Here is a 143198-nt window from a genome sequence, read left to right as displayed (position 1 = left end):
GCCTTGATCATTTTGTAATTTACAGAGTAAGAGATTCATGAGTTTTAAAGAAAGATTCCAAAGGCAGAAAAGGACTTCTTTTTTTCTATATGTTACCAGGCTAGCTGGTAATCCGAACCCCCTGCATCGGCACCGGCTTTTCTCCCTGGATGGCTCTGCGGAGCCCAGGAGAAAAAATTAGAACTTTATGACCAAGAGCACTATTTCATTCTTTCTAAACTAAGCCCAGGAAAGTCCACCCGTGCAGGCTCGTGCAGGGAGAGCAGGACTTCACTATAAACCGAAGCAACCACATTGCTACTTCCTCTGTGTTGAAAACAGCGAAAGAACACAAGCGCAAAAGAAAACCGAATACAATTTAAATACATAACGACTGCTGGGTTTAGTCTTAATCATTCACGATTGGTGAAATGGTGAGGTTATCAATAGCCTTTCCTGTGGTTAGTTTCAAAATGTTATTTATTACCCTCTCCAGACCGTGGCTTTCTGGTTCGTTCATTGACTTCCCCACTTACTTGGCCCTTCTGCACCGAAGATCCCCCAGCCCTCAAACGCCCTCCCCATTCTGAAAGTATTCACATCTATCGAGACCTTCTCGAAAGTCTTTCTATAAAAAAGTCTTTCCTATAAATTCGTCCTGGCCCTCTTCAGATCACTTCCTCCAGTGAATAGCTAGGACACTAATTACTTTTATTTTTTCCCCACGGTGCATAGGACTTTGGACTATCAAAGTATAATTTTCAAAAAGCTAAAACCCCGACTCTCAGATAAATATAGAATGAACACATGTCAATTATTTATGTAGCTAATTCATGAGGGTGCTAGGAGGATGGTAAAGCTGGTTCAAAGGCGAACTTGATGAACAGATGTCTGTGCGGTCAGTCAGGAAAGACGTCCTAAAATAAGTTTTCTAAGCTACAGACAAAACTGGTAAATGTCTATGGGGCAAGAAAACTACCACCTCTGGAGTCATCTTCCCTAGTCTTGAAAATCTACAAGTTAACATGGAACTTCAGAGAATGTGGCCATTAGTCATTAGTAAATGGCAAGACAAACAAAAATACACCTTCTAAAGAATTAAATAAAATCTGGGAGGGTGTTGGGCTGGACAGCGCTCCCATATGATATTGAAAGAACCCACAGTCATTGTTTTACTTTATGTCAAAGATCTCGAATCAATTTTCCTGGCCAGGTCGATCACTCCATTTTGTAAGTGGAAACAGAAGTTGGGGGAGATGAGCTAACTTGTCCGAGGACTCGGACACAGCACAGTACTTCTCCCAGAGCAGACCATTGGAGGTACACAGACGGCGAAGAAGCATGCAGCTAGTGGATCTTAGGGGCCACTGAGCAGAAGAGTTCTATGACTCTGTGCTTGATTCCAGCCGCTGGATGGTCACTTCTTTGCGAGCAGGTGGTTAGCACTCACAGATGGACTCAGTATTTGCTGAGCTCCGCCTACCTCTGTGGCAGATGATATTTTCCAGAGAGAACCACACCTACATGTTTATCCTGGCTCATGTGCTCTTCCTACGATGGGACTGTCTCTCCTCCCACCAGAGGAAGCAACGTCTCCCCCAACAGCTTGTATCTGGGTGGTGGCGGTGGCTGCTCTGACTGACGGCACACAGCAGAAGTGACACCATGGGACTTTTGGACCAAACAGTAGAAAGTCGCAGTGTCCACCTGGTTCTTTCTCTGTCTCTCTCTGTCCCTCTCCCTCTTGAGGTGCTTGTCCTTTGAATCCAACCACCATTTTGTGAGGAAGCCCAAGCTACATTCAGAGACCAAGTGTGGCTGTTCTGACGAAGATCCTTTGCTCCCCTCCCACCCGCCACCTGCCAACAGCCAGCCTCCTGGGCGTGAGCCCCAGACATGAGAATGAACATGCAGTCAGATGATGTCAGCCCCCAGGCTTTCCAGGCCTCCAGCTGAGGACCAGACACCGTGAAGCAGAGATCAATGATCCCTGCTGTGCCCTGTCTCAATTCCTAACCCACAGAAGCCAAGAGCAATAATAAATGACTTTTGTTTTGTTTTTGTTTTTAAGATTTTTAAAATTTATTATTTGAGAGAGAGAGCGAGAGAGAGAGAGCACAGGCAGAGGGCAGAGGGAAAAGCAGGCTCCCCAGTGAGCAGGGAGCCAGACACTGGCTTGATCCCAGGACCCCAGAACCATGACCCAAGCCAAAGGCAGACAAAACTGACTGAGCCACCCAGGCACCCCAACTTTTGTTTCGTTTCAAGCTACTGTATTTTAGCATCATTTCTCATGCTGTAATAGGAAATTAATACATTGTGTTCTTGGCACTGTAGCATCAATAGTGTCCACTTTTCATCCGTGGCTCAAGTGTAAATGTCATGGAGTTCTTCCTAACTTTGCCGAGCCACAAATTTGCACCTCGCTCACTGAGAGCAGGCGCGCTGTGTTCCATGGCTGGTAAAGGAGCCTCCGAGCATCTGTGTCTCCATCAGTCTTAGTGGTTCCTATTTGGTTTCTTTGGTTTGTGTTCGTTTAAAGTAGCTACAGCGTGGAGCCCAACACAGGGCTTGAACTCCCAAGACCTGAGCTGAGATCAAGAGTCAGATGCTTAACCGACTGAGCCACCCAGGCGCCCCATTGGTTCCTACTTGTAATTGGATGTGCCATTGCTCATGTAAAGAGAGAAATACTCAGACCCCTGAAAAAGAAAAAAACCTGGAGGTAGAGAGAAATTGGGCATGTTTAAAGAGGTAATGATTCTTAGTGGGGAAAAAGAAACAGAAAGTTTGGGCTAAGCTGTAGAGTAAAATTCACTGGAGGTCAGATTAGATGTGACATGGCCTTGTCCACCATGATGTTTAAATGATGATATTTCAGGGGACCTAGCTGGCTCAGTCAGAAGAGCATGTGACTCTTGATCTCAGGGTCATGAGTTCGAGCCCCACGTCAGGTGTAGAGATTACTTAAATAATTTTTTTAAAAAAGATGATATTTCAGGCGCGCCTGGGTGGCTCAGTCCTTAAGTGTCTGCCTTCGGCTCAGGGCGTGATCCCGGAGTTTTGGGATCGAGCCCCACGTCGGGCTCTTCCGCTGGGAGCCTGCTTCTTCCTCTCTCACTCCCCCCTGCTTGTGTTCTCTTTCTCGCTGGCTGTCTCTCTCTCTGTCAAATAAATAAATAAAATCTTTAAAAAAAAAAGATGATATTTCAGCAATCACACCATCCAATGTATAAGTACATTTAATGGGGACTGTTTTGCTGGCGTGAAGGTCTGCATACCTGTAGCCTTCTGAAGGTCTCTGGATGTATCTTCCTAAAATCTCGGCAGTCAATTGTGCTGCTTTGCAATTTCCAGCTCCTAGCGTAGGCGTTCCCAAGTTGGGAGGTATGAGATTTCTCAAGTTCTCTGCCAAAGAACCTCAGTTCAGGAGAAAAATAAATTAAACAGACCTCCGATTAAAGCGGTCATTAGTGCAGGCTGACTCAGAGCGTTTGACCTCAGGGACATGGAAGCTGATTAAGTCGTTTTCCCAGGAAGAGGCTTCATTTAGATAAAGTACACTTCCAGGAATATTCTTTAAGAGCAGAAGCACAATAAATTACTACAAAGAACATATTTGAAAGATTCCTTGCTTTATACAATGTTACTCCCATCCACTGGAAGCTGTATTTGAAAATGAGAGCGAAACAACCCCCACAAGAAAGGCAGGCAGCGAAACGTGGCCACGGAGAAGTCAGGCTCTTATTTCTGCTGTTCACTAGCACCGTACTTTCCCTGAGCCTCTGTTTTCCTCATCTGTAAAATGGGGATAATGATACTCTGCCTCTAGGGTTGTTCTGAGGATTAACTAGGAAAACGCATGGAAAACCTTAGTACAGTGCCCGTCCCACAGTGAGATAAGAAGACCTGTTTTCATGACCGTTTTCCTGTATCCTCCTTGCATTTCCTTCATCCATGTGTTTCTCACCTGTTTTCCCACCAGAATGTGAACTCCAGACCAGCAGGAACCCGTTGGGTTTCTGGGATATTTCTGGGGCCCAGAACAGTGGCTCCCATAGAGTAGGTGGTCAATAAATAAATGACTCATTTTTTTGACTTCTGTCTCACTGTATAAACAAACTATTGCTAATGATAATACAAAAAAAAATGATAATTGTTAAGTTAATTAAACAGGGAGGCCATTAGACTGAGCTGGCTCTAATGTCGTGGTGGTCCATGGAAGCAAAGCAAAATCTAAGCCTGTATGTGCCTCCAGCTTACAACACTGAAACCTAAGGCCAAGCCGTCACGAACAGCCAACGAGGCTTTAAGCTACAGCCAATCAATAATATTTTATCAATTTTGTTGTTGTTAATCTCTTACCATGCCTAATTTATACCTTAACCTTTGTCATAAGTGTGTATGTACAAGAAAAACCCTTAGTACACGTAGGGTTGGGTACTATCCACAGTTTCAGGAATCCACTGGGGTCTTGGGTAAGGGGAGGACTACTCTATGTTTCCTGGCTTATTCAGCAACTTTTTATTGATTGATTTACGTAACTGCCCAAGTTCAGAGGATCTGAGGAGCACATTATAAGGCAGAGACAACTAGTTTTCTGCAATATGTCTTTTTCTCATCTTTCCTAGTAATAAGCATTTTTTCAGAGAACAAGGCTGCCCATAATGATTACATTTGCTGAGCTCCCTAGCAGTCAGGTGTGGCCAGGTGACTAAGTTCTGGCCATTGGGATGGATGGCTATGAAGCTCGTGTGGCTCGCCACCCTTCTCTTCTCTCTTTTTCGTCATCCTTTTTGCATCCTGATGTTGGGAATGCTGATGCCGCCATGTTGGACCATAAGGATTGGTCCCCGAAGACTTCTTGAAGCAGATTGCTTCCTTCTTCAATTTGTCTTTCTTGCGAAGCAACTGTTATTTGGGGTTTTCTGTCACTCACAGACAAGCTGATTCATTACTAATTCAGTGGCAAGTGTTGTAAATCAAGCACTCGAGGAGGTGGCATTTAGTGACAAAATTGATAACCACGTAGCCTAGCTGAGATTGCGTCCTATGGACAAGAAAAGCAGTAATGATGGCGGCTTGCTTTTTAAGGGGCTTTATCATTTCAAATGTATTTTCTCTTTTGATCCTCATCATAAAGTCCTGGGCCAGAGAAATAAAAGGACTTTGGGGGGTAGCCTCTAAACTGAAAGTCCTCCTCTCCTGGCCCCAAGGGCACAGCTTTTTCTGCCCTCTTTCACCATCTGGTCTGACTTAACAATACAATGAAGGGCACGTAGACGGCTGAGATTTTACTTTCCAGTTGTTTAAAACTTCCCAAATGGATTTCAGTTATCTCTACAGTGACAAAGCCCATGCTTTGAAGGTCTGAACTGCGTCCCCCACAAATTCAAATGTTGAAGCCCTAACGCTCATTGTGGCTATATTTGGAGAGAGGGCCTTTGAAGAGGTAAAGTGAAATGAAGTCATATGGGTGGAGTCCTAATCCAATATGGCCGGTGTCCTTATAAGAAGAGGAAAAGACCCCAGGGCTGCATGCACACAGAGGAAAGGCCATGTGAAGACGACCATCTACAAACCAAGGAGAGTGGCTTCAGCAGAAACCACACCTGTCAACACTTTCATCTTGGAACTGTGAAAAAATAAATGTCTGTTGCTTCAGCCTCCCAGTCTGTGGTATTTGGGCAACCTCAGGAAACTAATACAAGGACCAAATAATTCTCCCAGTGTCACAGAGAAGATGGAGGTCCAAGTGTGTCAACTTCAAATCCAGGACTGGAGAGTATCTGTGACTCCCAGGTCCTAGCTTATCCCCAGAAGACAGACCTGCCCAGCCCATATTCATGTCCTGTCACGTAGTTGTTTGGGGGCTGACAGCCCCGCTGTGAGTTCACAGAGTAAATGCTTTATTGTTGACTATTATTTATCAGAAAAAAGAATCTACATAAATGGTTGTTTTTAAGATGTTTTCAAAAGTCAGAGAAAATGTCAAATTGAACGGAAAACAAAAAGTGCATGAGGGGACGCCTCGGTGGCTCAGTCAGTTGAGCGTCTGCCTTCAGCTGAGGTCATGATCCCAGGGTCCTGAGATCGAGCTCCGCGTCAGGCTCAGGGAGCCTGTTTCTCTCTCTCCCTCTGCCTGCTGCTCCCCCTGCTTGTGCTCTCTCTCTGACAAATAAATAAATTTATTATTTTTTTAAAGTGCATGAGGGAAACTACCATGAGATATCACTTCACATCCACTGGGATGGCTACAATTTTTAAAAAAATGAACGTAATAAGTATTGGCAAGAACATGGGGAAACCAGCACTTGAAGTGTGTTCTGTCTCTATAGTGCAATGTGACTCACTCCTAAAAGGGAATGAAGCCGGATGCATGTTGCACTGCAGAGGATACTTGAAAACATTCACCAAGTGAAAGACGTCAGACACGAAAGGCCACGTACTGTATGATTCCACACATATGTGACCTCCAGAACAGGTTATCCACAGAGACAGCCAGCAGATTGGTGGTTGCCAGGGGTAGCGGGAGTGGGGAATGGGGGTAGACTGCTCACTGGGTATGGGGTTAACTTTTGGGATGATAAAAATGTTTAGGAGCTTGAGGGACAGCTGGGTGGCTCAGTCGGCAAAACATCCGCCTTCGGCTCAGGTCGTGATCCCAGGGTCCTGGGGTCTGTGAGTCCCACGTCAGGCTCCCTGCTCAGTGGGGAGCCTGCTTCTCCCTCTGCCTGCCGCTCCCCCTGCTTGTACTCTCTCTGTCTCTCTGACAAATAAATAAATAAATAAATAAATAAATAAATAAATAAAATCTTTTAACTAACTAACTAAAATGTTTAGGAACTTGATAAATGCTGTGATTGCACAACATGTAAATGTCCTGAATGCCACTGAATTGTACACTTTTTTTTAAAGATTTATTTATTTATTTGACAGAGAGAAAGCGAGATGGCACAAGCAGGGGGAGGGGCAGAGGGAGAGGGAGAAGCAGACACCCTGCAGAGCGGCGACAAGGGGGTTAGTGATAGCAGAGCTGTCCACGGGAGCCACAGTGACTTCCCCGCAGCCTCATCGGTCAGATATGAAGTATATGAGGCCTCTCAGTAATTTTAGGCTCAGGCAGGCAAGCAGGGTTTGAGAGTCTCAGGGTCATTATGAAAACATGCGAATTAAATACAGCCGTGAGTTCTCTGCGGTCCCTCCGATCAAGGGGCCCCTGGGTGGCTCAGTCGGTTAGGCCTCCAACTCTTGATCCCAGCTCAGGTCTTGATCCCAACTCGGGTCTTGATCTCGCGGTCTTGAGTTCAACCTCTGCATTGGGCTCTGCACTGGGCATAGAGACTACTTAAAAAAAAGTGGGGGATGGAACTTTGTAACTTGCTTTAACCGATAGAATTCACCAGAAGTGAGGCTGTGTGACCTCTGAGCCTGGCAGCTCTGGCTCTTGCCCTCTTAGAACCCTGGGACCACCATGCTATGAAGAAGCCCAAGATGAAAGACCACATGGAGAGAGGCCGGGTCCCCGCTGGTCCATCCCAGCCGGCCCAGCGCAGCCCAGAGGTTATCTTAAGACAGTCCAGCCCCTGCTGATCCACTGGCTTGGGAAGTGAGCCAGGCAAGAACAGCAGAACTGCCCAGTTGACCCACAGAATTGGGAGACGTAATAAATCATTGCTGTTTTAAGCCATTAGGTTTTGGGGTAGTTCGTTTTGCAGCAAAAGAAAACTAAAATAAAATAACTCTTTTGTTTTATTTATTATTATTTATTATTATTATTTTAAGTAGACTCCAGGCCTAACATGGGGCTTGAACTCACCACCCTGAGATATAAGAGTCACATGGTCTATTGACTGAGCCAGCCATGTGCTCCCAAAATGTCTCTTTTAAAAACTCATTCTGGGGGCACTTAGGTGGCTCAGTTGGTTGGGCATCTGCCTTCAGATCAGGTCATAATCTTGGGGTCCTGGGATCAAGCCCACATTGGGTTCCTGCTCAGGGGGAAGTCTGCTTCTCTCTCTTCCTCTGCCCCTTCCTCCCCTTACCCCCACCACTTGTGCTCTCTCGCTTTCTCTCTCTCTCAAATAAGTAAATAAAATCTTTATAAAAACACACACACAAATTTATTCTGGATCTTACTTATACATGGAATCTAAAAAAAGCTGACCTTACAGAAACAGAGAGTAGTTTGGTGGTCGCCAGGAACAGGGGAGTGTAGGGCTGGGGGATGGGGACATGTTGGTCAAAGGGGGCAAACTTCGGGTGGTGAGAAGAGTAAGTCGGGGAATGGAACGTGTAGCACGCTGACTAGAGTTCACAACATTGCTCTGCATCTTTGAAAGTTGCTAAGACAGCAGATCTTGAATGTTCTACCACGACCACCACAGAATGATAATTATGAGAGTGAAGGATGTGTAACCCAACTTTACCGCGGTAATCTTTTCTCGATAGAGAGATACGTGTATCAAGTCACCATGTCGTACAACCTTAAATTTACACAATGTTATATGTCAATTATACCCCCATAAATCTTGACAAAGAAACACTTCATTCTGCTCTTTTTGAGACTGTCTACATACATATGCAAATTCCAAATTGGAATATATGAATTTCAAACATGCTTTTAGTCTGGAGCAGGGCTGGACTGGACACCGTATACGAATAATCTCCTCATTCCAGCATCTGTACCAGCATTTTTCATGTGATACTGTTCCTGCTTGCTTCTCCTTCAAACTTTTTTTGAATTACAGAAAATACCAAACACACACAAAAATATGAAGAATACTGTGTTGAATCTTCAGGTAGCCATCATTAGCTTCAACAATGATTAACTCAGGACAATGATGCTTCAGATACACACTCCACCCACTTCCCCCTTCCCTCGGGATTATTTTAGAGCAAAACCCAGATACCAGATCATTCCATCAGCAAATATTTAGCATGTATCTCTTAAAGATAAGGATAATTTTTATAACTATCTCTTTACATCCCTCTGACCCCGACAGTTTATAGGCTCTATGAACCAGACTTGATCCTCTTCCTTGTTGTTTTGCAAAAGCCAGTGCTGGGGCTGGCTTCACAGGTGTGGGAGCACAGACGAGTCCCGTGCCTGGCTTAATGTTCTGACACCTTAAAATTCTTCATCATTTTGGGGCGCCTGCGTGGCTTGGTCAGTTAAGCCTTCAGCTCAGGTCATGATCTGCCTTCAGCTCAGGTCATGATCCTGGAGCCCTGGGACCCAGTCCCCCAGGACATCGGCTCCCTGCTCAACGGGGAGTCTGCTTCTCCCTCTGCTCCCCCCGCCCCGCCTGGGTTCTCTCTCTCTCTCACTCTCTCCCTCAGATAAATAAACAAACAAATAAATAAAATCTTTAAAGAAAATTCTTAATCTTTTTTGAGCAAGGGTCCCTCGTTTTCATTTTGCACTGGGCCCCACAAATTACGTAGCCAGTTGTGACGACATGTAGCTTAACCGAGCATCAGACGTCGGGTGATGGAAAAGAGGCACAGTGCCGGGTTCTACAAGGAATAGAGCACACTTGGGGTCTTCACCCTAACCTGACCTTCCTTCGGCGTCCGCAGCTCAGTGGGTGGCACCGCTACCCTTCCCGCTTGCAAGGCTAAAGCCCACGTATCATGGAGCACCCGGCTGGCTCAGTGGGTGCAGCGTGCAGCTCTTGAACTCGGGGTCGTGAGTTCCAGCCCCATGTTGGGTGCCTTCTATAGGGGGATGGATGGAGATGGGGGACAGCCAAATTTCTCCCCTCCTCAAGAACTCTTTAAAGTTGTCAATGGAATCTGTCTCTTTCTTTCTTTCTTTCTTTCTTTCTTTCTTTCTTTCTTTCTTTCTTTCTTTCTTTCTCCTTTCTTTTCTTTATATAGTTGACACACAATGTTTTATTTTTTTTTATTTATTTTTTAAAAGATTTTATTTATTTATTTGACAGAGAGAGAGACAGGCAGCGAGAGAGGGAACACAAGCAGGGGGAGTGGGAGAGGAAGAAGCAGGCTCATAGCAGAGGAGCCTGATGTGGGGCTCGATCGCAGAACACCGGGATCATGCCCTGAGCTGAAGGCAGACGCTTAACGACTGAGCCACCCAGGCGCCCCAGACACGCAATGTTTTATTAATTGCAGGTATACAACATAGGGAAGCCACAACCTCCACCGGTTACGCTGTGCTCACCACACGTGTAGCTACCACCATCTGTCACCATATAATGCTATCACAGCATCATCGAGTGCATTCCCTATGCTGTGACTTACTCATCCACATGGAACCCGTCCATTCCTTTCCACGGCACCACCCTGGACCAAGCCACCATGTCTCTTCTCCACATGTCAGTCCCCATCATCCACATTTCCCTCTTGCTCATCTGTTCTTCACCCCACAACCAAAGAGATCATTTCCAAATTCAAACCTTATCACACCACCCTCCTGCTTAAAACACTAGGGTCTTCTCTTGGCTCCTAGGATAGAGATGAAAATCTGGGAGATCCTACAAGGTTTGGCCCTGTCCTGGCCTCTAGCTTTATCAAGCACAGGAAAAACAGCTTCCTCTATTCAGCCCTGTTTTCTTTGACATGCTGTGTGTCCTCTTTCCACAGGGCCTTTGCATAAACTGTTCCCTCTTCTTGGAAAGCTTTTCCTAATCCCCCCAGCTTTCTCACAGTGTCTCAGCTTAGTGAAAAGTGCTACACAGAAGTTTTCCCTCAATTCTTTGGTTAGGTCAGCTCCAATACCCTACGTTGTCAGAGCACCAGATGGTTCTGTTGTTGGCATGTATCACAATCATAATGTCACAGTTATTCTGCAATTAATCGTTTGTTTCCCCCATGATGACATAGTGTCCTTTTTATTTTTATATTCTCACCATTATCCTCTGACACTGAGCCTAGAGCTTACCTGGCATATGGCAGATACTCAGCAATCCTTTTAGAATGAATTTGAAGACATATGTTTAAAAGGAATGTGCTGGGGAGGCAACGCTTAACAAAATATCATAAGCACAGAAATATATTAGCACAAATAAACAGACATATCTTCAAGGGTATGTATGGCTTGTAATCGAAAAAGCTAAAAATCTAAAATTCTATAAACATGAGAATACCGAAATAAGCTATGCTACATTCATGCTATGGATAAAGCACACTCCTGATATAATGACATAGAAAGATGTCACTGATAGAAATAAAATGTAAAAGCAAATTGTAGAGCAGTTTACACATAGCGTGGTCCCATGAAGTGTGTCCGTGTGTATGTTCGTGTGCAGGCACTTGACTTGCACAGAAACTGTATGAAAGGTGACCCAAGAAATAGTGGTGCTCCTCGGGGAATGGGACGGGGTGATAGGAAGGATAATCGTACCTGCTATGTCCAGCATACTTGCACATTTTAATTTTATAGTAATTACTTAATGCTAGTGAGGCGGAATTTAGGCATCCATAGGGGAGAGTTTCTTTTTGAATGGAGACTATTTCTCTGTGTAGGAAAAAAGCCTGTTGTGTTTACCCCCCAGGAAATGTCTTCACTTGTCAAAAACTCCCACAGAATCCAGTTATGATGCCGTTAGCTGCGTACCCACCAATATGGAGGAAATACCAATATTTCAAAATCTTTTGTCTTGTTGAAGACTTCTGGGACATTCCAATATTCCATTTCCTCTCATTAAAAAGAAAATTGTAAGGGTGCCTGGGTGGCTCAGTCGGTTAAATGTCTGCGTTTGGCTGGGGTCATGATCCTGGGGTCCTGGGATCAAGCCCCAAGACAGGCTCCCTGCTCAGCAGGGAGTCTGTTTCTCCCTCTCCCTCTGCCACTCCCCCTGCTTGTGCTTTCTCTCTCTCTCTCTCTCTCTCTCCATCAAATAAATACATAAAATATTTTTTAAAAATAAAAAAAAAGAAAGATAAAATTGTCAGGGGGCAACTGGGTGGCAGTCTGTTAAGCTCAACTCTTGGTTTCGGCTCAAGTCATGATCTCAGGGTCATGAGGTGGGGCCCGGCATCGGCCACTCAAGTCTGCTCCCCCTCCCTCTGCCTCTGCCCCTACTCCCCAAGCTCGCTCTCTCTCCTTTACTCTCTAATATAAATAAATACATCTTTTGAAAATTGTCAGAAGGTTTTCCCAGATTTGTTCATTCTCAGAGTAAGCACAGCATTTGGCTGGAACCCTCTAAACATAGCAGAAGGCAAGAATGACACAGCGAACCTGCTTGGGGTTATAAGACGTTTCTCATAGACTAAGTTAAAGCATTACTTTTCTGAACACCAGTCACATTGCTAGATTCAGCATTTAATTTAATTCATGCTTATTGAAAGTCAAAGCACCTGTTACTTTATAAAGCACGTGAGGAATCAACATAGTAGAGCTGGGATTAAATCAACACATCTTGAATTAGATCAGGCACCCTCACTTATAAGCAGTGTGATTTCTATTAACCTAAACGTCTTTATCTGTACAATGGGAATACCATCTATTGCATGGAATTGTTTGAAGGAGAAATACATATATTTCTACATTAGGGAAATGTGAATCAAAAGCATAATGAGGGGGCGCCTGGGTAGCGCAGTCGTTAAGCGTCTGCCTTCGGCTCAGGTCATGATCCCAGCGTTCTGAGATCGAGCCCCGCATTGGGAAGACTGCTCGGCGGGAAGACTGCTTCTCCCTCTCCCACTCCCCCTGCTTGTGTTTCCTCTCTTGCTGCCTCTCTCTCTCTGTCAAATAAATAAATAAAATCTTAAGAAAAAAAAAAGCATAATGAGATACGACTTCACACCTATTAGGATAACTATTATAAAAAAAAACAGAAAATAAGAAGTGTTGATGTGGATATAGGGAAATTGGAACCCTTGGGCATTGCTGGTGAGAGTATAAAATGGAAATTATGGAAAACAATATGGCAGATCCTTAAAAAGTTAAACAGAGCCACCACATGACCTAGCAATTCCACTGCTGGGTACGTATACAAAAGAATTGAAATCAGGGACTCAAAACTGACACACCCATGTTTATAGCAGCATTATTCACAATAGGTAAAAGGTGGAATTAAGACACATATTCCATCAGCAGATGAATGGATAAACAAAATGTGGTCCATACATATGACGGGGTATTATTCAGCCTTTAAAAGGAATGACATTCTTTTGTTGTTAAGATTTTTTATTTCTGGGGGGCACCTGGGTGGCTCAGTTGGTTAAGCATATGACTCTTGATCTCAGCTCAGGTCTTGATCTCAGGGTCGTGAGTTCATCTGTTGACCTCACTAAAACTTCAAATTCTGTATTGATACACTATATTTTAAAACAGTGGACAACACTGCTTTTTAAAAAAAATTATTGTATTTATCTTAATTTATTTATTTTATTTTTAGAGGGAAGAGCAGGGGGAGAGGCAGAGGAAGAGGGAGAGAGAATCCTTAAGCAGACTCCCCGCTGAGCCTGGAACCTGCTCAACCCCAGGACTCTGAGATCAGAACCTGAGCCTAAGTCAAGCCTCTTAATGGGCTAAGCCACCCAGCTGCCCCTTTTTAAACATTTTTAATTGGTAAGAACAGTAACATCTGTTGTAATAAAGAGGAGAACATCTATTAAGCTTGATTGTACTGAGCCCTGGGCCATGCTGGTTTCCAGTACTTCTTTCCACTGACTCTTCACATCAATCCTGTCTAGATATTACTAGTTTCTTTTTTACAGATAAGGAACCTGAGACCCAGAGAAGATAACTACTTGCCCAAGGTCACTGAGTAAGTCGTGTTTGAATTTGAGTTTAAACTTGGAGAACGCAGGCTTAGGGGAGGAGGAGAAACAGAAACTCCTAAAACAGAGATTAGGACTCTAATGTCACAGTGGCCAAGCAGAGAGACTGTCCAAGTGAACTGGCTAAGTGATCATTTCCTTTTCTTAGGATATTAAGAAAAAAAAATGGTGGTGCCTGGCTGGCTCAGTGGGTTAAGCATCTGCCTTTGGCTCTGGTCGTGATCCCCGGGTCCTGGGATCAAGCCCCTCACTGGCCCCCTGCTCAGCACGTAGCTTGCTTCTCCCTCTCCCTCTGCCCCTCCCTCTGCTTGTGGGCTGATTCTGTCGAATAAATAAAATCTTTAAAACAAAATGTTTTGGGGGCACCTGGCTGGCTCGGTCAACACAGCGTGTGACTCTTCATCTCCGGGCCCAGAGCTAGAGCTCACACTGAGTGTAGAGATTACTTAGAATAAAATGTTAGTGCCCGTTGGTGATGATTAACAGTTGAAGAAAGATTTTATCTTGTTCTAAGGTATGTGTTTCACTTTGGATCCAAAAATATAAAGGCTTCATCAAATCACAAATTAGTTATGGTGGCAGAAGAGGAGTGTCAAGCCTCAAGATTCCAAGTAAATAAAACACCTGCTGGGGGCTGGGTGGCTCAGTCGATGAAGCGTCTGTCTTCAGCTCAGGTTAGGATCTCAGGGTCTTGGGATCGAGCCCCCCATCGGGCTCCCTGCTCAGCATGGAGTCTGCTTCTCCCTCTGACCCTCCCCTCACTCATTCTCTCGCTCTCAAATAAATAAGTAAAATCTTAAAAAACAAAACAAAAAAAAACACCCTTATTTAAAAAAAACACCTCTGGTACTGAACTAGCAGACCTGCAGTGGCGGCTCTCTCTCAGGCCCAAGGTCATTCCCATCAGTTTGTACCAAGTGATACACACAGATGTGTCGGGCATACTGATTGGTACCCTCGGAGTTTTCCGATCGACGTTTTGCATGCACAAGGAATGCAGATGTTGAGCTGGTTATTTTTTAATGTGCTATGTAAATGTCACATCTCAAAATAGAAGAAATTCAAGGCATCTCATTTCTGGGATATTACTGAATTTCTTGCCTGGTTAAAGTCCATTTTCAGCTATGTGGTTCATGACACCACCAGGACCCCCAAATTGTATGGTATGTTGGGTGGAACGGCTGTGCAGGGTCTTCAGCCTGGTATTTACAGAATCACACATGTTTTGGGGTGTCTTTCTGCTGCCCAGTGAATGTGGACATATTGGCAGCAACAAATGCCAGCATCAGCGAAATGGGCTTACACCTGACGAGATCAGCAGCCTGGGACACCAGGCAGCGTGACCGGTAACAGGGTGTGACAGGCACCCTTAATATGTCTCCTCAGTGTCGGTCCCACCCTCTTTGCTAATGAACCAAAGGTGGGAGGGTGGAGTTGGCAACGTGCCCAGCGAATTAATCACCTTCCCTCCTCTCTTGCAGGTGCAGTTGGCCATGCTACACAGTTCAGGACCGAGATGGGGAAGCAGAAATCCACTGGGAGTTTCCTGGGAAAGCTTTGCCTTTCCTGCAGAACAAGGGAGGAGGCAGCAAATCCAGTCTTCGCCTCCCCATCCCTCAAAAGGCGATGTGACGTCCGCAGCGCAGCAGGTATCTTAAAACCACAAGATGGACAAGCTTGAGAGTGAAAGCCAACTTGCTAGGATTGATGGAGCAAAGAATAGAAAGCACCTGGGTCCGCACTGGCGCCAATGAGCGGCTGTCCCAAAGCTGGCCGCTGTCCACTCCCCTCCCCACCTGACATTTCGTTATGAAAAATCTTAAACATACAGAGAAGTTGAAGGAATTGCACAGTGAACACCCACCACCCAATTTCATTTTATTATATTTGCTTCCTTGTGTGTGTGCCCATCACACATCCTTCCAACAATCCCTCAGTCCGTCTCTTCTAAATGCATTTCTGAGAACACCCCCCCGAACATTTTAGTATGCATGTCATTAAGTAGATTATTGGTTTAGAATCCTTTTGAAAAAGATTTTATTTATTTATTCAAGAGAGAGTGCGAACGAGAAAGCGAGAGGGAGCGTGAGCAGGGGGGAGGGGCAGAGGGAGAAGCAGACTCCCCACGGAGCAGGGAGCATGTGCAGGATTCTATCCAAGGGACTCAATCCCAGGACCCCGGGATCACGACCTGAGCTGAAGGCTGACGCTTAACCGACTGAGCCATCCGGGCACCCCTAGAATCCTTTTTTAATTGAACATTTTATTGAGATAATTATAGATTCATATACAGTTGTGAGAAATAATGCAGAGAGACCCTTATACACGTTGTCCCATTCCCCCTAATGGTAACATTTTGCAAAACTATAGTATATGGCAGTCAGGATATTGGCATGGATGCAATCCACTGATCTACTCGGGTTTTCCCTGTTGAACTTGTACTAGTTTTGGTGTGTGCCCATCCCATTTTATACAATTTCTTACCTGTGTAGGTTCATGTATCCACTACTACAGTCAAGATACTGAACAGGTTTGGGTGTAATTTACCTTAAATTGACCTTACCTAACTTTAATATTTTTTTTAAACTTTTTTTTTAAGTAATCTCTACACCCAACATGGGGCTCTAACTTACTACCCCGAAATCAAGAGTCGCATTCTCTATCAGCTAAGCCAGCCAGGTACCCCCTAACTTTAAATTTTTACCTTGAAATTTTATCTTAAAAATACATTAATGGGGATGCCTGGGTGGCTCAGTGAGTTAAGCGTCTGCCTTTGGCTCAGGTCATGATCTCAGGATCGTGGGATCGAGTCCCACATCAGGCTCCCTGCTCAGCGTGGAGCCTGCTTCTCCCTCTCCCTCTGCTGCTCCCCCTGCTTGTGCTCTCTCTCTGACAAATAAATAAATAAAATTTTAAGAATTTAAGAAAACTTATAAAAATACATTAATGAAGTGCACAACCCTTAAGCATATCATTCTGTGCTTTTGATAAATGCACACACCCACATAACTCAAATCCCCATCAAGATCAAAGATCTTACCATTCTCCCCAAAAGTTCCCCTGTGTCACTTTTCAGTCAGTCCCACCCACTCAGGGGCAATCACTGTGATTTTTTTTCTATCATAGATTAGCTTTGCCCGTTGTAAAACTTCACATAAATGGAATCAAATTGGAAGGGTTCTTTTGTGTAAGGTTTCTTTCACTCAGTAAAAATGTTTTTGAGGGGCGCCTGGGTGGCACAGCGGTTAAGCGCCTGCCTTCGGCTCAGGGTGTGATCCCGGCGTTGTGGGATCGAGCCCCACATCAGGCTCCTCCGCTGGGAGCCTGCTTCTTCCTCTCCCACTCCCCCTGCTTGTGTTACCTCTCTCGCTGGCTGTCTCTATCTCTGTCAAATAAATAAATAAAATCTTAAAAAAAAAATTTTAAAAATTTAAAAAAATGTTTTTGAGATTCAAGCATAGTGTTGAATGTACCTGTGGTATGTTCCTTTTTATTGCTGAGTAATATTCCATTCCACAGATATACCATAGTTTATCCATGCTTCTGCTGATGAACATTTGGGCTGTGTCTGGGTTTTGGCTGTTATAAGTAAAGCTGTTATGAACATTATTGTGCAAGTCTTTATGGATACGTTTTCCTTCTCCTTGGGGAGATAGATATGTAGGGGCAGAGATGTTGGGTCATAGATTACGTGTATGATTCATTTTCTCAGTAACGTGTGAACATTTCCGCTGCTCTACATTCTCATCAGTATTTGGTGTTATAAGTCCTTTTATTTTCTTTTCTTAAAAGATTTTATTCATTTATTTGAGAGAGAGAGTGTGTGCACTCGAGAGAGCCAGCACAACAGGGGGGAGGGGGAAGGATGCAGGGAGAGGGAGAAGCAGACTCCATACTGAGCAGGGAGCCTGATGTGGGACTCAATCCCAGGACCCTTGGATCATGACCTGAGCCGACGGCAGGCATTTAACCAACTGAGTCATCCAGGCGCCATGCCCCACCCTTTAAATTTAAAATTTAAGCTCTCTGGAGGGCAAATAATGCTACCTCATTGTGCTTTTAACTTGCATTTCCCTGATGACTCATGGTGTTGAGCACTTTTTCATGTGCTCATTGGCCATTTGGTGTCTTTTTTTGTCAAGATGGCAGTAGCACAAGATGGGGACAGCCAGAATCCCTCTATCACGGAGCAGCACAAGCTGTGATGTGAATGAGACATGAGCTTCTGTTTGGTGAATCCGCTGAAACGCCATCCCATTTGCTTCAAGAGTTCAACTGTATATTAAATGACGCCTCCACACACTTAATTTAAAACAATCAAGTGAGTGGTGGAGGAGGGGTTGATCCTGAGAAGACAAGAACTCAAAGGGATGCTGAACTGACCCTGAACGTCCAACCAGGACTCACAGGCGGACAGGGCTCTGGGACCCGACCTTTCGTGATCGGATTTTGTCCTAGACCGAGCACGTGTAATAGTCACTAAATTGCGCTCCTCCCTGGATGTCATCAGGCTTGAAGTGAAAATTTAAACTAAAGCAATGCAGATGGGCTGGAGTTACCTAACAGTGTCCAAAAACAAAAAAACAAAAAAAACAAAAACCCAGCTCCTGTCCTGTTAAACCAAGAGGCTGGGTCTCAGGCTTCAGTGTCGTCAGCTCCAAAGCGGCCCACCGCCCGTGGTCTGGGAGCCACTGATTCTGGGCCCAGCTGCCTTGCAGAACGAAACTGAGACCGCCAGGAAGTGTGCTAGGCACAGGTATTTCTGAACCTCTGCACTATCCTTGGCTGAACCTTCCTCCACTCCTCCAGGCCTGCTCAGCTCTATTTGAAGAGCTTGCAATTTAAAGAAGTGAAGAACCAGCAAATACATCGGGTTGCAAATGAAAAACATTTTCTCCAGGGTTAAACCAAGTCCTGGGGTTAAGACTTGTGAGTGGAGCCCACCTGCTATCCTTTTTAATAGATAAAAGACATTTCAGTCTCTGGGCATGAAATACTGGAGGCCCTCCCTGCTCCCCCTTCAGCTCTCCTATACCCTGCTCCCCCCCACCCCAAAACCCTATAATTAAAAAGGCTCTTTTCAGGCTGGAATACAATTCAAGCATAATCATTATGAAAACCCTGCCCTGTTTCTGTGGTTACTGACAACTCCCTTTGTGTAAATCTCATTACATCAAACCAGGGACCCCCGATTTTGGGGACAATCCCTGGGAAGAAAAAGCCATGTTGATTTTAGAAATAATGTTGCAAATCTCAGGTAGGAGACCCTTCCAGATTAGAAAATAATATTATTTATCTCTCTGACGCCACTGACAAATCAACCATGAAAAATTGATAATGGCTTTTGTCGCCCCACATGCTTTTTCTGCCGTGGCGGTGTTCTCACGTTCGGCTCTCCTGGAGAAGGTGGCTTTCTCTGACAAGCTAGCTTATTTTTCTGCCTTTAAGAAGACAAATGAAATCACTGAAAACATTGCTTTAGCGATCATGTTCCCTTCATTTTCATCCTATACATTTTCAATGCTTAGGAGAAATTGGCTTCTCATTTGAGAAGAATGATTCCTACACAAGCTGTAAGCAGCAGTGGGTTTTCCTTACGCCCTGAAAAGCCTGAAAAGTAAAGTGGTTCTCATATCAAACTAAAGACAACAGTGAAATTCTGTATCTTACAGAGCAGCATACAATATAACAAACTTCCACTTTCTCTCTGGGCCGAGGCTACCATCCGTTTCCCCCTTGATTTTGTTCTTTCTATTCCCATTCTGGAATTTCCTAAGTCCTTAACTGTAAAAACATTTCTCTTGCCCTGTGACTTTTTCCATCGGAAGATAGAAATGGCTTAGGCTTCCTCACCATCAAACGCACAGACTATATTGGGCCCTATACTGGGCGTTCCCAATAAAGAACGAGGGTACCACTGACCCTGTGTTCTTCTCCCGGTGGGTTTAAGCAAGCAAATGCTTTTCCTTGTGTGATTTAGGGTTCTTCCTTGCCACTGTGCCAAGTGCTGGTGACTGGAAAGAAGCTCCTTGGGGACTTCATTTATTTTTATTTTTTCAAAGTTTTATTTATTTATTCGAGAGAGAGAAAGAGGACAGTGTGGGGGGGGGTAAGAGGGAGGGGCAGAGGGAGAAGCAGAAACCCCACTGAGCACGGAGCCTGATGTGGAGCTTGATTCAGAACCCTGAGATCAGGACCTGAGCCGAAGTCAGACGCTCAACCGACTGAGCCACCCCGGCGTCCCTTGGGAACTTCCAAGTTCCACTGATACATCGGTCTTACAGGGATCTTCCTCATACTCCGCCTTGCTGGAATTCACATGCATTTACTAACCTTAGTACATGGTTGTAGCAATCGATGAGAGATGTGTCAACTTAGGAGAGACAGACACCCAGCGGGATAGTGTAAGTATCATGAGTGTAACCATTCAGGGATCAGCTGGAACAGAGAGTCTGAATGCCACACTCAGGATGAGCTGCTCCCCGCCCCATATCTCTCCAGGCTCCCCCTGCTGCCTGCTGCCCCCCAGCTGCTCCCAACCGGCTAGCTTTTGCCTTGTAAGTCTCCTGTGTCTATTTCATTCTGCTGGTTATTACAGAGCATTGTTTCCTTTGTGTTTTTCCTGCACCAGACTGGAAGGTGTTATTCTAAGGGGTGGTCCTCCAGCACCAGCACACTGCTCTGCCCGGAATGCCCATTTATACATGTGAAGAGAATCTCTCTTATCCATTACAGGGAATATTCAACGAAGTACTGATGCCCAAGAATCTAGAGCTCTGCGGCCTCGGTCAGACATACTTTACAAAGATAAACTTCTGGTGGAATAAGCTAAAGATAGAGATAAATAAAGCAAACTTTAGATCAGAACCAGAAATATCTTTACCCTGAATGAGACTGCAAAGACCTAGGAAGACCTTCAGAGGTTTACGAGTGGAGAAGAGAGTATCAGACAAAGGGAGGAGGGAGGAGAGGGCAAAAGGGAAGAGGATTACAGAGGTACACCCTTTTGTGAGATTACATAGTGATTAGCACAGTGGAAATGAATATTTATGAGGCTGGCGTTGATTATACTGTATTACGGTAGATCATTTGAATAATCATGAATATGTTTCCATGCATTTGGACCTAATGGGATGGTTTTCGGTCTTTAATGAGGCATTGGCGCGTGTTTGAAGAGCCTGGGAGAGGGGGTGGGATCAGAAAAAAGGGAATGAACAAAACAGGTCGCCAGGTTTCAGCCCATATTTTTCTCACTGCATTGCTCTCATCACTGCAGTCCTGTCTGTATAGATCTGAGGGGGAAAAAGGTCTAAAATCATGAACTGGGTGCCCATCGGTGCATAGGCTAAAAGGTTAAGTAACTTTTCCAAGGTCACACAGCAATACAATGGCTGAACTAAGGCTTCCCACATCACTGCCAAGTGCATAAGGTGAATAGACATCCTGGTCCTAGGTTATGCCTACTGTCCTGCCACAATTACTATGGGATTATCCCTTTCATTGGCCAAAATGTAACACTTGGGATGTTCAATGGTTTTTTTGTTAGTTTGAGGAAAGCACCCATTTCTTTATTCTACCTTCAGTCGGTAGCGGGATGCCAAGCTCCCACAAATGATGGAGGCTGTTTTGAAAGGAGAGATCTCGGGAGGGCAGGTGGAGGGACACAGGAAAAGCATAGCGAGATGGGAGCATGTCTGTGGTCCTCTGACTTGTTGGATGGCAGGGAGGAGCTGTGGTCGAGGAAGGTCTGCGGGAGTGTGGACGGTTCAATATCAACACACGGAGATGGATTTGCTTCTCAGAGAAGACGTGCATGAAACCAGCCCTGCATAAAGCAGGGGCACAAACCAGAATGCCAACTCAGTTATTTTCTACAGAGAGAAACAGAGCTCTCCTTAGTCCAGGCATGCTCGCGTGGGCGGTCCGCGCCAGGAAGAGGCGAAGCAATCTTGCGCCCTGGAGCTGGGCGAGCCTGGATCCAAGCCCCAGCTCTTTCTTGGTATCTGCAGTTTGACCTTGGGCAAGTCCTCTGGCTCGGAAAGGCCTGGGTTCCTTGGCCGGAAGCTGGGCCGTGTGGGACGGAAAGACAACAAGGAGCGCACTCAAGGTGCCTAGCCCGGGATGCCGACCAAACACGTGGGAGCTATTATTAGCCTCTGCCCGCAGGCGGAAGCGGAATTGCACTCGGGTTGCGGGAACTAGAGCGGAGGAGGTAAGCGGCTGATTCAGCTGCTGGTGCATATCCTTTTGGAGCCGGGCTACACCACCGCATTAGCGGGCACCTCCAGCCGGGGAAAGTTCTGGGTGGGCGCTGTCAAAGAAGGATGCCGACTGGGGTTTATTTTCCCAAGGTTCTAAGCTAACCACCCCCCTTCGTGTGATTGACACATTCTTTCTTTAGATATGCTAATACCCTCAATTAGAGTACAGTCTCGTCTTGCCTTGGCAGGCTTTGTCTCTTAGAGAACTTTGTCTATTTCACACTTTAATCTGATATTTTTTAATAGTTCATCTCTAAGGAGGCAAACTTTTAACCTTATTTCTGAGTTCCATCAGGGGTATCCCAGGCCGGGTAACCTCCAAGGCCGACCAGGGCCTCCAGGTATCCATTGGACAAAGATGTATTTTTTTATAGCTACTGAGACCTAGATCAATTACTTTTTAAAGGGGGAACTACATCTCACTTTCCTAATCTACAAACTGGGTTGTCCAGTGAGTGAGTTGTTGTGAAGATTACATAAGGACTGAGTGAGAAAATCTGGGGTGTCCTAGAGCTTGGCGTATGGTGGGTACTTAATAAATGCCTTGAATGAATCACGATTACAGCTACTTGCCAAGGGCCAGGCACTTTGCTACCCTTTGGGAATGCAACAGTGAATCAGACACAGGGTCCTACCCTCACTGAGCCTGCAGGCCACAAGGGAGAAAGGCAAATAAGCAAGCCTAGTGATGTGGAATACAGGCAACGATGGGCGACATGAGGGTGTTAGTGGGGCTCTTGCTGGAGAACCTAAGTCAATGATGAGGCCTCTGAGTTTCCCCAGAGGAAGTGGCCTCCACGCTGTCACATGAATAGTAACAGTTGGCCCAGCAGAAGTGGAGAATCTGAGTGCCCTGGTGCAGAGCTCTCAAGGCAAGAAAGACTTTCTTCCAAGTGGGAGACCCTGAAGAACTATGGTTGTGTTCCTTGCCAGAGGACTTGGGCCTGAGAACAGCCTGGGGAGGTAAGCGAGGGCTGGATTTGGGAGGGGTTTATAAACCACATAAAGGACTTGGATTTTGTCCTAAAAGACATAGAGTGATAGAAGACAGGGTTCCACAGGCTTGGCAAAAATTCGAGCGTGGAGGGAAAGCTAAAGGAGGGCCGTGCATGACTCAGGGCTTTCAAGCTTGGATTCCATCTTGAGCAGTGACCAACGAACATGGCGCCAGACTGCCTGGCATTGAGTGCTGAGTCCCTTGGTGAAGGCTGTGTGCTGGAGAAAACCTCATTTATAAACTGAGATAAATCCCAGGACCCAACTCGTAGGCTCACGTGAGAGAATGTCGGTTAAATGAGGTAATACATACAGAGCAAAGTACTTTGACAGGATCTGCCATAGAGTAAGTGCCCCGTAAGTGTTGGGTATTGTCTCTGCTAGGACAGCTCCCCTGGCAAGAAGTCAGCTAAGTCAGCTTGCACAGCCGGCTCTGTAACACAGACCTGAGGAATGCCGGGGGAGGGGCAGCTTAGAAGCTGCCGGAACATGGTGACTCCAGGAACTTGGAGCTCCTCCTCTCAGGTTAGTCCTGCTTCCTTACAAACTTGGTTACTTGGTTTCCATAGCTGATTAGAAAAGCGGGAGCGGCCGGAAGCAGGTCGGCTAGGAAAGGCAGAAGGAACTCCTGGCAGCTCAAGGAAAATCCGAGAGGTACTAGGAGACACAGATACAAAAGAACCACGGAAGTGGAACAAACTGGCCAACTGGTCATTTCGAGCCCAGGGTGAGTCCTGCGCACCCAAAGCACGCTGAAGCCTTCACTGCGTCCTAGCACAACCACTGCGAGCGCAAAGGCGCTGTTCGGCACCGAATGTTTGCCCATGAAGGCAGGAGAATGTTGATGAACTTCCGAAATCATCTTATGTAGGACAGACCTTAATAGATTCCCAAGAGATCAAATGCAAAGCGGCGCCATGCATGCCCTCTCTGGCATTTCCGTTCTGAACCACGGCTCCAGCGCGCCTGGCTGGCTAGCTTTGGCACCTGTTTGGCTTTTTCTTTTTGGGGTTGATTCTTGGGTCTTTACAATGTTCTGGGCTGGTTTTCAATAGCATCTATCTAAATTGTTAGCCTCACTTTCCTCCTGTGGCCCACCGTTCTGCTCTTGGTGTTTGGTCCTTTCCTTCAAGCTGTCCCGAGACACGCACTGCTCAGAACTACACCGGAGGGCTGAGGCACAGCAAAGCTGAGAGCAATTAGCTAGAAAAACAACATACATGGCAATTTATTTATATAAAAGTAGATGTTTTCTATCTTTATATAAATAAAAGTGTTTTTTGGTTGTTTTTTTTTTAATCTTTTTCTCCAGATTGGGGGGGGGTGTGGAACAGGTAGAAGAAAACAAATCTTAAGTTTCCTTCTGGGTGGAAACTGTTCAGGTGTAAACCATGGCAAGAAGCACCCATGTCCTGCTGCTGGGTGGAAAAGGTGTGCTTTCTGAGCCGCAACCGTCTCTCTGGCTTCCTGCCTCTGGAAGAGACCCCTACGAGGAACGCCACGGGTCACGAGAGTTACTTAGCTGAGTAAATACACATGAGTGATTGGGGGAGAATTACAAAGTCTCCTCTAAGTAACCGAGTCAAAGCTAACAATACTCAGTTGTCAGAACATCAAATGAAGCTGCCCAAACTATCACCCTAGACACGTCCAAGCATTTTCAAGACGAGCTGTTGAGGACAGTATTTGATGGATGTAGTTTTGTTTTCTAGCTTATGGGAACCGGAGCTCAGTGGAGGAGTAGCAGACTGAATGCAGTTGGGGAAGGAAATCCTGTGATTGTCGATGGGGGATGCTTGGCTAGACGAGGAATGGGTAGGGAGAGGGGGTATGTTTAAAAAAAAAAAAAGGTTCTTTTTACGGCTACATTTATGGCTCAATTCAGATTTGTGTCAGTAGGATTTGTAAGCCGTCCTTTGCGTGGGGTCTGGCAGGTTGGTATGTACTGGTGGTCTTAATCCAGTATCTGGACCCGAAAGCAAACGTTTACATCCTTGGAATCCCCGTTACAATTGAAAATTTTCCAAGGAGACAGCAGAAGCCAGATGGGAATGCGGCGTGCTTTGCCCTGTTAGCATTAAGTCTTCGGTGCCCGTAGCGCTTTGTGCTTCCTTCCTTCATTCCGTAACACTGACGAGTGCCTACTTTGTGCTAAGCCCGACGAGGCCCAAGAACACTAGATGTGGGGGATTTGGAGCAGCGAATCCGACGGAACACATCTCCGCCTCGTGGAGTTTATACTGGAGTGGGAGGGAGAGATCCAACAGAAGCAGGGCTCTCAGATTTAGCAACGAAGAATACAAGACACCTGGTTAAATTTGAATTTCAGATGAACGATGATGATTTTTTAGTGTAAGTAGGTTCTGAGGATGGCATGTATTTTATGTGGCAATCTTAAAAATAAAGCCAGGTGGTGGCAATTCTACGGGGCAAATAAAGCAGAGTCAACGGCCAGCTGGAGATATAAGGAGACGTGAGGGTGCCCTTTTAGTTGGGGTCAGAGAAGCTCCCTCGGAGGAGGTGACAGTGGAGCGGAGAGGTGAGGGAGGGAGCCAGGCAGGTATCTGTGGAAAGAGCATCCCAGGGAGCAGAACTGGACTGCAGCAGTCCTGCGATCCAGTTCTAGCTCCAAGACTTGGGCTCTGCACCAGCAGGCGCTTAGTAACTGAAGTGTGCTGTTCTAACGTGGGGTCAGCCCACAGTTCTGTTCACGCTCATTCGCTCATTCTGCCATATGCCTTCCAAGTCCGGGTGGTTGGGTAGAAGAGGAGAAAGAGTGGGAATGAAGCAGGGGAGTATGGGGGATTGTTGAGCCTGGCCTGAGGATGGAATTCAGCCTCAAACTCCATGCTGGGCACGGCGGGGAGGAGACCTTTGCGACCTTATGCTAGGGACATCGCTCCATGCTGGGAAGTCCCGCTGGGGTCTCTAAAGGCAGGCCAGTCATCAGATGGAAGGCCCGCTTTCCACTCTCATCCTGCAGGCATCAGAGTTTGGCATGAGTGTGAGTGACCCTGTTATTACACTGGCAAGTACACCTTGGGACTGTCACATCCATAGTCGGGCAGTGCCCTGGACAACAGAGAAAGGATGGTTTTCCAAATGCTACCCAGAAAGCCACAGGTCTAGGACGAAGGGAGGCCTTCCCCGGCTTTCTATTTGTTCATGGGCATTTGCTATTTCATTTTAAGTGTTTATTCACATCTTTGCTAGGAACAGTAATCAAAAAGGAAGGTTTTCTTCCTTCTGTGACAAGTTTCCTAGCAGAAACAACAGAAATAATTTAACACAAGATAAAGAGGTTAGGAGGGGCGCCTGGCTGGCTCAGTTGGTGGAGCGTGTGACTCTTGATCTTGGAGTTGGAAGTTCAAGCCCCACGTTGGGTGTAGACTACTTAAAAATAAAAAAATCCTTTTTCTTTTTTAAAAGGTTTTTTATTTATTTATTTGAGAGAGAGAACAGAGAGAGTGAGAGGGAGAAGCACGCTCCCCGCTGAGGAGGGAGCCCAATGCGGGGCTCGATCCCAGAACCCTGGGATCATGACCTAAGCTGAAAGCAGACGCCCGACTGAGCCACCCAGGCGCGCCTAAAAATAAAAAATCTTTTTTTTTTTTTTAAAGATTTTATTTATTTATTTGACAGAGATAGAGACAGCCAGCGAGAGAGGGAACACAAGCAGGGGGAGTGGGAGAGGAAGAAGCAGGCTCATAGCATAGGAGCCTGATGTGGGGCTCGATCCCTTAACGCGGGAATCACGCCCTGAGCCGAAGGCAGATGCTCAACCGCTGAGCCACCCAGGTGCCCCCAAAATAAAAAATCTTTAAAAAAATAATAAAGAGGTTAAGAGACTAAAAGTTAAAACACAATTCTTTTCCCAGATCTGCCCAGTACGTCCCTCAAATCCTACTTACCTGATTATGCTGGTGTCCTGTGATGGTCTTGGATTTACAGATAGCAAGATTTGCCCCTCTTTTATGGCAAGACTCTGGATTTGCGAAGGATAAAAAGACCACACCTTTTTATTGAGGTTTTTCTTATTTATCCAAATGCTTTATTATTTGGTAGGCTCCAGAGAGGAAGGCTTGGGGATACTTCCGCGAATGTTCTCTTTCTTCTCCAGTCACCTGCCCTTCTAACCTCCCGCCAGAAGGAACAACTGGCTACTCGACCCCAACCAGTACCTTGAGAACTGAAGCTACACTTTCGTATCTGCATTAACATTACTTTGCTATTTCATTGTCTTAATTAGCATTTCTTTCTTCTTCCAGAACTCTCTTGCCCAAGCCAACTGTTTGATTGTTTCTTAAATGAATTTCTCCAAAGACCCATCAGCTTTTCAATGGAAAGGATACCAGAGTTTGTGCTCTAAAATTCTTTAAATCCCTCTCCTTGCTGTTTCCACCAATCCTGGACTCTTAACACCTCTTAGCCAAATTCCTGCATTGAGAGACCCCCCTTAATCCCACCTTCCAGTTGTCTATAAACTCTGACCTGACATTACCCCCTCGCCCCGCCTCCAGACGCTACCCAAGTTTTCAGTGAACCCAATCCAAGCATCAGTAAATAACATCATCACACTGTTCTCGAGTTTCCATCTCAGCCTCTTAACCAAACGTAAAAGCTGCCTGGATTGCATCACTCACAGAGAGTTCCCGGATCCTCCCTTTCTGGCCACGCCTCTTCCCTCCTCTTTCTCCCATCTTGCCCATCCGAGTGCAGGACACACAGTGTTGTCACCTCAGCTGTAGCCATGGGAAGTTCAGAGCATAAGCCACAAGCAGGGAAGCTACGTCAGGAACTAGACACCCCACACAAAGCTCAATAGCTTTCCAGAGGGCACAGTGAATAAGCCCCTCCGGGTGCTGCCATCTGTCTGGATTCTTTTAACTAAGCTTACCCTCTCTATACCTTCTGCATATTAAGTGGAAGAGGACTAATGAACGACCCATTCTCTTGGGGCATAAAATAAACCCTCTGGCCCCTTTGAGGCTGTCTCCCTTAATGAAATGATGGTCTGAAAGATTTTCTCCATTTTGGGGATTTTGCATGGGACACCTTTCACCAGCACCTTCTTGAACTTCTCTCTTCCCTTAACTTCCATGATGCTTTTCCCCTTTCCACAAAGATTGGGTTCATTTGGCACCACATGCAATTTATAGACCCAAATCTAGGCTGTCAGTGCAGTGAAACTAAGGGTTTGCCCTGTGTCCGGCAGAAGTTGAGCTTGCCCACTCAAGGACGTTCTTTGAACCCACTGGCTCAGTCACAAACATATGTTCACTTATAAATTCAAAACAGGGAGTACTATGCTAATACGTCATTACGTTACAAATTATACACAAAAATAGAAGTCAAGGGGCGCCTGGGTGGCGCAGTCCTTAGGCGTCTGCCTTCGGCTCAGGGCGTGATCCCGGCGTTATGGGATCGAGCCCCACATCAGGCTCCTCCTCTGGGAGCCTGCTTCTTCCTCTCCCACTCCCCCTGCTTGTGTTCCCTCTCTCGCTGGCTGTCTCTATCTCTGTCAAATAAAAAAAAAAAAAAAAAAAAAAAAAGTCAAAGAAGGTTGAAATTGTGATGGACCAAACAATGTCATTACAATTTACTTCTCTTTAGGGGCGCCTGGACGGTTCAGGTCAGGATCTCAGAGTCCTGGGATCAAGCCCCTGGTCTGGCTCCTCCCTCAGCAGGGAGTCTGCTTCTCCCTCTGTCCCTCCCCACTGTTCCCTCATTCTCTCTCTGTGTGTCAAATAAATAAAATCTTTTAAAAAATTTACTTTTCTTTAGTAGCAGTATGAAGTATTTCGCTCTCATTAAGATTCTGAATATTGAACATGCTTCTTTTTTGGAAATCTTGGAATAACGTATTATGATAAAGCGATTTGAAGATTTTGTTCTAAATTCAGTTTACTTCAACCCTAGTTGTTCTCATCGCTGTCCTAGTGGGAAAAGATGCTTCACAAAGTTATGTACCCTTGGAAGAAGTTGATTATTTTCACAATATACTTAATAATAATGCCCTTCTTTTTCTTTTTCTTTCTTTTTTTTTCCTTAAAGGTTTTAAAGTAATTTCTATACCCAACATGGGGTTTGAACTCACAACCCAGAGATCAAGCGTTGCATGCTCTTACGATTGAGCCAGCCGGGTGTCCCATAATGCTTGTTTCTCAATTCCACCTACCAACTAAGCATAAGGTTTAGTTGACATTTAGTTGATGAATCTGTTTCCCCAAGTCAGTCCATCGTTCCTGCAAGGAAAATTGGAAGATGTTGCATTTGCATTTTTATATTTTAAATAGACTCAAGCACACTGAAACTCTTCATCTGGGAACTGTTGTTAATGGTTTAGAAAATTGTTTATGACATTGTAAGTGTACGTATCTGATAGCTGTCAAAGGTAATACTAATACAGAATTTTTAGCACCCAACTATGAGTGATTTCCAAACATCTGTTTCTAAAACGCTCTCTCCATAGCATGAGTTTCTTCTTGAAAGCAGTCACTTTCTTTCTTGTGGTTAAAGTGTTTTTACCTTAAAGTGACAGATTAAACGTTCTTTGTTCTAACAAATATCTCTGCCAGATAGCATATTATAGACAGCATTTAACAAAGAAAAGATCAGCAAATTTGAAACTCCTTTTTTTAAAAGGACAGTGAATAAGTCATCTTTAAGTTCTTTGCCATAACAGCAAACTACTGCGTGATACAAAGTATTCCAGTAGTCATGCCTTCTCTTTCAAAGAGCAGTAGAGGGGCACCTGGGTGGCTCAGCCAGTTAAGTGACTGCCTTTGGCTCCGGGCCTGATCCCAGGGTCCTGGGATCGAGCCCCGCATCTGGCTCCCTGCTCAGCGGGGAGCGAGCTTCTCCCTCTCCCTCTGCCTGCCACTCCCCCTGCTTGTGCTCTCTCTCTGTCAAATAAATAAATAAAAATCTTTAAAAAAATCAAAGAGCAGTAGAGTCCCTGTAAAGGGACACTTGTAAAGTCCTTCTTACCGCCCTTTAAAAATGAAATTAACTTCACTATCCTGTAGTATAGGGGCCAACGGCAGGCCACCCCAAGATGGGTCATATTGGCTTGAACATTATTTCCAATTAAAAGCAATCCAAACCCAGCCGATTCAGAAAAAGCTCTTTACCTCCCCCTCAACTGCCTCGCTGTACCAGGAAGAGAGGTATTAAGAGAGATTCCTCTTTACCTAAGAAATTTATCTGCATAACAGAGCAACCTTTGTTTTCCAAACATCTCTTCTCACTTTCCCCCTGAAGGGTCTTTCTCCCCTTTGTGTCCTCAGACCCTATCCCTGTCCTTAGCTTGTAGGAAGCATCATGCTTCCTCACTGGAATTCCAAGTCTGTGTGGATTCCCCTTATGTATGCTATTAAATCTGATTTTCTCCTGTTAATCTGTCTTATGTCATTTTTATTCTTAGTCCAGCTAGAAGGATCTTGAAGAGCAGAGGGAATTCTTCTTCCCTGACAGTAGCTATCTACAGACTTCTGGCTGCAATTTCTTGGCTGCAGTAGCTATCTGTGAATGATTCAGTGGTGAATTTTGAGTGTTGGAATTTTTGTAATTTAATCCCAGAATTTTAAATTCCTGTAGAGAAGCTGCTTTTTTAGTTGTTGTTACACAGTTAAAAAAAATTACATACATGGGGCCCCTGGCTGGCTCCGTTGGAAGAGCACGTAACTCTTGATCTTGGGGTTGTGAGTTCGAGCCCCATGTTGGGTGTAGAGAGTACTAAAAAAAAAAAAATAATAATGATGATAAACCTTAAAAAATTACATGCACATATTATTTTGTCTAAAGAAGTCATTTATTGTTGAGACTGTCCCTTCTCTGCTTAACTTTTTATTGAGTGGTTCATAAAAAAGTAAGTTTTTTTGGAAATGTCCTCACTGGAACAGGATCAAACATGTACCCTAAGCAGCGGCATGTTAGAAATAGCTGTACTTTTCTTTCAACAGTAGAGCAATCCTCCCACACTGTGTAATTTATTCTAATACGTGTTTCTTCAAATCTACAGCAATATTTTCGAAGCGTCTTCCAACTGTTTGCTGACAAATGAATGTATTTTATTTTGCAGTCATATTTTCTGGTTATTATTTTCATCTTTCAACATTTGTTTGTATTTTCTACCTTTCCAGGAATAACCAATGTTTCCCTAGTGAGATGTGGCTTTGGGTCTTTTGGCATCAAATAAATGTATCATTAAGTTTAGTAAAAATTGTAAAGTACTTGATCATCTCTTATCTCCAAATGTCCTTGGATAAAGAAATCAACAACCTCACTGGTGTTTAATCAATCTTGATGTTCTAAACTCCTAATTTTTAAATGTCTTTCTGTGTGTGGTGGCTTTGGAGAGACCTCAGTGAGCCAAAGTATCATTGTGCCTGATATCACAAGTTTCTTGTCTCATAGAGAGGGCCAAATACACCTCAAATATTGTGTGAGAAAGATAGTTCAGGGCTACACATCAGGGATACCCAGACTCTGCTTGTGTGTTGAGGGAGAGGTCAGGGAAGACTTCTCCAGATGAGGGACATAAATGAGGCCTAAAGATAGCACAAGGGAGTGAGTTAGACAAAGGGGGTTGGGGAAGGGTGGGAGATCACCCAGAAAGAGGAAATGGCAGGGAGAAGGCCTGATGGTGAGAGCAATCAGGTCTCATTCAAATAACAAAAAGTTCTAGGAGGCTGCACGTAGGAATGGAGGAGGGAGGGGCAAGGGATGTGGATGGGCAAAGGGGTTGCCTTATTCACAGAGCCTGTACCCTACTCAACGGAGAGAAATGCAAAGGTTGGAGCGGAGGGGCGGCAAGATGATATCTTTAGAAAGTTTCCTAGAGAATGTATTGGATGTTGGCCAGGTTGGAGGCACAAAGATCAACTAGGGAAAGGGAACTGAAGCGACAGGCTAGGCATTGAATCCGGGGATGGATGTGGAGAGAAGGGACTGGAATTATGAGATACCTGAGAGGTAGAATCCATAGCCCATGGTGATGGAGTTGCCGAGAGGGAATGGAGTCATCAGAGACGAGTCGGTGGGGAGATGGGTCTGGTTTGGTGGGTGTCTGGGGCTGAGTGGCCTGGAAACAGGCTCTGGAAAATCTCTGGAGGTAGATATATGAGAGGGAGTGAGGCAGGATTAGGCAGAATGAGAAACTGAGCCACAGAGCTACAGAGACCAAGGCCTCAGCCAGTTCACAGGGAGCTCTGGAACTGGGTGGCCCCTTTTCTAAGGGGCCAGATTGGGCAAGAGGCCTAAGCCTTTGTATCTCTACAGCAGCCAGACATGGGTTGCTTGCTACCTGGGACCAGGGCCTGGGGGCAGGGGTTGGAGGGGGTGGGGCAAACTTAGTGGAGGCAGCTCCCAGGAACTGGCACAAGTCAGGACCAAGGCGATTTGCCAGGAGGGACTCAGGGGTGAGTGGTCAGCAGCCAACATTCTCAGCAGCTAGGGGATGGGGGCATACATTCTGAAGAGAGGTTCTGGACAAAACACTGTAGTATCCCTTGCAGTGGGAAAAGCTCTTACATTTACTACGGGACATGTTTACTTTTAGATGCCTGTGAACTTACCCATTCCTTAGTTCACAAGTAACTGGTTAATTCCTTCCTTCCTCCCCTCCCTGCCCCTCCCCTTCCCTGCCCCCTCTCCTTCCCTCTCTCCCTCCCTTCCTCCCTTCCTTCCTTCCTTTTCTCTACATTCAGTGTGGGGCTCAAAGTCACCAGGCAAGTTCAAGAGTCCCATGCCCTACTGAGTGAGCCAGCCAGGCGGCCCAGTAACTAGTTAACTTCAGCTGTGGGGTATACAAGGCATTGTGCTAACTGGTGGGGATGGTGGGGGTGTTGGGGGCGGATGCAAAGATGAAGATTCCAACAGCTCATTGCCCAGGGAGCCTTTGTTCTGGAGAGGACCAGTTCTTCTCCGGTGGAACAGGGTCTTCATTTCCCGCCTGTTCTCTTCTCCTCCTTAAAAGATTAACCAGATGGCCCTTCTTTTCCTCAGATACCTTTCTAGCTTTCCCTCCCTTCTCTTAGGCTTGGAGAGTCGAAAACAAGCCCAAACACCAGTTCCTTTCAAAGATCCTCAGACGTGATGTAAATGGTACAAAGCGGTAGGAAATCTTACAAAATTCTCAACAGGTCTTGTCCTTTGGCCCACCATTCCTGAAGACGATTCTGTGCTGGTATACCAAACTCCATACGTCTGCCTTTTCTTGGATTCTCGAGGGTTCATAAAACACCACTTTCCTTGGTCCCTGTCCTTCTCTTTCCCTGGGCAAGGGCTGGCTTTCCAGCAGTGAGGCCCTAAAGCGGCAGAGTAGGAGATAAACCTCAGCCGATCCAACGAGTAGCCAGGACTCAGGAAGCCATGCAGATATCGAGGGGCCTCCTACGTAATGCCCAACTTTGAACCGTTAAATTAATTAAACAAGGAGGCCAAGAGAGTGAGGCGGCTCGAATGACAAGGTGGCCCACGGAGGCAAATCAAAACCTAAGCCTGTAAATACCTCAAGGTTACATAATGGAAAAGCGAAGGACACCCAGTCACAAGCAGCCGATTGGGCTGTCGGCTGTAGCCAATCACATAATTTCCTCTCTTTGTTTGGGTACCTTCTCCGTCTCTCCCCGGGTTCCTCCTGTAGGTGGAGCGCTCTCAGCCACTTCCGGTTTGGCACTGCCCAATGTGAGTTGATTTTTGCATAAACTCTTCAAATTTTTAACATGCCCCAGTTTATCTTTTCACAGACAGACACCCCTTGTCCCCCACATTCAGGTCTCTGAGTGAAAGCGCTTTGCAGGCATTTCCAAACTAAGGGTCAAGAAAGGGGATGTGGCTTTGCTACCGAAAATCTATTTATAAAATCACCAACAAAGGATAAGGGGAATCCTTTCCTAGAACTCCCCTCGGTCTATTTCTGGTAGGCTAATATTAATTTAAATCTGAGTATGGTTTCTTTCAAGGGTATGTTTCTGGAAAATACAAAAAAAAAAATATCCCAATTCTATCGGTATTTTGATGTCAAAAAGATGGATTTTCTTTGCTGGTCACTCGGCTACCGATCTTTAAATTATAATGCTAGTGGTGAATAGTGTAATCATTCCTTTAAAAACAAGCCAGCAAATGTAACCTATTAAACTCTATAACCGCCTAGGCCGACCTTCATTTTGAGGTGAAAAATGTGTAGCACAGGTCAGGAGGCTGTCAGTTTAGCAGTGGTTTGCAAGGCCTTTGATGGTGAGATAAAGGAAAGGTTTTTCTTCTGGTTTTTGGTCTCCTTTTCCTCAAGGAACACACCTTTTGTGTGCTCTGTCTAACAAAGGAATTTCCGAATTCATAGTGGAATTCGGAGGTGAAGTATTATGTGTAGACGGATATCTATATGCGTTTGCAAAGCCGGTTTCAAACCACAAAAGGATTTTTTAAAAAAGAAAAGCTGGAATTTTGCAATATACTGATTGGAGGAAAAGCTAAGACGTTGAGAGTTAGCAATAAAAACAGCAACAAACAAAATCCCAAAGGATTTGGAATTCCTTTAGTTTCTATTTGGCATAAGAATAATGTGATTTCTTTGTTGTGTTCTTTCTTATCTACAGCACTCAAATAATCGTTTATTTCATTCGTGCAAGTCAAGTTACCTCCATTGTTGCCCAAAGCGGAGCGGTGCGCAAGATAGCCTTACAGACGTAGAAAAATAGAATGAAGCTTTGTGTTGCTTTTTTTGGTAGAGGGTAGTGTCATTTTTGAAAAACTTAACACTAAAAAGTGTTGTTTTCCCTGCTGTGAAACTCAATAATTTTATAGAATGGGCTAGGATGGGTGCTTTGCTTTTAACTATTGGTCTACCTGGCAGAAAGATTTCTCTGAAATCTTTGTAAACATAGAACTGAGACGATGTGCAAGAAATTATTTTTTTTTAATTTTGGTTGTTTATGGTTTTTAAAAGCAGATGCAATGTTATCTGTCGCCGTTTGTGCAAATGATGAATTGTGCTTTCAAACTAATTTCCTCCAGCGAGTTTGACCAAAACACTGGGCTTTGTAAAAAGCTCTGCTCAAAAAGTATTTGGCATTACGAGGCCACGAGGCAGTTGTACAACTGAAGCCTCTTTATGATAAAAATAAGAAGTCCAGAGTTTCGTCTTGGTAATACAATTCTTGCAACCATTCAAACACTGCTGTGCTGTGCTTTCAGCTCCTAAGAGAAGGAATGGGGGCAGGGCAAGGGAGTATTTTAAGTAAACAAAGATTCCAAATCTAGGGAACCTAGGATTTACTGGGATAGGTGCATTATGGAATTTCATATATCGGAATATGTGTCGTGTATCAAGATTTCAGATAAGTAGGTCCTTGTACACTCTTCAATGCCTGGAATGTTTTTACATGCATGCTAATAAAGGCCCACCTTTGGGAGAAGAAAACAGGCCTCCTTTCAAATGAAATCAAGCCCAGGTAAAGTATGAAACTCAACCCACAGAGCTCTGGCACCGTTTTCAGGCTAAAAGAAGATGAGAGTTTCAATTTCATCATCTTGTAACACTGGTAAATGTGATGCCCTGGCTGACAAAATTTGCAGATTGCAGAGGTCTTTCTAAACACGTGTAAATATGTGTGCCAATTTACGTGCAACTCCAAACAATTTGCCGTTTGAAATGAAAGACCAACAACTCTTCCGTGAGACAATCATTTGGTTCATTTACATGAAAAGTCTCAAATAGCAAAAATGCTACTTTCAATTTACATCATAGTGTCCCCATAATAGAGAACAATGGCTTCCTCAGTGGAAGTTAATGCAAAGGAGAGGCATACTGAGATTTAAACACACACACACACACACACACACACACACACAAACCATCACCACCACTTTTCAGCACACTTTGCAAATATTAACCAATTAATCTAATTTAAAATATAATACACAGCAACAGCTTCCCATGCTGGGAGTCTTCAGTGCTACTCGAGTAATATCAGTTATCTTTAGAGTCCATCCGTTCACACACAAGTGAGCCTTTTTAAGAGCTTATGGTGACATTTTTTTCAGATCCTTCCATTTTGTCCTAGTTCCAGGGCAAGCACAATTAGCTTGACATGGGGTTTCTCTCTCCTTTCAAAAAAACCCTTTCAATTGAGTGCACGTCTGTGAAAGAGGTAGGACCCAGGACCCAGGGCTGGAGAAAGAGCATACCTGATCTGTTGGTAACATATTGTCTCCTTCTTGGACGTGTTAACGATCATACACACCTCTGGGGTCTGAACGGGGTTTATATGTGTATCTTTCTGCGTTCTGTAGGCTATGGCCACCTGCTCTATGTACAATATGTGCTTGCTATATTTGTACACCATCTCCCTTCTTGAATTTAAAGACCTAGCTATTACATCTTGTTTACTCAATATCATTCCCCCATTAAAAAAAAAAAAATCCGGCAAGAACTGAACATGCCATGTTTCAATCTGGCCCCAGTGGCTTTTTCTCGGAAAGCAAAACGTGTGTCTTTTACACCAGGGCTTTCTCCCCACCCCAGGGGGTGTCTTCCATTCTTTTGTGGCTCAGTTTAAGGCGAAAAGGGCTCCAAACCACTAACTAAACAGAGGAGAGCCCCTTCTTCCACCTCCAGGGAGAATTTCAGATTTAATTTATCTGAAGATAGCGTGCTCTCTTCTTACTTATTTGCCACCATTACGAGGATAACAAAACACCACCTTGGCTTCAAGATCCTGGGTAGAGGCTCACGGTCTTTTTCAACCATCTTTGGCGAGGCCTTGCTTCCTTCCACTCGAGTAAGTTGCGGCTTGGGGCCATGGAAAGGACTGGGTGAGAGCCCGAAATGTCGTTTGAAAAAAGAGAAGCCCTCCCTCCATCCCCTCACCACCACCACCCCGCTCTCCGGGGCGAAGTTGCAATCCAGCAGCCCCATATGGGCGAGACTTGGCAGGTCCGCGGGGCTCCTCTCGCAGCCGCGGAGTCGGCGCCGGCCGGGCGTCCGCGCCCGCCGGCTGCGGGGCTTCGCGCTCTCGCCTCCCTTCTCCCCGAATCCTCCCTTCCCCCACCGGCCGCCCCCTCCCCCTCTGCCGCGCTCCCTTTTGTTCGCTCGCCGCTCGGGCCGCCGCCGCCGCCGCCGGGCCCGCACCCCCAGCCGTAGGCCCCGGCGTGGCGCGCCGCCCCGCCGCCGCCGCGCGGCCTAGAGCGCGCCGCCCGGGAGGCGCGGGGCCCGGGGCCGGGCGCACGGCGAGGCCGCGGCGGCGGCGGCGGGGCGGCCGGGGGCGGGAGCCGGCAGCCCGGGAGGCGGCGGCGGCGGCAGGCGGCAGGCGGCGGCGAGGCCGCTCCACCGCACACGCACACACAGACCCCGGCAGCGGGAATGCAGATGACACGCCCGTAACATGGAAGCCGCCGCCGCCGCCGCTACGACGACAGCAGCAGCAGCCACAGCAGCAGCAGCCGGCGGCGCCGCGCTGAACAAAGGTCATCCGAGCTGCGGCCCAGACGCCCGGGCTTGACCGCTGCGAAGGCCAACCCCGGGAAGGGGGTGGGTGTGCGCCCGCGGGGCTGGGGGCGGCGAGGGGGCGGCCGGGGGCGAGCGAGGGGCGAGGGCAGCGCAGGACGGGGCGCGGGTGGGCTGCGGGGAAGAGGCGGGCGCGCCGGCCCCTCGTGCCCACCCCTGCGGGCCGGGGTGAGCGCGTGAGGCTCAGGCCCCTTGGCCTGAGTGCAGTGGCCTGTCCCACCCTGGCCTTGGGGATGGCCGGCCTTCGCGCCCCGCCAGCTTCCTTGGGGGGGCCGAGGACGAGCCGGTTTCGCTAGGCCCCACAGGTTCAGAGAGGGGGGCCACGTGAGCGCAGGAGCTCGCTCCTACCCCCTCCAGCGCTGGCGGTGCACTGAGGATTCCTTAAAGGCCTCGGTGCCCCTCTTTCTCGCTGCCCCGTAACTTGCCCCCCCACCCCAGGCATCCCTAGTTTCCTGCCCCGAGGTTAAGGGAGTTGGACTTCTCTTCCCCCCCGCCTCCCCAGGTGCTTGAAAGAAGAGAAGGTTGGAGGAGGAGGAGACTGGGGGGGCTGCTGCTGGTGGTGACAGGGCTGGGAGAGCGAAGAGAGGGACGGGAGGAGGGGGCTGGGTGGGGTGGGGGTGACAGGCAGAGAGGAGCCTGGTCAACAAGCCAGCACCACTCTGCTAGGAGGCCGAGGCCGCTCCTGCAGCCGACGCATCCAGTGTGAGGAGACACACATAGATTGCTTTCTTGGGGGCTCTTTGTCAGCCACCAACACAGAGAACACACACTGACACACACGTACACAAAGATGTGAGCCAGGTTGTGGGAGGTAAGTGGGGAGAGGAGAAGGAGGGGGAAATAGTGTCTGCGGTGGGCTTTGGGGTGGAGGGGCAGGGGGGATGGGCCCTGAGGGGCACTGGGGTGCTTGTGAGGTGAGCATTTCCAAGGCTGTGTGCTTGTGTGGTGGGGGGGACACACGATGACCTTCCCCTCCTCACGAAGACCTAAAAGGGAAAAGCAACCCCTAGCGAGATCCCCTCTGTGCTGATGATTTTCAGGGACTTGTTGGCAACTCAGCGAGGGTTGCCATAGCTTTTTTATGTAGGGTGACCAGAACCGGCTGAAACTGGTTTGAGGCAGATCAGCTCCTGAACACAATGCAGTCACTGAGCTACTACAGTGGGATAGCAGCTTCCTCCCTTCATGGCAGCCAAAAGCAGAGGCGCTTGCAGGAAGGTACCATCCCAACACAGTATGTGAACTCACACTTAGACACCACACAGCACTGGTACGTGACTAATGGAGCCCTAAAAGATTCTGTGTAGAGAAGATGGAAAAAAATGTGCAGGTTTGCAAGGTCTGAGATTCCTTGGGCTTCTCCTGCCTTTTTCTTTTGCTTAAGGGATGGACAAGGAGCTGAGATTTATGACCCTTATTAAAGAAAAAATGTGCCTTGCTAGGGTGGGGACACTTGGTTTATGCAAGTCTCTCTCTCTCTCTCTCTCTCTCTCTCTTTCTCTGTGTTTTTAACAAAACAAAACCAAAATGAACTGATGGATTTGTAATGGTAGTTTGTTTGTTGCTGGAGAATGCTACTTTGCATGCTTTCTTTTTTTTCTTTTTTTTTCTCTTGCAGGGTATGTTCTGTTTTGTGCTTTTCCTTTTAGAAGCTACTAAAGGGTGTTGGGGATACTTCTGACTATTATGAAGGCCAAAAGGTAACAATATTGTTCTAGGAAATGAGCATAAATGCGGTTCCAGTGATGCAGTAAGGCGTACATGCTGTCTTTTTTTTCCTTGTAGGCCTGTTGACTGGGGCTGCTTTTAACCCTTTCGTATTTGCAGAGAATGCAACCGTGTGACAGTAACTGAACATTGGGCCAAAGTCTTTCCAAAAGGTCAAGGTTCACAAGGTGAGATATTTTGAGCATGAATTTAAGTGTTTATTTGAAGATCCATGCAGAGACAGATGGACAGAGGATTGGTACCCTGGAGATAATTTGGGGTTCAGAGTGGAGAAGGAATACTCTTAATGTTATCCAAGTTTAATGGGATTAGAGTGACTTTATGATGGTATTGCTATCAAGACAAAATCAGAATGACTTCATTAACGCGCATGTGGTTAGTCCTTTAGAAGAGGCAGGCCTGGAAAGAGGCAAGTTTAGAGAATGGTAGGCATCAGGGCCTTGTGGAGAATGCACTGTTTTGCATAAGACTAAAGCAGCACACATGTAGCATTATCCCGATGATGACAAAAAAAAAAAAAAAAGGAAGGAAGGAAGGACTTGGCCAAATCGAGGCAGCCTAGCCTCCTTTTTAGGATTTGAGGAGTCTGAAGGTAGATTTGCCTTTTGTTCATTCAACACCTTCCTTTTACCTTGCGCTGTGTGTTAACCTGAAAGGTTTTTCAACTCCGAGTCAAGTGGTGGAATGGCTTTTATTGATTTTGGGGGCTGTTGACGGTGAGTTTGCCATTGGATTATTTGTGGCATACATTTTAATGTGGAATGCTAATGCAGTACCAGGAGGAAACCGGCTAGTCTGGCTTCATCTGTGAAGAGATGCCTGTTAACTCAAAGCTTTATAGCAGTGGATGGTGGAAAATGTGTGATGCCTTAAAGAGCTTGTAGTTCGATTCGAGCTAGCATTTTTATGCACCCCCCCCCCCAAACCAGAGGTTTTCCAGGAGCAGGGAGAAGAAAGCAGTAATGAGTCTAGCAAAGTGCAGAACAAAGGCAGTGAGCGCTTACAGGGGGAACACTGAACATTTTGCCTTGGGGTTCCTGGTGAAAAGAGCTGCAACTTCCCCAAACAGGAAACCAGCAGCTCCAGAATCCTCTCCAGTATGAACTCAACGACAGATAGAACTCGTTCTGTGTCCTGGTTTGGTAGCAGTACAGTCAAGAGGAGCCCATAGAGGACAGGATTGAAAATACATTTGTCCCCTACTTTGAAGAGGGTATTTTGTTCCTCCTCGATGGGTGCAGAGACGAGTCTTTTCAGAAATGCCGAGGATCTTAGAATATGTTGTGTGCTGATAGTTGGTGGGCAGAGTCTCTGCAGTGAAGGGTGTCAAGTATGCAAGGGTTTTTATTGTTAAGGATTTTTTCCTGTGATGGCAGAGCATTCAGTGTGTGATATAAAGCTGGCAAAAGGGAAGTGAGTGCGTGGTTAGCTCCGAATACTTTGTGTAGTATTTAATAAAGATAAATGTAATCTCGGCCTGATACACCAGTAAAATAGCTTACACGATGGCACAGAATTCTTTACAAATCACTGTGCTAAAATTGGTTTTCAGTTCTACATCATTTTCGACTGCTAGAGGCTCTGTGTCTGAGTGTGGTAGAAATCTGCTTGCAAAGCAGATCGCAGTCCACGTTGCATGGTATGCTGCTCCTGCTTTTCTGCTGCCAGCTAAAACTCAGATGGCTAATATGATAACCCTTAATGAGCTTAATACAATAAGATGTTTTATAATTTAGTCCTTCACTCCTGGCTTTAGAAAGTCAGTGATTTTTATTTAACTTTGACAGCTCACCCCTTGCAATGAATGTTCCTTGATAGTATGTTTTAAGAGCCCTTTCTGCAAGGCATTGCATGTCACAGAATGTTCTGGTTTACTCTCTCTGTGGTTTTCAGCTTTGTTACTCCTCCTCCCCCCAGAAGGCTCCTGGAAAATCGCATTTGTTTTGCATTTAGGCCCGGCTTTCCGGCTGCAAGTGCTGCTTAAGCTTGGCGAGCTGGTTCTCCAGGGCAGCAATCAGGAGCTCATCTGTGGACTGAGGTTTGTCTCAGGTGGCGATCTCCTGCTGAGGTATAACAATGTAGCAGGCCCAGGGCTCCGGGGACTGGGACTGGAACAGGAACGGAGAGTTTTCTGGGCTTGGGAATGTGAATGGAGGTGTGGAGAAGGAGCAACAGCATTCTCCTTCCTGGGAGAGCCAGGAGGGAACAGGGTGGCATCCACCCTTGGGGCCGGGCCTGTGCCCTTGCTGCCACTGTCGCCACGCGGACTGCCCCACCTGGAGCCTGCCAGGGACTGCCTGCGGCCGGCTCTGAGGATGACAAGCCGGCCATTCTCTCTGGAGGAGGAACGTGTGGGTTTGGCTGATGAGGGTACACTGGAAAGAAAGTGTCACCGGGTGTTGAACCTTTGTTTTCATCATTTGCTTGCTTGCTTGGAATTATTTTTTCCACGTTAAGAAACAGTAGACCCAGGGCTTTTAGGACTCTCAGCGTCCTAGTTCTGGAGAGGAGGCTCGTTTCTCTCCTTCTCCCCCCTCTTTTCTCACAAAGAGATTCCCCACCCGCACCCACCTTGACTCCTTTTTACAGAAGGGTTTAGGAGGGAGGCAGCTAACATGGAGATGGAATGTGCTGCGTATACGTTTGACTAGGATGAGTTAGAATTTTCGGATTTGTGTCTCCCGTCTCCCTTTATTTCTTCCCTTGAAATGCTTTCTTGGGTCTATCTTCTGTTGGGTTTGAATAACCTCCCTCATCTGCTTGCTAGAACTCCCCATCTAGCTGTTCACAGCAGGAGCAGAGCTTGCCCTGATGTGGGACCCCAGGACGGTTGCCAGTGCAAGGGAAACCAAAAATATCTGGAAAAGATGTGGGGTTGCTCCCTGCTCATTCCCCTAACATCTCTTCCTCGTCGGTGTAGTGACCGCAGCAGCAGTAAACATTGAGGAGATCTACACCTGTGTGTTAATTCTATTTGAGGGGTGATCTTTAACCAAGTCATGGTTAAATAATTAACTTTTTTAACTTTTACATTTACATACAGTCAAATGTAGTCTGTGGTGTATAGTTTCATGGGTTTTGACGAGCGTATGGCGCTGCATATCCACCACCACTATCCACAGGGAATGGTTCCATCAGCCCTGGAACTTTCCTCCTGCTGTACATCGGTAGTCAGATTCTTCCCACCCCGACCCTTGGCAACCACTGATTGGTTCTCTCCCTGTATTTGGTCTTCTCCAGAATGCCATACAAATGGCTTCTTTCACTTAGCAAAGTACGTTTGCGATTCATCCATGTTGTTGTGTGTGTCCAAAACTGGCCGCTTTTCTGTTGCCAAGCTCTAGACCACTCTATGGACATACCACAGCTTGTTTATTCATTCCCCAGGACGTTGGGGTTGTTTTTGCTTGTGGGTGCTTATGAGTAAAGCTGTTGTAAACATTTGCATACAGGCTTTTGTCTGAACCTAAGTTTTTATGTCTCTTCCCTAAATCCTTTGGGGGGGTGTGGCATGGCCTGGTCATATGGTCAGTACCGAAGAATTAGAAGTCTGAATGCAAGCACATTCAGCTCTTCTTCGCAGCTCATGAGAGAGATCTGGCCTTGTCAGCTGCAGTTAAGACTTCCCAAGTAAGAGATTGCAGGGAGCATTATCTGAAGACACACGAGAGATGATTATGATAATAGACCACTCACTAACGGGATGACATGCTTTATAACCCAGAACTAATCGGAATTAGCCAGAAGTGGAAACAAAAAACTGCCAGTGGTAAAATATCCTTTATTTCCTACAGCAATTATTTTTAATCTCTTCAGAAACATTTGGCAGTTTAATTTTTACATTTGTCTTCAGGTTCAATACCATGCCAAACAATAACAGAGTCACAGTGTTGGAGAGTGGTACCGAAGATCTTTGTTGAAATCTGAGTTGCGTAAACAACGTATTATTAATTATAATTTGTCTTGAGTTTTTGACTGCCAAAATATGGGTGTTGTTTTAATATCTGAAGTCACTGTTCAGGTTTGATGCCTTTTAAGGAAATGAAAATATTTAAGCAAAATCTAGGCAATGAAATAGGGAGATTTGGGGACCTTTTTTTTTTTTTTAAACTTTTAAAAATTCTTAGAGGATAAAATAATGTTCAGGAATGGGAAGAGCAAACAGACCAGGATTATGGTGCTGTAGGTAGAGGAGAGCCCGAGAAGTGGGAAGTGATCTTAATTTGGGGATTATTTCATCGGTTTTACAGGTACTGCATGTTTCCTAAGCACTAGACATTGTGCTAGGCACTGGGAGTAGCAAGGACAAAGGAATCCAGAGAGAAAATTCTAGAGGGAAGTCGCCTACAGGTGCTATGATAGGAATGTGAATGGGCTCCCTACTGCCCAGTGTCCAGAGGGAGGAGCCCTTGAGGAGGTGGCTTGCGTGCCCAGCAGTGAAAGACGGCGTAAGAGTAGGGACAGCAGGCAGAGACTGGGGGAAGAGCAGAGTCCGATGGGGCAGTTTATGGAAAGGCCCCGAGCGAGCCTGGTGTTGTGAGCGTGGGCGGGAGAGCAGGGTGGGTGTGGGAGAGGAGGAGATGACATCAGGAGGCAGTCAAGGGCCAGACTTCTCTGAAGGTCATCCTATACAGTGCACTCGAGTGGGGACTTCCTTGTGTAGGTGGTATGAGCAGAAAGCCTTACTCGAAATGACAGAGGTCTCAGGGCAGTGTCTGAGGAGGGAATGGAGACTCTCCAGGCTGGAGGCAGGGAGGTCACATGAGGGGACCACCGTAGCAAATCCAGGAGAGAAGAGGGCCTGATCCCAGGCGTTGCAGTGGGATGGAGTGGTAGGTGGGGCAGGTGTGTGTACCCAGTGAGAAGGGGGGTGGTGGAGAGGGAGGAGCAGAGGGTGGCGCCCAGTTTGCTCCTTGAGGTTACTTGCTGCTGGATGTTCTTGTCTGTGAGATGCTGTGTTCAGAAGGCAGAATAGGTTTGGAGGGTGGATGTGAGGGGGCTTCATGCAGTGAGTTCAAGTTTGGGTTGAGTTGTCCATGGAGGTGTCCTTTGTTGCCTGGATCGGTTTGGGCTGGAGGTCTAGACTGGGAGGAATGGGCGTAGAACAGTAAAGGCACTGATAAGGATCAGGTTAGAGGTGGCGTGGTGACGGCCTACGTAAGAACGCCTAATGGAGAAGCTTGGGACATAGGTGAGGTTCCCTTGTAATTAGCCGCTTTCTCCTGACTTCACTTACCGTGGAGAGAGGAGAGTCTGTACGTCAGAGGCGGTGAGAGAAATAGGTCGAAAAGAGTACAGTTTTACTGGGCACTACAGGGTGACGATGCAAATCAGCAGGAAGAAGGAACAGAGATGTTTTTGTTTTTATTTATTCTTTGAAAAGGATGAACTCGAAATAAAATGAAAGTATAGTGCTGAGAAGAATCTTTTGTCTCAATAATAAATAAACACAGTTTAAAGAATTCTTTGAATCACCTTCTGCAGACAGGAAGTTCTGAATTTTTCCTCTTTTAGGATGAGAGGGGGAGAGCAAGTTCTACTTGATCTAAATCTGGAGACTGAAATAAGTAATATTTAGACAAACTCAGAGTGGCCTTTTTGGCTGTCCCAAGTATTCCCTCCTAAGTGGCCTGTAGTCGACAGTTGTTAGGGACGGAGAATGCAGGTTTTGTATTGTTTTCAGTTAGATATTATTACAACCTGAGGTAATTAGAGATTCCAGCCATCTTGCAGGATTTAGAGAGGCCTAAAGATAAAATCAAGGTGTAGTTCTTGAATGTTTTCTCAACTCAGCCTTTTCTCTTTGGGACACAAACTCTGGCTTTCAAAAGTTTGACTCATTGGTCTCATTATGGTATTGATTTTGATTATTTTCTTCTGTGAGGAACAAATTCTTTCTAGGGATCTGAATCGTAATTAGATTGTTGAAAAACTTACTAAGTCAGAAAATTGAAAGGCCTGTGTTTTTTTGTTTTTGTTTTTAAAGATTCCCTAGCTGGAAATACTTCAAAGATTTACACTTCTCTCCTCCTCTTCTGCAGTGAGGCCATAGTGGGGAGGGGGAGGGGTCGGGGTCGGTAGGTGGGCCTAGAACCCAGCACTCTGGGCTCCCAGTCTGAGGCAGCTTGCGTCATCACGACTGTCTCTCTGCCCTCCAGTGTTCGGCATATGCTAGGTGGTGTACGCGCCAGCCCACGTACAGCCCTTACGTCATGCGAACCACACAGGTACTCACTGGTAAGCTGGTCTTTAACTGTTTTGCTGATTTAACACAGCAAGAGTGGGAGAGGTAGTTTGAGGTCTCTAGTTTGAGACGTGATCATGCCTAGTGTTCTAGTTAAGTCTGGGGGCTCAGGGCACGAAGATTTGCAGTGGCCTTTGCCTGGCTCTCGGTGACGTACATCTGTTTGTCTTGCTCTCGGTGACCCAAAGCTGCATTCTGCCACTGTGGGACCTTGAGCAAGCTCCTTAAATTCTAGGCCATGGTTTTCTTGAGGGTTGTTACGAAGATTAAGTGCATATAAAGTGCTTAGCAGAGTGCCTGCTACGGGGTAAGTCCTGCCTCAAATCTTGGCTGTTCTGGGTTCCTCAGCTTCCCTGGTTTATAAAGGGGAAGGGCCTGTGCGCTGACCTTCTTTTCTCATTGTAGAGGGCGTTGTTTCTCCTCTCCTGCCTTTTAGCTCATTTTTTTTTTTTTAAAGATATTTTATTTATTTATTTGACAGAGATAGAGACAGCCAGTGAGAGAAGGAACACAAGCAGGGGGAGTGGGAGAGGAAGAAGCAGGCTCATAGAGGAGGAGCCTGACGTGGGGCTCGAACCCGGAACGCCGGGATCACGCCCTGAGCCGAAGGCAGACGCTTTAACCGCTGTGCCACACAGGCGCCCCTTTTTAGCTCATTTTTAAGTAGTTTTGCTTCGGTTTGTTTTGGCCCATGAAAATCCACAGTGAGTGTCTCCTGCCTTGTCTGTAATGTCTTCAGCGACAGCTGCCCTGGGTCTGGTTTTAAGTGGCGGAAAGGTGGGCAGGAGAGTAGCGTCCTTGTCCCCACTTGGCTGGACGTTCATTTGTAGCTGGAAAATGTTGGATGGATTTTGTCATTATTACCTCGTACTTCGACTGTCCTTGCTTCCAGAAAAATCCAGCCCAATCAGTGATGATTGTAGTCTAGTTGATGTAATTTACATTAACCAGAGTTAAAAGAAACAAAACCTGATTGTGAAAAGGTGGCAGGTAAGCCACAGCCTCTGCTCCGTCCCTTTTCCCATGGCGCTCTGCTTCCCACGTTTGCTTCGCAGCGACCAAATATTCCTTATCTTGCACACTGGGATTTGGTGGTGATAGAAGATTGAGTGGAGGAGGAATCTGCGGGTGATATTTTGATGTCTCAAACTTCTCTGTCCGCATAGTGGGCGATAGCCCCGTATGGCTGCGGAGTGCTTGAGTGTGGCTCGTCCGGGCTGGGATGAGCTGTAGGCATAGAATGTACACCAGGTTTCGAAGACTTACACAAAAGAAAAAAGGACGTAAAAAAGTTTTCAGATTGACTACATGTTGAAGCAAGGCTGTTTTGGTTTAATACAATTTATTACTAAATTAAAATTATTAACTTAACATTTATTTACCCCCCCTTTTTTTTAAATGTGACTGCTAGAAAATTTAAAACTATATATGTGGCTTTCATTCTTTTTCTATGGGACAGGGCTGGTCTGGAATGTTGGATGGACATCTAAAGAAATGGAGCAGTGAAATCTCTCTGGTGCCCCAAAGTGTTGATGTTCATTGATGTTGAGTTCCCCTTTTGGTTGGAAAAGGTAGTGTAAGGACGATGAGATGTCTCCTGGTTAGAGAAACTCGTGCTCCCCTGGTTTGCACCCCTTTTCTCTCCCACGTATTCCTGGTTCATCTCTCTGCATTCCTGGATCTAGGCACCCATGCCAGCCTGGTGTCTGCTTCCGAATGGACAGGGAGCCCGTGTTTATCACAGGTTTACCATGTGCTAGATGTTTACACTTAACGTCCCCCGTGCAGTGTAATTACCATCCGTGGTGAGACTCAAGGGAGGTGAAGTGACTGGCCCAAGGTGGTACCACTCGTGAGTGACAGACCTTGGATTTGGGCCAGGGACGAGCTGGCTCTGAAGTCCTACTGCCTTTTGCAAATAACGGGTCTTGGTTGGTGCTCGTGTCTTGTACCTCTTGCTCAGTTCCCATGCCTGGTCCTGGGTGCCCTTGTTCTGTAGATAGCATTTCTCACGTTTTAATCTGCATACAAGTCACCTGGGGATGTGTTAAGATGGTGCAGGTAGTGATGCAGTAGCAAGGGTCTCTGCTGTTTCCCTTGGTTTTGCACCGGCTTCCTCTGCTTCCAGAGTGATCTGATTCTCCAAAGCTTGCCTCACTCTGCGGGGGCTCGCCGTTTGGCTTTGCATGGGATGCCAGCGAGCGCAAATGGGGTCAGAACTGGTTTTTGGTCGTAGGTGCCGAGACTGGCATGAACACTGATTCCTGTGTACACACGATCTGACCTGATCAGTTTATTCCTGTTCCTACGCAACTGCATTACTCCTCCTTTATTATCTTAACCCCTTTGACACCTGTAGTCTGATAGAACAGAAGATGATGTTAATATTGAGATATGTGTCAGGGGTATCTATCTTAAGTCGATGTGATGCAGACTGGCCTTAAATTGACACTGGGGGGTGACTGTGCCATGTTTGGTTCAGAGAGTCAGTATCTGATGAGAGATGAGGACTCAGAGCAGTTGTCCTGCCACTAGTTCTGCCTCCGTGCCTGACAAGGAATCGGGGTGACTTGTGACTTTTCCTTAGAATGGGCGTTACAGTGAGCTGCCTCACACGAGTGTGGAAGCATGGCTCGTCGACGCCACTGCTTCTCCAGCACGTGAGGGAGGCGACCACCCTGGAGTCCTTGCATCAGGAGGTCTTGGGGGAGGTCTTGGTCTTTGGCCAAAAAAGAAACTGCGTTTTGGGAAGGCACTTGGTGTATTGTGTGTTTGAACTCCAAGGGGCTGTGCAAAACTTTATAGTGTATTTTTTTATTTTTTTAATTTAAAAAAGTTTCAAAAACATTTTTAAATTTTTAGAAAATGATTATTTTAGAGAGAGCGTGCACGTGTGCGCGCGCTCACACAAGCAGGGAGTGGGGCTTAGGGAGAGGAAGAGAATCCTCAGGTAGATTCCTTGCTGAGCATGGAGCCCGACATGGGGCTTGATCCCAGGATCCTGAGGTCATCACCTGAGCAGAAATCAAGAGTCTGACACTCAAATGACTCAGCCACCCATTAAAATTAAAATAATTTATGTATTTAAGTAATCTCTACGCCCAGTGTGGGGCTTGAACTCACAACCCCAAGATCAAGAGTTGCATGCCCTTCTTACCAAGCGCCCCCCAGTGTATGTTTTAAATTCGGGGATTGCGTTGATGAAGCTAATTCTAAAATGATGTCTGTTACATGAGCTAGCTTACCATCCCCATCTCCCTATAAGAAAACTCCGTTTCACAGAAATCCTAGTTGAATTTTAGATCTTATTGGAAATTTGGACTCAAGAGTTCTATGATATATGAATCTGGCACACTGCATAGGATTTTTAATTGTTGGCTAAATCTGTCACCTCCGTGCTTGGCGCAGAATACTGTGCCTGGTGTGGGGGGGTGTCTGGCTGGCCCGTGACTAGCTGCTGAGCAGTCACAGGTTGCTGGAAGGGCAGTGGGATGGAGTTGGGGGGATAGCAACAAGGCTGGGTGTTCAGGGTGGGCAAAGCCATGGGGCCAGCCCTGGAAAAGGGGTTGGAACTGTGGAAGTTCATCTGAGTTGGGGGCGAGTTCAGAATTCGGTGGGGTAGTAAGTCCAAAGCCTTTCTGGAGCATGCCAAGTGTCCAGATACGTTAGGAGTCAGAGACAAGATAGACAGACACCCAGAGGTTGTCAGAAGGCAAAGCAAAGGTGGATGGATGGTCACAAGTCTACTGGACAGGCAGGAACGAGTCGGTCTGTGAAAGTAGCAGTTGGATCATGGGGACTGTGTGTGCACAGAGGCAGGGCCCACGGAATGACTGTGGGGCGTGTGAACAGGTGAACGGGTGAGGGCAGGATGCGTTACCGTTGCCAGTGGTCGCTGGATAACTGAATCAGAACCAGTTGTACACGGCAGCCTTCATGGGACGTGGCAGGTGAGGACACTTGTTGCTCAGGTGGCCGAGGTTGGGAGAATGGATTAGGAGAAGCAGTAGCTCCTTATAACCAAGATTCACGTGGGAAGGCGTTAGAACACTAGATTGGAGTTTACCTGAGTTCACAGGACACGTGATCAAGACTTAGCTTTTCAAACTCACACCAAAGGAAAAGGAGCTGTTGATGAGGCCGTGGCTGCTGCCCGGGGGAGCTCCCATGTCATCTTGTACTGAGCTTACTCCGCGTTCTTTTCAGGGCCCCGTGGCCTCTGCTGTCTTCTTGTGCCTCTTCCCTGGTAGAGCTGTGTCCTCTTTCTGGTGCACTTGGCAAATGTGGCTGTCCCACAGCCCCTGTGTTCCCACATGCTCGTCTAAAGAACTAGTAACATCACCTGTATTGCTCAGTCCCACTTCTGGTTCTCCAGACCGTGAGCTAATCGGTCCTGGTCTGCTCAGCTGTGGCTTGGACGGCAGGGTTACTGCTAACCCTACATGGGTGGTAGTTTGCACTGGGCTAGTGAAACACCCCTGAGGGATCTACTACCCGACAAGGGGGTGGTCTTACCCTGTTTTATGCCTGAGAAACTTGAGCTTCTGAGAGGTTAACAGATACGTAGAGGCTGAGTTGTTGGGAATTGGCATTCGTGCCTGGATCTTTCTGACCCCAGTTCTACACCCTTTACCATGCTTCAGTATAGTAGCTAAGGTGTGGGATCTCTTCTGAGTATACAGCTGGATCCTTTTGTCGATTTTCTGTTTACTCAAAATCACAAAAACGGTATGTTTAGCTTAGCATTTGCTCCATAAATGCGTAGCAAAGGCCAGTTGAGTTATGCACCAGAATGAGACACTGGAGGTAGGAAATTTGGCTGCGTGGCTAGAGGAATTGTTCAGGCCTAATGTTTAGGGTCTCATGGGTACATAGGTGTATATTTGAGGCCTCTCCTAGGTAGAGGGGGGTGTGTGTGTGTATGTGCGCATGTGTGCTTATGCTTGGGGCCCCTCCTAGGTACACACATGTTTGGCAAAAGGCAAGTCTGGTTTATCTGGCCAGTGTTAATTTTGGGAAAGATCAAACACATAGTTTTGCACTTGACTAGTAATAATTGGGCTTTCATGGTTTGGATTTGAGATGAGTCATAGAATTGTAAAACATCCCTGTTCCCTGTCTGGAGCATTGGGATATTGTCGACCTCCCCTGGAATTTCACATGTGGCTCTAACCTCTTTGGTTACACAGTCCTCCTGTTTCAGGTCATTGAGGGTAGGAAGCATTTGTTCTGCGTTTGTTGTGCTTCTTAGAAGACCTTGCGGGGCAGCCTGTCTACAAGAGGCACTTCAGGATGCCCGTTAGATCCCGGGTAGTGGTTGGGGATTCTAGTGGCATCAATCTTGTTATCCCCTGTCTGAGAGCACAGGAGTTGTGGCTTCATTTCTTGTAGGGCTTTCTCTGTGCTAGAATCCTCTTGCTGACCTTGTTTTGATGTTACAGTGACTCAGAGTAATTAGTATGTAACTATATTCTAGGTATTCCGGGTAGAAGTAAGTACCTCCCTAGATTATTGGTTTTTTTTTTAAGATTTTATTTATTTATTTTAGAGGGAGAGAGCAGGGGGACGAGCTGAGGGAGGGGAACAAGCAGACTCCGTGCTGAGCACGGAGCCCGACACGGGGCTCCATCCCACAACCCCGAGATCATGACTGGAGCTGAAAACGAGAGGCAGACGTTCAGTCGCCGAAGGCAGCCAGGCGGCCCTGGATTGTTTTATTTAACCTTCACAATCACTCTGCAAAGTGGATCTTCTTTTTTTCCATTTTACACATGAGAAAACAGAAGCTGAAGAGGTTAAGTAACTTGCCCAGAATCTTGGTAACTTGTAAGGGGAAGAGCTAGGACTCACTCCAATTTGTCTTACTCCAAAGCCCATGCTTTTAACCACGACAGCAAACTGTGGTTTATAGGTGTCATTTCTGCAGACAGTCGATGGCAGGCTCGAATATCTTTGAGGTTCAGAGCTGCTGCTTCTGGGTCAGCCAGTATTTCTCCTGTTGTCAAGATCCGCGAGGTGTTGCTGGCTGGCTCCGTGACCCTGTTGTGGCTCTGGTCGCTGAAAGTAGGTAAACCTTGAGAGACACCTTGCTCCCTTTCCTGATTTCTCCTCCTTGACCACACATGTGTGCCTGCTTGTGCGCCGGTGCATTTTACAGCACAAATAGCCTCCTTTGGCCGTAACCGTAGAGCCAGTCAAACCATGTTTTTATCATCACTTCGTGGCGTTGAAGTTTAAGGCAGAGCCCGTTCAGAATTACCTTATTATTCTTCCTCTGGATTTGGAGATTTGTTCGCTTGCTCTTTCTGGAGTTGTCTTGGGGTCGATGCGGAGGTGCCCGTGGAGGGGAGCTGCCGGGAGAAACATGGGGTTCAACATTGTTCGGGAAAATGGGCCAGAAGCATCTCCCGACGCTCCACTCCAGAATGCGCTCCTATTTGCTCATACCATCTCCTAGGGAGAACAGCTGCTTACAGCGTGTTTCAAGTGGGTCCCAAAGATGTCTCACCCAAAACCGGCTGGCCTCCAGTACTCTTGAGGGGTGCTCCCAGCCTGGGTCCCCAGAATGAAGATTCTCCCTGGGATACTTCAGAACTTTGGGAGTTCACAGCAGCAGTTCAGGGGGAAAAAAGTGTGTGTGCATGTGTCTGTGTGCACAGACGCATGCATCTAACCCAGCATTTCCCGCATTCCTGGGCTGTGGTGGAATCCCTTTTTGGTGGAACATTCCTGGGTGAACATCCTTCAAGCTGTTGGCTGTTGGTGATGTGAACTTCGTGAAAAATGGGAGGGCCTTGAGAGGAGTAGGGCGAGGGCGTCCTCGATCTCTTCCTTTTCGTATAATCTAGTGATTGGTGAAATGATGTGTGTTTTTCTGCTTTCCGTCCACTCCAGCAAGAGAATTTGTGAGTGAATTTATTTGTAAGGTCGACAGCCAGTAGGCCTGCTGTGAGTGATAACTTGGAGGGGGGGACTCTTAGTTGTATTGACAGATGAAAGTAGGACCTTTCCTAATTCCAAACACGTTTGAAATGAAGCTGGTGTCTGGTGAGAGTCGTGGGATACTCCGGCGATGGCATCACTGTGGAATGTGAGAGCCGTTGTGATCGGGATGCAGGGGGCCCCTTGTGCACAAGGGCTAGCCAGGCCCTGACCTGCCACCTGGATGACTAGGGGGTGGGGGGAAGGCAGGTTTATGGTGATTTTAAGAGGATTAGGTCTTGGTGAGAGGAGGGCAGGTTGATGAGGGGAAAATCTCTTGTTTACTCAGAGCAAGGTTTTTCAGCCTTAGCCTACCGACATTTGGGGCTGCACAGTGCTGTGTTGGGGGGCTGCCCTGGGCATTATAGGATGTTTGCCAGCATCCCTGAACACCGATACCCACCCCTCCCCCAACTTGTGACAGCAAAAAATGTCTCTGGACCTTGCTAGATACCAGTGTTGGTGGTGGTGGAAGAGAAGGGGCAAAATCGCCCCACTTGAGAACCGTGGACTTAGAGCCTTGTAGCAAGAACAATACTTCAAAACTTTGGGTACTAAGAATTCCCAACAAAGACCTCCAAGGGAAGCCAGCCAGCAAGGAAGCATCTTGAAACTATACAAATCCCCCAAGAAATGCAAGATACCTTGAGCTGCTGGGTTTCTCTTCTGTATTGTCTAATGCTAGAAGTCTCAAATGTTTGCAAATATTTTTAATTTAGTATTCAAGATGAAAGAAAATTGCTGGTGAAAAGAGTAAGAAACCACAGAAATTGGGTCTGCTGGTCTGACTGCAGCATTTCAGGGACAAAGGCTTCCACGCAGGATTTAGGGTTTATGTGCAAAAACCGAGGCGGCTTATTCAGGTGACAAAGGAAAATTACTTTGAAGTTCTCCATTGTATACTCAAAATATCACTTCTCATTTAGAAAATCTATCCTTTGCTTCAAGCTGGAATTGTAGAGATGCTACCAAAAAATGTGGTATTTATAAAATGCCAAAGGAATGCTAAAGCTTTTATGGATTCTACTCTTGAACGAGGAATCCTTTGTTTTAGCACTTAAATGGGCAAGTGATTTCTTAAGTTTGATATGCTGGAATTCACCAAACATGTTTCATTCAAAAATAAAAACTAATAGTGGAGAGATTTAGATTTTTTTTTTTTCTTTCTCATGAAACCATTTGAATAACTCACTTTAAGCAGAGGCCGTAATGAACTTTCCTGAAGTTCATTGATGGTGACAGGGTTAGCCCAGACCCTTTCAGTATTTCTATAAACTCATTGATGAATTAGCAAATCACCAGCACCAGGTTCTTTTAGTTAAAAGAATGTAAATCCAGTGGGAAATAGGGCTAGAGCAAAAGTGCCTTTGACAGAATTTACAGGATTGATGACTGACTATGCCTAAGTTCACAGGAGATACTTTCATCTGCTTCCCTGTAGCTATGAGATTTTGAAGATGCACACCTACACCTGGCGGATGAACTTCGAGAAATATTTCCCCCCCCCGCCTTCCCATCTGCTGCTCTTTTCTGGATTCCAGTGACAGAATGGTGTGCGTCCTAGCCCTTTCGATGAATTTTACATATCTCTTCATTTTACATATCTATATGTAGAAACATATAAAATACAATATGCTTGCTTTTTTTTTAAATTTTAGTGTAATTTAGATACTGTTTTGTGACCTGATTCTTTTTTCGCTAGATGGTGTACCTTGCTCGTTCCACTTCAGTGCCTGTAACACATCTACCTTACCTTTTCTTAAAAAAGATTTATTTACTATGGAGAGAGTGGGGGAAGGGGCCGAGGGAGAGAATCTCCAAGCAGACTCCCCACTGAGCAGGGAGCCCAATTTGCGGGGGGGTGGGAGTGGGGGTGAATTTGGGCTCGATCCCAGGACCCATGAGATCATGACCTGAGCTGAAACCAAGAGTCAGGCTTAACCGCCGGCACCACCTCGTCTACCTTACTTTAATGACTGCGTAATGCTCCATAAAAAAAGGATGTAATTTAAATAATGTGAATGTATTTCACACTATTGAACTATATACTTCAAAATGGTTAAGGTGGTAAATTCCACGTTATGTGTATTTTACCACAAGTTTTTTGAAGAGGACGTAGCACAGTTGATTTAATCATCTCCCTTCTGGTGGACATTTACCTTTTTTCCAGGGTTCTGCTGCACCAGACACTTTTTATACCAACACCTCTCGCTTTGGAAGATTTAATTTTTTTGGTTTAAAACATTGCCTTCGTGCCCTAAGGTCAATGACACGTCATCCAGATACAGGGAATAGGATCCTTGCCTTTTTCTCTTTGTGAGGGGGGAGAACCTAAGGAAAAGAGCCCCCCTCCCCCTTTCTGGACTTTAAGGATTTATTGGTTGTGGGTGTGCTGCTGGAGAGTGAGAATCCCGTGGTGATCTCCTTAGCTGAAGCTTCTCTTTAATTATTCGCAAGCTCAGTGGGTGTCTGTCTGGGCAAGCCCTTGCCCTGAGCGCCATTTTATTGCACCAGGTATCTGCAGAGAGGTCGGGCCAGGTGGATTACCTGGTTTCCAGAGGAATTCCTGGAGGTGAAATGAAGGACAGCCCTAGGGGAGGCCGTGTCCGGCCAGATCTCTGAGTTCTGATAGCCCGGGTTCAGGTCGCCCGCTGTGGTTTGGTATTCAGTAAACTCTTCCTCCTGCTTGGAGCTTTTCTAGCGGAGCCCTCGCTTTGAAATGCTAACCCCAGGGCAGCCCTGCCCTTTAAATTGACATTCTGCTTTCTAAAGAAAAACCCGAGACAGGTATTTTTGGAAGCTTTGTATATTCAGTAAGTAGATATTGCACTGCTCAAGAACCTTAGCGCTCCGGGCAAGTCAGCACAATTCTATTTTTGACTCTGGAGCAAGAAAAAGGAAACAGTGGTCATGTGGAGGGACTGGAGGGGCTTAATTTGGGTCTGTTTGATACAGCCTTCGTTCCGGGGTGCTGCATCCCTGCGTCATGGTCATGTGCCTTTTGGGTCGCTGAGATGGTCTGGTGGCAGAAGAGGGAGATAGAAAAGGGGTCTGAGCAGCTGTAGCCGTGAGGGACCCGTCTCCTCCCACCTGGGCCCCCACAAAAGCCACAAAGCAGAGCGGAAGCCCCAGGCTTGAGTGCGCAGGGAGCATCTGTGTCATGCGGGACCAGCCAGTATCGCTCCTCGCGGTGAACGCGTCCTCTTCCAAATCCTGGACCCTGTCTGAAGGCCCGGGACCACCCTGAGCTGGGGGCGTGCTGTGGTCAGTCCCATTTCCTGAGGAAGTGACTGAGGGAGCTGGCTTTTGAAGGCTGCTCCACCCTGGAGCCCCAGGAGCCCAGAGCAGTGGAAATCACATGCACATTGATTTTTCCTTTGGGCAGGGGCTTTGACATGAAAGGAGCCCTCCGCAGACGTTTTTGTTAGGTTAGTGCTTTGCTTTCAGAAATCATTTTACTGCTGGGCTGTTGTAGTTGTCTTCCTGTGGATGTCCTATACTCTGGGAAATCAGAACACTGAAGGAGCAGAACTTTTTGTGTCTTCCGTAACGGTTTTCTGGGGTTATGTTCTGGTCTCAGTTAAGAAACGCAGTGTATTTTAAAGGAGTTTAATCGCTTAAATAATAAAACACAATCTTTATGGGATCTTTAATTTTACGCAGGCAGACCCAGGATGGAATTCTTAGCTAGTTTTTTTTTTAATACTTAAAAAAAAGAATTTATTTATTTGAGAGAGAGCATGTGTGCGTGAGCGGGGGGGGGGGGGGCAGAGGGAAAGGATCCCAAACAGATGTGGGGCTCAATCTCACCCTGAGATCACGACCTGAGCCAAAACCGAGTCAGATGCTTAACCGACTGAGCCACCCAGGCGCCCCTTAGAGAGTTCTTTAGTGGAGGAAATGTGGGAAACTGGGCATTTTGAAATTTGTATGTGATTTTAGCAAACTACCAAAGAAAATTAAATATTAAATCCATTAACTGCACGCGAAAGGGCCATTTCGAATGTACCCTGTCAGGGCTTGATATCCTGTATTTTCTAATTCTGTAAATAGGAAATCAGGTATTTTCATTTCGAGTTGTTTTTTTTTTTTTTTTTTTAAGGTGAGAATGTATATGATTCAGTCTTTTCCTCTCCTGCCCCTGACCCCTTCAACATACTGTGGACCATATTTTCTCTTTTCTTGATTTACCTTCCTTTTCCTTCTTCCCAAGCATTTAGATAACACACAAGAGTTAAAAGCTCTGAAGTTAGCTAGGTAGAGGTCAACAAGCCCCGAGGTTCCCTGTTTCCAGGTAACTGGTGCAAATAAAGGAAGGGGTGCTTGTTCAGCTTTACCTGAAATCCAAGGTTGTCTTTCTTGAGCTGTGTAATGTATATCCATATGTTATGTCTTTTACTTTTTTCTCATATTTAGTGCCTCTTCGTATATATTTTACATTTTCTATAAAATACAGTTATTAAGAACAGCATTCACATTAACTTGAACGTTCTATTTAAAAGGACGTTTTTTTCCAGAAGTGGAGCAGGTGCTTAAGAAATATAAACTCCTAAATAAAATTAAGTACCCTTGTCAGTACTTAACTGTTATAACCTGGGCTTATCCAAACATTTGCTTTCTTTCTATCCAGAGAGCAGTTACTGTGCCCAGGGCCCCATTTCTTCCGTGGAAGGGTGGTTATTACCTCTTTAATGACTTCTAGGTATTTCTTTCTTTTTTTTTTTTTTTTTTTTGACTTTTAATGGTACCTGGTATCTGCTTGCTAAAATCCCCATCAGTCTCAGTTGCCCTGGTAAAAGAGTTCTTTTCTTTCTCCCTCCTCAAAGAAATGTAAAATGTAACAAAAAGTATAGTATGAATTGCATATCAAGTGCAACCTGTAATATCACCAGTCACTATTTTAACTGTGAATGTCTCTCTGTAGGCACACTCTATTCCCTTCCCCTCCTGTCTTTTTTTTTTAAGATTTTATTTATTTATTTGACAGAGATAGAGACAGCCAGCGAGAGAGGGAACACAAGCAGGGGGAGTGGGAGAGGAAGAAGCAGGCTCATAGCAGAGGAGCCTGATGTGGGGCTCGATCCCACAACGCCGGGATCACGCCCTGAGCCGAAGGCAGACGCTTAACCGCTGTGCCACCCAGGCGCCCCCCCTCCTCTCTGTCTTACGATTTCCTCCCTCTCCTCTCTCCTCTCCCCCTCCCTCCTCCCCTCCCTTTCCCCTGTCTCTCTTCCACCCTCTTCTTCCTCTTCCCTTGGACTTTGTAGGCAAATGGCTCCTTCCTTCCTTTTTAGAGGGACCTGAGACCCTTGTACTTATGCATATTTAAAAATCACCAGATAAATGAATTGTGCTTTATAAATAGGGTTAAAAAGTTTTTTTATGGGGTGCCTGGGTGGCTCAGTTAGTTAAACGTCTGCCTTTAGCTCAGGTCATGGTCTCAGGGTCCTGGGATTGAGCCCCAAGTAGGGCCCCTGGCTCAGCGGGGAGCCTGCTTCTCCCTCTCCCCCTCTGCTCTCCCTGTCTGTCTCTCACTCTCTCAAACAAATAAATAAAATCTTAAAAAAAAAAAGTTTTCTTATACTTGGGTTTTTGTGCTTTTGCATATGTATGAAGCTTCTTAAAATAAGAGTTTGCCTTAAAATAAGTTTGACTCAAGTCAAAATAAGTTTGACTCCAAGTCAACCTTAGAAAGTTGACTAGTGATTTCAGTACATCTTTCTGACTAGCTTTTTATTTTTTTATTGTTAACCCATATGATTTTCTTTCTCATCCTAGCCTGATATGCTGTTAAGTGCCAGCCTCAACCAGTTGGCCCTTTCCCTGGAAGCTTGGTGAGCCTCTGGATTCATCCTTTCCTTGAGCTGGGGGAAGTGGCTTATTGTTTATCTAAGACTTTCTTCAAGCTAAGATCCCTTGGGAGAGTGGAAGTGAAAGCATACTGAGATATCAGACATGGATAAATACAGATGAATATATTACACATTTAGGGATAGATGCTTATCCACAGAGAAGCCTAGTTTACTGTGAAATCAAGAATATGTGGTCTCTCGATGGATGGAATGACAGAAGCTAAACATAAGGGTTATGATTTAAGAGCACGAGTAAATGATTTTAATGTCTGTTTCCCTCATCTTGCATTTTACCGCATGAGTTAAAAATACGTCTTCAGAATTTTAAAGCAAATGGGTGAAACTCAACACTGTATATCTTAAAGGTTATTTTTTGAAGTGTTCTTATTTTTGCAAGAATTCTCCAAGAAAGGTCTCTCTCGTGGTTCCTTGCCTTGGCAAAATCTCTTTGGAAAATATCAAAATCTAAATTTAAAAGGGTATTCTTGAGCAAATGTATGCACTGAATTCACATGAACATATGTCTGGCATGATGGAAACATGCATAGACATGGAGAGATACTGTTGAATGTGACAAGGCCTATTATGTTAAAAATATACATGTGTGTTTATATTTATGCTTCTGTATGCATTTAGAAGTCTGTAGCCCAAATGTTATCAGAGCTTACCTCTGACTAGTGGGCCTCCTGGAGACTTTTGCTTATATCTTTGGGTTTTAGAGGACTGGTGAAGAGCGTATACTACTCTTAAAATAAAAATGGTTTCAAAACCCAGGGATGCTAAGAAAGGTATTTTGAATAAATGGCAGCCTGTTGGCTAAATCCTTTTTTTCAAAGATGCCACCTGACCATTCAGCTTAAGAGTGCTTCTAATGGAGTGGCAATGTTTACATAGAGATTTTTGAATCTAGAGGTTATATTGGCTAGAAGGTACCGGGAGCCAGAAGTGAAAGAGTGGGGGGGGGGGAATGCCATGACTGTAACAGATCTCCCATGAAAGAACTCAGGGTTCTGCACCTGGTGGATGAATTGATGGGGTTCTTGACCTTTTGTTTCTGTAGCCTTCAGTAAACAGAAGAGAGGGAGAGAGAGGGTTGGGGGAAAGGGAGAGAGAGAATCTCAAGCAGACTCCATGCGTAGTGTGGAGTCTGATGTGGGGCTCGATCTCACGACCCTGAGATCATGACCTGAGCCGAAACCAAGAGTCAGACGCTCCCCCGACTGAGCCAGCCCGGTGCCCCAGTAGACACAAAGTCTTAAGGAATGCTTGTCTATAAAGAGAGCAGTTTGGTTCATCCAGGTTATCAGATCAGCACTTTGTGATTTGTACTTCAAAGAAAAAATAAAAGAGTAATTGGTAGTTTCTGTGAGTTACTTCAGACCTCAGTGAATCTCTTCCTGTCATGGAGTATATTAACCCTCAACTCTTAGAAATGAGCTAATCGGGAACTGTATACGTTTTTGGACCTAAGTGCTTATTACTCGATCTATTAGAATTGTCTGAAGACCTGGCTCACCTGTGAAATGGTTGGCCTTAATATTTTCTTTCTAAAGGGTTTGGCTTATGTTTCTTGTGTATGTAAGCCAGAGAGAGCAGTGATGGCGTGGAATCATGGTGGACTCGTTTTTACTTATCCGTCGGTCAGAATGGATGGTTCCAGAATATCTTGAATCTTCAGAAAAGCCACCAACATGTTCACTGGTTTTATTGTGGCTTTTTCCTTGTCCTGTGTTGACTGTCTTTGGTAGCAAGGTGGGAGAACCACTTCCTCTGATTCTAGGCTCAAGAGAAGGAAGAGAGCGCCATGGCCCCTCTGTGTCTTGCCAGCCCCTTGGTGGCAGATTGCTGTTGTCTCGTTCTTACTGTCCATCACAGGCCTTGTCATTCTCAGCACTTTTGCAAAGAAGCACAAATACGTGATTTTCATCACAGAAGGCCTTTCCTTTGTTTAGGAGGGGTTGAAATAATAAGTGAAAATAATATTCTTACCAATCAAATCCAATAAACCGTGGCTCCTTCTGGGTGTTAATTTGTGAGGCTTTAAGAGTATTGACCTCCTTATCCTTCCCTAAGGAATTAATTAATCATTTGCCTTTCCTGCAGTTCCGATCCTCCTTTTACCCGCTTCATTCCCATTAGACTTGGTCTTCCCCTGCGTTCTGGCACTCCTTGGCATTCTGTGAACTGAGCTTGTTGATCAGTTTTCTCTAGATATTTCGGCAGCTTTATCTAGATTCATACTGTGCCCTACCTGGCATATTTTAGAAGTTAATGTACCTTAAGGCTTTGGGGGTTATTGGAATCATAACAGGTGTGTTGTGGGTCCTGGAGAGAAGTTAATATTCCACAGGAAAGACCAAAAGAAACTGTGCCCAAACTTTCCCCTTCTTCCCTCAAACCCTGTGGCTCGGGGCCAGTGAGCAGAGCCTGTATTTGGGCTTTTCTGTGTAAATTGTCCTGAAAGTTTGACCCCAATTGGCTTGTCCCACTTGGATTGTCTACCAGGGTGCGCCGGTCACGCCCAGTATTGGCGGTGCTCTGCAGAGGGGTGGGCGTCTTCTGGATACCTGGCCATCTGTGCTTTGTGTGGTGGTGTCTGCTTGCGGCCTGCAAATGAAGAGACTCATGTCTTTATGGCAATACTTCCCAAAAGACATGGGGCACCTCTGAGTTGCTCTTAGAAGAAAAACAGGGTCTGGAGGTCAAATAGATTTGGTAAATATTTCATACTTCAACCCCTTTTTGTAATTCAAAATGTATATTAATGTATTAAAGATCTTAAAAGAGGGGGCACCTGGGTGGCTCATTCGGTTAGGCAGCTGCCTTCAGTTGCAGTCATGAACCCAAGGGTCCTGGGATTGAGTCCTGCATCAGGCTCCCTGCTCAGGGGGGAGATCTTGAAAGGTGGTGGGGATAAAGATTTAGGGAAGCCTTGTTGTAAGGAAATCAGTTTAAATGTTGTTCAGCCATTCGACTGCAGAATCTTCCTTCCCTCCTAATGTCTATAAACAGAACACACTTTGGGAAACAGTGTGGCGGAGCTGTCTTGGTGTGTCGGAGTTGCCCCTCACTGGCGCACTCGCCCACTGCGGGCACCTCTTCTCAGCCACACCAGTGACGTCGGTCGTATTAGTAACTGAAACGTATTGTGGTTGGGGTTATCTAAACACTGGAATGGATAAATGCCAAAGATTGGGGCTCTGTACCCCTCAGACTGCTGTTTGCTAAAGGTTATAGCACTCTGCTGATGTGTATCCTCCCATTTCCTTAAAGATGGTCACAAAAGGATACTGGATGTTGGAATACATTGCCAAAGTCTCCATTTTCTTTCTTTTTGTCTGTCTGTCTCTTCTTGTCTCCATGCCTTGTGTGGAGCGCAGTGTGGGGCTTGAACTCCCGACCCTGAGCTCAGGACCTGAGCTGAGATCAAGAGTCGGACGCTTAACTGCCTGAACCACGCAGCCGCCCCTCTAAAATCTTCATTTTAAAATCCATCGTTATTTGTCCTCCCCGTTCCTCTCTCTTTTCAGTGCGGATTTTTTTTTAAATTGTGGTAAAGTATGCGTAGCGTAAGTTACTGTTTTAACCATCCGTAAGTATACAGCCCAGTAGCATCAAGTACATCACTGTCTGCAAAACCTTTTCATCACCCCCAGCAAAAACTCTGAACCAGTGCAACGGTAACTGGCCTTCCCACCTTCCCTGCGCGTAACTTCTGTTCTGTGTCTCTGTGAATTCGCCTGTTCCAGGCACCACCTCTCAGTGGAAATACAGCCGTTTTTATCCGGCATGTCTGCCGGGACCCAACGGAGCCATCCCTGTGTCTGGGATGGAAGCTGATCAGGGCAGGACGGTGCAGCACGTGCCTAGAACACCTTCAGACACATGCGTCAAGGGGGATGCCTTTATATTCCTCTCCCTCTGCAGTTTTGGGTCCCTATGCATCTCTTACTATAAACCACTTTAGATCCTCCCGCAAAGGTATCCTATAAGTAAAACAGTGACGTACGATGGAGGTAAACGTTAGAAAGACCAATACATTGGACAGATTGAAGCAGGTTGGGGTTGCTCAGTTAGAGGTGTCTTCGGGAGGCTTTGAACAGGAGGAAGTCAGATGAGGCTCCGGAATAGAGCGAATGGAGGGAAGCCAGCGAGAGAACAAGCTGGGAGACAAGACCCGAGCCCTGTGCGACCTCACATTTTAAAATGGGCAGCCTGGTTAGCTGGAGACATAAAAGGCTACACGACTGCATTCTTCAAAGGGCCGTGGTTTTGTTCTGGGGTCAAGTCTTAGGTTGTAAGCCTTTTTCTTTTTTCTCTCTGTCTCTCCCTCCCCAGGGCTTGAACAGAAACACAAAAAAATTCTCTGGGTTGGAATTTCTCTTTGACATTGGCCCCAGTCTTAAGGGGGTTGTTATTAACATTTTATTATGTGTGCTCTTAGATTTGGTAGATTTGGCGGAACAGCTCAGCTCGTTCCGACTTAAATAATTTTATGAGCTGTGCAGTTTTCTAGAATATACATAATCTAGAAGTAGTTGGATGCCGAAACCTCCTCTACACCTCTTTTTCCTTCCTTTATTTTTAATTCTCACTGAGTAAGGGTCTTCTCAACGCATTGAGGTTGGGGGGAGAGAGACCTAAAAGAGAAAAATACACTTAAAAATTCTTCCTGAATATTCATGAAGCCTTATTTTGCAATAAAAAATGACTATTTCTGGGTTTTCAGTTATATAACATTTTTCCGACAAGTAAGGGAATATGCCATATTTCACTGTAAACAATTTTGAGACCACACTTAATGCAGTAATACCCTAAGGGTTACAATTAGTGAACCGCTTTCTGATTGTGACAGATTTGCATTTGCGTTAGGAAGAGCCACGAGTAGGTTTTTTGTGCTGTTTTGGAGAAACGAGGCTTTGAGGAGCAGAGTGATTTGTTCTGTTTTGTTTCTGTTGAGGGGAGAGATGTGACGTTAAGATCGTTACTTAACGATTTCTAACAGTTTTAATTTTTTGTCAAAGTAATACATGTACATAGATTTGAAAGCATCAAACAGTGTTTTCTAGTCCTTATCTCTGTGGGCAGTTAATTTCACCTCTTTGATTTTCCATTATTGACTCTGGTTTCTAAGTAATAAACCCACACTGCTAACTTCAGACTTCTTCATTTTAGATATTACCTCCCAGCTATCCTGGTGGAAGTCACAAGCGTGGGCCGTGCAGGCAGAAAGTGTGGGTTCTTCTCCGTCCTCAAACATTTACTGTCCACATGTTCTCGATACTTAAACTTTCTCTGCCTGGTATATAAAATAGGAATAATAATAATCGTCATAATAGTCATAATGGCCCCCAGGCCCGCCCTTGATGTTGTAGTGCAGAGCCTGGGGCAAGACTACAAAGGAGACCAGCTGGCTAAATATTTAAAAGGTATAATGAAATATTTAAAAGATATATTTAAATATTTAAAAGGTATATACCATATGCCTAAATATTTAAAAGGTTTAAATAAAGCTGTATCTTTGGCCTGGTCCCTGTTCCCACCCAGGGTCTTGAGGCCTATCCCTCAAGACCCAAAGTCTGAGGGCCTCATCATCCTCCCAGCAGCCTTGTGAGCCCAGGGAGCAGGTGGGAGCTGGGCTGGAGCCCCCGAACCCAGCTGCAGAACGCAGCTCAGGCTTCCCATGGAGCCCGGATGGGTGGAGTCTCCATCCAGCATAATTTTCTGGAACTTCTCTCCCACTTAACTTTTGTGACTGAAGCTTCTCAGGCACTTGGAAACCTGTGCCTTCCATGCCCCTGGGAGTCCAGGAGCTCTGGTCCCCCAGGGCAGAGGCTGTGGTCTCCATACACACACCACTCCCCTTCTCTCCCATAATTCCCATTCACTCAGCCAGTGTCCAGAATTAAAGGAAAACCCAAAAACTCCTAAGAGACCAAAGAGAAAAAACAAATCTCTGTGTTTGGTACTTTTGGTAAATGGCTGTCTAAAGCACCAGCCCAGGGCGGGGGGTCCTATTGTCTGCAGATAAGGTACTGAGGGCCCCACTAGCGGTTGAGGGGACTCAGGAGTAGACCACGCCCAGGGCTCAGGAAGCTCTATCCAGTTCTTTGTCGTACTTCTTCAGTTTTTTGGTGTTACTTTAATTTCGCTGTGCTGTGGACTGTTTTTGTTTGATGTGCTAGGCCCTCAGAGGTAGAGGGTTGCCAGATTTAGCAAATAGAAAATGCAAGATGCCCAGATAAACAATGGAACATACTTCTGCGAAAAGTCGAGTCACTGTTGGTCTGAAATTCAGATTGAGCTGGGCATCCTGTATTTTATCTGGCAACCCTGTGCAGGCCCTTGCGTCCCGAGACTTGGCCCCTTTAGTCTTGGGAGATATTCCTGTATTTTTTCTTTGATAATATCCTCTTTATTTTTTCTTTCTGAAACACTCTTAATAGTCAGATGGTAGACCAACGGGATTGAACTTTTCATGTTCATGCCTTTGCCCTTTTGTTGGCTGGATCTCTTTTCAAGTTCCGCATTCCTTGACTTTATTTTTTTACCCGTTTCATCTTTTATTTCAGTTATTTATTATTTCTAAAAGTTCCTTCTTATTCTTTGGGTGCTTGTTTTCCATAACGCCCTGTTCTGTGTTTTCCGAGGATATTATTTATGTCTGTATCCTTCCACTCTTTGCAGCATTTCTGTCCTCTTTTTGTTTTTTAATTCTTTATTTATTCTGGTCTCTTTCCTGTTGGAGGCTTTCCCTCATATCTGGCAGTCTGAGTTAAGGACAAAGGCCATGAAAAGCTGATTGGAAGCTCTACCTTCCTGGTGAGATGGCCCTTGGAAGGGTGGGTTCTCTGAATACTCGAGGAGCTGGACCCTTCATTGCAGGATCCCACCAGCCGGCATCTGGGATTTTCTCACTGCAGCTTTCATTTCTTAGGAGACTCGTCGGTGCTCCTGCCTGGGGAATAAACTTGGCTTTTGGTGTGAGGGGTGGAGGAAACGAAAGGCCATAGGCCAGGCTTTTTCTGTCTCATACTTCGAGATGGGGGCTCTGAATCCCAAGCCTCCATGGCTCAGATAACCCGGAGCATTTTCCCCCTGCCCGCCCTGGCTGTCCCAGCCTGCAGGGGGCCGGGGAATGGTACAAGGGCTCTTTATCCACTCTCTCTTTGAGCCCCACCCCATTCCTCCTGCCAGACATGGTGTCTCCTTTGCTGAGTCCACGGCCTGAGCTTGTTTGAAGTTCCCACGGACTAACTGTCTCCGTGGTGGCCTCCTGCATGACCTTGGGATATAACTTCTCGACCCTGCTGAGCCAGCTACCACTCCCCTGTCGTTTCTTCCTTTTCCTAAAACTGTGTTGATGTCTTCCGTTGGGTTTGACTCCATTCTCGCTCTCCTTTCCTTGTGGGCATGCGATGTAGGTAATTTGGTAAGGACTTTATTGAGAGACACCGTTCCCCCATGTGCAGCATACAGGCGGCGGTTTTCATTGTACTCCCAGAGTTGTGTAACCATCTCCGTGGTCACTTGGAGGACTTTTCATCCCCCAGAGAGAAGTTCTGTGCCCGTTAGCTGTTCCTCCTCACTTCTCCCAGCGCCCCCAGCCCTAAGCAGTACGAAATACTTTCTCTGTATTTGCTATTTTTATCTTTTTAAAAATACTTTTAATGTCATTTTTGTAGGATTTCAGGAGGGAAGGGAAAAGAAACTCAGGCATGCAGTCAGCATTCTTTCATGGGAAGCTCTTGCCCTGTACAAAATACCAATATACAAAAACATTCGGCCTGTTTCTCTGCTTCTGCGTTCCAAGGATTGACGGAAGTGTCTTCTGACAGACGTGGGAATTTTCCTCCATATTCTCTCTCTCTCTCTTCTTGCCCTCTTTTTTATTGCCACGTTTAATGTCTTTGCTTGACCTGAACTTGGATCTTTTGGAGCTGGAAATTGCTAAGCCTTCGTGTCCTCTTGGCTTCCAGCCATTTTCAAGTGTCTGAGGAGCGGTTGTCCAGGGGGGTTGACCTGGAGCTGGAAGGTCAGCCTTTGAATCCAGGCCCCCAAGTATCTTCTGGGTGGAGGAAATGGAGGCTGTGTGCTTGTGAAAGTAGACTCCTTTCAGTCACTTAGTGATTTCTTTTTTTTTTTTTGAAGATTTTCTTTTTTAAGTAATCTCTACACCCAGCATGGGGCTTGAACTCACGACTCCGAGACCAGCAGTCACACGCGCCACTGACTGAGCTAGCCAGGTGCCCCTCAGTCACTTAGTAGTTCTCATTCTCATGCATCATTGTTCAGTCACCCTCTGCTCTTGGGGGAGCATTGCTCGTGGGCGGTTGCAGAGCATGGATGGAACCAGGTAGGGAGAGGGGACAAACACACAGACGCAACACCTATTAGAAGTGATGACCAGCACACCTGCAAGAGTGGGGTCACAAGTTAGCATGACCTCCGAGATCATCCCATGTGGACGCTAACCTCTTCTTGGGGTGGCTGCCAGGGAGCCCTTTCCCCGTGTCATGCTGCCGTCACAGCTGCCAGACCCTGGTCTTCCCTACCTCCAAAGCCACCTCCCTTTGTCTTTCCACAAAGAAAGGGCAGCCACTCACCTTTCCAGAGAACTAGATGACTCCAGGTAGATAACTCTGCAGTGCGATGAGGGCTTCTTAGCCCCCTTTTGCTTTGACTTTTCTCTGAGCCCCGCCTGTCCATTCTCCTCTCTCTAGCTTCTCTTAGAGTGTTGGTTCATTGGTGTAGGACTTGGGGACTGCTCCTCTGGATGGGGCTCCTGGCTGGGGGGAATCTGCTGTGAGGGCTCCTAGCGTGGCTTTCGTCTGCTGTGACCTGTTGTGGCTGCTCATGCTGGTGCTCGGCCTCCCAGGGGACCCCGTCTGTGAGCCAGGGCCTGGTGCCATGTCAGTCAGCGTGTGAACGTGGTCTAGCGGCGTCGGTCGGGCCAAGGTTGGGCAAGACGTGGTTGAGATCACAGCCAGTCCTTGGTCATGCTCGGCTGGGAAGACAGAGTTTCGAAATTAGGAGAAGGGGTTACAGGGTAGTCAGAGAGACCTATTGAGGTATTTTGCTTTGTGAGTTGAAATTCTGCTGCCTTTTCAGAGGAAACTGCATTCTTTTCCAAGTGTGAACTCCAGGTGACCCTAGCAATGGCCAGTGGTGGGACTGGAGGCACCTCCACAGGGGGAGAAAGGCCATACGTTGTGAAGTGAAATGAGATGTGAAAGGAGCCACTGCCTTCACTCTGTAAAGTGCCCTCCTTTTCTTCCAACCAAACCATCGTTACCTCCAGCCTGCTTCACTGTCTAGCCTCAAAAACACCTACTCAGTTTTCCTTTTTTTTTTTTTTCTATTTTGTTTTACTGTTCTAACAAATCAACAAAGAGAGGAAGAAAATAGCATTTCAATGCTGATGTGTTTGGTGCTTTCCATATATATTACTTATTTTCACGTTATATAGCCGTCCTGTGCAATGGCTCTTATTATTGGTTCCCATTTTTAAAATGATGAAGTTGAGGCTCTTTGAGAAAAATCTGAGGAATGGGTTCTTACACATGGCCAGTGGAGGGGTGTGTGTGTTGGGGGGATTCTGGGCCAAGAAATTTCATGGCCCAAGAAGGAAAGGTGCGCTGGCGGGAGGGACCTGCCGGGGGCAGCCACGCAGTGGTTGGGCCTCACTCAGGGGTTAGGGCCTTTGGGGTCAGGCCAAGGAGTTTGGCTGTAGTTGCAAAGTGATTGGAGGATTTTGAATAGAGGGGAGTGATAGATATGGTTAAAATGGAGTTGAGAAAGATGAGTCAGGCAGTTCTGAATGAGAGGATGGAGAAACGGTGTTGTCTTTGTCTAGGTGTAAGGTGACACGGTCCACAAGCAGAGGAGGGAAGACGTTCTAGAAAGGATGCATGTGATGTGACTGAGGAAAGTGGGCAGGACTCGGTGAGAGAAGTAGAGGTGATACTCCTAATTTGAGTGTCTGAGAGAGACACAGTATAGGGAGGGGGAGTCTGATTTTGAGAATAGATGGAAGGGGAACTCAGTGGAAGAGACTGAAATGATGTATGACTGTAAGTATCTCCTTGGTCCTTCTAACTGGATATCTCAGAAAAAACAAAAATTAGGTTTGAACCTCTCTGAAGTGAGTGGCTGTTGTAGGATATGCAAGTGTTTAGTGAATCAGTTGTGTGTTGAAGAGTGTGTGTGTGTGTGTGTGTGTGTGTATCAGAAGTCTGAAGTCCAAACCTTGGAGAATGTGTGAGTTTAGAAATTGTCCTTTTTAAGACACTTCCAGCCTACTTTGGGGGACAGCTCAACTAATTGTGTTTTATTCTTCTGCAGGTCTTCAGTTAGTAATAGTAGGTAGCATTTTTTGCTTTTAATGTTTTTATGTGCTTTTCATGCAAAAGTTATATAGTTAAGGGGCACCTGGGTGGCTCAGTTGGTTAGGTGTCCGACTGTAGATCTCAGCTCAGGTTTTGGTCTCAGGGTCATGGTTTAGAGCCCTGAGTTGGGCTCCACTGGGTGTGGAACCTACTTAAAAAATTTTTATTTAGTTAAGATGGTAAATTTTGTGGTATGTGTATTTTACAACAATTAAAGAAAAATAAATGTATATACCTTGTTCTGTTTTTCTGCATATGGGCCATTAATTACATTGGCCTCACAAAGTGGATTTTAGTGTATGATTGGGAAATTATTCTGCATATAATTTGTTTAAAGGGAAGCAGCAGTTTCTGTTTATGGCTGCTAAGGTTTGGAACGGCAGACCGCATTTACAACGTTATTGTGGAAGGAAAGACTGGCTTTGTTAGAAGATAACTAAATCATGGTGAGAGGCATAAATAATTCATTTATTTCCATGTGACCTGCACAACCAAACCTTTATTTAGGAAGGACTTTTTTTTAAAGGGGAGGGGCAGAAGAAGAGGGAGAGAAACAGAACCTCAAGCAGGCTCAGTGCCCAGCGCGGAGCCGATGCTCGGCTCCATCTCATGACCTGAGCCGAAATCAAGAGTCCGATGCTTAACTGACTGAGCCATCCAGGCGTCCCCAGAGGGACCTATTCTTTTTATAGGCTATTGTTTTGTATTTTAAATTATCAGTGATCCACTTGTCTTATTGTCTGCCATTAGATAAAAAGAGACACCAAATAAGTCATTTATCAAGATCATCCCAGTCATTTTGTGTGTGGAAAGCGTGGACTATGCAAACTGGGGGAAATTCTGTTTCTTTGTTTTGTCTTGTCTTTGGTTTTGTTTTGTTTTGTTTTAAAGATTTTATTTTTTAAATACTCTCTACACCCAACACGGGGCTCGAACTCAACCCCAAGACCAAGAATTGCACGTTCTACTGACTGAGCAAGCCAGGCGCCCCTGGAAATTCTTTTTTTTTTTTTTTTTTTAAGATTTTATTTATTTATTCGACAGAGAGACAGCCAGCGAGAGAGGGAACACAAGCAAGGGGAGTGGGAGAGGAAGAAGCAGGCTCCCAGCAGAGGAGCCTGATGTGGGGCTCGATCCCAGAACGCCGGGATCACGCCCTGAGCCGAAGGCAGACGCTTAACCGCTGTGCCACCCAGGCGCCCCTGGAAATTCTATTTCTAATAAACTTTGGTTTAAAAGTTGTTAAGTCAGGGTGCCTGGGTGGCTCAGTTAAGTGTCTGCCTTTGGCTCAGGTCATGATCCCAGGGTCCTGGGATTGAGTCCCACATTGGGCTCCTTGCTCGGTGGGGAGCCTGATTTTCCCTCTGCCTGCCGCTCCCCCTGCTTGTGCTCTCTCTCTCTCTGACAAATAAATAAAATCTTTGAAAAAAAAAAAGGTTGTTAGGTCATTTTGATTAGTCAGTGGCTGACCTTGAGGCAGCTTATTGGTAAGAGGATAAAAGGGAAAATTAATCTCCACGTACAGAGAGCTGTTCCGTAAACATTTTAGGAATACCTTGTTTGTCCTGCTCTTGGCCGGCACAAGTGTGGCAGTTACCCACCTTCTGCTCATCCCAGTCCCCTCTTCACATTGTAATGCCCTCCCACCCTCTTAGGTAGCCGTTCGTTATCTCTGTCTTACTCGCTTTTATTTATTCATTTAAAAAAAATTGTATTTATTTGACAGAGAGAGAATGAGCAGGGGGGAGCAGAGGGAGAGGGAGGAGAAGCAGACTCCCCATCCTGCAGGGAGCCTGATGAGGGGCTCGATTGTAGGACCCCGGGATCATGACCTGAGCTGAAGGCAGACGCTTCACCGACTGAGCCACCCAGGTGTCCCTGCCTTACTCACTTTTAAAAAAACTAACTGAAGTCTCTGATTTCTTTAGATTTCCTCAGTTTTTACCCGATGCCCTGTCTGTCCCAGCATCCCATGCAGGACATCACATTGTATTTAGTTACCACGGCTCCTTACTCCTCGCTTGGCTGCGATGCTCAGCCTTCCCTTGTTCTTCATGACCCTACAGCTTCGAGGAGTAGTGGTCGGTGTTTTGTAGACTGTGCAGCACCTGGGATTTGTCCAGTGCTCTTCTCGTGGTTAGGCTGAGGTAGCATGCCTCTGGGATAATGTGCTGTTCTCATCACATCGGGGGGCACGCTCTACCTGGAAGTTATCACTGTGGATATTGACCTTGGTCTTCTGGCTCGGAGGGGGCTTGTCGTGCGTTTCCACTGAAAGTTACTCTTTTCTTTCCCCTTTCCACACTGTCCGCTTTGGAAGAAAGTCACTGAAGGAGTGGGGCGCTCTTCTTCACCTCCGTAAGGGCGGGCATCTCCATAAGTTACTTGGAATTCCTCTGTGCACGAGATGTTTCTGCTTTCTCCCATTTATGTTTTCAGTCCTTTATATCATTATGGACTCATGGGTTTGTATCTTATACTTTGGGTTATAATCCAGTACTGCTTTGTTTGTTGCTGGAATTGTACCAGCGTTGGCCGCAGGGAGCTCGTTCAGTTGACCTCTGTGTTCCTTTGACGTGACCCCATCAACGTAGTTGTGTTGTTTTGGGCACTTATTTATTGGCACTACCAAGGTGCTCCAGGCTCCTTTTGTACATTTCCTGCCTGATCCTAGAATCAGCCATTTCTCCAAGGAACTCTGGTTCCTTTTAGTGGAGAATGGTGTCAGAAACCAAGATTCGTGTGCTGGCTGTCCCCACTTTTGCTCTTCGCCAGGCATCTGTACCAGCGCTGAACTCACCTTCTCGCATGACTCACTTTCTTCTTTCTCTTATGGAGTCTTTCCATAGACTGCCAGGAATTGGTTTTTGTGTAGCTGTCAGATTTTTTTTTTTAAGATTGTATTTATTTGTGTGGCAGAGAGAGAGAGAGAGCGCACAACCAGGGGGAGCGAGGGAGGGAGAGAGAGAAGCAGGCTCCCTGCTGAGCAGATAGCCAGATGTGGGATTCGATCCCAGGGCTCCCGGATCATGATCTGAGCCAAAGGCAGATGCTTAACTGACTGAGCCACCCAGGCGCCCCTAGCTGTCAGATTTTTATAAGACTTGTATCAGTACAAAATGATATTCGGGGGTGCCTAGGTAGCTCAGTCACTTGAGTGTCTGACTCTTTGATTTCAGATCAGATTGTGATCTCTGGGTTTTGTGGTCAGGTTGTGGGATTGAGCTGAGCACAGAGTCTGCTTGGGATTCATTCTCTCTCCTTCTCCCTCTGCCTCTCTTCCTGCTTGCGAGCACGTGCACATGCGCGCAGTCTTTCTTTCTCAAATAAATAAATGTTTTAAAAAATTATTATTCCTTGGATGGGGAGTTAAGCTGCTTTTTTCTGTGGCCTGAGTTCCAGTATGAGCACTGCATAGGAATCTGGCAAACAGGATTAAATTTGAGTCGATGGTATTTTTGGTCTGCAATTTGTATCTTTTATTACACTTCTCAAGAATTTTTACAGATTTGTGAGCCGTCGGGAGATAGTTAAAAACTCATTAACGTTAAATTTTGAGCGTTTGGTTTTACGAAGGCAAAACAAATAGATGAAATAAAATGGACTTGGGAGCTAGAGGGTTGCATTTGTCTTTCCCAATTTACAGTGTAGCTTTGATGATAGGGACTGCCAGGGGTAGTGACAGAGTTAAATGAAGGAGATTAAAGCAAAGTGTGGGCGACTGGAACAGTATGAATTCACATATTCAGGATGTAATTTCTTCTATATTTGTCCTTCATGGGAAATCCTATATGAGAACCACTTTCTTGTTGAGTGTGAGTCTCGAAACAGATGGAAGTATACATTATTTTCTTTTCTGTTCCTCAATTCACATTAATTATTGATTTTTTAAAATTAACTAAGACTGAAAACTTAAGAGTTTTATGCGGTTCTTGGAGCTCCCCTGGGAAAACCCTGTGTGCAGGGGTTCTGAGGATTTGGAGAAGGAACCTCTCTTAGGTGTGACCTCCGTTGACGCTCCACCCAGCTTCAGAGGAGGGCGGCTGTTTTTGGGAAGTTGTGCAAACTCGGAGGCTCTGTGTCCCTGTGAACTGTGGTCCTGCTGTGGTTTGGGGGCCACAGGGAGCAGGCGGGCTCAGATGAGGATGGTGCCACTGCGCCTCTGTGTGGGCTTCTCTTCCGGCTCCCTCCCCGTGCTGACCTGGTGGGTTTGGCTTGTGCCCCAGCCTCTAACTCTGACCCCGACTGAGGCTCACACCTCGGCCCGTGGGTTCTGTGTGGGACCTCCCATCCCACCAGAGAGTGCTGTCCACCCGGCTTCGTTCCTTCTCTTGCTCAAATGCAGGGACCCTGTGAGGAGGAGGGTTAATAATCACAAACCGTCCTCCTCAATGTGGTCCTGACTGCTTGGCCAGGTGGGTGTCCTGGCTCTGGGTGTAGGTCTCCCATCTGGTTGTGGATGACAGGAGGAAGAACATTCTTTGAAATTCTCTGACCAGTGGCCACTCCTTGTTTGAATCTGATACTTTCTGTGCTTTTTGTGCTGTGTTTGATTTTGACAGTGTTCTCTCTAAATATCTTAACTAAGTACCAGTCCTCCCCATATCCCCGGGGTTGGGTATAGACAGTTAGCCTCATTTTTTAGGTGGAACGTTTTCTGACATGAAGAAGTCACAGCAAAGGGAACGTTGGTTCTGGAAGGGGGCCTTGTGTCCTCCTGCCTGTTGTCTGCGTGTTGTGTAGCTGGGACATTAAATGCTCCTTCCCTTCATCAGGATTTGCCCATAGAAACTAATTTATTTTGGGGAACTGTGGCTGGGTTTTCTCTGCTTTTGCTGATTATTATTTGCTAAGTGACAAGAGCGTAGGCTGGTAGGTTACCTCCTAGAGCAGCAGAAAGAAGTAAATAGGATATTCATTATCTCCCTCTGTGCCTCCATTCATTACTCAGTGAACAAATACTTCTCTTACAACTGGTAAGCAAACCATATGGGAAAAAGTTCAAACTTTCAAGTACTCAATAACGTAGAAATTGGTATATAATAAATTATCTTTTTGCTGCCTTAGACATTTGCTAATAAATATTTATAAAGTTGGGGGACAGGATGCACTTAAAATAACTCTAATGCGTAACAGCAGCAACAGAAATTGGTATAGCCTTTTGGGAAATCATTTTGGCATTTGTATTCATGGATCCGAAAAAAAGGACCTTTGGTTAGATCAGAATTTGGGGACTACTGCATTTCTCTTTTCAGAGATTGAGAATATTCATTAGCATGAGAATTAGCTGTCCCGCCAGAAGGAGTCTGTTTGGTGTAGAAAAATCCAGCGTTTACTATGTGTATTTCAGCCTTGTGTTTGCGAAAAGCCTAATAAGATCCTACCGAAGTCCTGTCTGTCTCGCTGCGTGTGAAATGCTGCCTGAGGGTTCTTAATGTTTTCACAGAGAAGGTGAATGTCATCGACGTAACACAGACAGGACTCCAGAGGAACAGGTTGGGAGGGAACGTGAGGGCTTTAGGTTAACTTTGACACGTGGTTGGGGGAGCCAAGTGGAATATGAAAGTGGCAGTTTGGAAAGGTGGCTCTTCAGGTAGAATTAGGGCTGAATGTGGACGTGCCTGAGTTCTGTGACCGTGCACGATGGTTGAGACCACGGGAGTTGCCGCAGCTGCCCTTGAGCAAAGGTAGATACAGAGTCTGACGGGACCCACGGGGGAGGAAGGGAGAGTTCGGAGAAGCCTGGTGGACTCCTGGCAGTGCTGCGGGGGTCACGAGAGGGAGGGATGGCTGGGGCATGGAATTCTGCTGCAAGACCACGGCGGCAGGAAAGGACACAAGCCACGGAGTGGGGCCGTGGTACGTAGCTATACACCATTAAATGATAGCACTATCTTCATTTAACTATTTTGAAATTATTATAACTTATAGAAAAGTTGCAAAAATAATGCAAAGAGATTCCAGGTATCCTTCACCCAGCTTTCCCGACCACCTTGCATCATTAGAACTTACCATCAACATGAAACGGTTATCATTGGTACACTACTACTAACGAGACTGCAGACCTTATTCCGATTTCAGCAGTTTTTGTCCTGAGTAGAGGAGAGTACGTGCAGGTTTCCTTCCTCCGCCGCCTTACAGCGTACAGTCGGAATTGTGTTTTCCCAGGACTGCGGCTAGCTCTTTTCTTCCCTCCCTCTTCTGCACGCGGATACTGTTGACTGTGGTGTAGTTACCTTCTTTGTTAGAGTCCATCTCTCATTTTGTCCTCCCATTATTCCTGGTTGCCTTCTCCCCTCTCCCTCCTTACATATAATAATGTTCTCTGCGTTTCTATGAATGCAAAGAAGTATGTGTCCACCCCCAAAATGGTAATACAGAACAGTTTCTTCACCCCCAGATTCCTTCCCCCTGCCTGGATTTTAGTATCGGGAGTGGATTGCACGGGACCGGGAGGGAGCTGGAGGTCCACGATTTGTCCCAGCGATCGAGCACTTGCCTGAAGGCAGCATGCCCTTGAGGCAGGGCACTGAGGATAGGGTCTGAAGGCTAAGATTAGGGGGAGGTGTCCTTCCACCAGTAGGTAGACATGACAGGGATGGCCAAGAGTACAGGAGGGGGCAGCAAGCTCACAGTAGATTTGGAGGATCGGCTGCAACAGCTAGCCGTGCAGGAGTCGGAAAGGTCGAGAGGTAGGAAGGGCTCTGGGAAAGATCTCGCCTGATGCCCACTGTCTCTGAAGCTGACTGCAGGGAGAACAAGGCATGCAGCAGGTAAGAGGGAAAGTTAGGAATAGCTTCTGACCACGGACAGTGTGGGAGTCAGCATTGTGGAAGCCAAATGAGATTGGGACTCCCAGGGGTAGGGGATAAAGAGCAGGGATCTACAGTCTTCTCTAGAAATTATCTTGGCCACTGGAGAGCCTCAGTGGGAACAGCAAAGGAGCTCATTATGGCTGAGCTTTGAGAGTTTGGATCTAAGGGTGACCTTCCTGGGGGGGGCGGTGACACAGGAAGTAGACCAAAGATTGCAAGTTGAGGTTCTGGAAGGGCTGAGGTTTGTAGGGACCGTTTGGTCATGTGGCGGGACGCTCCCCTGGCTTCTCCTGCAGGGCTGGGAAGAGTGGATGGGCCGGGAGGGCAGAGAGGTGCTGGTGTGTATTGCCTTGAGGGCAGTGCAGAGAAGAACCACAGGGAACGGCTCGTTTTATTCTTGTATCTCCCAAGGTTGTGCCCTGATTAGGTGATGCTGTGTTTATATTTCCAAGAAGGGGTTTGAACTTTCCCATCAGTTATATTTCAAATCAGGAACACTAAGTATTAACTGAAAAAGGAAACACTGCCTTGGCCACAGTATCTGTATATCAAGAATTAATAAATGCATCATAATTGAGGTAGATAGGAGGATTTAGTGAAACAAGTAAATATATTATGGATAAATAGCAACTATATTTACTCATTTCTTATTAATTCATACAGAATTCGCAGAACCTATATTCTGTTCTCTTCACCCTGTGTGTGAAATGTCTTTTTTTTTTTTTTTTAAGGATTTATTTATTTTAGGGGGAGAGAGAGAGAGACCGAGCACGAGCGGGGAAGTGGGGGAGAGAATCTCAAGCAGACTCCCTGCTGAGTGTGGAGCTTAATGTGGGGCTCAGTCCCACGACCCTGAGATCATGACCTGGGCCAAAATTGAGAGTCGGACGCTCAACCAAATCTTGATCTCAGGGTCATGAGTTCAAGCCCTGCGTTGGGGCTTCATGCTGGGTGTGGAGCCTACTCTAAAGAAAGAAGAAGAAAAAAAAAAAGAACAACATTTTATGTTTGAAGGCAAGATAAGGTTAGAAATATAAGGTTTGATTCATTGCTCTGTTGAATGATTTCTTCAAAAAGGGCTTCAGTGTCCAGACAGTGCTAGAAAATAGTGACCAACATAGTCCCCCAAAAGAATAACAGACCTTGTGTTATTACAGTTGTTTTATGGAAAGTTTGTGTAAGACTGTCAAGGTGGTCAATATATACAATGGTTTTCTTTAGGGTTATTACGATTTAGAGTTTACTGGTTTTCATGAAAGAAAATGTTAGTTTCTCCATTTAAATGGTGGGTCTGATGAGTTTTCACTGCTCAGATTGGCCTCTGCGTGTTCATTTTGGAGGCAGAACCGTGTCTGGGTCAGGCCTGGATTTAGGCTGGCTCCGGCCCGGGCAGGCGGGTCTGGGGATGATCTGAAGTTAGTGTTCCCTGGGTGAGAGGTGCCTGAGCCTTTTAGCTGCCAGTCTCTAGTTTAAGATTGAGAAACAGGTCCACGGAGAGCAGTTCCTTTTATCGCAAAGTGTAAAAAGTACGATTAAGGGGGTGAATAGGTTTTTCTTCTGTTTTTCTTTTGACTTGAGAACTTCTGACTTTTGCCAACAAAGATGGAATAGCTTTTTATAATTTTAAGAGGCTTTGGTAAGAAAGGAAATGTTTTGTCCATGTCGTAGAAGAGAATAAAGTGATCACATGACAGACTCCAGTTCTTTCAATTTCCGTTTCTGTAAGTAGGCTTAGCATCCCCCTCCCCAGTCCATATTTTCCGTGTCTTTGAGTGCAAGGACATTCCACATTAGGCACAAATGCTGTTAGTGAGTCCTAGGTTATTTATATGGGGTTTAGTTTTAAATTAAAAGACCGTTAGTACCTTTGAAGGAAGGTATGTTTTATGGAGTACAAATGAAATAGAAGACTGTTACAACAACTAAAGCTAATTCTGTCTGAAAATCAAGCTCTCCAGGGAAAAGAGAAGCTCAAGCGAGCTCTCTGTCCATTATCTTTTAAAAGAGAAGACAGTAGTACTTCAGGACGGGGGTGAAAAATGAGAGAAAACTTTTAAATGTAAACATTTCTCTTCGTACCTGATATAACTGGGTAATGAAGTGGGAGTTAAACATTTTATTCCCCCAAGTGGAGAATTGGCTCCTGCCTTCCAGAATGCGGGAAGGAAGCAGGTGATGGGACAGTGGAATTGTGGGTATGAACAACGTTTCTGGAAGCCGAGAGAGAAGTGTGACGTTCCGGAGAGCGGTGTTCCTTATGTCGATTCCACAACCGCGCAGAGGCGGGTCCACCCACCTGGGGTGTCAGGTTCCAGGCAGTGCCCTGTGCTCCTGCTGGGCTTTGCACTTGGGCTCTCACGCCTGGCCTGCGTCTGCGACGTTCACATCTGGATTCGTTCAGGGTGAACCAGGAGGGCTGACTCAAGAGTTTTTGACACCACTGCTCATTCGCCCTCAGCCTCATGCTCTTCAGAATGTCATGTTCTTTTGCCCTCAGGCCCACCCTCTTCCCCGCAAGAAAAAGTATAAATCTTAGGTGACACGGGGCGGCGGGGGGGAGAGCGGGGTGAGTGGCCACAGTATGACGGGGGGAGAGTTGCTCCTGCACGGGGAAGGTCCTCTCGACCCCCGGGGATGTTCGCAGGCTTGGGGGAACTTCTCTGGGGTTGTCCAAGCCATAGCTCTGCTCTGGTCGGGCGGAGAGGAAAAGGCGTGGGTGGCGTGGTGGGCACCTTCCTGCCACCGACCGAGAGATTGAAGGCTGCGCTGCAGTGCCTGCGTCCCTGCGTGTGGGTGAGTCAGCCAGGTCCCGCGCGTCGCGGGGAGAGGAAGATGATGAGATTCAGTTATTGATCGTCCACGTATTCGTTAGAGGACGTGCCACTTGCACTGCGGATCTGGGCTCTCAGTTGTTCAACAGGCTTTGTTTTACGTGCGACCTTTTACCATTTCTTGTGATTGTGTGTCCTGGGCCTACCACCTGCGAGTCTTTGAATGGCCTTTTATGTTCTTTTTGTTCCTGAACCGCTGCCCTCTGGAATGACTGATGTGAAACTGGATGGCGTTCTTTGCTCACCCACATTGTAAGGAGAGGGCACACGACATAAATCCGGTGTCACCGCAAAGAAAGGATGGAGATTTAGGCAGAGCCCGTCTACTCCCGGGGACATCTACAGCCTGGGTCCAAGCTTTGGATAAGTGGTGGCTTAAAAAAAAAACACTTGTCAGTGTTTCAACTCTTTTCACACCCTTTCAACTCTGGGGGGAGTTGGGCAGGAGTTGGGTGATTCTGTGTCTTGAGTTCTCCAAAAATGGCGATCTATAAACTTGGATCGATGTGGTTGGTAGAGATCAACCACAGAGGCTGGATGCTTTGCTAACGGTGATTTTCTTTATTTTATTTTCTTATTTATTTGTTTTTTAAACATTTTATTTATTTGAGAGAGAGAGGGAGGGGGAGCTCGAGTGCACAGGGGCGGGGGCAGGAGCAGAGGGAGAATTAGACTCCCTCGGAACAGGGAGCCCGATGCGGGACTCCATCCCAGGACCCTGAGATCATGGCCTGAGCCGAAGGCAGACGCTTAACGACTGAGCCACCCAGGCGCCCCATTAATGGTGATTTTATCGTGAGTTTTCACTTAAAACTGCCATTTGCTCCTTAAAAATAAAAATAGTGACAATCCAGGATTATTCCTAAGTGGGTGGACTCTTAATGTGGGTATTATCTGACAGATGGGTTTTTCAGTCCCTGTACTCTGCAGTTTAAATGTTCGATTTCATTCTAAAAAGACAATCATAATCACAGACTTACAGTGGGTATGACTCAGTCATAGATATTTTCACAACAATATCAACTTAGAAGTGTTGATGTTTTCTCTGGGCTGTCTGTCGTTTGATGCTGGGGATACATGATTCCCTGTCTGGTCCCTCAGGCATCCATCTGAGAGAACGGTGGCCCCAGGGTATTTTCTCTCTAGGCGAAGCACACCATCTAGGGAAAAGACTATGTGACTTCTTTAGTTCTGTAGTAACACAAGTGAATGGAAGGTGATGTGTTCCATAGCTCCCGTTGAACCAAGCGTGCTAATTTCTTCTTCAATAGTAATTTTTCCCATCCAGATGACTAGACGTGTTTGGATGTGTCCTGCAGTCAGTGAGTAAGCTGACGACGATGGTGTGTTAGCACCTGCTGGTGGCCTTGAGGTTTGTGTGAGTTTTCACCGGTATGCGTGTTGTCACCTCGGTAGGAAGTCTGCCTTGACCCTGTGTAGTTTTTGTTAGGAATGCATGATCAGGGCGCGTGGGTGGCCCAGTCGGTTGAGCGTCTGCCTTCTGTTCAGATCACGATCCCAGGGTCCTGCTCAGTGGGGAGTCCGCTTTTCCCTCTCCCTCTGCCCCTTCTCCCTGCTCATGCCTCCCCCCCTCGCAAATAAATAAATAAAACTTAAAAAAAAAAAAAGGAATGCATGATCTCTTACAGATTGTACAAAAAGAAAAATCATTAAATACTTAAGTAAAATGTGGAAGATAATTTCTCAGTAATTTAAAGGAGATTTAAAGGAGGAACAATAGTAAGTATGAAGGTGAGAGAGTCTTAGGAATACATATCTACAAATCAATTAGGCTGATTCTTGCATCGAAAGTTGCCTAAAATCAGCTGTAACTCTCTTCCCTTCCAACACTGAATTTTGCTTCCTATTTTCTTTCTCTTCCTGGCTGCTTGCCTCCCTCCGCTGCAGAGAGAAGGAATAGGCCCAAACAGATTCCCTCACTTCCTGAGGGTCCCAGAGCTAGGGAGTGACCGAGCTGGGCCCAGGCCCGTCCTTCTGATAAGTCCAGTGTGCTGGCCCCTGACTCGTGTGTTAGTCTTATGGCATTTATGGTGCAACGGAGAGTGAGACATTGCCATCTCCAGTCAGCTGACAGGCTAGTAGGTACGAAGAGACAAGTACCCACACGTGCCGTGCCGCATACCAGAAGACCGTAGCAACACAGGTGGAGTGTTCTGGACTGCAGGAGGAGGATCTCTCCTGTAGTGGAGTTTCATGTGATCGCCACGATCCCGTGTCCTCTGCAGGTGGGGCGAAGGGTCCCCTTTAAAGACCCTAAGCATTTCATGCGTTTCTAATCCTTTGTCTTTAGCAATGGCTGTGACCATCCTTTTTCCTAAAACTCTGTCTTCCTACTGCGCAGGGTTTTGCCGACATTAATGGGGGCACCTCATAGGCTGTGACCCCCCGCCCCTCGCCCCAGTCTGGCCCCAGTGCAGAGGAAAAGGCCTGCCTTCTCCCAGGCTCTGCCCTGCCCTCGGGGCCACGTTGGTACACGCCGAGAGCGACGTCAACGGCGGAGCCGTGCTCACCTGCCACAGCCAGTTAGACAACTGTTGGATGAGTGGCAATTAGGAAATGGCCGTGTGTTACCTTTACCACTAAATGCACTGAACCAGGGAGGGGAGAAGGAAGGGATGCTATCCTTTTTTTTTTTTTTTTTTCCTACCAGGAGAGTATTTTTTGTTCCCCTAACATAATAGAGAAAATTAGGACTAAATAAAAACTGATGGAATAGGCTTCTTAGGATTTTTTTTTTCTTTTTTAAAATCTCAGGCGGAACTTTTTTAGCAGTAGCTAGCCCGTGGTGGGCTGGGATGCTCATTTGTTGTGTGGGTGAATTGAAATCTGTAATTGTTTTTTTTTTTTTTTAAAGATTTTATTTATTTATTCAACAGAGAGACAGCCAGCGAGAGAGGGAACACAAGCAGGGGGAGTGGGAGAGGAAGAAGCAGGCTCATAGCGGAGGAGCCTGATGTGGGGCTCGATCCCATAACGCCGAGCCGAAGGCAGACGCTTAACCGCTGTGCCACCCAGGCGCCCCTGTAATTGTTTTTTTGATCATCATATATGCCTTTTAATGTGATAGGCCAAATGTGACGGTGACCATAATCATGCTAATTTTGCCAGTAGAATTGAATGCTGTGGAGATTAAAGTAGGTTTGGGGGTAGCTTTTTGTGAAAACCGGGCGATGAATCCAGTGGTAAATGACCCGTTTTCTAGTTGTTACACCAGCACCTACTTTTCGTGCTGTACCTGTTCCAGTCAGCCTCATTCTCGTTATAAGGTGCCATGCTGGTGATGCCGGCAGCATTTTGGGGCAATTAGTTTGAAGCTGTAATTATCAAGGCTTTGTACATGTTCCCTGGATGTTTGTTCACTCGGAGTTTCCTCGTTGTAGGAAGTGTAGTTACCAACCTGGTCTTTCTTGCTGACCATCACCGTGTTCGTGTAAGTCCTAGCGGGATACTTATCCCATCGTTACAAAGTGTTCATTGCTGATGGAATTATTTCTGTTCGTTTAACAGAACATCTGATCAAGTTCATGACCATGGGGGATATGAAGACCCCAGACTTTGATGACCTCCTGGCAGCCTTCGACATCCCAGATATGGTCGATCCGAAAGCAGCTATTGAGTCTGCGCACGATGACCAGGAAAGCCACATCAAGCAGAACGCCCACGGGGACGAGGACTCCCACACCCCCTCCTCTTCTGACGTGGGCGTCAGTGTTATCGTGAAGAACGTTCGGAACATCGATTCCTCCGAGGGCGCAGAGAAAGACGGCCACAACCCCACCGGCAACGGCTTACACAACGGGTTTCTCACCGCGTCCTCTCTCGACAGTTACGGCAAGGACGGATCCAAGTCCTTGAAAGGAGATGCGCCTACCTCAGAGGTGACTTTAAAAGACTCCACGTTCAGCCAGTTTAGCCCCATCTCAAGTGCTGAAGAGTTCGATGACGACGAGAAGATAGAGGTGGACGACCCCCCGGACAAAGAGGACGTGCGTTCCGGTTTTCGGTCGAACGTGCTGACCGGGTCGTCTGCCCAGCAGGACTATGACAAGCCAAAGGCACTCGGAGGGGACAGCTTGAGCAAAACTGGAATCTCTCCTGCAGGCAATTTAGATAAAAACAGAGTTGTTAAGAGAGAAACGGAAACAAATTCCATAAATCTGAGTGTTTACGAACCTTTTAAAGCCAGAAAAGCAGAGGAAAAACTGAAGGAAAACTCTGAAAAGGTGCTTGAAAACCGGACCCACGATGGGAAGCCCAGCTCGGAGAAGAGTGACCCCGGCCTTGGTGGCGTCGCGCCGTCGAGGTCAAAGCCATCGTCCAAGCTGTCCTCGTGTATAGCTGCAATAGCAGCCCTGAGTGCTAAAAAGGCTGCTTCCGACTCCTGCAAAGAACCGGTGACTGACTCCCGGGGGTCCTCTCCGTTGCCTAAAGAAGCGAATGATAGTCCCAGAGCCATGGAAAAGTCTCCTGAATCGCAGAGCCTCATCGACGGGACGAAGAAGGCGTCCCTGAAGCCGCCGGACAGCCCCCGGAGCATCTCCAGCGAGAACAGCAGCAAGGGATCGCCGTCCTCTCCCGCAGGGTCGACACCAGCAATCCCCAAAGTCCGCATCAAGACCATTAAGACGTCTTCTGGGGAAATAAAGAGAACAGTGACAAGGGTGTTGCCAGAGGTCGATCTCGACTCTGGAAAAAAGCCTTCCGAGCAGGCGGGGTCCGTGATGGCGTCTGTGACGTCTCTCCTGTCCTCTCCAGCTTCGGCTGCCGTCCTCTCCTCCCCGCCCAGAGCACCTCTGCAGTCGGCGGTGGTCACCAACACAGTCGCCCCTGCAGAGCTGACCCCCAAACAGGTCACTATTAAGCCTGTGGCAACTGCCTTCCTCCCAGTGTCCGCCGTGAAGACGGCAGGATCTCAAGTCATCAATCTGAAGCTCGCTAACAACACGACGGTCAAAGCCACGGTCATATCTGCTGCCTCTGTTCAGAGCGCCAGCAGCGCCATCATCAAAGCCGCCAATGCCATCCAGCAGCAAACCGTTGTGGTGCCGGCATCCAGCCTGGCCAACGCCAAACTCGTGCCAAAGACTGTGCACCTCGCCAACCTTAACCTTCTGCCTCAGGGCGCCCAGGCCACCTCTGAGCTCCGCCAAGTGCTAACCAAACCTCAGCAGCAAATAAAGCAGGCAATAATCAATGCAGCAGCCTCGCAGCCACCCAAGAAGGTGTCTCGAGTCCAGGTGGTGTCCTCCTTGCAGAGTTCCGTGGTGGAGGCTTTCAACAAGGTGCTGAGCAGCGTTAACCCAGTCCCAGTTTACATCCCCAACCTCAGTCCTCCTGCCAACGCAGGCATCACGTTACCGACCCGCGGGTACAAGTGCTTGGAGTGCGGTGACTCCTTTGCCCTGGAAAAGAGCCTGACCCAACACTATGACCGACGCAGCGTGCGCATCGAAGTAACGTGTAACCACTGTACAAAGAACCTCGTTTTTTACAACAAGTGCAGTCTCCTTTCCCACGCCCGCGGGCATAAGGAAAAGGGGGTTGTGATGCAGTGCTCCCACTTGATCTTAAAGCCAGTCCCAGCGGATCAAATGATTGTCTCTCTGTCAAGCAATACTTCCACTTCATCGTCTGCTCTTCCAAGCTCCGTGGGAGCCGGCACACACACTGTCACGAAAATTCAGTCTGGCCTAACTGGGACCGTCATATCCGCTCCCTCAAGCACACCCATCATTCCAGCTATGCCTCTAGATGAAGACCCATCCAAGCTGTGTAGGCATAGTCTGAAATGTTTGGAGTGTAACGAAGTTTTCCAGGACGAGACGTCGCTGGCTACACACTTCCAGCAGGCTGCAGATACGAGTGGACAAGTAGAGTATCACATTTTGGTGTTTTTCGGTGACGAATCTGTAGACCTCAGTGCTTAGACAATGCCCTCGATTTTAGGGGTGGGAGCTCAGTTAAATGGGTGTGTGTGTGTGTGTGTGTGTGATGCACGAGAGAAAGGATTGTTTTCGTAGACTTGAACAATGTTGTAGTAAGAGTCTTATTTTAAAAACAATTTTTTTGGAAGGTGATTTTTTTTTTTTTTAAGACAATAACTCAATGTCTAGTTGAGTTACGGCGCTTTAGATTTAGGCTAAATGAGTTTGGAATTGTTGGGTCATTGGCGTATATGCGGGAACTCTGAGACCTGGCTAATTAGAGTATCATGCCATCGTAGTAGGTGTTCAAGTCAGGTTACATCACCCGCGTTCTTGAGTTATTACTGACGATTTGGGATTCAGAAAATTTTCCTCGGGTTAGAATTACTGTCTTGTACAGTTAAACAGGCTTAATCGGTACCCACTTACATGGTGTGCCTGCTTGCTTATGATGTTGGTCCAGAAGTATGTTCGGTAACAGTCCTCAGTACAATGAATTTAAGCTACAGATGGAAAGCCATCTCCATTTGAATAGAATACCTTTGCATTTCTTTGCAGCTTTTTTTTTTTTTTTTTTTTTTGGCGGTGAAGTGTCGGTTTATAATTGGTGAAGTATGTGTCACAGTGGGCATCAGTGAGTCCTTTTATCTTCTGTCATTTGCTTTTCTCCATGAGGCATCATTTGGCCAATAGATCGGTGTGTTGTACAGATATATGATACTTACTTGGAATGGAAGTAACTGGACATGTCGAATGAACCAGATTCAAGCTAGAAAGTCTGTACGATTTATTGTCCGAAGCAAGAGAACTCGTGAAATTGGAAGAGGAAGGTGCTCGTTTGAGCTGATACACGCTGGCTCCACCTTCTGTTTGTGAAGACCCAGCAAGGAGCTGATCTTTCCCGTATTTACCTCTCTATCTTGCTGACTAGGGGATTGATGTCCAGATGTCAAGTAGCGTTGCCACGATCAGTTCCTCAAGGGCAACTACCAAATCAAGTTCTTGGTGGGATTTCGAGTTTGGGGACCAAAAGATCAAGAATACCTCAATCATGTTTTTCTTTGGATTTTCAGTTTAGCGGAGATGAGAATGATAGTCTCGAGAGCGTTCTTGTGGCGTTGGGTGTGAAAGGTTCCGTTGGCTCGGACGTTGGAACACTGGGAGTGGAGTGGCTGACTCGCTCGGGAAGGCCGTGATCGACATGCTCTTCTAGCCTATCCTGGTGACAGGGCCTGGGTTTTTTCTGGGTGCGCTCTTACCTTGTCACGGCCTCATCAGAAAGGTAGTATTTCTTCCCATCTCGAAAAGATGCCTTTAAAAAAAAAAAGCAGAAAAACCCAAAACATTTCTTTCATTGTGTGCATTTTGTTGCCGTGTTTCTCGGTCTGCTGATACTCTGCTCAGAGCGGCAGATCCGGTCCTGGCTTCAGAGGGCTCTCACCACCTCTGTCCTATGCTGTGTGCGCTGCTGCCATTCCGAGCTGCCCTCCCGGAGTCTGTTCTCTTCCCGATCTCTTCTTCTCTAGGAAGGAGAAAGGATGTGGGCAGGGACGTAGGACTTACCCTTCCTCCACGGACTCCCCCAGCTTTTGTTCTCTGTTGACCGTTCGGGCTCAACAGCCAAGTGAGGGTCAGACTAGGGTGGTTTCCCTCAGGGAAGGAGGTGAACATCTTCTCTCGTGTGTGTGGCTGCTCTGTCTCGACTTCTGCATTTTGCTGGGACTAGTGTGTCGTGTAGCTCACCCGTTTCACCTGGAATACTTAGGAATGAGTCATGGCAGAATAACGTTAAACTCTGGGGCCAAATGTACACTGAGCCAAACATCGGCTCCCCCCGGCCCCCCACCGGTTGTATTTTCTTTCTTTGACTCTGCCTGGGTAAGTGTCCACTCGGTTCATATTTATACTCTTAAAAGCCTCAGCAGCCTGTGTATCCAGGCACGACCGGCTGGCGACATAAACACGCCCCATGGTATACTCTGCCTGTTCCCCACTTCCCCCTTGTCTTATTGGAAGCCTTGACCCGAACGACTGCCTCCCCACCCCCCCCAACTCCCGTAATTTCCCATTCTTCCCAGACTAGGCCAGAGGAGGGTTCTACCGCAGACCCAGGCAGGCAGCCTGGTCTCTCGCTCGGCAGCCCAGCCGGTGTGGCAGTCAGTGGGAGGGCTGCCACTCTTTCAGTGCCCAGTTTAGTTAAGCCAACCCCGAGTCCCTTCCCCAGTCCAGGACGTTGGTCGGATCCATATGGCTGTTGCTGTACCAGCTTCGGATGTAGGGGAAGCTAGGGGGGTCCTCACCCATGGCAGTCACCTGGTCCGGCATCAGGTAACAGTGGTAGCAGAGGTGGGGCTGAAGCCAGGAAGAACAGAAGAGAGAAGAGGGAAAATTCTTCATTTCATCTTCTCCAGTTTGCCATTCACGTGACTCTCAGACAATATAGAGTTTGTGAGCTTAAATGCAGTTGGGAGAAGAATCTACCTGCATGAACTGTTACCTCCCTGAGAATGGCACTTAAAACACGTCTTCTAGTAAAACGTAGAAGTTGAGTTAAGGCTCCTCAAGTAGCAGTCTTTCCCCAACCGCGTCTTTCCTTTCTTGTCTACCACAGTCAGGCAATTAAAACATTTACTTTCCATTTCTCTGTGGACCTCCCCATTCTTGGTAAGTCTTCAGTGAACTGAGAGAGTGGATGGCCTCACCTTTGAAACAAGCCCCTGTAGCCTCCCCCTCTGACTGTTCCTTCTGGAGCGGGAATCTAGTGCAGGTGAGCCCTGTGCCCACAAGCTGCCCATGTTGTCTTCTGGCTTAACTGAGCTCTTCCCCGGGCAGGGTTCCCTAGGTCTGCAGAGTAGTCCTAGTTAGGGAACCGTCCCTAGCGCATGCCTCACTGACCCTGCTGCCTGTTGGTTCTGAAGGTCAAGGGTGTGACCGCAGGGCCCTAGCAGGACTAATGGGCCCACTGCCCCTCATTCCTTGCCTGCCAACTTTTGACTCCACCAGGCTTGGAGAGAGGTGTACGCCTTCACAGGCAACGGGGCTCTTCTTCCTTCGCTCCCTCCCACCTTTCCTCCCTCCCGCCTTCCCTCCCTTCCTTCCTGCTGCCCGACTCTACTTACAATTACCATAATCATTTAAAAATTTTGCCTAATAATGCTGCAGTGTTTCTGTGCTGATGTTCTGGGTCTTTCTTCTCGAATCACTGAATTTTTAAAATTAAACTTTTTATTTTGAGATAATTTTAGATTCATGTAAGAAATAATACAGAGATGCTATGTACTCTTTATTTAGTTTCCCCCAGTAGTACACTTTGCAAAACTGTAGAACGGTATCATAACCGGGATATTGACATCGGTGCCATGAGTCTACAGAATGTTTCCATAACCAAAAGGGTCTCTCATATTGCCTGTTTAGAGCCACTCCCATCCACTACTTAACCCCAAGCATTCTCCATTTTTATTCTGTTGGTATTTCAGGAGTGCTTTGTAAATGGAGCCATACCGTCTGTAACGTTTGGGGATTGGCTTTTTGTACTCAGCGTCATTGCCTGGAGATTCATCCAGGTTGTGGCATGTACCCGGAGTCTGTTCTTTTAAATCACTGCGTAGTATCCCTGGTGAGGTTGTCCCACAGGGTGTTCACCTTTTGGTCTTTGAAGGACGGTCTGCACTGTTTGCAGTTTGGGGTCATTACGAATAAAGCTGCTGTAAATATTTGTGTACAGGTTTTTGTGTGAACATGAGTTCGAGTTTGCTGGGGTAAATGCCCACAAGGACAGTTGCTGGGTCGTATGGTAGTTGCATATGGGTATTTTTAAGAAATTCTTTGCCAGAGTGGCTGAACCATTTTATAGTCCATGGGCAGCAAATGGGTGATCAGCCTCTTCGCCAGCTTTTGGTGGTGGTATTTTCCATTTTAGCCATTTTGGTAGGTGTGTGATAGCTGCTGGGGTTTTAACTTGCAGTTTTCCAGTAGCTGATGATGTAGAACGTCTTTCTTCATGTGTTTATTTGCCCTCTGTCTGTCCTTTCTGGTGAAATGTCTCTTCAAGTCTTTTGCCCATTTTCTATTTAGATCATGTTTGTGTTTTTTTAGCTGTTGAGTTTTCGGAGTTCTTGTTATATTCAGATACTAGTCCTTTGTTGGGCACGTGGTTGCAAGTCTTTTCTCCCAGTTGTGGCTTGTCTTTCCATTTTTTTGAAAGTTTTTTTGAAGTACTTTTGAGCCTTTGCATCTTTTAAACCGGTCTTTGGCAGAGCAAATGAAGTCCAGTGTACCGTTTTCCTTTTTACAGTTCATGTTTTTGGTGTCGAGCCTATTTTTCGCTCTAGATCCTGAGAATTTTTTCCTGTGTTTTTTTCGTAAAAGTTTTAGAGTTTTAGTTTTTGTATTGAAGCCTGTGATCCATTTGGGTTAGTTTTTATATAAGGTATGAAACTTAGGCTGTGTTTTGTTGTTGTTGTTGTTTGTTTGTTTTCCCCATGCACGCCTTCTTCCTCTAATACCATTTGTCCAGAAGGCGGCTGTCTTATCTTTACTGAATTGCCTTAGCACCTTCATTGAGTATCAGTTGGGCATATATATATATTATTTAAAGTAAACTCTGTGCCCAGTGTGGGGCTCAAACTCACAAACCCAAGGTCAAGAGTTGCATGCTCTATCTACTAAGCCAGCCAGGTGCCCCTCAATTGGGCGTATTTGTGTGTGGCTATTTCTGGGTTCTGGATTCTGTTCTGTTGATTTACATGTCTGTCCCTCCACCAGTACAACACAGCCTTGATGATAGTGACCATAAAGTGTCTTAAAATCCAGTACACTGACGTGCCCAACTTTATTCTTTTTTCTCGAAATAATTATTTTTCTTTAATTGAAGTATAGTTGACACTTTAAGCTCGTTTTTAACAATTCTAGGCAAAAAGTTCTTTTGCTTTACCTTATAAATTTTAGAACAGTCTTGTCTATATCTTCAGAATATTCTGGGATTTTGATAGGAATTACATTAAATCTGTATATATCGACTTGGGGAGAATTGATATCTTTACTATGTTGAGTCTTCCAGTTCATGAACATTTATTTATTTATGCATTTATTTAAAGATTTCTAATATTTATTTGAGAGAGAGAGAAAACATGTACGTGAGTGGGGGGGGAGGAGCAGAGAGAGGGGGACAAGTAGACTCTGTGCTGAATGTGGAACCCAACATGGGGCTTGATCCCACGACCTAAGCCAAAGTCAAGATGCTCAACTGACCGAGCCACCCAGGCTCCCCTCTCCATTTATTTAGATCGTTTTGTGGTTTTCATCATACAGGTCCTCTAAATGCCTTGTTTTGCTCTTTTTTCCTTCCTAACAGTTGCAAATGGTATTATATTTTTCAGTGTTCACATGTTGATTATGATATATTGAAATACGTTGATTTTTCTATATTTATCATGTACCCCCTGACTTTGTTGAACTCACTTATTGGATTCAGTGTTTTGGGGGAATAAATTACATTGAGTTTTCAGGTATTGAACCAGCCTTGCAATCCCTGGAATGAATCCCACTTGATCAGGCTATATGATTCTTTTTATATATTGTGAAGTTTATGTGCTAATATTTTACGTTAGAGTTTTACATGTATATTCATATTTTTTTTGGTACTGTCTTTGGTTGGTTTTGGACAGGTTAATGTTAGCTTTATATAATGCACTGAGAGGTATTCTCTTCTATTTTCCAGAAGAGCCTGTACAATTAGTGTTCATCTTCCTTTCAATATTTGGTAGAATTCCTCAGTGAAACCATCTGGGCCTGGAGATTTCTTTGGGGATTTTTCTTTTCTGTAATGGTAGAAGGACTCTATCACTTGGTGGAGGGATGAAAGGCCCTCTTCCCTGCTGGCTTTGACACCATCTGGGCAGGGGTGTTGGGACAACTTACTACAGTTGCAAGAGGGTGGGAGTCTGTGCCACACTGGAACTTGGCAAGGTGGGTGTGGGGCCGCAGCGTTCCCTGTGGTGGTTGGGTGGAGTAGAGGTCATTGTTTAAAAAGTTTTCTCTTTTGTTAGCCTGGCCCTTTCCTGCTTCTTTGGCTAGTGATAGCAGGCTTTTCTTCCGGTCTTTTTTTTGGGGGGTCTCTACCTATTGGTGTTTTCGGGTTGCCAGTTTCTTCAGCTCCAAACGTGGGGATATATGAAGCAAAAAGACACCGAGAGAACGCATCAGTGTGTCACTCTAGGGTCCTGAGGTCCCATGCCAGCCTGCCTTCTCTCTGTTTCTCAGAGTCTTTTTAATGTCTGTTTTATATATAATGCCCAGGAGTTTCAGTTGTATTTAGTGCAAGGAATAGGGAAAGGTACCTCCGTTCCCTTTTCCTGGAAGTAGCAGTTTCCCTCTGTGTAAACCTTCTGTGGAGCTGCTGTGTCTTCAGGGAGAGATGCCATAATTACATCGCTGGGCTCAGCCTGAGCCTTCCAGCCTGTGATTCCGGTTGTTTTTTGGGACTAGGTGTCCTGGGAGCATAGCATTCTGCTTGGCGGTTCGGAATTCCTCTCTTCTCTCCCGCTCAGACATTTCCACGTACCCTTGCTCTTAGCCCACCTGTGAAAGCAATTAGGGATGAGGTGGCGAAGCTCTTCTTTTCCCTTTGTCGTCTGTGGAGCCCAGCCTCCAAAGACCCCGCCCAGCCTTTCCCTTGGGAACCACCTTTTCTTGGTTGAGCACAATCACCGTTACCCTTTCACCTCTCATTTCCTCCCCGTTTAGATGTTGACTCCCATTGCTGTGGGGATGGGTCTTTCCGGGAGTTTCCCCGAGAGTGCTTGTTGAAACCCAGCAAGGGGTCTCTTTTTCTGTTAACACCAACTGTGGCCGCATGTGCTGGATCTCCTCCCTCCTCCCACCGTCTCCCCACAGGTGCACGTTTAGCCTTTCCAGAACTTCCAAGAACGTAATGGGATGAAGGAAGGTTTTGGTGGCATTTGCCAGTTACGCCTCCTCATCGAAAGGTTCTGTGGACCATCTGTATAAAAGTAATGATCGCCACAGGGAATCGGAGTGCCGTTTATTAACAACTGGCCCCTGGCTGAGGACACCTGCTGGTGCAGGCCTCTGCTAAGAGCTGGGTGGGAATGTATGGGTTAGCCCAAGGCCAAGCCAGAGTCCAAGTCCTGGAATTCCATCACACTCTGACACGTGATGGCGCAGGACCCCAGGCTGCTTAGCCCGAGGTTGGACTGCCCTGCCCATGTCTGCTGATCCCCTAGAGGAACAAGCCCCTGAAGGGGAGGCTGGGACGGCAAAGAATCTTGAGTGGATCATTTCCCCACCCAACCCGCGCGGAACCAAGCAGTGCAGTGAAAATGGGGCTGGGCACTTGACTTTTTAACACCAGTAAATCTGCCCTGCCTGGAGGTTTTTAGTCCGACCTGTCTGCTTACAATAATCCCTGCTTTGGGGCACACTGAGAAAAGGAGTGCGTGGCAGGATGGAGAAGCTTCTGTGTTCTCCATGAAGTATTTAAGAGCTGACAACTGTACTGTTAATAATTGATATTAAAATGTATTGGAATGTCATTGCTTCACCTCTCAGTAAAACCATGACTAAATTTAGCCAAGTACAGACCAGAAGTGCACGCTGTAACCCCTTAATTGGTAGAATGTTTTCTTCCTGTAGAATGGACATCAGCCATAGAAGCAGAGAATGTCACAGGTCCTTCGGTCAACCCTTTGTTCTACAGTGGGAGAAACAAATGCCCAAAGAGTGGCAGAATGGGGACTCAAGGCAAGATTTCTTTGTAGCTGGTTCATCATTCTTTCCGCTTTGTCATGCTGATAACCAGGGATGTAGAAGCATTTGACGGTGGCAGGGACCGCCACCATAAGAATGGAATCTTGGGTTCTAGCCAGGTCAGCTGCAGGAGTGCGGCGAGAGGGGACTTTGCTGCAGCGGGCCTCATTTTCAGGGACTGCTGGTGCGGCTTAGTTTCTGAGCGTCATTAACACAGCACACCACGTGTGTTAAATTATCTTGAGCAGCGGGAGCTGCTTCTGGAAGCCATGGAGCCCACCACCATGCCCTCGCCCACCCCAAATCTTACTAGCCATAGACCCACAACTCTTGCTTGGTCCTGCTCTTGTAAGTGCGTAATCTAAATTCTGGTCGGACTAGTCCTGTCCCAGTTTGGCTTTAGCTTATCACCCTTTTCTCCCGAGATTATCGTCTGAGTAGATTATATGTGCTGACCATACCCCGTTCTGCCAATATGCTCTTCTGTCAACTCTTATTCGAAATTTTTAGTGTAGCAGAATGATTTGCGGACAAAACCACCACAACCCACCAGTTTGGAAACAAAAGGAGACAGAAGCATTTCTGTTATAAACCTTGCTTTGTGTTTTTTCCAATCTGAGTGAGATCTGAAATGAAATGCCCTGTGTTCTCATCGTGAAATGGGATGAAAGTGAGAGCCAGAAAGCAAACTGGTGTGCTTTATTATTACTGGTATTATTTTGGGGGTCATTTTGCTGTAGCTAGAAGACTACAAAACCGCTGTCAATGGGACGAACAGTTTATGTAGCACGGGGGCTGACTATGAAGCCCGCGGTGTTTTGATCTTCAGAGCCATGTTTCAGGCCGCTGCCTGCTTTGGTGTGTTTGAAATGTAAGCACAATACATGGTGTATTTACTCCTATTTCTCCAGCTTTTCTCACCTTTCCCAGGCAATTTTTCTCACCTTTCCCAGGCAGTTTTTCTCCTTAAAGCATGAACTGGAACACACAGAATTATTTTCCTTGTTAAACAGATAATTCCTCTCGCGTGCAAGGAGCCCTAGCATCCCTGAGTCCTCCATAGGGCCCTGATGCGCACGGTTCCCCTTAGTTCCCCTTCCTCCCAGCCTGCGTCTGTCCGCCCACCAGCTGCAGGAGGCGGGGCCAGGACCGGGCAGGGAAGGCACAATATGAGTAATTGTCGCATACGGAATGTGATTTCTTTTCAGCTTTATAGTCCTGTAGCTTTCTCGTGTTACTTGACTCTGGAAAGGTAATATCTTACTTTAAAAAGTAGCAGTCTGCCCCAGCGTAGAAATTAGCTGTTTATTAACAAAGTACTGAAAATATTTGTCCTTTTTCAAATGATACAAGTAAAATGTCAGAAGACACATGAAACTCCTTAAGTGCATTTTATTACGGTAAACCCTTGAATAATGTGGGGGTTAGGGGCACCCATCCTCCACGCTGTCGAAAATCCATGTGTAACTTTTGCCTCCCCCCCCAGAACTTAACTACTAATAGTCTACTGGGTTGTTCTAAAGTTTTTATTTAAGTTCTAGTTAGTGAACATATAGTGAAATCTCGGCTTCAGGAGTAGAATGTAGGGATTCATCACTGACGCGTCACACCCAGTGCTCATCACAAGGGTACTCCTTAGTCCCCATCCCCCATTTAGCCCAGCCCCTGCCACCTCCTCAACTACTAGCCTGCTGCTGACTTGGAAGCCAACAGAACATAAACAGTTGATGAACACATATTTTGTATGTTACATGCGTTATATATCCTTATAATAATAAGGTAAACTAGAGAAAAGGAAATCGCAAGGAAGAGAAATTACACTCAGTACTGTACTGTAAAAAATATCCCCACGTAAGTGGACCCTCGCAGTTCAAACCACGTTGTTCAAGGGCCAACTGTATACTTCCTCCATTGGAACAGTTAAGTACTGTCACATTAAACTGCTTTATCCTCTTGTAAATAGCCTCAACTTGTAGAGAATTAGAGTTTTAAGATATATTTTAGTTCCTTTGGTTTTAAGAAAAGGGAAGGAAAGTCAGATTCTTGTAAACCACAAAGAAATCCTGGCCTGCCGCCGTGCTGCTGTGTCCCTCAAATCCAGAGAACGGCTGTCATCACCACGAATTCAGAGTGTCCCAGAGAAGCTAATGGGATATTCTCCGTAGTGCTGTGAAAATGCCGCACCTCTGTCGGAGGAAGCGGGGGAAGCGCAGCGTTATCTGAAACAGGTAGAGGGAAACAAATGAGAACTCCAGGGGTACTCTTAGGTCCTAATCATGTGAGTTTAAAACTGTTGATACGACACAAGCATCAAGGAGGGGAGAATGTCTACAACCAAAATACCATGCTTTTTCTCAAAATGGAATGGAGGCAAGGAGTGGAAGCAGGTACCCAGAGAGAAATGTGGGAGCAAATACAGTGTCTGTGCATGAATATATATATATACGTATATATATATATGTGAACTAGAGATAAGGTCTTTATCCAGTGTGATTCCCCAGTGACTGAATTCTCCCATTTCAGTAATTGCAAAATATGGACGCATTTTGTTTTGGGGCGGTAGTGCCTACTGGCTCCCACTTTCTCCTTGAACTTCTGTCTCTAAAGTGGGCGAGAAGCCTCAGCCAGTGGAAATGGGTGAGTGCAAATACGTGGAGCTAGTCAGTGGCCGGGGTGGGATGGCCGCCAGCAGCCCTCCCAGAGCCCCACGGGCCGGACCGCCCCACCACACGGTGCGTCACGAAGGGACTTCCCCTCTCCAGGAAACGGGTATGAGCAAGGTTGGTATTTGTTGTTGGTATCTGTTACTCTAACATATTTTTCATAGCCTTTGCAGTTAGAGAGTTCTGTTGTAAGGAACACGTCAGAGTTCATAAAATCTCTTTTTGAATCATTTCGATCCTTATTTTAGTTGACCTGCTAGCAACAAAACCTTTTCACAAGTATTTCCATGACTGTTTATATATGTATTGTAAACGACTCAGTGTCTAACAGTGAAGGTTAAGTGATTCATTGTGAATTTTATATGTATCATGAAGGATATTTGTTGATGTTGATGAGAGAGAATGTGAAAGTTATTTTCAGCTTTTTTTTTTTTTTTTTAGAATTTCTTTTGTTTGTGTTGCCGTTTTTCCCTATTATAAACTAGCATAACCATGTTGCTTTAGATAAAGAGAAGTTGTAGCGATGGTGTCCACTCAGATCCTAACATAATGGTCAGGCAGTTCTAATAGATTAAGTAGTGAGCTCTAAGGTCCAAAAATGGACGCAGCTTCCCAATGATCTCACTCACCTATGTCCTAGATCATTATGAGAAGTGAACGGGATGTTGCATTTACATGTGTTTAAAGTACTTGGTTCATCACTCGGCCCATAGTGGAATGAGGTCCATATCTAAGGTGTGTGTGGAAACGCAGATGTTATGATTCACTGCCTGGCATTAATGACCATGTGGCGAGAGCAAATAGAAGACCTGAGTTCAAAGGAACCATTGATTACCTGTGATAGTGTAGACATCAGCAGGGTCTTCTAATGCATGAAGGTGTGGTTGGCTTTTCCTTGTTGTGGCTTGTTTTAACCTTGGCCCTATGTGTCGTTAGAAAAGGAATGCTTTTTTAAAAATGACGCTGGCCTCATCAGAGCTGCCTATAATGTTCTTATTTTGTGATTATAATAAACATTTTGTGGGATAACATTTGTATTTAGTCCTTTCAGGAGGAAAATCAGATTTTTCAAGCAAGTTTCTGGTTTTCCATGGTTTCAGTTGTTTAAAGTTCAGAAGTTTCAAGTCTTAATTTTGGGAGCTTGATTCAAAGGCTAAAAGAAAAAAAAATCTTTTAAAAATTGTATAACTCTGTCGTCAGTGTAAAAGGTCATTTTTAAATCTTAGCTAGAATTTGTATTTTGAGGATTTCTTTAACTGACTTTAGTACAAATTAGACATTTTAGAAGGTAGTAGATACTTGTTATATTAATGGCTAACTAGAATTTGAATATATTTTATTTTGTGCTATGTTAGGTTTATTTTGGAGTGGATGCAGTAAGTCCTCACTTGTATTTGCCTTAAGTTTTCTGCTTCTGTGTTTTAAAAATACGCCATGTTTACTGCTTACATCTAAGGGGATGAAAAATAGTGTGTTTCAGTTTTAGTGTGTTTCAGGTTTTCCTGATTAGCTAAATGTGTAGGGCCCTTTCCAAAGAGCATTTCTATCTTTATTTTATATAGGACTAGACTGTAAGCTTTTTATTTTTTTTAAATTTTTTGTAAAGATTTTATTTATTTATTTGACAGAGAGAGAGACAGCCGGCGAGAGAGGGTACACAGGCAGGGGGAGTGGGAGAGGAAGAAGCAGGCTCCCAGAGGAGGAGACCGATGTGGGGCTCGATCTCAGGACTCTGGAATCACGCCCTGAGCCGAAGGCGGACGCTTAACGACTGAGCCACCCAGGCGCCCCTAGATTTTAAACTTTTTAAAGTTTCAGTTTAATATCGAAATTTATGTATCTGAATTTGAGTTCATTGGTTTTATTATAAATCCTATAATGTCCAGCTCATTCACTGAAAGACCACCTCAAGTAGGAGAAGAACAGCTAATTGCTGTGGTCATTCTTTTGCATTCCTGTATTTTAGATTTCAGATAACTGAAGTGACTGGGAAAAGGAAGAAAGAGAAAGAAACAAACTGGATTAGTGTCTAATTTTTTTATTATTCTAAAGAAAGTTTTTTATGAGTTGTGGGAACTGGCTCCTGTTGAGATATAGATGCCTGTAAACGTGTAATTCTCCATTAAAACTGACTTGCTAATGTAATTTACAAGATTACCTCCTCTAATATCCCTTCTCCGCACTGAACAAAATGCAAAAGTAACAAAATTGGGAGTCTGCCTGAAGCTGCCGTTCTCTTTACTTGGTGCTTCGGGATGACCCTGACCACGTAGTAGGACCTATTATTTGTATTTTCCAGGGTAAGGGATATTACATTAAACGTTTAACTTTCAAGTTTTGCTTTTTTCCTTGGGCTTAGAATCCGTGATAGCAGTATTTGAAATGGGCATGTGCAGTTATTTGGGGGTTTTAACCACGCTTCTTTGCATATTAGAAAATACTTCGTAGGACCAACCCTGTTTCCCCCTTTGGTTTATCTAGAAGACTTGCACTGTCTGCCAGATGCTGCTTCCTAACCAGTGCAGTTACGCATCACACCAGAGAATCCATCAGCACAAATCTCCCTACACCTGCCCCGAGTGCGGGGCCATCTGCAGGTCGGTGCACTTCCAGAGCCACGTCACCAAGAACTGTCTGCACTACACACGGAGAGTTGGTTTTCGGTCAGTATACTGTTTGCTTACGTGCAAGTAAAGCCTGTTCGCTTTCGAGTTTCGAGCGGTCTGTGCCCACCGTTCTCGGGGTCCTACAGTGATACCTCAATTAACAGATCCTCTGGGAACCTAGTTCATTTGTGGTAGGGTTGATCTGAGTCCTTGTGGTATGGGCCCTCTGGTCTCTGCAGAGCTGATGGTAGATGGAGCCCATCGTCCTACAGAACCGTGCGTGTGGCAGCGTTCAGCTTTGACAGACTGTTAGAGGTGTTCCTGCGCCCTTTCCAGCACCCTTCTATTGTCACGCTCTCTGCGTTTGAACCCCTGTAAGAACACCGGGTTTTTCTGTACCTCTTAATACGTCTCCCCTGATCAAGACAGAAAGGGTGCATGGCCCCTTCCTTTTATTTCGTCCTGTCGAAGGATTGCGTGTTTGCCCTTTCCTAACACCGTCACTCTTGGTGGAAGAACCTTCCGCCCCAGGTAACCTTCCTCTATCACTCCTTCCCCATTATTCAAGTCCGGGCGTTTCCTTCGTCTCTGTTCATCTTAGCTAGGGCCCCTTTCCCTGCCCCCCGAGAATCTCAGATAATGTCTTTTACCACATCTGGCACATCTAATGTTCATTTAGAGAGCATGGAGTGATGAACTTGAACTTTACCTTCCCCCTTGTGACCTTCTGAAATGCATTCCTGTGCCTTTTATATTTTTTATGTATTTATATTTTGACTCCGCGAGGGTCAGCCAAGAAAACCTGCTGTTGCTACACAGTGTCTTTGTTAATAGAGGTATTACTGTACTGTGTGTTTATCTTCAAATTAAGTGTTTGGTCGCCTGTAACTTTAATGTTAGACTCTTAATACACAGTGCTATCTTCTAGTTGTACAGTTACGATATTTTTTTTTTTTTAAAGATTTTATTTATTTATTCGACAGAGATAGAGACAGCCAGCGAGAGAGGGAACACAAGCAGGGGGAGTGGGAGAGGAAGAAGCAGGCTCATAGCAGAGGAGCCTGATGTGGGGCTCGATCCCATAACGCTGGGATCACGCCCTGAGCCGAAGGCAGATGCTTAACCGCTGTGCCACCCAGGCGCCCCCAGTTACGATATTTTATAAAAATGAAGTCTAGTTGGTATAATTTGATGGTTTTATTTCAATTACATTTAGGTTACAGCATCATCGATGGCTCTGTCCATTTTTCTAACCCTAAAAGAGACTTCTTTCACATTTTTATCACATGCCTCCAAGCCTGTGATGCACAGCTGCTCAGTGCATTGGAATCTACCCTAGTAGGGAACGTTTGGTTTGGAAATTAAGGAACTAGAGTTTTTTTGTGCCAGTTTTGCCACTTTGTGGTAATTCACATATCCTTTCTATGCCACGGCGCCTCTGTCTGTAACACCGGTGTGGTGCCCGCTCCATCGCCACTGAGATGTTACCGAATAAAACAGGATAATGGAAATGCATGCTCTGAGTGCGGAGGAAAGTTAAACCTTGAAGGTGGCCTGGAGTCCACAAAACCCATACCCCATGTTTTGAAGCTATTATTACTGGGTTCTTTGTTTAATAATGGAAAGCAGTTCTGCACCATTTTCTCTGTGCTCTTCTTTGAACAGATGCCAAACTTTCCTCAAATGTTTATTCTTTGAGTATAATGAAAGTAAACTTAGGCTGGAATGAATAAAGGAAGTAGGACTTCTGCAATTCTCGCTATTCCTGGTGTCTTTCCTAAATTAAAACATGCTCTGTGCTCAGACTAAAAGTAATCAACTCAGTTGGAGAAGCCTATCCCTTGCTTTTCTTTTTTTTTTCCCCTCCACTAAGAGAGTTACTTAAATTTGGCACTTGGAATTTTAAAAATTTTTGTGTTTAGTATAGGTTTTTTTTTTTTTTTCTTGGACTCGAGGCTTAGAAGAGCTGTAAATACTTCTGTGTGTGTATTCTGCATAGTTCATGTTTACCTCTTTAGGTGGGAGAAAAAATATTTGACCTTAATTTTTTTTCCTGCTGCTTCAAATAATGGTTCCGCCTAATATTTGACGGGGACGTAGCAGCCTCTTGGCCTTGTTATTTCTCCCCGCTCTATAAGGGAAGCAGTACTTTTGCCTCTATACTCAATCATTTTCACTTTGTTTTTTATCTAGTCAGAGAAGTCTCTCTAACAAACCTCCCATGGCTCACTTGTCTCTTTGTGACTCAGTGTGCCTTAGTCTTTCTCTTCGTGATCATATCACATCTCCCAGATACTGAGGGGGTCACTCCTAACTCCTGGTCGTTTTGGTGAAAGTCCTAGGTTTCTATGAATTTTCCTACTCCCTGATCCATTGGATCTGCGTTTTGAAAGGGGGTCTATAGGATTGTATACTATAAACATTTAAAAAAAATTTTTTTTTTTACACGAAGAGGAACTTGATTGGTACCCAGAACACGAAGGACCTCAGGTACATGAAATACTTATTAATAGACAGGATTTGGGTAGCATGAAGATATTGGATGAACCCTTCACATCCTGTCTTCTGTTTGTCGTCTTTCCATTCCCCGTGGGCCTCTGTTGCCCCGGAACCTTTTCTTCCACCTGTGGGCAGCTGTTTTACAACTCCCTCTTTTCTTACCTGGTTTCAAACTCTCTGCTTTCTTTCCTCACGTTAAGGAGGGTTTTCCCTTGGCCTCCGTGGTACCCTTTGGGCCAGGCCTTACCTACCTCCTCCTTCACCTGTTGTCTAGATGCTTTAATTTCCAGTTTATTTTCCTTAAGATTAAATCTTCTCCCAGTCCAGGCGACGTCAGAGAATTAGTTCTTTGTTTCTTTTTGCCCTTTGAGCACCACCTTTCTGCCCTTGATGAGAAAATTTTTCTGTTTATGGTACCGCTGTGGAGGACCCTGCGCTTCATTCATGATCCATTTTTGTTTGATGGGATCTTCCTCTTTCGTAGGACTCAGAGGCTTCTAGGGCTGGGAAGAACTAAGAAGTGACTGAGTTCGACTCTTCCCCTTTTACACATGAGAAACAGGCCCAGAGAGGATCAGTAAGCTGTTGACGGTGAACCCAAAATAGTTTTCCGTGTGCTTGGGTGGCTTTACTGCCCGAAATAATAGTTCAAGTAGACAAGATAGAGGAGCTTTCCTTAATTATTGTCCTATCATGATTTGGTGTTTAATGTAACCGCTGCCGAACCCTGTGCCGGAAGTCATTGAAAATGTAACGCATGATGGCGTTTTCATGGAACGCTCGCAAAGCTTAATACGGCACGCTTTGTAGAACGCATACCCTTCAGAGAACGCCCCCTCTGTGTGACTTTGGAAGCACCTCCATGCATTCGGAAAGAAGGTGCTAGGAATGGAAGTACCTTAAATTCATGCAGAAGTGATGGAGCTCTGCCTGCTGGAAGGCGGGTCCTGTCTGCAGTCCCCCTTCCCCAAGTCGGCCCCCACCTTCTTGTCCAGGGACGTGTCTGCTCAGGTGCGTTACAGGTTACCTGCGCGGACTCTCCAGCGTTCACGGAGCCCACCCTCGGATGGCTCTCAGGTGTGAACACAGGGTGACGAGGTCCTCGAGTGAATATGTTACCAGTGTTGCTCAGAGTCCCTGCATGAGAAAGAAGAGCTTGGGGAGAAACATACCTAAGCGTCAGAGCTTGTTTCCAGAGGACTAGATGTGATCAGTTCACGAGCTATTGATCAAATCAGCACACGTTCAAGAAGTAAAGAAGTTAACTGGAAAGACTATTTAGCGATGTTGATTTTTCAGAGTTTATAATTCATGTTATTTCTTAAAACAAATGTAAGTGTACTTGAACTTATTTTCCAGGAGACAAACCAGCTAGGCGGTTAACCTTCTCTACCCAACAGGCCCCCTTAACTCCAGATCCATTGACCACATCAGTGTGTCCCACGAGACCGTGGCCATGGCTTCGGAGCCAGGACTGACTTGTTCTCTCTGTCCTCTATTGATGGCAGGCAGGTTGAGGCAGTGAACATTTCTTCCATTTGGAGATGCCATTTGGGCATAGGGGGGTGGTTAGGAACCTCAGGGCCTGGGGTCAGAATCCAGCGTGTGGGAGTGTTCTCCAGAGGCTCAAGTCATACGGTCTTGCCGTGTTCCCCGGTCTCGGTACTGTCCCAACCCTCCACTGGTCCCCCCCCACGCTGGAGTCTGGATTAGTTACTAGATGCCCAAGACATAGGCCATTTTTAGTTTTGTGTTTCTTCTTCATGATCTTCCTTCTTAAATATATAAAAATAATTTGACCTTTTATAAATAGAAAACAACACAAAACAAGACTGACTTCCTAAAAGCCATTAGAAGCCTCAAGAGGCCATTGTAAGATGCTCGCTGTACCTGACTTTGACAGTGAGGGTGCCCGTGTGTGATGGTCCCGTGCTGACGACCGCGTGTTTGTTTTCCTGGCAGGTGTGTCCATTGCAATGTCGTGTACTCTGACGTGGCCGCTCTGAAGTCCCACATCCAGGGCTCTCACTGTGAAGTCTTCTACAAGTGTCCTATTTGTCCCATGGCGTTTAAGTCTGCCCCAAGCACACATTCCCATGCCTACACGCAGCATCCCGGCGTCAAGATAGGAGAGCCGAAGTAAGTCCTGCTGCCTTCTGACTTTTATGCCACATGTCGTCACAGAGATTCAGAGGAGGGGCTAGTTCTGTGGAATGAAACTTAAGATACAAAGGATGATGCCACCGCGCAGATGTCGATGTTCCAGGAAACACAGCTGGTAGCTCCTCACTCCCTAAACCCTTCAGCTCTTTCTAGGGGACGCCTCCGTCCGCAGATGTCACTTATGACTTGGGCCCTTCAGTTTCTACGAATCAAGTGAATATTTACCAGGTTTGCCCTTTTTCTTAAGGTGATTTTAACAAATAAGTTTGAGCAGAACTATAAAATACCATCATCTTTCCTTTTTTAATTTTTTTTTAACATGGTTTCTTATAGGATGCGCTTTTCGTCATAACGTAATACAAAGTCAATTTAAAACACTGGTTACTGAATTTAACTTCATAGCCAGTATTAGTCCTTGACGAGCAAAAGCAGATTTCGTGTTTGTCTTAATCTTGCTCTTAATTTTGTCCGTTTTTGCTTTTTGGAGTCCTTAATAACGACGTGGTCCTGGGCAGTCCTGGTCTGCTTAGCCAAGAGGAGGGCGAGTGGGCTTTGGGTTCGAGTCCTCCCACCCACCCACCAGCTGGGAGGTCTGGGACTATCACATGCTCTGTTTCAACATCCGTTTTTCTCCCCCATAGAATGACGGTAGTGCTTACAGCACGGGGTTTGTGTGAGGCACACAGTCCCTCTGTCTGGAGCACGGAGGGGCTCAGTGGCTTTGGTGCTTTCCACATTTCCTCTCTGTTGTGTACACAGCCCTGGATTAGGTGCGGTTAAGCTTATTTCATTCCCGTATGATTTATGGCAACGTGGAATTTGATTGTTGGGTGAGGTTAGATTTCCTGCCCAAAGCTATTGGTGTGTTTCGCCCGTAACTCCATAATCAAGGAAGTATTGGAGGGAAGATGTACACATAGGCCATGTTACATGTGTCTGACTTTTACAGTAACATTTAGTTTGGGGAGATATGACTGCACACTATAGGGGTGTTTACTAAAAAATGAGGATACAATGAATTCTGTTCTAGAAAGACCTTCACTCTGATCTTTGTGGAGCCTCGAAATGAAACAATCTGCAGATTAGGTGATCCATATATAACCTGGTATCTTGACCCTGAAGATGCACTTCAGTGAACTCTAAGGTCTTCACTGTTCATGGTAGTAAAGCTTCTAGGCATTAAGGCAGTGTCCTGCCCCCAGTTAATACAGTTTTCAATATGGTTCTTTATTCAAATAAATAAAACTTTACTGAAATCTGGAATAGTAGTTGTTACCTGGGAATACAGGGCAGCAAATGAGTAAGATAAGCTTTCCAGTTTGAGTGATGCATAGGAAAAAATTTATTCTGGTATTTCCCTAAAATTATTTTTACTACAGTCGTTCTTTAATAAGTACCAACTCTGAAGATAGGCATTGACTACTGTGTTTTATTTTATTTTATTTTTTTTAAATATTTTGTCAGAGAGGGAGACAGAGTGCAGGCAGGGGGAGTGGAAGGCAGAGAGGGGAGAAGCAGGCTCCCCTCTGAGCAGGGAGCCCGATGCGGGGCTTGATCCCAGGACCCTGGGATCATGACCTGAGCCACCAGGAGCTCCATGACTACTGTGTTATAAACTGTAAAAGTAGGGGCGCTTGGGTGGCTCGTCGTTAAGCATCTGCCTTCGGCTCAGGGCATGATCCCAGGGTTCTGGGATCGAGCCCCGCATCGGGCTCCCTGCTCGGCGGGAAGCCTGCTTCTCCCTCTCCCACTCCACCTGTTGTGTTCCCTCTCTCGCTGTCTCTGTCAAATTAATACATAAAATCTTAAAAAAAAAAACACAAAAAAACTGTAAAAGTAAAAGAAAAAAAGCTGTAGGTGAAATACAACAAAACTGCCAAACCAGTGAACTTTACCTCAACTGCTATGACCCCAGGGGCTGCTCGTCAGCGCCCGTGTGTCACGACTGTGTTACAGCGGGCCTTGAGATCGCTCGTCCCTGCCACGTTTCCCCATTCAGGCTCCCGTAAAGCCTTCCTGTGCCGTGCTGGAATGCTGCCTGGCCTACACTTGATTCAGAAGCTTCCTTTTGACATTAAGTCCATCTCTGCTCTGTATATGTTAGCCCCCCAAAGTTAGTAGCCCCAACTACACTGAAGACTCAGGCACTGAAATCTCCTAGCAGGATTTGGTTAACAGGTGGTTATGCAGATGACTCAACATTATGCAAATGGTGTGCATTCATTTTTTTAAAGAGCAATATAAAAATAACCCTCCCCCATTTTCTTTAGAGACTATATGAGGTCTAAAAATACAGCCCCAGAAAGTCCTGTAGTCCTAGCACCTCAAATTGAAAAGCGCACAGTGCAAGTTTTTACATCTGTATTTTTTTAAGACTTTTATTTAACATGTACGTAGTGTTTCTTACATGCCAGGCACTGTTCCAGTGCTGTGTTTCTTGCTTTTCAGCGTGTGATCAGGCTTGTTACCCTGCTGTGTTAATAGAAAACTGTGGACACCCTTGCATCTTTTCTGGGTGATTCCAGATCAGTTTGAATGTCCATTCCTGGATTTCATGGTGATAGAGGTTTGTGTCTATTTTCGTCTTTTCCTTGACGTCTGATGAACAGCAGGTTTTTTGCTATTTTGTGCCTCCCTTTTATTGGCCGCTCTAAATGTATGTAAGTGGAGAAGTGAGACCTCCAAAGTCCAGAATTACGTAAGAGAGAGTTTCTGAGCCAGTCCCTGAGAAGTCAAGCACGTACTAAATTATAACAGTGGCATGGCGGAAGACTTTGGAGTCAGATGAGGCTGAATTTGAACCATGGCCCTGGGATTTGTGCAACATCCAGCAAATTCTGTCCTCTCTGAGCCCGTCCGGGAAACGGCTCACCTGCTGGAAGCGTGCAGGTTGTTGGCTGAGGACAGTGCTTTGCACTTAGTTCGATTCAGTCAGTGGTAATGAGGGAGGAGGTTCGTGGCAGTGATTTCAGAGCTTAGGATCGTTTGTTCCATTTGTTTTTACATTTGTATCAAGGGTTGCACCCTGTTCTGGAGAGTTTGGTTTGCTGTAAGTTGGACCTGAGTGTGGTTATTTGGTTTTAGCTTTCTTCTTTCTTTCTTCCTTCCCTTCCTTCCTTTCTTTCTTTCATAGGCTTTTTAACGAAGACTTTTATTAAGTTAGGCCCAGCGTGGAGCCCAACACGGGGCTTGAACTCGTGATCCTGAGATCAAGACCTGAGCTGAGATCAAGAGCCAGATGCTCAACCAACTGAGCCACCCAGATGCCCTGGTTTTAGCTTTCTATTTCTTTTTTTTCTCCTTCTTCCTCCCCCCCCCCCCCGGTCCCCTTAGTCTGGTTATTCCACCATTCCCTCAGTCTTGCAACTAGGGTAGGATTCAGTCAGACATACAGGATTGGCTTTCAGAGCCTTTTGCCACCCTCCAGGGCCTCGCCCGCCATTCCCACAGCCTGGGGATCCGGCCACGGTGTGTTCTGTCTGTTCCCCCTCCACGCTGCGCCCAAGCGTCGGCTTCACCGCTTCACCGTCCTGCCTGGCTTCCCTCCCCCACCGGGCTGCCTCCTGTGGTTTCCTTCCGTTGTAGTCGGAGAGTTTGCTCCATCTTCGTGTCCTAACTCTTCTGTGAGGTTCGTTTGTTTGGGCTTCGTTTTTTAGCATGAGCACCATTTTTTAACATTTCTCAGTAGTTCTGTCCTACGGGAAAGTTGTAAAACTCTACAGATGAACATCCCTTCATCTAGATTCCCCAGTTGCCCACATTCCTGGCATTTACTCCCACCATTTCTTTCTGCGTCTCCCTCTCTCTCTCTCTCTCTCTCTCTCTCTCGGTGAGGAATAATAGGACAGCATGACATAACTATTGGAGTGTGTTCTGCCTCTCCTCCCAAAAAGGTCACCCATGTATGTCCCCCCTGTTGAGCCCTCCCAGCCAGAGATGGGTGCTGATTACATTACTGCTCAGTGCGAGGATCCCATTAAAATTTCTCTAATAGATGAGAAAGTGTCTTTTTTAAAATTTTGGGTTCAAAATCCTATCCAGGAACATGTGTTGCATTTAATCGTCCTGTCTCCTCAGGGTTCTTCCGTCTGCAACAGTGGCTCAGTCCCCCCCCTCCTGTCTTTGGCCGTCCGAAAGAGGCTTCCGGCCCCTCATGCTCCGGATGACCCCCGTCCGTCGCTGCTTTCTTGTAGCTGGACGCAGGACACGTACTCTTGGCAGGAGGCTCCTTGTTGTGTCCCATCAGAGCCAGGCAGTGCCTGTGTGCGCTTCTGGCGGCGCTGCCGACCTCCCCCATCTAGTCAGGCTGGTGTCCGCCAGACCTCTCCGCCATGTAGTCACCACCTCCTCCCTCGTAAGCACTAGCAGCTCATGGGGCGGTATTCCAATATTGTACCAGCAAACCGTTCCTCAGAAAAATGCTCAAGTAAATCATTTATCTCCTCTTTAATACTTTCTTTGCTATTCAGTGGAAAGAAAAAAAAAGAAAAAAAGTCCAAGCAAACAACCCCCCCTCCCAAAGGAATGTAGCATGAATAAAATGGGCCATGCTGTTTTTCATGAAATAGTTCTTTCTGAAAATGTAAGAATAGAATCTTGGGAAAAGTTCTTAGCCTAGCTAGTAAATCTTCATTCTTTTCCCGAGACTGTTCTTTTTTTCTTACTGCTCTATGGTCATTACAGAAAAATCGAGAAGTACAGACAAGCAAAGAGAGTAAGAATACCTATAGTATCATCCAGCAGAGATGATGACAGTTGTGTAACCTTCCATGTCTTTTCTGCGCCCTTAAAATGCAACCATATCGTACATACTGTCTTGTTCCCTGTTGTTTGGATCGTGACAAAAATCTTTGCATTCATGGGTATATGTCTGTAGCACAGTTTGTGAAAAATGACATCGTTGCTCTTACTTCACTACTTACGTTACTGGGTGTTTGGGCTATTTTCAATTCTAAGCTGTTTTAAATAGTGAAGAAATGAATGTCCTCGTCACACATGGTACAGGTAATGCTGGCACAGCATCAGGGTGCCTCCTCTGAGCTGTGTGGGGACGTCCTGAAGTCCTCGAAAAGCCCCTCGGCGCTAAGTTACTGATATGTCAAGACCTTATAAAAACGTGTGCCGCTCAATCCAATTTAATTTATAAATTTTATGTAGGAAAAGGAAAAAAAAATTAAATCTGTCATTTACTGACAGAGCTACGAAGCGAGACGTGCTTTCTCACAAAGACCCTGAGAGGAAAGACCTGTGGTTTCTAGAGGCGTTCCTTTCTTTGGCTCTCGTGTGGAGATAACAAATGGAATCTCAACTCTGCTTTTTTCCTCTCTGACTTGTACCTTCAGTCAGTGTTTCTCTGCCATTTTCCTAAGCTGCTCACTGGGATTCTTTGTGCTTGTTCTCGAAGTTCTTCAAAGGAGACACAGGTGTCCCTAGGGTCTCCCCTGAGGACCAGGAAGACCTGGGGCAGTTACGGGAGAAAGGGGACCTAACTGTGGGCACGTTGAACGAGGTTGGTGGCTGGGGAGTCTAGTGCTTTCCCTCCTGCCTGAGCTTCAGTGGAAGGTGTTGATGGATGGAAGGCATTCTGTGTAGAAGGTTCAGGTCTCCTGAATTAGCTCAGGGAGGCTGCTTGACGGTAACATCAGGTATGGAAATGGTCTGTAGTAGACAGTATTTTAAACCATCTTAAGCACAGTAGATAACACAAATTGAAACAACAGTGGTATGGATTTTCTTTCTCTCTCTCTCTCTTTTTTTTGGGGGGGAGTGTATAATTGTTTATTGGTATAGGGCTTTCTGTGTTGAGAACATGTAGAGAAATGCAATTCAAGTGTAAAATTGCCCCTAACTCGAAAAGAAAACATGGGACAAGTAAGAGCTTATGCAGACATCAGAGCTGAACAGGCCTCCTTAGTTCATTAACAAGCGCTGTTTCAAGGTAGGGGACCACCACCCAGCTGCGTTCCTTGTCTTCTCTTAAAGAATACTTAAAAAAAAAAAAAAAATCAAGAGTGCTTTTGCTCTGTGTTAAAGTAACTAACAAGTGAAGATCTTGTACAAACCAGTGTCCTCTGTAGATCTGTAAGTAGTGCAATGGTCATTAATTTAGACTTCTGTTTTAGACTTCTATGCAAATGTGATGGAATGCGTCTTTACTCAAAATGTCAAGACAGATCTGCACTTGAGTGATGCCAGTTGCCTCCAAAAGATTGTTTCAAAGCTAAACTGTTTTGTTCTTTTTACCGTGTTTATGTGTTCTCACTGCCCCTGCCACCTGAATTCTTGAGATGTAAAGTAGCAGTTCCTTTGACTTCAGAGACGAGGGCTCACTGACATTTCCACGCACTTCTTCTGTTGTAGAGTAATATATAAGTGTTCCATGTGCGACACTGTTTTTACCCTGCAAACCCTGCTGTATCGCCACTTTGACCAACACATCGAAAACCAGAAGGTGTCTGTTTTCAAGTGTCCCGACTGTTCTCTTTTATATGCACAGAAGCAACTCATGATGGACCATATCAAGGTGTGTGCGCATCTCTCGTGTCCTTTAAGTAAATTGTAGACCCATTCATTGATCATAAGTCAAGGCTGAGCTGCAGATACAGAGAAAGCATGCATGCTGTCGAGGGAAGGGATGGGTGCTCGTTGTTGGTACAGAGCAATGTACGGAATGCTGCCATCGCACACTTGACTGATGCTTTTTATTCCCGAGTCCCAATCTGCATACAGTGAAAGACCAATGCAGAGTAACAAACGTAGGCCTGAGTCTAAAAGAAAAATAAGTATTAGGGCTCTTTTTTTTCCTTCACCTAAAAATGTGACTGTGAAGTTTACTTTAGAAATAGACAGGGACTCGAATTGTGTTAATTCGTTGTAAATATCAGTGTGTATTTAGAAAAATGAAGGTTTTCCCTTGAAATTATATAAGCGGTTAAATTTACATTATAATTGATGTTCCTGGATCTTTTTTTGGGGAGGGGGGTCTTTTTTTTTTTTTCCTGTCAAGGTTGCATGTAAATTGACAGTAAAATGTGTAGGGTGGGCCAGCACAGTGTCTGGACCCTGGCAGGTGTTCAGTTAATGAAATGAATAAATGTCCAGTTTGGATAACCCCCACCCTCCAAACCCCAAAAGGGGCGCCTAAATCTCTTTACAGCCTTTTAAGCTCATGAAGGACAGTGCTTAGTCCTAGCCTCTTAGCTGCCCACTGTGAAAGGTTAAAGCAATTTTATTCCTGTGTGATTAGGAGATAATATCCATCAGCTCTCAGAGCTTAAAGTGACTTGACTTTTTAAAAAGAAACAGCAACAGTGGCCTGATATCATGAACTCCATCTCTCTTCCTCTTAGTTCTTCTCTTTTTTTAATATGGGGTACAAGAAAGGTGAGCAGATCAGGTCTCTGAATTAGTCTAGTCTCATCTCAGTTAAATGAATGGACTGTTAATCTTTGAAATTTCCTGTGTTGAGCATGTTTGAGCTCACGTAGCATAACTGCCTATTGCCAAGAACTTAACATCTGCTCATTGGAGGGTCTGCTCGTTGGCGGCCGGGCTAAGCTAGTGGCTCTGTGTCATTACTATGGTGAATCAATGCATGGGAGCTACATTTCATCATTATCACTTAAAAGTACAGTAAAATCCTCTTAAGATATTTTAAAGGTTTTCACTAAAATTACAAAACTCTCTTGACAACAGATACTTATTTAATGAATGATCGGGGGGGGAAAACCCTAAAAACTGCTCATAAGAACATAGTGACGTTGGAATTAGACCCAAATATTTTAACATACTTTTTACAGGGGGGAAGAAAGAAAAAAGAAAGAAAAGTTACTTCTTAAGAGGCTTTTAAGGTATTTGCTCTCTGGAGCTCATGTTTACATCTGGAAGTGGGGTCATCGACCTTGTGGTTAGGGTCTTCTTGTGTTAATAGTGAATTTGGAGGAATACAAGGTTCCAAGAATAGAGACTGAAGAGGAGGGCAAAGTCCTGTGGCCACAAGGACGAAAGAATTGTTTTTATTCATCTGAACCTTTACGAGACTCCATGATACGAAAAAGAGTGGAAATACTCACTTATGTTCTCATTTCAAGTATGTCCAATACACTTGAAATATTCTGCCTTTATGTGTTTGGGGATGGGTAAGAATAAAGATAAGGTTTTAGGGGCACCCTGTTTTTGTTTTTATTTTTAAGATCTGTGCTAGCTCCTGTGAGTGTATTTACATCACCTAATACCTGTGCTATTCAGTTTTTCATGAGGAGGAAATTCAGAGAAAGCAGGACAGGAACAGTGTTCCCCCATACATATTCATTTAAAGGTAGATCTTTATTTGCCTAATTTAATCCAATTCATAGCATTTCTTCTTCCAGAGTATAGATTTATTCACTGTGTAGGATCCCTGTATGCATGTTGGCATTTACATTTAAAGCAAACTTTCAAGTTACAATTGTTCAAGTTATTTGTTGTTACAGGACCTAAGGAAAAATCAATTCTAAAAGAATTAAATGGTATTTGTTTTATTTAAAAAAGACCTTTGCTTTTAATAAACGATTTTTTTTACATCACGATGTGAAAATGGAGTAAATAAGAAATTCCCATTTTAGCACACGTGGCCTTGCCCTCCTGTCAAGGCACAACTTTTTGCTGCTTTTCTGTAATTCCCATAGCACCATAAGGTCGTCTCACAGTAGAATACTTGAATACATGACCCCCTCCTCAGCTTTTTAGTTCATAAAAACGTATTTGCCTGGAAACTTAGGAAAAGTTTGCTAGAAGATTTTGGGTTTTGTTTTGTTTGGGTTTTAAATGGTTAAAAGGGAAGGGTAAAAGCTTGGCTTCTGTTTTGAAAAAGGCTATTGGAAACCCCAAAGCCTCTGCCCTGTGAGGTGGCAGAAAAGCCAGTACACGGCTTTTTGGCCGTCCCGAGAGCACATCTCACTTCCCGAAGATTTTCTTGTGCCAAAGAGCATTAGATGTCTTCCTCCTGGGCCCCTTTTAGAGACCAGGTTAAGGATCCTCTGGATAGACTTGTTACCCCTGCTAATGAGAAAATTACAGAAGCCCCTTTTTCCTTCTGGGGTGAGACAGGGAGAAGGGTTGGTGAATTCTTGGCACTGTTTGAGGTGACCTTGCCTGGGAAGGTATGACGGAGAGTCCCCTGCAGGGGCTGCTTCTGACTCAAACACTGAGGAAAGAATATGGAGCCGAGATCTACTCGGTGTGAATCTACAGGACGCAGGAGGCCTAGGGGACCCGAGGAGACGCATGTCACTTTGTGCCTCTCTGTACGTTCTGTAGGTTCAGGACTCATGCCTGAAGGCTGATGACTCAAGACCTTGTTCAAAGATAAATTCTACACTGAGGCACAGACTTACTTGCTTCCTTTTTTTTTTTTTTTTTTTGGTCTCTGCTTCTAGAACACAAGACAAAAACCAAAACCACCCTGATCTTTAGACTCAAATGGCACCAGTTTTACCTCCGTAGAATTTGGAATCCTGCAAGTTTAAGTGGGATAGCTGCTGTGGCTGTTATGTTAATGATAATAAACAGCTGAAGCAACTGTAAGAGGCTTTTCGAGTATCTCCTGTATAAGGCTGGGAGGTATCCGTAAGAAGGGATAGGTCGGGATAGGATGTAGGGATATTGACGTTACCCCAAAACACCCCAGTGAAAACCCAGACGCTTACAAGTATCCCAAGAATGTGGAAGGTATGAAAGGGAGGGAGAAGGCATCGCTCTGGTCTCAGGTGTTTGTGAAAGGTGGTCACCTGGGGGTCTTGAACACCTACCTGTGCGTCAGCCTAGTCCCATGTTTCTGGGTAGGTGTGAAAGTAAGCGTCTTCTTCCCCAGAAAGAGTCTGTTGCAGAGAGGACTCACTGGTTCACTGGGGGAGGACAGGCAGCCAGGAATAATTTGGACTCAGTGCAGAAGGCTTTTTTTTTTTTTTTTTAAAGAATTTAAAAACGGCACAAGCAAATAAGCTTTCAGAAGTTATTTGGAACCAGAAATGCATAATTTAGAGCAACCATAAAAGTTCATTCCCCTCTGTCTCTTTTTAAGTGTATATTTTGCTTAGGTTTTCTTCTTGCTCTATTAAGAAATGTTTCTGAATGAATATAAAATCTTTTTGGAATATCTGTCATGCGTTAAGAATAGTCGACATGTGCTTCTCTCCATGGTAACCATTTGTGATAGATCTTTCTTTTGTTTTTGTAACATAGTCTATGCATGGAACACTGAAAAGTATTGAAGGGCCTCCAAACTTGGGTATAAACTTGCCTTTGAGCATTAAGCCTGCAACTCAAAATTCAGCAAATCAGAACAAAGAGGATACCAGATCCATGAACGGGAAAGAGAAATTGGAAAAGAAATCTCCATCACCAGTGAAAAAATCCATGGAACCCAAGAAAGTGGCCAGTCCCGGCTGGACTTGTTGGGAGTGTGACCGCCTGTTCACACAGAGAGATGTTTACATTTGCCACGTGAGGAAGGAGCACGGGAAGGTAAGAGCAAGAGGCCACCTTGCGAGGTGCGAGGAAGAGCACAGGACTGGCAGACCTCCAACACTCAGGTGCTTGGCTCGGCTCTGCCAGTAATTAACAAATAAGGAAGAAGGGAGGAGAAAAAGAAAGTGACGCTTGGAAAACTGTTAGGAGTACGTATAGGACTTAATGTGATTCTTTCCTGAGTTTGGTAGTAGGATGATACCTCATCCTTCCTTAAGCTGCCCAGGAGCTCTGTAACTGAAGCCACCGAAAAAGCTGAGTCGCAATATTTATATATACTCTTTCTCTTTTTTAAATAATAAGTACACATCTCCAACTAATAGCGATTTTTTCTTAATGCCCATTATTAGACCTCATGAAACTAGCAAGACGATTTTGTGATATTGTTCCGGTAGTCTTAAAATTGGTTTGTTTCAGTTAGGATCCAGAAAGAGTCTGCGTTGCATTTGGTTTTTGTATAATCTAAATCTCTTATTCTGTAGTAGCCCTCTCTCCATTTTATTTTATTTTTTAACTTGCTATTGATTTGTTGGAAAAATCGGGCCTCCCGTCCTGTGGAGTGTCACGCACATTTCTGGATGTGGGTAGTTGTTTCCTTTTGACATTGTTTAATTTGCTTCTCGTTGTTTACTTTGCTTCTCTTTATTCCATAATTCCTAGAAATTTGATTAGATCCAGGTTGAATTTTTAGAGAGGAATAGGTGGTGTATTCTTTTCGTATCGAATCCTGAGGCACCTAATACCAGCTTGCTTCGCTTAGCGATACTATGATCCGTCACTGGGGTCAGATGCATTGTACTTTTAAAGAAACCGTCCTAACTGCTTAAGGCAGTAAAACCAAATCATTTTCCTTGGGGAACCTGTGTAAAAAGTACCTAGAAATGGGCTTATAATTAGTATATACTAGATCCTTGAAAAGTTTGTTAAGTTAGGGGGTGCCTGGGTGGCTCAGTCAGTTAAGCATCTGCCTTCGGCTCAGGTCGTGATCTCAGGGTCCTGGAATCGAGTCCTGCGTCAGGCTCCCTGCTCAGCAGGGAGTCTGCTTCTCCCTCTGTGTCTGCTGCTCCCCACCCCCGCTCCCCCCACTCATGCTCGCGTGCGCTCTCTCTCTTAGATGAATAAATAAAATCTTTTTTTAAAAAAGTTTCTTAAGTGTTTTAAGCATTACTTCGTAATCTTATTGGTACTGTTTTATTTGAGCGGCGCACGTGGCTGACGTTTTTATTTGGTCTGACTATGGTTAATTCAGTGTCTCTTCATGTAAAAATTTACTTACTTACAGAATATATATGGCCCTAGTACCACATTGCTTGCGTTAATCGTCTCAACTTTAGGCTCCCCGAGTGGGCCATAGCATCTCAGAATAGTCATTGCAAATACTGGGTAGTTCTTAAGGGGCAGTACTTGGTTAATCTACTCGTTGAATACACGACCTGTAATAAGCTTTCTGAGCCTGATGTGGTGACTCTAGGAAAAGGCTTTTTTTTCTTGGCACCCAAACTGGCTTTTACAGATGCTACAACAGGAGCAGACCTCAATCCAGTAGTCCAGTGCTTTCATTTCTGATACATTTGAGATTTTGGTAACCATCTTGGAACATTTCAAAACCCTTTCTTCTTTCTTCTTCTTTTTTTTTTTTTAACTACCTTTATCTTGCACGTTCAACAATTACTGGATCTAGACTGTAAGATGAAGGGAACAGCTCCGAGACAGATTTGGTGGGATGCGATGTAACACTTACCTCGACCTGTTTGCTTTAGGACAGAAGCACAAGACCCCACCCGGGGCTGGCCGTGCATGCAGGTACCCTGCACAGCGCGGGTATTTCCGTGAGAGGCAGCCATTCATCCAGAGGAAATGTTGGGCTTAGTAGGATTTTAGGATTAGCTTTGAAGAAGTTGAGAGGCTGCCTTTTGGAATGAGGCAGATCAGATTAGATTGCAGTTTCCATGCTGTTCACTCAGCCTTTGGAGAGAACTGAAGGGAGGTGGGGAAGCGAAGGAAAGGAATGTCTTCATAAACCAGTGAAATGAGCAGAGGGCTGGTCGTGCATCAGAAACCAGTGATCAAGTTCCACTGTTCTGAACCAGACCAGAACCCTGCGCTCCCAGACAGCCCACCTACAGACTCCACGTCTCTGTTCCCGTTCTTTTCTTCTTCCCTCCTGTCCAAGTATTCCCGTCAGCTCTGTTCCATTTAAACACCAAACTTCAAATCTCCTGCCCTCTGCCCTTGTCTCTCTTCCTTTCCAATGGCCAAGCAGGCACCTTGCCGGCTGCCCTTGTCTGCTCCTGTTTCCTCCCCCTTTGGCCACCTTTGGGTGTCAGCCCACCACACCCACCTCCTTACTGTCGAGGCAACTGGACATTTTTCGGTCTTTACCTCGATTGACCCCCGACCTCCTCCTCCTCCCACAGTATTTCACGTGATTGGCTGGTCTTCCTGAAAGCATTTTCTACCCTAGGTGTTGAATACTGCTCTCCCTCCTGGGTTTTCTCACGGTTGCTGGAGCACCCGTCGGGTTTCTGTCCTGGAAACAGTCCACTCTCTCTCTGGGAAATTTCAGCTACCCTTGTGGCTTCACTTCCCCCATATGTGTGCACATAACTTCCAACTCTGTCTCCAGCTGTGGTTTCTTGCCTGCATTCCAGTCCCCACATCCCACCACTTATCGAGTGTTTCAGCCTCTTGGGTAATTCACAGGCGCTGGTAGCCTGTCCCACTGGGAACCCCAGCTTGCCCCCAGCCCCCAGCTTCTGCCACCAAAAGCTTGGTGTCCGACCTGACTTGACGCTTCCTTCCTTCTCCCCAGGCTGCTCCCTCACCCAGGCATTTCATCTCTTCTAGCCCACCCGTTGTCCATCTTCGTTCCGGCAGCTCTGTTTTGCCGGATGATCATTCTCTCTGCAGCCAGAGAGACTTTTGTCAAGTGCAGCTCCCAGGTGTGCGGTGTTGTGTCCCCACTGGCCTCCCTGGGTCTCCCCTGATCCCCCTTCCTCCACTGTATCTCGCGTGGGGCACGCTAGACAAACGCGACCGCTCCGCCTGCTTTATTTTTTTAAAAAGATTTCATTTATTTATTTGAGAGAGCGAACGTGTGCACGAGAGCTCATGAGCCAGGGGTAGAGGCAGAGGGAGAGGGAGAAAGCAGACTCCCCGCTGATGTGGGGCTCAGTCCCAGGGTCCTGGGATCACGCCCTGAGCCAAATGCAGACACTTAACCGCCTGAGCCACCCAGGCGCCCCTGCCCCACCTGCTCGAAACACTGTTGGCCCATTCGTCTCTGGGGCTTTTCGGGGGGTAGTCGTTAACTTGAAGGAATGTGCCGCTCTGATGGCTGACTACTCTTAGTCCTTTGAGTTTCAGCTTAGACGTCACCTCATCTGGAAAGCCTTCCTCGGTCCCTTCTTCCTACGTGTTTCCATGGCAGCCTGTGCTTCCCTTACCATAGCTCTTGTCCCTCTGTGAAGGCTGCCTCTTACCTCTTTCTCCCAATAGATACTTTATGCTTTCTTCCTCTCTTCAGTTCCCATCTGAATATCTGTGGGCCTTCTGTCCCTAGCTCATAGTAAGCCAATAAATATTTCTCGAATTAATGGATCAAGAATGAGTGCTGACTTGGAAGACATCTTACGCCCCCCCCCAGACTTAACTTTCTCTTCTTTAAAATGGGAGTAATACGTGTTCAGTGACCACATGGTGTCCCGCGCTGCAGGTACCTAGGGGAAACCACCTGTGAGGTGATAAGCAGCCTCCAGGCCTTTTGGATTTAAGGTGAGACATAAATATGAACTTATGAGGGATTCAGAAATCGCATCTGGCTAAATGTCCCGGGAGAGCATAATTTTTTACTTCCACCAGGCGAGAAGTTACTGGAAAGATCTGATTTCACCGATTAGCCAGTGAAATATTCCGTGTTATGACAGTACCTAAATGTTCTGACCCAGTGCACCACGAAGGGACTCTTGATTTTACTGTAATCGTACCTTAAAAAAATAAATGTATGTGTATATGTAATTTGGAGAATAATGTGAACACATTCTGCCAAGCACAGTATGGCAGTTTGCTTCAGTGTTCTTGCTACTAATACAGTTATTCTGGAGAAAAGATTTTGAGTTAGGAGTAGCCCACCTGGCATAAATTAAAACCCCTGTCAGGCTAATTCACTGCTGTCTCTTTTAAGATGGCCTCTTTTGGTTTCGGTAATTGTTTCATTTTTTTCTCTTTCTCCTCAATTCCCATCCAAAAAATTTTTACTAAAAATATTTTGTATGGAGTTCCACATCAGAAACAAAGATCTTCAGCAGCTTTGTCTTCAAGATTCAGAAACATAGTTCCAGCTATGCTAATTATTTATTTAGTAGCTAGTGTCTTTATTTCTCTAATGCGTATATATATTTTTACTAATACAAATCCAGTATCCACTTTCAGTGGTTTTTAATTTTGTTTTTTCGGTAATTTATTGCAATCCGGTATTAAATCAAGTAATTTAAAAAAATTGGGGGCAGATAATCTATAAAAATTTATAGAGATGTAATAATTTAAAAAGTTTGTCAACTCATTATTTTAGCCATTTAAAAAAGAGTAGTTTAATCCCATTTATTTATTTACTTATTTATTTATTAAGATTTTATGTCCTTATTTGAAAGAGAGTATGCAAGCTGGGGCAGGAGCAGAGGGAGAGGAACAGTGGAGCCTGACTCAGGGCTTGATCCCACAACCGCGAGATCATGATCTGAGCTGAAACCAAAATTTGGAGGGTTAACTAACTGAGCCACCCGGGCTCCCCAAAGCAGCTACATTTAGAAACGATTGTTAACTTCCATACAGAGAAGTCAGTATAAAATCGATCACTTTCTAAAGTTATTATTGTTTTGTTATGGGCAGGTTTTAGCTGCCTTTTAAATCAGAGCGTTCTTTGAGGACAAGTTCTAAATCTGTTTATTATTGTAGCTTCTGTGGTTTGTAATGTTGCCCATTTGGAAAGGGGTATTGTGTTAGTTGCGTCTAGGTTTGGACATCAGTTTTTCGGGCCACAGAAATCCTCTCATCTTCCCTGTGTCCCGGCTCTCAAATACAAAAACAGGAAGATGAGCTTGTCAGTACCATAATGCTGATGATCTCATCCCAGCTATGAGCCCTTTCCCAGGTAAATGTACAAATGCACAGAATTTTAGGTACCATTTTAGGGGCTCATATACCTCCTGACATTCTTTCTTGGTTGCTTTAGGGGTCTTCTAGGAACCTCAAATTAGGATCCCCTCAATGAGATGACATCTGAGCTCGGATCACACATTCTGCACTTAACGTAACCTGATAGTAAATGAAAAAGTAAAAGTTGTCTGTACTTGTTCAGGTCTTGAAAATTACAAGGTGGTCTATGATAATTGTTTGTAGCCGTTTTGTCAAATGCTGCCCTACACATTGAGGGGTCATTATGGAACTTTTTAAGTAAGAGCCTAAGTAGGGTAGCATTTGCCGAATTACAGAACTCAAATGCAATTGAAATGAACTTTACGAGGCACTTCGAGATTCTCTGAAGGTATAGGTGTGGTCCAGTTCTGTGTCTAGAAATTGGGCGGAGCTAAGTTACTGTCATCATTTATTTTTTGTGGAGATTTCCATGGGGGCTCCTCTAAGTTGGCTCCTGTGCCCTTTCCCCGTGCCCCCATTTTTGAGACTTCCTTACTTACTCTGTTGGTATATTCCCGGTTCATCTTGTGTTTTCCCCACTCCAGCTGTGCAATCAACCATTTCTCCGAGAAGACTGTGTCTTTCTTTTTTTTTTTTTTAAGTAAGCTCCCTGCCCAATGTGGGGCTTGAACTCATGACCCAACTGAGCCAGCTAGAAGCCTCTGATTTCTTTTATTGAGAATGAGATGCGTATATTTTCAAGGGATTGTCTATGTGTGTATTTTGATGATCACATCGCATTGGTCACCACAATTAGGAAAACAGAGTATGGGTAGAAAAAAAGCAGGACATTTCAGAGTGGCTTCTTCGTTATTTAGTGCGAGCTAATAATGTATGTGGCAATTCATGGGTTTTTATCAGACATTCTTGGGATTGCAATAAGCCCAAACTTGTAAAATATATCCAGTTGTTGGATTATTTAAGGGACATTTTATAGAATATGAAGGAAAAGGACAGGTAAAGCCCATTGTCTTCTGGGAATTATGTTTACGGTTGACCAAGAGAAGGCTCCTGTTTTGCTTCTTTAAGGAAAATGGAACCAGTGTCATTGAGGGGGAAATGGATGCCCCAGAAAGAGGCCCTTTCTTAGGGCCTAGCTAGTGTAATTAAGTTCACTTTCCCCCTTCACATGGGGCTAAAGGAGCTTGTAGGTGTTAAAAAGTAAATTAATTAATTAATTTAAAAAAAAAATATATATATATAATACACACACACACACACACACATTTTATTCATGGAAAATGGGGTGTGACCAAAAGGAAAAAGTTGGATAGATTCTGAAAATTGCAGGCAGAAAGTTCATTCTACCTTATTGAGTCCAAACATTTCAGAGACCAGATTGTTGCGTAGCTGTTTTCTGAGCACCAGAAAGAAGAACTCGGCGAAGGCCAAGAACAGGTGATTCCAGATACATCTTACTTCCTTTCGTTCCTGGGGTACTTGGTGGTGGTAGAATAATGCCACGGAGGGGGTAACAGGGTTTCAGCATAGATTTTGAGAGCCTCTCGCTCACCACTAGTTTGTATAGGTTGGCACTAAAGGGCCTGGTCGAAACACTGAACTTACAGCTGGCTCTAGGCTCACTGCTGTGTTGGGAGAAAGCTTCCATTTTGGATGAGATTTTACTTCCTATCAGGGCCCTGATTGTAGGGCAAGACGCTGGGAGGGATTTTGCAAGGTAAATCCTAACAGATAAATACAGAGGTCTTTATTTAGGTTTGAAAAAATCAAGTACACAAATACTGTGTGGGGCAGGAGGGTTTAGCCACTGTATATGAGCAATCATTCTGGCTTTTGACTATTTTTTTTTTAATTGATTTATTTATTAGAGAGAGCACACTTGGGGGAAGGGATGCAGAGGGAGAGGGAGAGAGAGAATCTTAGGCTCCATGGCTCAGCATGGAGACCAACGCAGGGCTTGATCTCAAGACCTTGAGATTACGACCTGAGCCAAGATGAAACCAAGAGCCGGATGCTTATCTGACTGTGCCACCCCGGCGCCCCCGGCTTTTGACAGTCTTAATACTACCCCTCCCTCTTTGCAGCTTCAGAGATAGAGCATTCATATCAAGGAAGCTAATGCCCTTTGATTAGGCACCATATTCTAGTTAGTGGTTCCCAAAACTTGACTGTCCATCAGCGTCATCTGAAGGGCTTGGTAAAAGGCTGGTTTCTGGGCTGGACCCCAGTAGTTTCTGATTCAGTAGGTTTGGGATGGAACCTGATAATCTGCATTTCTTACAAGTCTGCCCTTTGAGAGCCCCCCTGATTTATCCTGTGTGGCAGTAAAATCCCCTAAAGCCCATTGATTTGTACAATAAAAGTTTACGTCTTGCACATGCAGTTTGCTGTGAGTTTGGGCCCTTCGCTGGGGCAGCGTCCTTCCCCTGATGACTCCGTGATCACGGTGGTTTCTTTCAGCCCCACCGTCTCCACACAGGTGTCACTGCAAGGGGTTGAGGGGGAAAGACTGGAGAACCCCATCTGGCCTTTACATACCCTTATTCTGGATGTGACACACAGTGTGTCATTGGCCAAAACGAGTTGCGTGACCAGGCCCAATTGTAGTGGACTGAGAAGTGTGGGCGCCTGTGTGCCCCGAAGCAGAGGGAAGGACCAGTAACATTTATCGCACCTGTACAGTGGCTGCTGGATGAACTGGTGTGCCCAGCGGCCTGCTGCACCTGCTTAAGATGGGTACTGACCTTGTTTCACTGAACGGAAGTAGAGTCAAGATGCAGAGAAGGAACTAGGAGATGAAATGAGAAGTGGGTGACTGATTTCCATGTCTGAAATTTACTGTTCCACAAGGGACAGAAAATGAAGAAAACAGAATGTTTTTGAGAAGGATTAATAAGTTATTTAGAAAATGTGACTCAGATAAGAATATATGATTCCAAATTTTGTTTACGGCCAGATTTTTCAGGTTCTTTGGAAGATTTGCTTTTAGGGTGAGGTGTTTGTGTCTGGTCAGATGTCTGTTAAAGGCATTTTAGAAGGTATTTTTCTATAAAGTCACTGGAGGTTTCTTCAAACAAGGTTGAAGGCTGCAAGCACTTATTTATATCCGCCTAGTTAGGTGGTCTAAGAAAAAGACCTCGCCTTCTCTGTTGACTTTTCTTATTGCCACGGTGTGCATGTTTTCTGATTACACTGTGGGACAGGCCAGGTTACTATACATCCCATTGGATAGTAAGCGTAAAATCCCAAATCAAGGGAGGTACAATAAAATTAATAACACGGAGTGGTAAGCAGATGTGTAAATGTCTTGAGTCCCAGTAACCAGACCAGTGGGCTTGCCTCTGAAAGTCTGTTAGGATTTAGGTGCTGGTGGGGCTGGAGTTGGAGCTGGTGGGGTCCCAGTGGAGGGGGTCTGACAGGACCAACTGTCCTGTGATCAGAACCCCGGAGATTAGACCCACCGGCAGATAACAGAAATTTCCAGTAGATCCCCACACAGCTGCCGGTGGGATCTTTTCGGAGTACAAGTGCATCTCTCCTGGGTGGACCCTCCCTGTGTGTTTAAGGTGGAATCCGAAGCCCTTCACCTCACGTGGGCCTTCTCCATACCCACTCCGCTGTGCCTTTCCTCGTGGTTCCAGCCATAGAGAGCTGCCCGTGGGCCCTCACGTCCACCGTTTCTTCCTCGCCTCATTGCCTGGTTAGCTCCCGTTCGGTTCAGCTAGTCGTGGCCAGCAGAAGTGCCCCGAGCCTGCTGCGCCCCCTCTGTATTCCTCCACGCACCTGTCACTACTGCGGTCATGACGCCTAACGTGGGAATCCTGTCTTTGTTTTTTCCGCCTTCAACACATTGTGAGCTCCTTGAGGGCAGGGAGATCCCGGTGAGTTAAAAGGAGGAGCCCGGTCAGTATTGTGAAATGAATGAAAGCGGGCCTTGCGTGGTGTGCTGGTTATTTAGGCTGTTGGGACCCTCCGTGTGGCCGATCACCCTCCCTCCGTTTTGCAACCACAGATCGCACCTTTAATTTTACCGTGCCACCCGGCAGATGCAAGCCTTTGGCCAGAATTCCTGGCCCGGTGTGGGCTCAGGAAACCGGTGCTGGGAGATCACTGAGACCACGGGCGCGACGGACACCAAGTTGTATCCTTGCACTTGAAGTTGAGCTCATTGGGAGCTCTTCTGAAAGTCAGCCCCCAGCAAGGGGCCAGGCAGTCACCGGTGAGAGCTGGGTGCTGCCCCCCACCACGGTGACTAAGATGTTGGCGGACATTCGGGCATTTGTGCTGCGTTGCCCGCGAGGCCTGTTCTCCTTTTGGAGTCTGAGGAGGACACTTCCTCCTCGGGCTTTTCCTGTTTATCTCTCGAGGCTCAGGAGGTAAAAGCTCTCTTGACGTTGGGCAGGTGCTGCCGGATGGGAGAAATAGGAGACTCCGGCCCGTCTGCTCTGGGTGACTGTTAGCGGGCCTTGCCGGCTTCAGAACATTGCTTACGAACAGCATCGCCTGCAGCCAGGGGCTTCATTGCCTCACTGCCACAGACGAGCAGTTTCCATTCTGTCTGCTTCCACCGCCCTAGACTGGTGTCCCCCACATCCCCTCTTGTTGCCTGTCAGAGCTCCGTCCCTTCCTGTGCCCACGGGGCTGGGGGAGGAGAGTAGTTTCTTCCATGACCTGAAGTTCCCAGATTTGCTCTGGGATCAGGTTTCTTCATCCAGTCAGTGCTGAACGTGGCCGTTGGCTTTAGAACATTGGTGCGGTATTTGGATCTGCTGAATTATGTGGGTAGACTTTTGTGTCCTTGTCCAGGATTGCAACGTGCATTTGTAATTCCTTTCGGAAAATACATCCCTAAATCCAAGTGGCAGGCCAGATTTCTAGATTTTAAGAATTTAGCATAGGATTCTATCTCTTAAGTTGATACTACCTCCAGGCCCAGAGCAACCGGAAAACAATTTTACGTACTGTTAAGTGGGGACGGCAAAGGAAAGAAAAGGCATTCTCGCCATTATTGACTTAGTAAGGAATCGTAAAATGGCACTAGAAGGTAAGTGAGAGCTCATGAATCCCCACTCAGTTCAGCATATAGACGGGAAGACTTCAGACCCAGAAGGGATTGCGGAACCATTTTCAGACTTTAACTTGTGCCAAGGGCTGGAACCCAGGAGCTCTTCCCTCCACCTCGAGGTCAGGGTGTGGGTCTCCAGGTCAGGAGCGAGAACAGACTCCTGTTGGGCAGAAGAGCCAGAGTCCCGGGCGAGACTGGAGCAAGGAGGAAGATTCTGCCTGATTCCGTGATTCATTAATTCAGCAAGCCCCGGGTGCGCTGCCCATGCAGCTGCACGTATGAATTTGGAAGGGCTGTCGGGGAAGGGAGAGAGCCTTTCAGTGGCTGCGTGACGGTTTGTCCTCACGCCGTGGCGCGGGGTGGCTTCCCAGGACGCTGCGGGGTCACGCGATCTCGGACCTGCAGCCTTAGCGTTGCTCGTGCCCAGCCGCGGGACCTTGTCAGTGCGCTTTAACGAGACAGCTGGAAAGATGAACGGATGACGCGGGCTGGAGCTAGGGAGAAAATCACCCGTGGTCGGTCGGTTTCAGTGTAGCTTTTTGATCTTTGTGCTGGCTTGTTTACTTTTTGAGCGTATTTACAGATGTCTTACAGATCATCTGATAAAAACCAGTGATTATCTTGAAGAGGAATGTCTAGTTTCTTTTGTCTTTTGGTTTGTGGAAATAAATCTCATAATCTCAGAAGGAGCCGACTTAAGTCTTCAGACACTGTATTTTAATATTTTTATTCTGTAGTAATATTTGTGCTCTTATAAAATAGTGATTGTAGGGGGAAAATCTTTCATGGTGACTTTTTTTTTAATGAAAAAGGGCAAAAAGATTGTATTAAAAATGTTATTAGAAGGGAAAAAAACATTCTATACATTCTTTCTTGTGGTCCCCTCTTAAGGACTGGGTTCTCTGAGAACAGAAACAATAGGGAAATAACGTGTCACCCATCTGTAGGCACGTGTGTGAGGAACAAAAGAGGCCGAGAAGATGGGACAGACCCTTTTAAGTAGAAGAAGGGGAGCGAAGCTAGACCAGACCCAGAGGAAGCTGGTAGCAAAGATTTTTTCATACTCATGTGGTCTTTGATTCCTGAATGTCTTAGAGTCGTGCAGCCCGCAGCACCCATCACTGCTGTTTTTCTCACTGTGAGTGGGAATGATAGGAAATAGTAGGGTTGCCCGTCGGAGGACCTTCAATGAAATGGGTGTAGGAGGATGGAGGCGAGTGAGTCTCCTGACAAGGAAGGGGCATGGGGTCTGTTTAGGATCTGTACACAGGACCCCCAAAGCTCCGCCGCGTGTCCCCAGCGGTCAGTGGAGGTAGATACAGAGGTCCCAGGCTGACACACATCTGTGGTGACCCCATGACACCCCAGCAGGCGTTTCGGAGTGTCAGCCTTTCGCTCAGCACCTTCCTTCCCCGCTGCCTGAGGGTCTGACGTGGCTCTGGGCACAGAGACTGTGGTGGGACATGTTTCTTTCCAGTCTGCTGTGGGTTTGGCCATCCATTATTCTGCCTCGGTCACAGCTCTGTGTCTTTTTCAGTTGTATGACGTCAGCAGCACACCAGATAGTCTTATAACCAGAAAGTTAGAAGACTGGTTTTGTTTGGTGTTGTTTTAAAGATGTATTTATTGAGAGAGTGTGCACAAGCCTGTGCGAGCTGGGGGAGGGGCAGAGGGAGAGTCTTCCGCAGGCCCCACGCCCAGCCTGACGCAGGGCTGGATCTCTCTACCCTGAGATCATGACCTGAGTCGACATCAAGAGTCCCACGCTTACCCGACTGAGCCACCCAGGCGCCCCTTGTTTGTTGTTTAAAGCAAACATAGCAACTAGCACATACTTGTCCTTGGGAACACCATTTCAGAGCTATGACCTCAGTGATCTAGACACACAACTGTGATCCTGGCGGGACTCAGGACACATTCTGAGCATGTCCTATGAAAAACAAACCCTTCTCCTTACTTTATAGTTACGGCTTGTTTTTTCCTGGATTGATTACCTACTCTGTTAAATAGATTTGGTTCTGACTTACTGAGACTTGGTTCTGTTTTCTAGAAAAGTGTGAGATCGTGGTCTAAATCAGGGTTCTCACACTATGGTTCACAGTCTGGCCACCCTATTTTCGTAAATAATTTGTTGAAACGCAGCCATACCCACTCATTTATGTATCACTGTGGCTGCTTTTGAACTGCAGGGCACAGTTGTGTAGTTGCAACAGACTTTATGGCCTGCAAAGCTTAAAATATTTACTGTCTGGCCCTTTGCAGAAAACGTCTGCCAACCTCTGGTCTAAATTTATACTCTGTGTTTAAATATTTCCCTAAAACCACTCCGTTCCAATTTGTAGAAACTTGGACGGTTCAGAACTCAGAGATTGTTTTTCTTGATGCTTTCAGACATATGTAGTCTGAGTTTCCTATGCTGTGCTCAGCTGACTACCCATTTATTTGTCTATTCTTGGATGTCGTGAGACCAGAAGATCTCACTTGTGTCCTAGATATTAAATTCTCAGGAAGGACTTTAGAGAGGGAAGAATGAAGGGGGGGTAAAGGAAGGGGGAATGAACCCACAAGAGACTGTGGACTCTGGGAAACAAACTGAGGGCTTCAGAGGGGAGGGGGATGGGGGAATGGGATAGGCCGGTGATGGGTATTAAGGAGGGCACGCATTGCATGGTGCACTGGGTGTTATATGCAAACAGTGAATCATGGAACACTACATCAAAAACTAATGATGTACTGTGAGGTGACTAACATAACATAATAAAAAATTTAAAAAGAAAAAAAAAGAGGACTTTAGAATTTACGACCCACAGTATTCCACACTTAGGGGAGGGCTACCTGCCTGTGTAAAAAACCACTCTTCTAGGAGAATGTGGGTGGCTTGGGTAAGCGGGTTTGCTTCTTACAACTTACCCTCTGTAACTGTAGGTGGTATTTGTGCGAATGGAAAGGGAGTGCCCAGTTTTGTCGGCACACACTGATGCTATCTGGATCTAAAATGGACAGGTGAAGACAGTGAAATCCCTATGAAGCATATTATATATAATATATATATCTCCTGGTGAAAAGTTTCAGGACCTCTCAGTGAAAATTATACCTTTATTCATTTAATACATTTAATAACACTAAGGATGTTACATATATCTTAAGTGAATTTCTTTTTTTAAAAGCAACTTTCTTGGGTTGTAACTCATATGTAATCTTAGTACATTTCTATTCTACAGAAAAGCTAGTTTATTTTATAGGAGACATAGTGGACTATAGATTTTTTTGACCTGCTCAGGTTATCAATCTATACTGTTTCTCTTTTTCAGTCTTTGGTTTGTCTGGGCACTTGCATATTATAGAAGTGATGCACTATTCTGAAACTATTTAGAACAGGCCATTCGTTCGTTCTTCGGGAATGTTTAACTTTTCATCTTGCTGCTTCTTCTGTGTGTACCTTTTTTTTTTTTTTAACTCTATAAATATTTACCAAGTTGCACAGCATTTGTTATGGCGGAAAACAAATGATATAATTCTTGCCCTGCAGATGCTTATAGTTGGGTATAAAAAGAAAGCATAAATATTTAAAACGCTGCAACTAGCCTGGGTCTTAGAGGAATCACAAGGAATACACAAGGATGTAATTAAAACTAAGGGAAAGGTGCTCCCAGTTCAGATTTCAGCTCAGGACTTGCTGAGGCTTCATGAATAGAGCGAGCGATAAAATACAGCAAGCACAGGCTTAAAAGAGGTCGGAGGAGGACAGAGTGAAATTAAAAATTAAAGTTGCATGTGGTATGTGGAAGAGAAGGTTTGGAGGCACCAGGAGGCAGGGATTTGAGCATCACTGTTTCTTGGGGAGTTGGCGGGGACTGGGAGATGCCAGGGAAGGCTTCACAGAAGAAATACTACCGAGTAGGTACTTGGAGGACGCACGGAAGGAATTCACCCAGTGTACGAGTGGAGCATGGGTGTGGTACAGACCAGCGTCACATCCTGAGGGACTGCCGGCAAGTCGTTCTGGAGTGTGACGTTCTGGAAGGGTGTGGCGGGAGGTTGGGGTTGGCAGGTAGGTAAGTCCAAAGACCTTAGCCCTTGAAGGTACAGAGAACAGGAGATGAATTTTCTGCAGGGAAGCGAAATACTGAAATGTGTGTTTCCAGTGGTGTGCTCAGTATCTGTGTGCGGTGAGTGAGGGAAGGAAAGGCTTGTGGCTGGACAGGTCAGGAAGGCCGCTGGGGGGCTGAGAGGCGAGCTGGCCGAAGGGTTCGAATGGGCCTCAAGGAAAGGGAAGGCTGTTTTTGAAGGGCAAGGGAAGAATGCACCATTGTCTTCGGAAGATGGGCCTTTGAGTGGCTTTGAATGCAACATTTATGAAATCCGAGGAGATGTAGTGAAAAACGGTGGGCGGAGGACGAGATTGTAGACAGTCTTGAAAGCCAGAAAATTTGGCCTTTGCCTCACTCCTGAGGAGAGATAGGCGATGAAAACCCCTTTGCATCCGCACGTGCATACCCTGCCCTCTCCTGTTACAAGGGTGACTGTGTCCCCGCGAGGCCCACCCCTCTGCCTGTGCGCTCCCTCCAGCCCCCTTCCTGAGCCACTGGAGGACCTCACAACCACACTCGTCCACTCTCCCCTGAATCTTCAGCTTTTCCTGGATCATTCTCAGAATCCTAAAGTTCGCCATGGTGCCTCTTACCCTGACTGAACAGCCTTCCTAACCCACTCGCCTACTCTCTGCTTTCCTTTACAGGGAACATCCCTGAGATTATTTTGTCTCCCTGTGCTCCCCCTGCCCCCCCTCCTGTGGAAGCCTTCCGGTCACTGTTCCGCAGAAACTGCCCGTCAAGTTCTGCAGGACCAGGGACTTGTGCCCAGGGGTCTCGGCCTTCTCAGTGGTGTCATTTGATCTGAAGCGGTTGATCTTGAAGTGCTTTCTTTGCTAGGCCTCTTGGTTCTCAAATCCTGCCTCACCGATAGCTCTTCTCGGTCTTTCTCCCCTTTCCAGCCTGTAAATGTTGATGTGCCCTTTATTCTCAGAAACTTCTCATCCAGGCCCATGACTTTAAATGCCACCCATAGTCAGCCGACTCACGGACTTCTGTCTGTGGCCTGGACTGCGCCCCCGAGTTCCGGACTTGAATCTCACCACTTAGTTAGCACCTCTACTTAGATCCCCCCCTGGGCTTCTTAAATTAATGTATCCAGAATGTAATTCTGGATTCCTCTCCTTCCCTAGGCCTGCTTCTGTCCTACTTTCCTGGTTAGTAACTGGTCACTGTTCTACCAAGTGCCCAGCCAAGGAATTTGGAGGGATACTTGACCCCTTTTTCTTTCTCCTTCATCACCCACATCCAGCCCATCCGGATATATACCAAATCCAGTCATTTGTCATCACCTTTACTTTCCAGGCCTACAGCACTGCTTCTTGTCCCCTGGATCGTTACAGCCAGCCTCCACATGGCTTCTTTGCTTCCACACTTGGCAGCCAGAGTGACCCATATAAAATACATTGATCGTATAAGTCCTCTGCTCAAACCCATTGGTGTCTTCCTATCACACTCACGGATGACCCATTGGTGTCTTCCAGGCATGCATCATGGAGGACATAGAGTCCCCACTGTCCACAAGGCCTGTGGTCTTGCTCTGACCTCCTCACCTGCCATTTTCTGCCTTTACTCCTCAGAAAACTGCAGAAAGGATATGACCGGGCCATTCACTAGGGAAGTAGAAGTGGCTCAGAAATGTATGGATAGATGTCCAGCATCCCTAGGTATTGAGGAAAAACAAAATGAAATGTAGTACAATATTTTACCTACCCATTTTGGTAGAGTTGAATGGTGATCTGTAAGACTTGGTAAATGAGCCCTGACTTAAACCGATGGGGTCTTTTTTGAGGACTGTTTGGCAAGAAGTGTGGAAGAGCCTTAACATTTTTCACAGCTTCTAAATTAGAAAGACTTTCAGAAATTCATACCACAGACATAATTGGTTGACTACAGAAATTTTTATCTGTAATTACTGAAGATTTGAAACAGCCTAACTCAATTAATGAGAGATAGTTAAATAAATTGTGGCCCATTTATACAGTAGAATACCGTGTTGTGTTAGAGCACAGAAAAAAAAAATCCGGTTACAAATTAAGATGTGTAACAGACTCATTCTTATAAACGCACATGAACGTGGATTCAGAAGAGAAACGGTAGGGATATACAGCTGGAAATTGACAGCAGTTACTGCAATCGGTGAGATTCGAAGCATTCTGTTCTCTCATTTATTTTGCAATAAGTGTTTGTTATTTTTATAATCAGGAACAGTAAGAGAAAGAAGATGAAGGCTGCATTACCCAGATGCACTGTATATACTTGACTTTGAAATGGAAGCTGCTGGGGGCTCCTGGGTGGCTCAGTCCATTAAGCATCTGCCTTCGGCTCAGGTCATGATTTCAGGGTCCTGGGATTGAGCCCTGCATCGGGCTCTCTGCTCAGTGGGGAGCCTGCTTCTCCCTCTCCCTCTGACCCTCCCCGCTGCTCGTGCTCTCTTTCTCAGATAAATAAATAAAATCTTTAAAAAGGAAAAACGAAATGGAAACCACTGGGCAGAAGTTCCTGCCGTATCCCAGTCCCTTCCTCACCGCCCTCCTGACCGTAATAAGCATTACACCTGTCCACGGAGGCGCCTTGTCTCCAGTCCCACAGGAAGACTTGTTCTTCCTTCTGTCTGAAGGCCCCCTCCTGTCTGAACTCTCCCTGCTCGCTGACTGCTCTCTCTCCTCTGTCCTCAATCGCTTTGTTTTTCCACGGGCTCTTAGCAGTACTTAGACATGCTCATGTCTGGCCCATCTTCCAAAAACAAGCGGTGGTTGCTCTGTTCCCAGCACGGTATCCAAGATGTGCTCCTCTGGGATTACTTTTTAGACCCTGCTCATATTTTTCCGGTAGATAATTAATTGTGTTTTCAGTTATTCTTTCCTTGATTTATTCACACAGTAAACATTAACTGAGTGTTTTCTGTGTGCTGAATGCCAAGGCGATAGAGATGAGTGATTTATGGCTTCTGTTTTCAAGGTGCTTACAGGGCACTGAAATGAAATAGAAATGAAAAACCAGAAACTCGTAGGGTTCCAGGTTATTCTTTGGAGGAAGAGGTACACTATATAAGTAGGTGTTTTGTCTTGTTCACTGAAAATCCTTTACCTTAACCCCACTAGTCATCAGAGAAGTGCACATTAAGCCCACAGCGGAGTCCTCCTGGGCATGTTGCAGGCTGGCCACAGGAGAGGGGCATCATCAGCTGCCGGAAGGCAGCAGAGCAGCTGGGGCGCTCCGCCGTTGGCGGAAATGCCAAGTACAGCCGTTCTGGGAAACAGGTGGATAGTTTCTTACTTATTTTACCCTGTGACTCCGTAATCTCATTCCTGGGGAGAAATAAGAGCATATGTTCACACCAACACCTGTACGTGCGTGTCCGTAGGGGCTTTTAATTCATAGCTGCCAGAAGCTGGGTACAACCTAGATGTCCCTCGCCTGGGAAGCGGAGCGCGGAGCAGAGCACGGGATTCTGCTCCACGGTGGAAGGGGACGGGCTGCCGGTGCACTCAGCAGCACGGATGAATTGCACGTGTGTTATGCCCATGGAAGAAGCCAGACTCCGGAGGCTACATGCTACACTATGCGGTTCCATTTACGTGACGAATGGAGGAGACAGAACGAGAGGATAGGAAGGAAGACAGATCCGTGAGTGCCCAGAGCTGGATGGAGGAGCTGTCAAGGGGCACGCAGGAATTTCAGGGCCGACGGAACTGCTCTGTGACTCCGCTGTATCTGTTTGTTGAAATTCATAGAACCATACATGAAAAAGAGTGAATTTTACATTTCGTAAGTTACACCTCAGTACACTTCACTTGAATATTTTTTTGAGGCAACAGAAGAAAATTTTTTTGATATGGACTCTCTCCACATTTTTTAGCAATCTAAACAATATGAAGGAATAAGGCGAGAAGCCTCATTCCTACCTTGCCGCCCACCAGCGCTTTTTCTTACGTATCTTGAAGTGTCTCGCTGCGAGTAACATCATAGATTCATACATGTTCTTCTTCTTTTTTTTTTTACTTTCCCATGCAGAACACAGCTGATGAGTATAATTCTCTGCCCTGGTCCCTTCTCCATGTAGTATATGTTATAGTTCTTTTCCTAGCAGTGCATCAAGGTCTTCCATTCTTTTCCATGGCTGCATGGCAAGCATGTTGCTAGGAGTGCATATAATTTATTTAACCAGTTCTCCCTTGATGGAGCCAGATTTTTTCCCCATCTTTTCCCCGTATACGCAGTGCCGCACCCAATAACCTTGTGTATACCGTCAGTTCTGCTCTAACGCATGTGTTGAAAACAGATTTGTTCTATGCAGTTGATCTCTCAGGGAATGGTTGGAGCCTGACCTGAATTCTGAGTTCGCACATGTGTGATCTCATCCCTGAGAAACACTAGGTGAGCACAGAGAATCGTGGAATGGGGTTGTGTAGGAAAACACAAAACACGTGCATGCACTCACCTCAGACTGCCCTCCGCACACCTGCTGTCACACCTCCCCTCTGACCCTCTGATCACAGGTAACCCTCCTTCCTCCAGTTCACAAAATCCCAGCAAGCCGCAACCTTCCCATGCCCGCCTCCCCAGGCATCCCGTGTAACACCACGCTGCCGTTCTCATTAAGTGTGTCACTGACAGGGTTTGAGTGTTAGGCCCCTAACTTCATTTTTGCTGGAAGCCCTGTGGTTTTTATTGTGTGATTTTGTGTAGTGCAGTGATTTGTGACCTGTGATCGATGTGTATCGTGTTACACAGAAGTGACCGTACCGTGGGGGGGGGGGTATCTGAAGGATAGATTTCCAAGTGAAATGTCCACAAGTTTAGTTCTGTCCTGTGGGATTAATGCTGTGATGGGATGAAGTTTGCCCAGGTGGTTGGGGTTTTCTGTTTTCATAGGAAGTGTTTATGATAGAGCTGGAGAGTGTGGGAGCATGGCTTGGGAATAATTCTGCACCCTGCCATCTTAAATCTGGAGGGGGGTCCTGGATGTGTGATGATAGTGGAGGAAGCTCTTCGCGTGTCGGTGGGAGGTGGATAACCTCGTGGAGGCAGGAATCTCAGGAAAAGGCCAAGTGCATGTCTGGCCAGAGGGATGTCTCCCTCTACTTCTTCAGAGTCACCTGAAACAGAAGAGGGCTTCAAGCTAAGACACGAGAAGGGACTAGTTACAGAATGGGAAGTGGCTGGTTGTGTGGGCCCGTGGCAATCCAGCCACATTCACCAAGTGCCATCCAGAAAGAAGGGCCTTCAGAGGCAGTTAAATCCCAGAGCTCAGACCTTGAGCCCAAGGCTGGGGCACGCAGAGCAAAGGCATTTGCTAAGAGGAGCTGATGCTTTTTTCCTAAAGAATGTGAAGGTAAAAATCAAAAATTGGAGCTTAGGGAGAACAGTTAGGAAATGTGCCCAAGTGTTTGTTTTATTTGGTTGTTAAAGTTTTCAAAAATTTTCAGACCCTCCCAGCTCTCCTCTCACTACTTCTTTAAAGAGTTCTATTGAAAAACAAAATAATTCATAATCGAGTAGGAAAACCTAACTATAAGAAGTCCACTAAAGGCCTTAGTTCCCTCAATATCAGCTTGCGCTACTGGAACCAGGAGGAAGAAAATGACTTTAACAGTCTTGAAAACCGAGTGACAATAGACTTTATGCCTTTCAATACAGTTTTGGTTTTTTTTTCCATTTTTGTTTGGTTGATAAAAATTGCTTTCTGTGTCATAAAGTGGCAGTAGGAACTATTCTAATACTGAAGATAGAAGTTAGGAAAATAGATAAAGCACCTTTGAGTAAGTCAGTATTTAAAATGTAACAAGGAAGTCATTTGTTTTCTTAGGTAATGGGAACACGGCAAGTCTGATCTGGAGACTGGTGTTGAAACCTGTGATTTTCTTGTCACCAGTGAGTTTGAAACCCTGCTCCATTGTTTGCGGATTGCATGGCTCATTTCTGCATTTTTTCATAAAGACATTGGAAAAGAAGAGTATCTCACACATTGTCAACTCTTTTTGAAAATAGTAATTACAGACTCAGATTCAGCCAAGCTGCTCTTCATTTAATTTATTACCTACTGAGGACTTCTTTGCTGATATTTCTCTGTTAAAATTTTGATTTGATATTCATATAATGACACCATAACAAATGGAATTTCAAACCCTTCATCTTAATGGAAAATCCAGTTTGCATTCCTTTGAGGCCTCTTGCCCTGTTGTATGGTTAGGAAGCTATGTCCGTTCTGTACATGTTTTATGGTTATTTGCTATAACTGTCTCGCTTTTAGAAAAATGTCTTGTGTTTTGACTCTCCCAGGATCTTAACATTGTCCATTTTATAGATACAAAATTCATTAGGAATTAGATATATATATATATATATATTTTTTAAGATTTTATTTATTTATGTGACAGAGAGACAGCCAGCGAGAGAGGGAGCACAGCAGGGGAGTGGGAGAGGAAGAAGCAGGCTCCCAGCGGAGCAGCCCGATGTGGGGCTCAATCCTGGAACGCCGGGATCACGCCCTGAGCCGAAGGCAGACGCTTAACGACTGCGCTACCCAGGCGCCCCAGGAATTAGATATTAATAGATATTTCAGTACCTTTTTTGAAACATAGGACTATTTATGACTGACTGTTCTTAAAGCTTTATTCTGGAGAAACCTCGTATTCGTTCTCTGGCTACGTAAATGCTAACCCAAGAGACTTAAGGATTGTCTATGTTACGTGATCAAGATTTTTACGAAGGAATACATGTGGGGAAAAGAGTGTGGCTCAGAGGCATTAGTTGGTTTTTCGCTTTGTTCCCCCATGTCCCCTCCCCCCGAGATTATTCTCATAATATCCCAGATCATATGCTTAGGAAAACGATAAAAGCAGTGGCATGACTTCCATCTTTAGCATGGGGAAGAAACGTCTTCCTTTGCCTCTGTCTCGGTTTTTGAACACTTGCGCACCGATGTGTTTTATTTAAAAGACAGTAGTTTCTACTCCTAAAATGAAACTTGATACATAACTTTATTATTATTTATAAAAGAATATTTATTGAGGATTTCTCTGTGTCCCAAGGACTGTGCTGACCCTTTCATTCCCCGCCCTTCCCCCAGCACCCTCTGAGGAAGGCACTGGGGTGATCCCCAGTTCTTAGCGTGGGGAGCGGATGTTGACGGAGAAACTTTCCCAGGATCACACGGTTTGATTTGTGAGCGATAGAGACGAGGCGCCAACCCATTTCTGGGTCTCCAGAGCCAAACTCAGCCACTTAAATAGATTTGCTTACCAGTTTGAATAAGGGCCGGTTTGTCAGGTGATTAGTATAAGAACATTGTTTAAAAATATTTATCATTTCTTTAATCACTTCGCCCACAATTGCTTGCTTATCTCTTATTGCCAAAAACAGTAATGTTATTTCACATGAGACCTTGTTTCTACTTCAGCCTTACTTTTAAGGGGGTTTAGCCAAATGTTGTTCCATTCACGAGGCCGACAGTTATTTCTTGATCTGATTTCCTTGTGAAACGGCATTGTTTGGTTCCAGGCTGCATATTGTACCCAAGGAATGTGTTTTAAGGTTAAGCCACTAATTTTGCTTCCAAGCTTCCACATGAGAACCTGTTAAATTCACCCAAGTGTGTCATAGCCAAAGTAGGGAACTTTTAACTTTGATTTTTCTATCTCCTGGCAGCTTTCTCTTGCTCTCTCACTGTCCCCCAGCCCCCGTGCCCACGAGCACGCCTGCGTGCTTAGACACGCGCACACAGCCTCCATAAAGTGGTTTCAAACTCTTGTGTTCTTGAAATAACTACATGGTATTGTTCAAAAGGCCTTTTGGAAAACTCTTCCCTTACGGTAGGAATAATTACTCAGCGGGGGGAAAGTCAAAATGTTTGAAATCAGCTAGAGATTTCATTTAAAATGGCACACCGGATAAGTTAACGTGCTTTCTGGATCTGTAGCAAATTAAGCATTGGTTTTATTCGGCATTTATTGAAGCATTATGTTTTCATATAGTGTCTGCTATGTGAAATGTTAAAAATAACATTTATATCTCTTCTGCAAGGAAAATTTAATGTTTTCAAATATCCGAGGGTTTGTGTTGAATCAACACCGTGTTTTGAGAAAAAATGTAATATTTTACTCTTATGATAACGTTTCTCCAGTTCTCTAGAAATTAATTAGCCCCTTCATGGTTACCCCAGCCCTGCCCTTCCTTTTTATTACATTTTAAGAAGAATCTTTTAGTGTTATCGTTGTATTGCTTAAACAGTATTGATTATTACAACTGAAACTATTAGGAAAGCATTCTTAATTTTTAAAGTGATTCTGGTTTTGTTCTCTTCAGTGACTCTCTCTCTCTTTTCTCCTAATAAAGCAAATGAAAAAACACCCTTGCCGCCAATGTGACAAATCTTTCAGCTCCTCACACAGCCTGTGCCGTCACAATCGGATCAAGCACAAAGGCATCAGGAAAGTTTATACCTGCTCGTAAGTCGTGATTTCTAATGTGGGAAGCACTGTGAAAAGGATACAGCGGGGACTTCTCTTGCGTTTTTCTTTTTTTTTTCTTTTTTTTTTTTTTAAAGATTTTATTTATTTATTCGACAGAGATAGAGACAGCCAGCGAGAGAGGGAACACAAGCAGGGGGAGTGGGAGGGGAAGAAGCAGGCTCATAGCGGAGGAGCCTGATGTGGGGCTCGATCCCATAACGCCGGGATCACGCCCTGAGCCGAAGGCAGACGCCCAACCGCTGTGCCACCCAGGCGCCCCTCTCCTGGGTTTTTCATATGTTGCCATTAACTTTCCATTTCTCTGCTGTAGTCTATAGATTTCAGTTTTTAGCCATCTTCTGTTATTTTGACATACAGTTTCTTAATTGGGTTGTAACACTTAGGAATAGTAAAATAAACAGGAGTGGCCTCTTCCCTACCCCGTGTACGTTCCTGGGTCTTCCCTGTTGACCAGAGGTACATATTCTGTGGAGAAGTGATTGATTGGCAGGTGCATGTTTGGTCACACTACGCCCAGGGAGTTGCCCGCATTCGTCGGCAGTTTGAGTGCCCGGATGTTTGGTTCAGAGCAGACCGCGTAGGGCCTGGTCATGGGTCAGTCCTTCCCTGATGCAGGGCAGCCTTTTCTCAGCACACACCCTAGGCTAAGCGACCAAATTCAAGGAATTGAGTGGGCAGGTACACTGAGTGGATGGTCGAGCCACTCGGGACGGCCACGAGCTCCTGCTTTGTTTTTGAGAACCAGAACTTGCTGTATCCTTAGTGGAAAAGCTTGATCACTCACTCCACCAGAGCATGCCTCAGGTGAATTGATAGAACACGGTTACTTACGGGAAGGCGCTTCTCGTAAAAGAGAGGACTAACAGACGCACAAGCCGTGTAGCCGGTGTGGCGTGATCAGAGCAGGGCACGGCGTATTGTGTGGCTCAGGACGCTTGTGAAGGTTGGCTGTAAGTTGGGCGGGGCTCCACTGTTCTCAGTTAGCGAGGGAAAGTTTCTCCAGTAGGGAAACTGGGACACAGACTCTCCTTCGGTGAAATTGAAGCCGGGGGTGATTTTGGTAAGATGAGAATACGGTGACCAAGGCCTGCATGTGTGAGACTGCGCTGGGAGGACCGGAGTATTTAGAAGGCAGCCCTGGCTGAGAGGAAGGTAGAAGGGGACTGTGGCATGGCTTTGTCCTTCCTCGGGTAGGTTTGTGTGTTTCTGTAGGGAGTCACTGCAAGGCAGCGAGATGCTCGGATTGTCCGGCTGATTTCCTGTATTCTTTGGGGTTCTGCTGGCTCCCGAGGCTGCCCCATAGCGGTCTCTAACATGAAATCATCAGGGTGTGCGGCCAGTCATTACAGAGTGTCCAGAAGCCTTCTGATTCTGCAGGAGACCCCGAGGTGCTGTTCACACTCGTTCTCTGTAGCGGTTCTCTTGATGTCTGACTTACAGCACCCATAGTCACCATGGCCATTAACTCTTTTTCCTTTTGTCCACTTCATTAAGAAAATGGTGAATTCATATCTTCTAAAGGAAAAACTGTTCATAATCTACAGGTTTGGGTCCCCCCCACTCACATAAGACGAAGTGAAGACTTAAAAGATTGACCTGTTTTGGTATCTGTTCAGTTTCCTATATTTTCATCTACTGAATGAACCCAGGACTTTGAGCCCTGTGATGCCATGTTTGTGCCTTGGCGAGGAACTTGGCAGGGCTAGACACCCTGTCTTCCCTTTGTTACGGCAGAGTGGACAGGAATAATTATCCACATGAAGGAATCAGGGAGGGACTTTTTTCATATTAAAGTACCTCTTACGACATAAATTCTGAGAGGACACTGAGTCATTGTAAAGAAAACTTTTGAAATTTGATATTCTCTATTTAAAAATTAAAACCCTCTAGAATTATAAATTAAGGAATACCTCAACCAAACCTAGACAAGAAATACTCCGTCTGAACCGAATCAGGCTGGTCCTATAAGGACACAAAAAAGCGACAGAAAGCCTTTTACAAAAACCGTAAAAAATTTTTCTCACCAATTGGAAACCGATACCTAGCGACATCGCTCTTTCATTTTGGACTATTGGTATTCACACGGCTCATCGGGACCCCACGGAGCATCCTGTTGGCTGGTGGAGGTCGTTCCGCGGTGAGCGGGCTCTTCAGCGTGGGCTCCTCTCCGGCAGACAGGTTACCTCCTTGTCTTTGCTCCACAGGCACTGCCCAGACTCCAGGCGCACCTTTACGAAACGGTTGATGCTGGAGAAACATATCCAGCTCATGCACGGTATTAAGGACCCTGACTTGAAAGAAATGACAGAAGCCGCCAATGAGGAGGAAACAGAAATAAAAGAAGATACCAAGGTCAAACATTGCAGATGTCCTCTTTACAGTGACGTTGTGTTCACTTGCTTTTTCCATTCATTCTCTTCCCTTTAAATGTTTCTAAAGCCAAGCCTATGCACGAAGGTATAAAATAATAGGTCATCTCCCTGCACGCCCATTCTGATCTTTCATCTTGCTCCTAAAAGGTACTAAGTTTCTTCTGTGTCTTTCCAGAAACAGCTCTAGGGATCTCCTTACATATATAATTACAGAATTTTGTGTGGACTCATGTAAACGGTGTCTTAGCCAGCAGGGATGTAGAAAGCTGGATTCTTTCTTGTTGGCAGTATATTGGTGGTGAAAGGTACCCAATAAAAATGAAGAGATTCTTCTTAGGTTCACTTTGTAATAGTAAAAGATAAAATCACAAATCTCTGCCTTGTCCCCCGGTCAGTGGATCGTGAACTTGAATCAGACAACACTATATATATTAACCTGTGGACCAGGCATGTGTGTGCTGAGTGCTATTCGAGGAGGGAGCAGTAGGGCAGACATTTAGGGGGATTCTGCTGTCTTTGGCACTGGGCTGCGTCCGGAATGTCCCTGGGTAACAGCCTGTGTGTGTGTTCAAGGAGTTAATCATTGAGTAAAGCCTAGTCAGAATACAAGTCAGACAGGAGTCGCATTAAAGTGTAATCTTTTCCCCACAAGTGATGGGGTTGGCGGGGGGGTTGGGACGGAATTAAAGAATCTTTGTGTAGGGGCAGGTTCAGGTCAGGGCTGTGTGTGAGTGCTGTCCTGTCAACAGGGCAGAAAAGACAGGTCACCGAGCAGGGAGGAAGGAGTGTCCCCCTGTCTTGGACTTTTGGGGAGCTGGAAGCATGAGGGGATTGAATGGAGGTCAGATTTAGAAAGCCACAAAGGAAGGAGAAAAGCATGGCCTGCGGGTGAGCCCTGGGACAAAGAGCAGTGAGCGTGCAGGGAAGCTCAGGAACTAGACCAGCCGGACCCTCCAGCCGCTTTGCGTGCCAGTCCCAGAAAAGGCAAAGCCCCGACATTTCTCGGCCTGCCCCCTGCCTCCCGTCTGCACCACCTGCTCGCCCTGATGCAGCCCCACTGACCTCCCTTCTGGCTCCCAGAGCCTGGATCCCAACCCTCCCCGCAACAGGCCTCTGTTCAAGTGTCACGGTCACCGAGGCCATCCCTGACTGTGCTCTGCAGCCTCACCCCCCCACCCCCACCCCTGGTTCCCATCCCCATTCGGTGCCTTGCTTTGTTCTCCTGGGGCCTGACGCTTGCTCCATCGCCTGGCTTGTGGTTTTCTGTCCCGCTGTGTTGGAACCTGCATTTTGGGGAGGCAGGGACTGGTTTGTCCGCGGCGGGGCCCAGTGGCTGCCTGGTAACATAGGAGCTCGGTTCCCATGTGCGGAGCGGATGAAAGGTGGGAGCCCCGGGGGAGCAGGGGGGGGCAGACACGAAGCTGTAGGAAACCCCGAATCCCAGAGCCCTCGCTGCCCTCGCAGCTGTAAGGCCCGGGGAGAACGGGTCATTTATGACCCGCGGGGCAGACCGATTTTCACTTGTGTCGTCCGCTTCGTTTGTTTTCTCTCGAAGGTTCCCAGCCCCAAGCGGAAGTTGGAAGAACCAGTTTTAGAGTTCCGACCTCCCAGAGGGGCAATTACCCAACCACTGAAAAAGCTAAAGATAAATGTCTTCAAGGTTCACAAGTGTGCCGTGTGCGGCTTCACCACCGAAAACCTGCTGCAGTTCCACGAACACATCCCTCAGCACAAGTCGGACGGCTCCTCCTACCAGTGCCGGGAGTGCGGCCTGTGCTACACGTCGCACGTGTCCCTGTCCAGGCACCTCTTCATCGTGCACAAGCTGAAGGAGCCCCAGCCCGTGTCCAAGCAGAACGGCGCCGGGGAAGAGAACCAGCAGGAGAACAAGCCGAGCCCCGAGGACGAGTCGCCCGACGGCGCGGTGTCCGATCGGAAGTGCAAAGTGTGCGCAAAAACGTTCGAAACGGAAGCTGCCTTAAACGCTCACATGCGGACACACGGCATGGCCTTCATTAAATCCAAAAGAGTGAGTTCAGCCGAGAAATAGCCACGGCCCTTCCGTAAGGAGAATCCCTGTCCACATTGGAAGAAAAGAGACATTTTTGTTACAAAAAGTTTGCAGTATAATAGAGTTAACAGTACTGTCTAGGCTGTTGCAATATATTCCCTTTGAGTGTACCTTCTTCACCTCGTCGTGTAGACCCTCGATAAGTATTACAACAGTATTTGAGTTTAAAAGAGTTTGTATATATTTAAATGAATAACTTTTTATACTCTTTGTTACATGTTTGTATCAGTATTTAGTGGAAAATGTTTTGAGGTTTTTGGTTTTTTTCCCTTTTTTTTTTTTAGTTTTTTGGTGTTTTGTTTTTCTTTTTCTTCTTCTTTTTTTTTTTCCCCAGGTTAGAATTTTTCTTTTTGTACTATTTCTTTAAAAACAGAGTTCTTAGTAACAGGGGCAGTTGCTGAATTCAAATAAACCATTTTGTATGTTACCGATTTGAATGGGTTAACTAATTCCAGGCTAAGATAATGCCTTTTTTAGTGTTTTTAATTTTTAGAATTCACTACATAAATTGTAGGTATCGTGGGTCTCAAAAACACTAGGGACTTTTAAGTGTCTTAGCACTACCCTCAACGTGCCTGCTCTAAGTCGGTGAGTGCACCTGTGTCAGGTCACTGCACCCCCGGCGCGTGGCGTTTTCGTTCAGGCCACGCCAGACCGTGTCGAAACCAGCCCCACAGGTAGCTTCTTTCCCAGCGGTGGATTAAACACCTCGGCCAGAACTCCAGGAAGGAGCGTGCATTTCCTTAATTCCATTGTAGAACGGGGAAGGAAAGGTATTCTAAAGGGAAAACCCAGAGGCCAGTGGTCTTCTGGACGGATTTTGCAAGGCTGGCTGGAAGAGCACAAGGAGGTCAAGTCACAAAAGGGCTGGACTACCGTAAGTCACACATCTGTAGTTAGACCAATAGATTTCTATAGTCGAGGTTTTCGTCAAGTAACTTATTAACTCTTACAAAGACACAACTAAAAATACCAAGTCTTTGGCTCTTGACAGGAAGAAAAAAAAAAAAATCACAGTTGACTTAACCCTTTGCTGTCTAAAGAGTTGGCGTTTCCTGTTCTGGGTGCTACTGCCAAACGTTCTGGTACTTGGAGTTGGGATGCACAACTTCCACCACCGACCTATCAATGCAGCAAGTGCGTGTCGCGATTGGCCGGGCGGTCACGCACGGAGCCACCAGGCTTTAGTTCGGTCGTTTCAATGAGTATCTTCAATATCAGTAGTTCTGCTGCTTCTTCGAAGCACAGCAGGGCTACTCCTCTGTCCCTTCCGTTTATAGTGCTCTGGGAGAGTTCTATTTTTCAGTTTTTGGTTTTTTTTGTGTTTTCTTTTGCATTTTATATCTTGTATTTATCCCTAAAGATGTTTTGTACTTTTTTTTTTTTTTTTAAGAAAAGAAGTTCATTTGTGTATATATAGATACTTGCATGATATACTGTAGTCAACGTTCGGTTCCTCAAAAGGTCTTGCTGCTGTCAGGTGTTACGCACTCCATCCATCATAACTGTATTAAACACATTTCATATGTAAATAAACGTGGGACATTGGCCCTTGTGCTTCTGTGAGAGAGTTATTGATGGTGGGTCTCTGACATCTTCATGAAGTTGAGGAAATGATTAATGGCAGGGACAGGCTACAGGATATTGCAGAATTCTCCACCACCACCACCCCCCAACCCCCGGAAGAATGGCGTATTCGTTCTCATTAGCAATCAGCTCTTTTGTCCCTTTCTCGTCGACTCCATCAATTCATGGGTATGATGCAAGGGCGTGATTAAGTATTCCTACACTTGAAATTCAATTGCTGTTTCTTGTTATATTTATACTTGTATTGCTCTAAGTTGTATTCATAGCACTTTCATGTGTTTCTGCATTTGAACCTTGCAATAAACCTGTGTGGTGGGCTGCACGGGTCTTAATAGTCTAGTTTTACACTTGAGGAAGCTGAGCTCAGATTCAGTTCTTTGCCTAAGCCCTCACAGCGGGTAAGTGGCTTTGCGTATTAGAACCCACATATTCTTGCTCTAAATCTTAGTGCTCGCTCTATGTGTTTATGTACATATTGACAAATAATCCATTTATTCAACAAATAAAAAGTATGTGCAAAACACGATACTAGAATTTTTGTTTGTGGCACAGTGGCTTTTATCAGATAGAGTGGAAGTCTCTCTACTCTTAAATACCCAGAAATGCTTGCCGATATAAAGTTAGCTTCATAAATGCCCAGTCGAGCATCCAAGAAAGTTTCAAAGAATGCCTTGAGATCCAAAATGAAGAAGAAATTGAAATCCAGAGTAGAAAAACAGCACACAAAGGTGCAGCTCTGGGAGGGAACCCAGATGGTTCAACTGAAGAAAGAATTGGTGAACTGGAAGACAGGTCATGAGGAAATTACCTGGAATACAGCGTAGAGGTAAGGAGATGGAATCTATGGAAGAGATTAGAAATCAAGAAGGACAAAATAACAGGATTTGTAGCCGTTCTGGGAAGAGGGAACAGAATGAGGAAGAAGCTGTGTGGAAAATTATTAGCCATTAACGAAAGATGTGACTACTTGGGTTAACGCGGTGCATGCTGAGCGGAAATTCACTGTGGGAACTTGGGAGTTCTCCCCGTTCTTCATTAGCGGTGGATCGGAATGGAATTGTGGATGTGAGGATTTGAGAAACAGGATATTCAGACCAAAGGCAGAAACTGGGACATGCTCCATGAATTCTTAAGAAGCCCATTTCCTCTGTTGGGTGAGCTGAGGCTTAACAGTGTAGGCTCAGGCCAACATGTAAAAAGCCTTGAATGATGGACTAGGGTTTGTACTCTGATAGAGGTGAGTTGTTTGGACAGGGGAGTGATGGAACCGGACTAGTCAGTGGCAATATTTAGGATGGAAGGTCGGGGAGTGTATCAGGATAGGTTAGATTATGCTGTGGTTACAACCCTAACTCTTAATGTCTTAAAACAGCAAGGCTTACTTCTCGGTCACATTTGATGTTCATTGTCGGTTGACCAGAGACATAGCACCAAATCCCCTTGTTACCCTTATTCCCACTGTCACAGAAATTGCTGGTTCCTCTGGCAGAGGGTAAGTGCAATTAAAATGCTCTGGGCCCCAAGTGACGGGTGTCATTCTTCACAGTTCATTGGCCAAAACCAGTCATGTGACGCTGCTTCCTCACCTGGAGGTTGGAAGTACAGTCCTACAATGTGCCCAGAAGACGGAAGTCTGCACATACATTGAACAGCATAAATGGCCATCACGGTAATAATGCTGACAGTGGTGAAGGCGCCGTGCTAGCCCAGCCACGGTCATGAGGTGCACTTAACCCAAGGTGCTGAGAGTAGGTAGGCCCGGAAAGAAGTCATGGCTGTAGGTGGCATTTCAGAAGCAGGACCAAGAGGATTCCGTGCTGTGGGACACAGAGAAAAAGGGAAATCTGACTTCTTAAGGTAATTTCTTAGATTTTCTTCCAAGGTTTAGATGAT

General features: G+C 45.8%; 1 protein-coding gene and 1 long non-coding RNA gene across 3 annotated transcripts; both read left to right on the top strand.

Annotated features, from left to right (window-relative positions):
• The first annotated feature begins 37396 nt into the window (after window positions 1–37396).
• Window positions 37397–69962, top strand: LOC121103247. Of its 2 annotated transcripts, XR_005835387.1 has the most exons (7): window positions 37397–37524; window positions 39119–39200; window positions 39286–39395; window positions 41182–41266; window positions 58232–58911; window positions 62713–62715; window positions 69945–69962. It is a non-coding gene; the product is annotated as an uncharacterized LOC121103247 (long non-coding RNA). The 2 variants fall into 2 exon arrangements; XR_005835386.1 differs by lacking the exon at window positions 41182–41266.
• Window positions 69963–81322: 11360 nt separating this feature from the next.
• ZNF532 (zinc finger protein 532) lies at window positions 81323–141831 on the top strand. The gene is made up of 8 exons (XM_008705217.2): window positions 81323–84230; window positions 97196–97377; window positions 101782–101958; window positions 108343–108505; window positions 112204–112485; window positions 135139–135251; window positions 137480–137627; window positions 139203–141831. The coding sequence occupies exons 1-8, from the start codon at window positions 81885–81887 to the stop codon at window positions 139695–139697; spliced, it is 3906 nt and encodes a 1301-aa protein (XP_008703439.2). The 5' UTR covers window positions 81323–81884; the 3' UTR covers window positions 139698–141831.
• Window positions 141832–143198: the final 1367 nt, after the last annotated feature.

The sequence above is a fragment of the Ursus maritimus genome, unplaced genomic scaffold (genome assembly GCF_017311325.1).
Source record: "Ursus maritimus isolate PB19 unplaced genomic scaffold, ASM1731132v1 scaffold_18, whole genome shotgun sequence".
NCBI lineage: Eukaryota > Metazoa > Chordata > Mammalia > Carnivora > Ursidae > Ursus > Ursus maritimus.
This window is presented reverse-complemented; position numbering and strand designations above follow the sequence as displayed.

Bases quoted from the DNA above. Each gene is read 5' to 3' on its own strand.
- ZNF532 (XM_008705217.2), top strand. From the start codon at position 81,885: ATGACCATGGGGGATATGAAGACCCCAGACTTTGATGACCTCCTGGCA. The intron at 84,231-97,195 runs GTAGAGTATCAC...TGGTTTATCTAG, and splicing joins CTGCAGATACGAGTGGACAA to AAGACTTGCACTGTCTGCCA. The intron at 112,486-135,138 runs GTAAGAGCAAGA...CTCCTAATAAAG, and splicing joins TGAGGAAGGAGCACGGGAAG to CAAATGAAAAAACACCCTTG.